The 144,179-nt window shown below is 32.8% G+C and overlaps 6 protein-coding genes across 12 annotated transcripts in view; 3 read left to right on the plus strand and 3 right to left on the minus strand.

Moving 5' to 3' along the window:
- Nucleotides 1-11,622: 11,622 nt before the first annotated feature.
- Nucleotides 11,623-18,058, minus strand: LOC127729467 (carboxypeptidase inhibitor SmCI-like). The gene is made up of 5 exons (XM_052237288.1): nt 17,891-18,058; nt 16,240-16,419; nt 15,509-15,679; nt 12,605-12,782; nt 11,623-11,793 (listed from the first exon to the last, which is right to left on the minus strand). Exons 1-4 carry the CDS (start codon nt 18,045-18,047, stop codon nt 12,613-12,615), a joined length of 678 nt encoding a protein of 225 aa, XP_052093248.1. The 5' UTR covers nt 18,048-18,058; the 3' UTR covers nt 11,623-11,793; nt 12,605-12,612.
- A 10,000-nt stretch (nt 18,059-28,058) lies between these two features.
- Nucleotides 28,059-41,243, minus strand: LOC127729472 (DNA-directed RNA polymerase I subunit RPA12-like). Of its 3 annotated transcripts, none has more exons than XM_052237293.1 (5): nt 41,205-41,243; nt 36,131-36,274; nt 33,869-33,972; nt 30,975-31,084; nt 28,059-28,370 (listed from the first exon to the last, which is right to left on the minus strand). In XM_052237293.1, exons 2-5 carry the CDS (start codon nt 36,261-36,263, stop codon nt 28,346-28,348), a joined length of 372 nt encoding a protein of 123 aa, XP_052093253.1. In that variant the 5' UTR covers nt 36,264-36,274; nt 41,205-41,243; the 3' UTR covers nt 28,059-28,345. The 3 variants fall into 3 exon arrangements, with proteins under 3 accessions (XP_052093253.1, XP_052093254.1, XP_052093255.1); XM_052237294.1 differs by having other exon boundaries at nt 41,124-41,226; XM_052237295.1 differs by having other exon boundaries at nt 41,185-41,208.
- A 196-nt stretch (nt 41,244-41,439) lies between these two features.
- On the plus strand, nt 41,440-50,569 carry LOC127729470 (multifunctional methyltransferase subunit TRM112-like protein). 2 transcript variants are annotated; one of them, XM_052237291.1, is made up of 4 exons: nt 41,440-41,555; nt 47,681-47,782; nt 48,830-48,922; nt 50,241-50,569. In XM_052237291.1, exons 1-4 carry the CDS (start codon nt 41,478-41,480, stop codon nt 50,340-50,342), a joined length of 375 nt encoding a protein of 124 aa, XP_052093251.1. In that variant the 5' UTR covers nt 41,440-41,477; the 3' UTR covers nt 50,343-50,569. The 2 variants fall into 2 exon arrangements, with proteins under 2 accessions (XP_052093251.1, XP_052093252.1); XM_052237292.1 differs by lacking the exon at nt 41,440-41,555 and adding an exon at nt 47,371-47,489.
- Nucleotides 50,570-52,900: 2,331 nt separating this feature from the next.
- LOC127729465 (uncharacterized) lies at nt 52,901-92,640 on the minus strand. The gene is made up of 11 exons (XM_052237286.1): nt 92,450-92,640; nt 85,462-85,621; nt 77,313-77,410; nt 76,352-76,525; nt 75,103-75,266; nt 72,399-72,522; nt 71,135-71,166; nt 66,677-66,797; nt 61,704-61,952; nt 58,976-59,074; nt 52,901-54,774 (listed from the first exon to the last, which is right to left on the minus strand). The coding sequence occupies exons 1-11, from the start codon at nt 92,521-92,523 to the stop codon at nt 54,603-54,605; spliced, it is 1,467 nt and encodes a 488-aa protein (XP_052093246.1). The 5' UTR covers nt 92,524-92,640; the 3' UTR covers nt 52,901-54,602.
- On the plus strand, nt 79,555-83,127 carry LOC127729461 (uncharacterized). Of its 2 annotated transcripts, none has more exons than XM_052237282.1 (2): nt 79,555-79,662; nt 80,101-83,127. In XM_052237282.1, exon 2 carries the CDS (start codon nt 80,104-80,106, stop codon nt 81,799-81,801), a length of 1,698 nt encoding a protein of 565 aa, XP_052093242.1. In that variant the 5' UTR covers nt 79,555-79,662; nt 80,101-80,103; the 3' UTR covers nt 81,802-83,127. The 2 variants fall into 2 exon arrangements, with proteins under 2 accessions (XP_052093242.1, XP_052093243.1); XM_052237283.1 differs by having other exon boundaries at nt 79,555-79,655.
- Nucleotides 92,641-108,325: 15,685 nt separating the features above from the next.
- The window catches only part of LOC127729459 (uncharacterized), a 36,763-nt gene continuing 909 nt past the window's right edge, over nt 108,326-144,179 (plus strand). The window contains exons 1-11 of one of the 3 annotated variants that reach the window (XM_052237279.1): nt 108,326-108,442; nt 110,892-111,041; nt 111,265-111,459; nt 114,139-115,224; nt 117,391-117,550; nt 120,057-120,204; nt 122,586-122,689; nt 125,253-125,372; nt 127,459-127,599; nt 132,329-132,440; nt 143,675-144,179. The exon at nt 143,675-144,179 is cut by the window's right edge and continues 909 nt beyond it. In XM_052237279.1, coding sequence (XP_052093239.1) covers nt 111,286-111,459; nt 114,139-115,224; nt 117,391-117,550; nt 120,057-120,204; nt 122,586-122,689; nt 125,253-125,372; nt 127,459-127,599; nt 132,329-132,440; nt 143,675-144,167 — 2,538 coding nt within the window. In that variant the 5' untranslated portion in view covers nt 108,326-108,442; nt 110,892-111,041; nt 111,265-111,285 and the 3' untranslated portion in view covers nt 144,168-144,179. Of the gene's footprint in view, nt 108,443-108,483; nt 108,576-110,891; nt 111,042-111,264; nt 111,460-114,138; nt 115,225-117,390; nt 117,551-120,056; nt 120,205-122,585; nt 122,690-125,252; nt 125,373-127,458; nt 127,600-132,328; nt 132,441-143,674 lie in introns of those variants that run through there. The other 2 variants (XM_052237278.1, XM_052237280.1) reach the window with 2 other exon arrangements.

Raw genomic sequence — 144,179 nt, forward strand, 5'->3', positions numbered from 1 at the left:
ATTTCATGCGTCCCAAGCGCTTTCCTCGATTAATTTCATCAGGACCGCTCAAAGCCGACTATTTGAAAGCCAAGGATGATGTATAAGAACCGAAACAGTTGTTATTTAACTAAAAGAACAAATCCATCTAAGGTTAACTTTGGATGAGGGAATTTTAAATAAAGTATATACCTATATATCTTTGAAAATGCCTTGGTTATTATAGCTACAAACAATTGCTAAACTAAACAATTTTCTCTTAAAAAGTTCATTATTTGCCTAAAAGACTCCTACATGTATACTCTGTTCCGTCCGCAAATGGAAAATACCTTTAGAATATTATTCTTAGGAATTATGGAAGCTACTATGGGAACAACATTGGATGATTTAATCATTTTATGTTTTATATGTATTGTTACAAACAAGAAATTCCAAGTAACACTGATATCTTTTTTCAAACTTAAACAATTTATGTTTGTAAGATCATCCAGTATTAATATTATTTGCAATTAGGTTTTAAGAAAAACTTAATTTATAGATTATTGGGATGTTTTACTCCTTTTATATTCTATTCTTTTTTTTTTTGGAACAAAAATTACCAGTAAAACTATTCAAAAATTAATAAATCAATGCTTGTAATTTTCGAAATAAATATCCTGTTTGTTATTTACAGACAGTTTAATAACTTTAGGGAACTTAATCTATTGATTATTGAAGCTTTGTAAGGAAAAGTATGGGATGTTTTTTTTTTTTTTTTAATTTTTTCCGTGTACTTTTAGGAAAACAAAATGCCCAGAAATACTGAATTTATTCCAAAAATGATCAATTTATACTTGTAATTTTACAAAAAAAAATTTCCTGTTTCCAAACAAAATCAATTTAATATACTTGTAAGTTTTATAATATGTTTTAGTTGGGAAACATTGACTCTTTTTTATTAATTTTATATATTTTATATCATTTATTACAATTAAGGCGAACTCCACTAATGTTGGTATTGAAATGTTCAAGCATTATATAGTTATGCAAGCACTTTTAATATGTAAGCTAAGAAAGCAATCTTTCTGGTTTGTTTGGATAATGATAAATGATACTCCTTTTGTGGTTAAGAGTGTTTTTGTGCTATTGGTTGATACAGTCCAACGTTTGTTGGCAGGATGAATATACACATGTATTGGAAAGTTTACGTCATTTCCTCCTGAGTTTACAGGATGAGTATATTGGAATGTTTACGTCATTTTCTCAGTGTTTTCTGATGGAACCTTATCAACAAAGGTTTCTTTTGATAAACTGACAGGGAACAAGATAATTTGTTATTTTCTACTACTAACTCATTTTCTACTTCTAACTCATTTTCTACTACTAACTCATTTTCTACCACTAACTCATTTCCTCATTTTCTACTACTACACATTTCCTCAAAGTTTCCCTAAGAAAAAGTGTTGCCTGAGGAAACTGACGTTCGTTCAACTTTTTCCTGTTTCTTGTGACATTTCTTCAAAGGTTTCCATTGAAAACTTTTTCATGAAGGGTTTTCTTGGGAAACTTACTGTGTCTGAAATGTAAAACAAAAATACTGAACTCAAAGGTAAATTCAAAAAATGAGAATTGCAGAAAAACTTACAAAATCAAACGTTATCAACCATCGGAACGTCCAAGTATTGATGCAAATATAAAATATTATCAAGATTTGTCATCATCAGCAAAACTAAATTTTCAACCAGTAAATGCAAATTTTGTTTTGAAACGAATAAATAAAATAAATGTTTAAAAGCAACAGGGTATTGATGGAATCTCACCAAAATTGTTACACTATGCTACACCTGTAGTTACAAAACCAATAACGGATCTTGTTAATTTGTCATTGTCTACCTCAGTTTTTCCAGACTCACTTAAAATTGCCCAGGTGGCACCAATTCATTAAAAAACCAGTGTTCTTGAAAAGGGTAATTACAGATCAGTGAGCTTGCTTCCTTCAATATCAAAAATTTTTGAGACATCCATTGAAACTCAACTTTCGGATCATTTCAAATGTTTTTAAATTCATTTCAAGCAGCTTTTAGATCAGGTTTTCGCTGTTAGTCCACTTTACTACGCATAATCGAAGACTGGGAGAAAACCATAGACAATGACAAATACCTAGCAGCAATTTTAATGGACCCGAGTAAAGTGTTCGACTGCTTACCTCATGACTTATTACTTATGAAGTTGAAACACTATGGTCTGAGTGAATCTGCTCTAAATTTACTAAATAGTTACCTAACTCATAGAAAACAATGTGTCAAAATAATTAATTGGTCAAAGTATCAGTCAAATGCTTGACATATATAAAAGTGTACCACAGGGTTCTATACTAGACCCAGTATTATTTAATATTTTTAACAACGATATTTTTATCTTTATAAAAAACTGTGACTTGTAAAATTATGCAGATGACAATACCCTTTCAAAATCTGGCTCTTCTTTGGCATTAGTAATTAAATCCTTGGAGGAAGACAGTGGTTCACTAATTTCATTGTTCTCATTAAATAAAATGCAGGCTAATCCTGAAAAATTTCAAGCCATAGCAATTAGTAGTAAAACGCTTAAAAACAACATAGTCTTGAAACAACATCAAATGCGATGATGAAATAAAGCTACTTGGAGTGACCATTGATTTTAAGCTTGACTTTAACTGACAAATATAAAAAATCTGTAAAAAAAGCAGACAGACAACTACGACTACACTTGAATAAACTGTCAAAAATGACTATTTACCATTCTTTTATCATATCGAACCTAAGTTACCACCCACTCACACGGCACTTTTGTAGCGAGCGTAACACTAAAATAATGAAAACTAAAAGAACGAGCGCTCAGATTCATCTACAATGACTACAATAACCCATACGAACAATTACTTGAACAATCTAATCTTCCAACACTTAAAATCAGACGCATGAGAACCATGGCATTAGAAACTTACAAAATTGTGACAAAATCCAGTCCTGAGTTCTTACACAATATATTAAATTTTAAAGATAACTGCATATAATTTTAGAATTAAACTCACAGTTGATTTACCACGACCAAGAACTACAAGGTATGGCAAGAGGAGCTTTAGCTTTGAGGTAGCAAAGTTGTGGAACTCCCTGCCTATCCATGCATATAGCCTCTAAACTTTGGAACAGTTCAAACATTTTATTTCAACATGGTGTTCTTCAGATAACTGCTTCTGCAGCTCATGTAGACAATAACTTTGCAGTCCCACATCTGAAGTCTTCTTGCCCTCAATGTTCTGTTTATTGTTTGCTTTTATTTCAATTATTTGATAGTGTTTTTGTCTCTTTGACAGCTATTGTAAAATGTGCTTTTTTGTTTGTTTGTGCATGTGTTTTATTTATATGTGTGCTGTGTATTCTGTCATATGTACATATCATGCCCGATTCTAAATAAAATTTACTTACTTACTTACTACTAACTACTAGGGGCAAACTGTGTCCTTAAATTGTATTTTCTGGTTTTTACGATGTTTAAATCACTACGAGCATTTCACTCTGCATTCGAGCATTATACAGCCTGGATTTTGTATTTTGTTGATAATGTTCGAAGACTTTCATGTATTCGGTGCCTTTATGTATGAAATAGAGCTATTTGACGATGTTTACGGGAAAGTAGAAACAGTATCCATGCACAGTTTTCAAACTGAACAGAGGTGTTTGCAAAATTGACAGCCTTTTAAATTACAAAATGAAAGCGATTAGTAAGTACAAGTAGAGAGGAGCACGGTGCATTAATCGGTTTTTCGGAGGACTAAGTATAAGTTGTATAAAACGGTGTTAACATACCTTGAAGCGAACCGTTTTCCGATGAAAAATAGAAACGTATCCTTGCGTGTGACGTAGTATCCTGGCCGCGGATGGATGCAGATGATATGGTTTTATTCAGTGAAAATGTACAAGATTTACGGCAAATGATTGATAGTGTCTATACTTACTCAAATGAAAACAATTTGTATGCTAATTTTGCAATAACAAAAATAGTAATATTCTGAAATAAGGGTAAGCCTAACTCGGGAGAAAATGGTTTTAAAATGGTATTACTATTGACATTTGTAATGAGTTTGACGTTACGCACGGTATTGGTACCACTAAGCGTTACACGACGTTCTCAACAAATAGAGGATTTTGGCGTTGTCTCAAAGAACGTTTCAAGGGTACAATCATTTTACTTGTGTGAAAATGTCGCTTTAACTGACTGTAAAATTTACATTCTGGAATTCTAATAAGCAATCATTTTGCAGAAATTTTTTAAGTTGCTTCATTAAATATTTTCATTTTTTCAATCCAGGGTTGGCATTAATAAATGTAAACATAGAATTTTGAAAATATTTAAAACACCTGCATCATTTTTAATTTTGTGTCAAAATCGCTCCAACAGCAATGTTTAGGAAGGAATAATAAAATGATGTCATTAACGTATGTAACATGAATTCAAATCTTTTTAGTATATTATTTAGCATCTTTCATTTTCAAAATTCATAATGTTTTGAAACTTTAAACTAATTTTGATACTATGAGTGAAACAAATAAAGGGAAAACTGACACTACCTCTTAACTCTACGGACGAGCGTGTTTAAAAAATGTCACAATGAATGTCTTCGTTTATGACCTTCGATGTATTATTTTCTTTTTTCTCTTAAAATTTAGCAATGTTTTATTTTTGCTATAAGACTTTCTCAATCTTGGCTGGTGAAATTTTTAATATTTGTGTTTTGTTTCTATTATACGTTTCTTTTTCTTTTTTTTTTTTTGTTATTTGGTAATGTCTTTTTTTCAATTTACGTTGATATTCAAATGCTTCTCAGTTTGATTATTTAAAAGATGTTGATAGACGACGTCTGAGTCTGGTATTTCTTTTACTCATTTTATCAACACTTTATTCATAAGAAGTCCGTTGTATTATTTTTTTCATAAATTTATACTAGTGTTATATTTCATAATTCATATCTTATTTGGTTTAACTCGAACAAATTAAAGAACCTTTGTGAGCAGGCTCACATACCCCACGACCCCACATTGTCTCTGGGAAAACAAAAACTCACCAGATTTCTAAATTTAATGACTCATAACTCCTAAAATAGTCAACTGATAAAGTTTCTTGTGGATATGCACGTATACATATTATTTCCTCATAAACTATAAAGTTTCATGAAATTCTGTTATGTGGTTTTAGAGGAGTTGCGATGACAAACTGTTGCAGCAGTATATTTAGGCCAGACTAAAAGGGCATAACAGCTAGAAAAAAAATTGAATCACAATTTCCTGTCGATATGCACATCTACATACATGTAGTATGTCCTTACTATCTACACAGTTTCATGAAATTCTGTTGTATGGTTTCAGAGCAGTTTCGATGACAAGAACAGGACTGACGGACGGACAAACTGACAGACGGACGGACAGATGGACGGACTGACTGACTGGCAGACGGACGGGTCAAAATCATTATATCTTAATAATCATCATCATATTATATGTATGAGTTCACAATCTTGACATCAATTACGAATTCTGTAAATTATAAAAAAAGGCAATTTTTTTTTATAAATTCGAAAATCCTTTTCCCTAACTAAAATTTAAATCTTTATAAGTCATGCATCACGTTTGAAATAGAAATAATGCCATCGTTAATTTTCAATATGTTAAGGTAGATCGGGGTCTTAATTATTATTCTTACTGCAAATCGCTGCAAATGATCGATTCTAAATTTTGACAATTATAATTAGTAAATTTGATGCAAAAATTAATTTGTGAACTTTTCATTTGAATGAAAAAAATAATGATGAGTTTATCTTATGGTTACATCTTTTTCATTTAAAAAGAAAATGTTTTCATTAATAATTAATAAGAATTTTTAAATCATGATTATCCCAAAAATAAGTAAGAACTTTGGAGAGGCACATAGATAATGTGGTGGGGTTTAACATGTTTGTGAGCGTATATATATGAGACATGTACCAACGACAACCATAGGAGCAAAAAACGACAACCAATTGTTGAATAGATAATTTAAACCTACCAGACTAATATTATATTTATGTTTTTGGACTGTTTAATTCCTGTGCTGGCTTTATCACTTCAAAAAGATTCGAAATGCCTTCATATATAAACTAACTAGAAAAATCTTCTTGAACACATGTTCAATGCAAAAATCAGTAAAAAAGTCAGTAAAAAAAGCTTCCTAGAATAAGAGAGAAGAATATGTTTTACTGATTTTTGCATTGAACATGTGTTCAACAAGATTTTTACTGATTTTTGCGTTGAACATGTGTTCAACAAGATTTTTCTAGTTAGTTTATATAATTATAAAGGCCTTTTTAAAGCGATAAATCCAGCACAGGAATAAAATATAGTCCAAACGTTTTTACATTTACAGTTATTTAGATACACAAATGTAAGATCATACATTTCGCCCTTACCCCCTCCCCCTCCCACAGCTTTGCTTTTACAAAGTTAATAAGTAAAACTCGGACTTTGGTGCAGCATTTATTCCGAAATCTATGTTTTCATAAACCCTTCTATGTTTACTTTTCATTTAAACAACCCCATTCTATTTTTGTAGGTCCTAGCCTTTTATTCACTAATCACGCGCGGGTCCAACCATTTTTAAAAGGGGGGTTAAACACATGCAAGTCATATAAAAAGGGGGTTCCAACCCCATGTCCGCTTACAAAAGCATTAGTTGTAAAAAAAAATAGGGGGTTTCAACCCCGGACCCCCCACACTTTGACCCCGGCCACTGACTACAATGATCACTGATTAGAACATTGTATGATTATAATTATTCAACATGTATATGAAATAAATTATCGTTCAAACAATTTCATAAAATCAATTACTTCTAAAGACGAATGACTAACTTTAGATATTTCTGATTTGAAAACAAATTGCATCAGATTACCAATCAATAAAGTTGTACTTTAATTTATTTTGTTTATTATATAAAAGAACATGAAAACTTGAATGCGTATAAATGATTAAATATTAGATACGAGTTGGTAAATATTGGGTACAAGTTGGTTGAGTACAAGTTGGCGAAGGTACGAGTTGACATAGATCCTTAGCGACCTCGTGTGGAATATTGTGGAACTATTTCATTCTTGATTTGTAAAACTTCTTGATTTGTAACTTGTAGTTTTTCTTGTTAACAGAAATTCTCATTGGCTGGCAGCGGTAACAATTACACTGACACATTCTCCCAAAACGTGGCTCAAACAAAGAAATTATATTTCACAAATTAAGAAATGAACAATTTTATGTAACGAACGAAGAAAATACGTTGACAAATTAAGAAATTGCATTTACACATTAAGAAGATTCATTTCACAAATCAAGAATTGTAGAAATTCATGTTACGGATGGAAAAAATACATGTTAAAAATTAAGAAATTACAATTTACAAATTAAGAAATTGCATGTTACAAATTAAGAAATTGCATTTTTGAAATTAAGACATGTTTAATTATGGCGGATATTCCCTTCCATAAAAATCTAGGTTCATCGAGCTCCTGTTTCGTGTCGAGTACAAGTGTGCGAATGTTGTTTTTTATCCTGAAATGTACCACTGAACTTAAACTTAGTATCTTTTTTCTCATATTGATCAACGGTTGAATTTGTTTTTGAATGACAAATAGACGTCACTTAATGGATGATGATGATGACTGCCTAACGTCCAGCGGCAAATTTAATGCATATTTAGGACTAGAACATGTTTCGTACTAGACCGACACGCTGAGCCCGATTTTTAACGTGCTAGTTCACAAGGTAACAGTCCGCAGGAAAACACATTATTCTGACTCCGAGCCGACCCGTCTTTATAAAGATAAGGAGATGTGGTATGATTGCCATGAGACAACTATTCCACCAAAGTTCAAATGATATGGATGGAAGCAAACGTACGGCCTTCAACTATGACAAAATCCCATACAGTATAGTGGGCTCTAAAAGGCCCTGACATGAAAAATATGAAACAGTTCAATTTAGAGAACTAACGATCTAATTTATAACAAAACAATTTACGAAAAAACAAATATGACATACATGACCTCTGAACAACATGCTCCTAACTTTGGAGAGGCACATAGATAATGTGGTGGGATTTAACATGTTTGTGAGCGTTCAACCCTCCCCTTAATCTTGGACAGTGGTATTACAGCACAACATAAGACGAAACTATGAAAATTAGTTGAAAATGGCTTAACTCATCAGATCATCAGATCGATACAAAGCAGAAAAACATCTAACAAAAACACAGACCGGACGTGGCAGGGTATTTATACATCCCTAACAAAAAAAAACATAAAGTACGAATCTGAGAGTACTCGGAGTAATTGAAAGCTAGTTCAAAGCCAATAACAACAAATAAAAATCATGTATCTAAGACTAAAATAGCAATCAGTAATCGAACATCCAATGGATTTAGTGTAAAGACGGCATTAACAGTCAGAGAAAAACATGACATTGTGCAATGCCAAAATTTAGGTATCGACAGATTGTTGTACCGTGAAAGTGCATATGTGTATAACAATAATATTTAGTATGTCATTAATTTACTGATAACAAAATCAATATTAATACCAATAAAAACAATATTCAAAGAACTAATTACATTGTTGAATTACTCTTACTCGTGAATACCGCGTGCTTAGCGGAGAAGTAGCAAAAACCATTTTTAAAGTCTTTGGTTTTACCTGGCGAGGGTTCGTACCCACACCCTCCCGCACTCAAGACGAATGCGCTACCACAAGGCCACCGAGGCAGTTGTAATTTAAAAAAAAACAAACAAAAAAAACAAGCACACAAATAGTTTAGTAATTTAAACATAACCGTTCGCTCGCAACAAACCCAGAATACCAGAAGGCTATATACTATATAGACATAGATATAGCGGCCAATAAGAATGTCTACCAGTACCACAAAAATAAAATGCTCCGCAGGGCGCAGCTTGATACGACCGCAGAGGTCGAACCCTGAACAGTTGGGGCAAGTATGGACACAACATTCAAGCTTGATACAGCTCTGAATTTGGATTGTGGTTAAATATTTGACACAGCATAGGTTTCTGACACAGAATGAATGTGGTCTAAGAACTTAAAAATTTTAAATTGGACATTCACCTATTATGGTCCAATATCCAAAATCTAAATACATGGTTAGATTAAGCATATCAAAGAACCCCAAGAATTCAATTTTTGATGAAATCAAACAAAGTTTAATTTTGGACCCCGATTTGGACCAACTTGAAAACTGGGCCCATAATCAAAAATCTAAATACATGTTTAGATTCAGCATATCAAAGAACCCTAAAAATTCTATTTTTGTTAAAATCAAACTAAGTTTAATTTTGGACCCTTTGGACCTTAATGTAGACCAATTTGAAAACGGAACCAAAAATTAAGAATCTAAATACATGGTTAGATTCGGCATATCAAAGAACCCCAATAATTCAATTTTTGATGAAATCAAACAAAGTTAAATTTTGGACCCTTTTGACCTCAATGTGGACAAAGTTGATAACGGGGCCCAAAAATCAAAAATCTAAATACATGGTTAGATTCAGCATATCAAAGAACCCCATATATTCAATTTTTGTTGAAATCAAACAAAGTTTAATTTTGGACCCCGATTTGGACCAACTTGAAAACTGTGCCCATAATCAAAAATCTAAATACATGTTTAGATTCAGCATATCAAAGAACCCTAAAAATTCAATTTTTGTTAAAATCAAACTAAGTTTAATTTTGGACCCTTTGGACCTTAATGTAGACCAATTTGAAAACGGAACCAAAAATTAAGAATCTAAATACACGGTTAGATTCAGCATATCAAAGAACCCCAATAATTCAATTTTTGATGAAATCAAACAAAGTTAAATTTTGGACCCTTTGGACCTCAATGTGGACCAATTTAAAAACGGGGCCCAAAATCCAAAAACTTAATACACGGTTAGATTCAGCATATTAAAGAACCCCAAGAATTCAAGAATAAAACCCCATTGAAATTGATCAAGAAATAAGCAATTTATACGAAGTATCTTCTTTTGCACAATACTGTGCAATTGAATATTTCTTGCTATTGCGCAATACTGTACAATTGACAATTTCTTGCTATTGCGCAATATTGTGCTATTGGATATTTCTTGCTATTGCGCAATACTGTGCAATTGAAGATTTCTTGCTATTGCGCAATACTGTGCAATTGAAGATTTCTTGCTATTGTGCAATACTGTGCAATTGAAAATTTCTTGCTATTGCACAATACTTATTAGATAATAATTTACACATCCTGTTTGGTGTGTATCTCCTACCATATCATTATTATTTGCTTTTAAATATTAATCAGAAATAACCAACTTAAAATGGAAAATTTTAAAAGAAAAAAAAAAGGAAAAAAAGAAAAAAAAAGAAAAAAAAAAATCCCCCCCCCCAAATTTTTTGAACCCCCTTATGATTCATCACCCCCAAACTCAATCCCAGCCTTCCCTTTGTGGTATGGTACCTTGCAGTACAATTTCAGAGGGATCCATACACTTGAACACAAGTTATTGTCTGGAAACTAGAAAAAATGCTTATTTTTGGCCCCTTTTTGGCCCCCAATTCCTAAACGTTTCGGGCAATTACCCCCAAACTCAATTCCAGCTTTCCCTTTGTGATATGGAACCTTGTAGTACAATTTCAGAAATATCCAAACACTTACACACAAGTTATTGTCATGAAACTAGAAAAATGCTTGTTTTTTGCCCCTTTTTTGGCCCCTAATTCCTAAAATTTTGAGGCAATTACCCCCAAAATCAATTACAGCCTTTCCTTTGTGATATGGAACCTTGTGGTACAATGTCAGAGAGATCCATACACTTACACACAAGTTATTGTCTGGAAGTTACAAAAATGCTTATTGTTGGCCCCTTTTTGGCCCCTAATTCCTTAACTGTTGGTACCATAACCCCCAAAATCAATCCCAACCTTCCTTTCGTGGTATTGAACCTTATGGTAAAATTTCATGGACATCCATTCACTTAAACTAAAGTTAGAGTGCGAAAACCAATGTGTCTTCGGACGACGCCGGACGACGCCAGACGACGACGACGACGACGACGACGACGACGACGACGACGACGACGACGCCGGACGACGACGACGCCAACGTCATACCAATATACGACCAAAAAATTTTTAATTTTTGCGGTCGTATAAAAAACCTGGTAAAACTATGTTTTCAAATAAAAACTTTGTAGAAACAGAGCTTCTGACATACGGCATATTCTTCAAAGGAATTATATTCATTACAATATTACACGAATGCAAATTAATGCAAGGGTATTTATCACAATCGCTTTTATAGCTTACCATGCATTATGGGCTTTGCTCATTGTTGAAGGGTGTACGGTGATCTTAATTGATTACATCTACTTCTTGTGGTTTTTTTGTGGATATAGCTGTCTCATTGGTCTTCTTAGTTGTATACAGTATATAAATAGACATCTTTTTCAACATAAAAATAAGAGATAATTTTCATATTCGTTCAATTTTTGTCGATTGAAATCAGAATGTTGAACTCTTTGATTTTTTAGAGATTTTGGAAGCTTTTCAATTGTCTCGTTGAGTTGCTGTCACATTTCTACTTTATTCATATAAATGTATTATCTAATTGAATTTATAATCTGGAAAAAAATAAGAGTTCACATAAGAATATCTGCAATTTGAGTCAATCGTTTCATTACGCCATACATAAATCGTACATTCATTTCCACTGATTTTCCAATCTGCAAACATTCCTAAAATATAAAAATGAAGTTTTTTGAATTAACAATTTCAAGTATTTGCTATATATATATATATACAAAACAGGCATTTTTAAAATTAAATATTGGGCTTTTCACATATATTTTGGGCATGCGTGGTCTAGTTAAATAAAGGATATTATTTCCGGTCAGACCATCAGAAAATGAAAAAATGAAATCAGACCACACACTGGTTACCATTAGTTTTGTACAAAGATATTATTTTATTGTCCTATCTTTTATACCTGCATTGTTATAGTTATATTATATAGCATTTCACACTTTATTTTATTAGCTCTCTTATCAATTATTAAGTTTGTGTGCAGTGTTGGAGATGATGGGTGAAGTTCAGTTACTAGTAACTGTTTTTGCTTTTGTCTTTGTAGGATAGTGTGTTATGTACAGCCATCCCATATATATGCCATATTAGGGGAATATGTTTCTGTGATGTCACTGATAAAAAAATTCAAACGATTCAAAAAAGCAATATAAAATAGTGTCGAATAAAGACAGAATGATGACATCGTGCAAACAAATTAAAAAAAAAGACGAACGGTACACAAAACAGCCAATGTAAAAGTAAAAATTAAGCAATTCTCTCGTACAAAAATTAAAATTTATAAAAATCGGGATGAATTACTGTGCTTCACTTGCCTGAAATTGTCTGCCTAATAATTACAATGTCGTGATACGTTTGTTAAAATCCGTTGATTGGTGTGGTAAAAAGGCTAAACCAGTTTCAACACTATACTTTGATCGTCTCCATAAGACATTTCTTTTTATTAACCATGTTAAACAGGCTTACCCATTGCCTTAATCCAATTGCGTGCAAGACTCTTCGCATTCCTCTTTATCGTAGAATCTGTTTTTATTCCCCAACGCCCCTTTGTAGAGGAACATTTCACATGAACCCGTCTGTATGTTATAATAGTAGAATGAGGCACTGTAAGGGCCAACTCCTGGATCCGCTGGGAGCTTACAGTCTGTATAAACAAATACATAATTATCATTTAAAGGTTAAATAAGTATATATAGTGACTGTTGTAATAATCAACGTGTTCAGAGAGCTATGACGAAATATAAATTAAAAAACTTGCCATTAGACGGGTTTTGCCTTTTCGGTTGTGGCCATTTCGGTTTTTGTGATCTCAACTGTTAACGAATCAAAATATAAATCGCGTATTTGAGAAAAAGTTATCACAAATTTGGGAATTCGTTACCACGGATTTGATAAGAAAATCCGCGATAACGAATTTAAAAAATAATTATGTGATTGCCAAATTCCACAAATTTGTTCATCACAAATTTAATCAGTGGTTTAATCCGTAGTAACGAATTAAACAATTTATGATAACGATTTTTATTCGGGATCACATTTTTAGAAATCGTGATAACAAATTTTATACGTTTAATATCAGTGATTAAAGTATTCTGTGATAATAATCTATGATCTTACAGTTAGTGAAAACTAATTCTTCAAATTCTTAATCGCGAATTTAATCGTTACTAACGGATTATAAAATTCGTTATAAACAATATAATCCGTGATCACAATTTTCAAAATTCGTGACCTCGAGTTCAAATTATATTCATTTTGGGAGGTCCTAATTTGGCTTCCGTATATTTATACTAAAACGATAATCCATTATGAGAAACAGCAACACACGATTACCACTTGATGTAAAATAGCAAATTCAGAGTTACCAAAACATTTATGAACAAGAGGCTGTCAGAGTGACAGCAAACCGGATTTTCCTGCAGAGGTCAAACCCTGAACAGTTGAGCAAGTATGGAGACAACATTTAAGCTTAAAACAGCTCTGAATTTGGATTGTGATTGAATATTTAATACAGCATGGGTTTGTGACACAAAATAAATGTGGTCAAAGAACTGCAAAATTTGAAATTGAATATTTACCTATTATGGTCCAATATCCAAATGCTAAGTACATTGCTAGAATCAGCATATCAAAGAACCCCAAGAATACATTTTTTGATGAAATACTTCTTAGTTAAACCATTTCTGTTTAAATGGAAATAACTTAAACTTTATTTCCATGAACTAATGCTAATCTAAAATTAAATATGATTTAACCATAGACTCTAAAATTAGATATGATGTAAAGAGATATGATGTTATGTTTATTTTTAAATTATAATCAAATATAGATAATAGTTTTCTAATAAATCTGTAACTCCAATTATAATTGGGTGATTGCATTGAAAATTACCAGATGTGTGTTAACTTATCACTTAGTGTATAAATCAAAATCAAACTTTATATATATAATTGATAGTTCCCAATTATTTTTCTTTCATCTGTAACATACTAATATAGATCTGCAATTTTAACTTTTTAACTTATAATAAATAATAGATTATTATCTAATGAATCATGCTTGCAACTTGAAAGGTTATTTCCCCTTGAACAGAACTATGGTTTAACCTTTTAACAAAGTACTCTAACATTAGGTATATAATTATTAATAATGTAATTAACTTCAAAATGTCTATCTCTTAAAAACCTATAAAATTTATCTGTAATTATCTTCAAAGTGTCTAATAATGTACAGTAAATTTCAACCTTCATTTATACAGTCCTACTAATAAATAATTAACTTTATAGATTACAGTCCTACAGATCTTATCAGGAAACAGAAAATTTTCAAATAAATCTGTCACTCCAATTATAATTGTAAGATAAGACTTTTACCATATGTTTTACCTTAGTCATAATTGACAACAAGAGAGAAAAATATTTAAAAATACCAAATTTGGATATTAAAAATGGCGATAACTCAAAAAGGAGAAATACTAAAATCTTGAAAATTGAACTAGACCTTCATTTAGTCCCAGGAAACAACATATTTAAATTTGAAAAAAATTTTGTCAAAGCGTTTTCATGTTATTGTGCAGACACTGTTTGGCAGCCGCCCGTCCGCCCGCCCAGCCGCCCGCCGTACAACCCCAATTTAATAACCGATATTTCCTTCGAAAATCCGGTTGAAAATGAAGAGACGGTCGGACATTAATTAAATTATTTTGATTTTGGTATGAATTTTAAACAAGACTCAAAGAAAATGGTATCAACTTTTCATCACAAACACTGTGAAGTCAGAGACACAGAAGTTAGAATTGATGCCATTGTTATGTACCGTCTTCTGTGATATTACAAACCCTGTGAAATCAGAGACACAGAAGTTAACATTGATGCTATTGTTATTTACCATCTTCTTTGATCTTACAAACCCTGCGAAATCAGAGGTACATGATTAAGAATTCAGGCCATGTTTACAAGCTGTCTTCTATGCCGTCTTCTGGGATCTTACAAATACTGTAAAGTCAGAGACATAGACCGTCTTCTTTGGGTCATACAAACACTGTGAATGCAGAAACACAGAAATTAGAATAGGCCATGTGTATATACCGTTTTCTGGGATCATACAAACACTGTTAAGTCAGAGACACAGAAATTAGAATTAAGGCCAGTTTTACATGCCGTCTTCTTTGGGTCATACAAACACTGTGAATGCAGAGACACAGAAATTAGAATAGGCAATTTTTATGTACCGTCTCCTGGGATCATTCAAACACTGTGAAGTCAGAGACTCAGAAAATAGAATTGGCCATATAAACATACCGTCTTTTTTGGGTCATACAAAAAATGTGAATGCAGAGATACAGAAAATAGGATAGACCATTTTACGTACCATCTTCTGGGATCCTACATAGATCCTCACAACTATCACGGTCGTGGAACCGGTTATTGTTACCACGGCAACCACTGTATACAAAAGATCCACATTCATTTGTTGTTTGGTTGTAGAAATACTGGTTGAATTTGAACGCACAGCCACCGATTGCCATTGGTTGATCACAAACTAAGAAAAGATATTTTAAATGAATCCAAATGAAAAAAAATAATGGTTTTGATAGCAGTTATTTTATTGTCTCTGTTTGATTTATTCACAGCTTGTATAGACTCGGGACAATGTACTAGTATATCTTAACTCATATTGTATAGGCACCAATCTATTGTTGAAGACTTCATGTTTCCCCTCTTGATGTTTATGGTTAGCTGTTGGTGTTGTCTGATCTTTTTTATATTCATACAGACTTTAAAATTGCATGACGGTGAGGCTTCCTTAGCAGAAGATGCTCACCAGACTGTCGACACACCTGGTTTCTTTCTGTTCTGATTGATTGCTCACTGTTTGTATGTATGTATCTGCAATAATAATTTTAGAATCGGCATACTATTGTCTTTCATATCAAGTACATTATATACATAAAATTTTAAGAAATGAGATATGTTCATGTTCATGTGAAACTGAAAACTAAACATTTACGTACTTGAATGGCCCTAATGTTGCGTTTCATGTGGATACATCTAACCTTAAATCTCAACCTCAGTAAATACACATGGCGTCTTAAAGCATACCTTCGGGTGATTGATCTTCCACATGACAAGCTGACTCACAATCCCAATAATCATAGAATCTGTTGGCGTTTCCAAGGCAACCACCATAGGAAAACTTCTCACAGGTTTTAGTATCAGTATTATAATAGAACATTATGGAGTTAACATCACATGGGCCTGCATCCAAAGGCAAACTGCATACTTGAAGAACACAATAAAATCAGTTTACCATAATAACAATATTAAAGTAGATCATAGTGACCTACTTTTGTGGCGGAACTTGTATTATTGTATCTTTAGGTTTAATGATCATAGGGACGCCAGGTTTTTTGTTTGCTTGGATTTTGTTTATTTTGTGGGTTTTTTTTTCAAGATAAATTTCATACATACCAGTCAACAAAGAAGAAAAACAGACATATGATAAAATAAACATGCATGTCATATGTTTTGGCATAACATTCCACATTAAGATTATTTTTGTTCGTTAAAAAAATCGTTTAAACACACTATCCGTCAGAAAAGTATGCTTTTATTTTTAATCAAATGATAATGGACTATTCTTTAATTCTTTAAATATAGAAAAAAGGAGATGTGGTATGATTGCCAATGAGACAACTATCCACCAAAGTTCAAATGAAGTGGATGTGAGCAATTATAGGCAACCGTACGGTCTTCAACAAAGACAAAAACCCATACCGTATAGTCGGCTATAAAAGGCCCCAACATGAAAAATATGAAACAATTCCTCACTTGACACAGGACATAAAGAATGTAGATCCCCTAATAAACTGACACAATCGTCTAAAAGCACAATATAAAACAAATATCGTTAAAAAATCAATTGGAAAAAGCTCGACTCATCAGATCGACACAAAACACGAAAAACCTTCACAAAATGATAGAAAACACAAGGATTCAAGTGTGATATCAGTTACTGAAAGCTAGTTTAAAACCAGTCCCAACTATAATACATAAACCATGTTTTCCCAGATTGAAATATAAATCAGTACACATCCAACGGATTTATAAACAGCTTTAGTTATTTTACCACCGGCGTCCATAGAAAAGCTATCGATTCTAATAGAATAGATATGTATTTATTCAGATATTTAGAGCAAGCATACTAGAAGTACTGAATGATTTTTCTTTGTTTCCTTTGCCTCCCCTTTTGTGAATGTTATTGAGCTGATATATATAGTGTACATATGTTTCTCCTCTAAATACAATTTACTTACTTACTAACATATATGATCACCGACATGTTTCCAAAGTTATATTCTTATAGATTATACATTTGAAATAATGCATGTACGCTATCATAATATATTTTTAAAAGAAACATTTCTTAAGTGTCTTGTCATTGCAAATAAAATACCAAACGAATGGGAAGATGTTCATAAAATAGAAAATAGTTCTTCATAAGTCTAACCGAATTATTGCGCTTGTTTTGAATAGGCCTATAATTTTCGAGACCGATTTAATTTAGGTTAGGAAAATAACGCGAATATAAGTAGTCGCGAATATTCAGAATTTATGTCTTCCGGTAATGAAATAGATGACGAAAATTAGAAAATCGCGAAAATAAATCGCCACAAAGTCGACTGGCAATGGCTAAACTCTTAATAAAGTATCCGCAAAAATATGTTGGTTTACAGTAGTTATTTATACATACCATCATCAGGATCATCAGGCTCCGAGGTAACTAATCCTTCAGTTGTTTCTGGTTGTGAACTTGTCGCAAGATCATTATCCAAATCTGTAGTCCTAATTATGCTTGCCACAGAAACATTCAAGAAAGCAAGAGCTATTACCAAACGTTGTGTAATCATCTTTACAAAGATACTGTTTGAAGTACACTTGATACATCTTGTGCTTATGAATCAAATTTGAACTCACATGAAACATAAAATTTCAATAATAAACAGGAAGAAATCGCCATTAAAAAATTAATCGCTTCTGTTAAAATCATTTCGACTTGGCGTTTTTCCGACATGCAGTGTTACCATACATAAATTATTATGAATCTTAGTAAACATCAGTCAGAAGATGTTTACATGATGCAGTACTTATGACTAGTGTAATGCTTAAATTTCTTTCGTTTTGGCAATATTGTTAGATTTTACCACCAGAAATCTTTAACTGCATGTATTAAAAGTTCGCCTTTTTTATTTTATTTTATTCATTTTTATTTTTAGTTTTCACATTTGAATCATACTTTTGATCTTGAATTAACCCAGGATATCAGGTTATTCAACCCAAATCAGTTTAATAGTTATTCAGTTAAAAGAGGATACATAGAAAAGAAATTATCTGTCATTATATCATAGACTATTTGTATTTAGAAAACCATTGTAAAAACTATCCTCTAAATAAATCTACTTATTTCAAATATTTACATTTCTGAATATTTTCCTTGTTGTCTCTTCCTTTTATTTAGAGACAAATTTTTATTATTTTTTTTTTATAGATAGAAAATCTATTCTATTATTTATACCAGATTTAATTGTATCAACCAAAATGCCAAAATCAAACCAATCATCTGTAAAATTTGGTTATTGGAATATAGGTGGCTTATTTTCAAAGGGCATGAATAAAGCAGAGGATCCCCTTTTTCTGAAACATATAGAGAATTACGACATTGTTTTTTTAGTCGAAACTCATGTGGGATATAATTCCCAAATACACAATATTGGTAAATTTCATTATCATCCAATATGTAGAAAATTATCAAATAATAACCGTCATTTTGGGGGTATAGCCATTCTACAGAAAAGTCACGTTAAACCTCATGTCAAAATATTGATTAACAGTAATCCAGATTATCAATGGATTAAATTAGAAAAATCCTTTTTTGGATTTAAAAGTGACCTATTTATTTGTGTACTGTACAACCCCCCTGTTACGTCTAAATATACCCAAGAACTCTCTTCTGATGTTTTTGAATGCATAGAAAAAGATATCTTTCAGTATAAAAAAATGGGTGAAATTTTGTTATGTGGAGATTTTAATGCCAGAATAGGCTCTGAAAATGACTTTATAGTAAACGATGATTCAAAATTTACTCCAATTTTTGATACATACCCTACTGACAAAAACATTATGACAAGAAAAAGTCGAGACCAAAAAATTGATCAAAGAGGCAAAGAAGTTTTGGATTTTTGCATTAGTAAACAAATAAGAATTTTAAATGGCAGAGTTCTTGGTGATACATTTGGTAATTTTACTTGCTATACCCCCAATGGTGCAAGTGTGGTTGATTATGTTGCTGTGTCGGAAGAAATTCTTGAAAATGTACTGTATTTTAAAGTATCCAGATTTATTCCCACATTATCTGATTGTCATTGTAAACTTGAGTGGGAATTATCTGCAAAATATTGTGTTCCTGGAGAAAATGATATTCCAATCCAGTTGAAAAATATGACACCTAATTATATCTGGACTGACTGTTCAGCAATAAAATTTCAAGAAACACTTTCTTCAGATACACTACAAAACTACATACTAGAATTCAACAACAGCACAATTCAATTTACTCAGACATCAGTAGATGAAGCATCATCAAAACTTTCAAACATCTTTTTATCAGCAGCAAATCTATCACTTAAACGACCTTTAAAAAAACACACAAACAAACAAAAAAACAAAAAGTGGTTTGACGCAAGTTTACAACAAGCTCGAACTAACTTGCTTAATTATGGAAAAATTTATTCAAGATTTCCATATGATCCAATTATCAAAAATCACTTTTATAAACTGAATCGTGAATACTCCAAACTAAGGAAATATAAATACAAACAATACAAACAATCATTGATTAGTCAGCTGGACTCCTTGCACGAAGAGAATCCAAAACTGTATTGGAACTTAATTAATGAACTACAGGAAAAAAATGAAACTAAAAAAAAATGTGGAGTACAACCATCAACTTTGATATCACATTTCCAAAAGTTGTCACAACTGAAAGGTGAATTTCAAAGTAGATATACAGAGCTATGTGAAAAACTGAAACAGTTAGAAAACTCAAAATGTTTCAACGAGTTGGACTCCGTTATCACTGAGTCTGAAATATCCAAAGCCATTTCACACTTAAAATGCAATAAATCATCAGGCTTGGATAACATTAGTAATAATATGATAAAGAATGGACAGACTTTCCTTTTAAAAAGTTTTCAACAGATGTTTAATACTTGTCTGTCTTCAGGTATATACCCAACATCTTGGGCTGAAGGTTATATTACACCAATTTTTAAAAGCAACGATACAAGTGACCCTAACAATTATAGAGGAATAACAATAACAAGTGCAATTGGAAAGCTTTTTAATAGAATATTAAGTCTAAGACTGGACAAATTTCTTCAGGAACATAATATTATACATGATAGTCAAATTGGATTCACAAGGAAAGCCAGAACTGCAGATCATATGTTTATTTTAAACTGTCTTATTAACAAATACTGTAATTCAAAAGAAGGTAGACTGTTTGCCTGTTTTGTTGATTTTCAGAAGGCTTTTGATACTGTTATACATACAGGGATCAAGATTAAACTACTAGATATTGGGGCTGGGTCTTATTTTTATAACATTATTAAAAGTATGTATGAAATTAGCAAATCATGTGTCAAAATTCAAAATCAAGTAAGTGATTTTTTCCCATTAGATATTGGAGTCAAACAAGGTGACAACCTCAGTCCGAATTTATTCAAGATATTCATAAATGATTTGCCCAGATATTTGTCAGATACTAGAGACCCAGTTAATGTCAATGACAAAGATCTACATTGTTTAATGTATGCTGATGATATTGTTTTATTATCTACATCAGCTGAAGGACTACGAGAAAAGCTGGGAATGCTTGATAAATTTTGCAAAGATTGGTGTCTCAATGTGAATACTAATAAGACAAAGGTGCTGATTTTCAACAAGGCAGGCAGACATGTAAAACAGATATTCACATTTCAGAATATAAATCTGGAATGTGTTTCAAAATACAAATACCTAGGTTTATATTTAAGCTCATCTGGTTCATTCAGTTATGCTCAAAATGAACTATACAAAAAATCCCTGAAAGCTCATTTCAAATTAAGGAAAGATCTTTTATCACTTAATCCTGATGTAAAAACAAGTATTCATGTTTTTGACCACACTGTAAAACCTATTTTATTATATGGTAGCGAAATATGGGGGATGTTTAATTCTCTTTCCTCTAAATGTAAGAAGGAAGATATATCTTTTGAAAAATTATATGCAGGTTTACCCTGTGAGAAACTTCATATAAAATTTTGTAAATTTATACTTGGGGTACACAAGAAAACAACAAATGCTGCAGTGTTATCTGAACTTGGAAGATTTCCAATATATTTTAATATTATAAAAGGAATGTTATTGTACTGGTATAGATTAGAGAATTTAGGTAATAATTTTCCTCTATTAAAAGAGGCATATACACAATCAAAGACACTACATCACATGAATATAACATCATGGTATGGTTCAATAAATGTTGTTTTTAAAATACTTGGTATTGACTATACAAATGCCATAAATGCTCCATTTTGTGAATCCTTATACAAATTTAAGAAATATATACAAACCAAGCTATCAATATTGTTTATTAGCTGTTGGAAAAAACAAATAGATAAATTTTCAGACAGTAAACTGAAAACCTACCTTTTATATAAAACAAATTTTGGTTTTGAAAAATATCTAATATTGATCAAGAATTTTGAACTTAGAAGAAGTTTTACTAAATTACGTGTATCTTCTCATAGATTACAAATAGAATTAGGTAGATATCAGGGTATTCCCCGAATTAACAGAATATGTAATAAATGTTCTTCCAATACTGTCGAAGATGAGGCTCATTTTCTATTTGATTGTAACAAATTTGAGGATGATAGAAATTGTATGTTAGCTAGTATTGCACAATATAATTCTTATTTTAATCATATGAACAGTCAAAGCAAAATTATCTGGTTATTTAGTGTAGAAAATGTTGAGTTACTTAAAATAATATGTAATTTTATATACAAACATCTTCCTTAGTGAAGATTAGTTAAAGGAAATCTATGTGTGTATATACATTTGATTGGACATAGAAAATTATATTCATCTGAATATCACAAACATACTAGCCGATTAAAAAAAAAAAAATTGTTAAGATATATTATTTATTCAAATGTTCTCTTATATCCTTGAGGCATCGTCCCCTGGTATCAACTGCATTCAAGTTACCTATGATGCTTCCTTGTTTGCTTTTGATACAGGTAGGAAAGAGACATTTACACACATTTTACATGCCTATGGCCCATAAGGTATCGCCCCCTGGTGTCAGCTGCCTTTAGGAAACCATAATGCTTTCCTATTTGCTGCTGACACAGGATGAGTCATGGACATGTTTAATTTCTACTTTCTTTTTGGCTAATTATTATATATTTAATTGATCCAACTTTTTGTGTACTATACATATGTGGATATCTATTTTTCTTTTTTTCTTTTTGGGCTGCTTGTTTGTTATCTATATCAACCACACTTGCAATAAAATGCATTAGTATTAAAAAAAACAACATACTATAGATTCTTTATATACGTATTCTTTAAGAACTTAAATAGTTCTCGTTTAACTTTTCTTTTTTTTTTTTATCTCATTGTTTGTATTGTATTATGAAAAAATTATTGATGTTGTAATGTTTATGCCCTTTGGGGCCCATAATTGGAAATAAAAATATCTTATCTTATCTTATCTTATCTTATCTAAGCTTACTGCGTTGTAACATTTGTTCAGACTTTATCGGTCTCGCCAATACAAGAGAACGAAAAGCATCTAAATACATAAATAAGTTTACTACAAAAATGAAAAATAAAAAACCAATTCAGACGGTATGTGTCCGAATTTTTCGAAAATTTTACTGAATTACAATAAATCATTTCATTGACCTTTCTGTGCCTTTGAGAGGGTATTTATCAGAAGATTATAAACATGACTATTAAAATCAAGTGTATTGGAATATGCTAAACTAACAGCTAAATTAATTTTAAATAGGCCATTCTCCAAATAATTAAAGCCATTCTTTTCTTGATAATATCAGCATTGCCGTAAATCACGTATATCTAGATGCAGTTCTATATTTGTATATAAATAATAAATTTAAACAACAAAATGTTAAGAAAAACAGTATTTATAACTATTTTAACATTTAAAACACCAGACTATACCAAAGTGGACAATAAGATCGTAAGTCGGAATTGGACAGAAAACACCATGGATAAAAAAGGCAGACACCTTTTATAAAACACTACTCACATAACTAACAATAACCGAGGGCGAACTTCAGTGCTTCTGAAGAGTAAGTAGTTCCTCCCAAAATTACAGCCGTTGTATAACCAATGAAAGTCACATATAGTGGTAAATCTTTCACAAAGAAAAAATGGGATCCACACATGTAATAAACAAGAACTCACGGCGGGAAATACGTCAATGAAATGCGTCAGGTTCTAAATTGCTCGGAATTTAAAAAAGCTTGGAATAAATTGCAAATACAAAAAATTAAATCAGATTTGCTATTCACAAAAAATTCATTAGAGAAAATAAATATAAACAAAAAAAACAAAAACTGAATAATGATGATTGGACAGACAGTTTAAATAAAAACTTGTTATTGAAATCAAATTATCGTTTTAAATACAAGCTTAAAATGTCTTTCAGAGAAATCTCAGGAAGAGCAGCATGGAAGTATATAGTGAATAACTTTTCAACATTATGGGGGTCGGCCGTACCAGTCACATGGGGGTCGGCCGTACCAGTCACATGGGGGTCGGCCGTACCAGTCTCATAGGGGTCGGCCGTACCAGTCACATTGGGGTCGGCCGTACCAATCTCATGGGGGTCGGATGTTTCAGTCACATGGGGTCGGCCGTAACAGTCTCACGGGGGTCGTCTGTACCAGTCACATGGGGGTCGGCTGTACCAGTCACATGGGGGTCGGTTGTAACAGTCACATGGGGGTCGGCTGTACCAGTCTCACGTGGGTCGGTCGTACCAGTCACATGGGGGTCGGCCGTACCAGTCTCATAGGGGTCGGCCGTACCAGTCTCATGGGGGTCGGCAGTACCAGTCATAATTATGCTTCATTTAAACTCCTTCCTACACCCCAGGTATCAATTTACGGCCATGAAAACGATGAGATCGAAGTCAGAACTTCTAGATGACCAGCACATATCGTTTTACATACTTCACAGGTAAAGCTGTGAAACTAGAAATACTGATTTGAAAAATATGTGAATATTTTGGGAGAAGCACAAAATGTTAAATCCATGTCTGATCATGCATATGGACAATATTATATTTTAACAGAACAAAGGGGAATATAACTGCACTGACCTTATCCTTGGATAGGCATAAACATGTAAATGTGAGCTTTTAATTTTACATCATAATATTTTTACGTTTTTTTTCTATCATAATTATATGAATCTATAGTACATTGTTAGAAAGCATAGTGCTGTTTACCTTGCTTTCGCTTTTAGTAAGTACAGGCATTGACTTTTTGTACCATATCAAAAAGTAGTTTTCAAGTTACTTATGATTTGGTCATCAGTACAATTGATACTCGTAGTTTACATTCTACCTGGTTTGATTGATACTGGTAACTTATATTTTTCCCCAGATAGATTTCTGCTACCAACTGAAAAAGGGGAGGACTGAAAATCTATAAAACTAATGTAGTTTATGGCGCCTGTCCAATTACAGGAATCTTGTCAATGTTTGTCAATAGCTTTTTCATGGTTTAATTTGTTGAATGCTCTTATCATACCACTCTTTCTTATCTTTGTATTGTGTGTGTGCTTATTGAGAATAAGTGTTCTTATCAGATTATATTTAATCTGTATTGAAATCAAATCTTAGACTAGCTATACGGTACCTGAAATCTGTTGACCTCTCTATGGGGATTTTTTAAAAACAATATAGTTAACCAAATTCTAATGAAAATTAAATGCTGTACACTATAATCAATTCAGATTTGCTTTTTTTTTAAATTCATTCTTGTTTTTTTTTTACGAGTGGGTCAATATCCCCAAAATTAATACTTCAAAGTGGTAATAAATTAAAATGAAGAAAATTAGTCCAATAGTAACTACAGCTAAAATCAATACATCTGAATTGCCTGATTAAACCTTTTCTATGTTCATTGTAAGGACCAGTTACAGTCAACAACATTTTATGCAATACTTCATACTGCTGTTATCATCAAACATGTATTTTTATTTCAATTGAAAAACTGTTTCGTTTGATCCTATTTAGACAGGAAAATGCCAACTTTTTAGGTTTTTTTTTAGGCACCAGGAGGAAATTTGCGTTCAAGGACATGCTTTCATTGCTTTTAATAAGACAATGCCTAATTTGGGAAAATTCAGTACCATATCAATCAAAGCTATATTTAAGCTTGTTATAGAATCAAAATTTCTTTCAGAGGAATTAAAAAGATTTATAAATAAATAAATGGAGAATGTGTCCCCATGGACACAGATGCTGCCCCTGCTTGCATACAACATTATAAAGGGACAAACTCAAGAACGATAAAAGTGACGCTACCCAAATTTGTACTTGATCTGAGTTTTAAGGTAATAAGTATTTTGTATAAGTTTCATAACATTTGGTTGAGGCAACTTAAGTTAGAGAACGGAAACTAAAATTTTTGCAATTTTTCCATTTATGAAGGGACATAACTCTAGAACGGTTAGAGTGACGCTACCAACATTCAACCTTGATCTGTATTTTGTGGTAATAAGCATTTTGTATAAGTTTCATATCATTTGGTTGAGGCAAACTTACGTTAGAGAACGAAACTAAACATTTTGCAATTTTTCCATTTATAAAGGGGCATAACTCTAGAACGATTATAGTGACAACACCAAAATTCAAACTTGATCTGTGTTTTGTGGTAATAAGCATTGTATATAAGTTTCATAACATTTGGTTGAGGCAAACTTAAGTTAAAGAATGGAAACTGAAAATTTTGTAATTTTTCCATTTATAAAGAGGCATAACTCTAGAACGGTTAGAGTGATGCTACCAAAATTCAAACTTGATCTGTATTTGGTGGTAATAGGCATTGTGTATAAGTTTCATAACATTTGGTTGAGGCAAACTTAAGTTAGAGAACGGAAACTAAAAATTTTGCAATTTTTCCATTTATAAAGGGGCATAACTCTAGAACGGTTAGAGTGACGCTACCAAAATTCAATCTTGATCTGTGTTTTGTGCTAATAAGCATTGTGTATCAGTTTCATAACATTTGGTTGAGGCAAACTTAAGTTAGAGAATGGAAACTAAAAATTTTGCAATTTTTCCATTTATAAAGGGGCATAACTCTAGAACGGTTAAAGTGACGCCACCAAAATTCAACCTTGATCTGTGTTTTGTGGTAATTAGCATTGTGTATAAGTTTCATAACATTTGGTTGAGGCAAACTCATGTTAGAGAATGGAAACCAATTTTGGGACTTACGGACGTATGTACGTACAGACTAACAAGGGTAAAACTTAATGCCCCTCTGCTATGGCGGGGGCATAAAAGATAAATATATATATTCTTTAAGACCGTGTAAAATGTTGGATTTTAAATGACACAAAGATCATATGTAAATTCATCAAATTAGACACATCTCCGTGTTTGTATTTATATGACCAAAACAACAAGTGCCACACGTGGAGCAGGATCTGCCTACCCTTCTGAAGAACCTAAGTTCATCCCCTGTTTTTTGGTGGGGTTCTCAGTCTTCAGTTTTTTATGTTATGTTTTGTATAATGTTGTTTGTCTTTTGGTCATTTTTCATTTTTTGCAATGACACAGTCTGTTTGTCATTAACGTATGAGTTTGAATATCCCTTTGGTATCTTCCACATCTCTTTTTTCAAATTCTGAGAAATAAGAAGAGCTTCACAACACAATGTGTTTGGTTCATTCGACCAAGGAGGTCTTATAACTTTCTTGATTTGAAATACCTTTACAGAATTACAAAATAAGACTTGTATATCTAAATTAAATGGAAGTTTTATAATTTAGTGATAGATTACGGTAATAAGCGACTGTACCTGGTTAGCATTGCATATAACATTATAAAGGGATATTACTCAAGATTGGTAAAAGTGACGCTACTCAAATTCGTACTTGATGTGAGTTTTGTGGTAATCAGCGTTGTGTATAAGTTTCATAACATTTGGTTGATGCAACCTTAAGTTAGAGAACATAAACGAAAAATTCAGCATTTTTTTCATTTGTAAAGGGCCATAACTTTAGAACAGTAAAAGTGACGCCACCCAAATTCAAACTTGATCAGTGTTTTGTGGTACCGTAATAAACATTGTGTATAAGTTTGATAACATTTGGCTTGAGGCAAACTAAAGTTAGAGTATGGAAACCAATTTCGGGACGTACAGACAGACGAGGGTAAAACTTAATGCCCCCTCTGCTACGGCGGGGGCATAAAAATGTGAAACAGCATCTTCTGACTTTCTGTTCAGGTAGACTGATTGCTTGACTGGTGTTTAACACCACTTTCAGCACTATTGGTTATTTTGTGGCGGTCAGTTTTTATTGGTGGAGGAAGTGCCAGGAGAGAACCATGACCTTCAGCAGGAGAACTGATTATCCTAGTCAATTAAGATTGGTTTGAACTCGCAGTCACAAGGGTTGACAGGCTAGTGATACAGTAGTTGGAGTACTTAGACCACTCAGCCACTGAGGCCCCTGTTCAGCTAGAGTAATCATGAGTTATTTAAGGGTATTGTGTGGTTGTCTTAAAAACTCATAACATTAACTGCAGAAAGACAACAATATCCTAGTTACCGTTACGTTCTTTATTAGGCCAATATGTTTGGCCACTAGTGAAGAGCAATCAGGACAATTTTACACAATGTCTATATTTAATAAAAAAATAAAAATAATAAACCGGATTATTGCACCTAATAAAATTTATTATACAAATAATAAAATAACAATGTAATGTTTAATCTGTGTAAGATGTCCTGTCTTGTTGGTACAGCCTGTGCCTTCAAAAGGAACTGTTCCATTGGGAAATAATCTTTCCAAGTTAGAGTAGGTTAACATTTGCAGCTTGGTATTCTGACCTTTAGGAATATTCTATCTCCTGGTGCCTGCATAATAAAAATTACATTTCAATATACCATTAGGATTTAGTTGTTTCAAAATCTAACACAGATGTTACAATTATTGTTAGCAGACTAGGTGGGTGAGTAAATGTAAGTTAGCCACAAAATGATCTACATATAATATTTGTCATAGAACTTGTTTAGTGTATAGTCTTAGTTAACAGAGGACTTGATGGATGAGTGATGTATGTCTTCTATTTCCCTTTATTAACCATAAGAGCGAGATTGGAAGAGGTGTTTAAGGATTTCAAAAGAGCAGTGTAACCCTGCTACATAATCATCTGCTTACCAAAAGTTAGGAACAATTACCTCCTTAGTGATTGTTTTCAGTTATATCTTAATTTGACCTCAAGTGAATAAGGTATTGAACATGTTGATGGCAGGTTTTTGATGTGTCTGTTATTTAGACTTTTAGCGATTAAGGTCTGGATAAATTGTATAATTAAAAACAATTATTATGTAAGAATTTTTAGTCGTGTTTGTAGTTTGACAGAACATGTAAAGACATTTCAACCTCTTTTAAATAATAATGTATAACTGACCATATGATCACTATAATACCAGAATGTAAATACACAAATTTATAACAGACCATACAATCACTATAATACCAGAATGTAAATACACAGAATTATTACAGACCATACAATCACTATAATACCAGAATGTAAATACACAGATTTATTACAGACCATAATTATGATCACTATAATACCCGAATGTAAATACACATATTTATTACAGACCATACAATCACTATAATACCAGAATGTAAATACACAGATTTATTACAGACCATATGATCACTATAATACCTGAGAATGTAAATACACAGATTTATTACAGACCATACAATCACTATAATACCAGAATGTAAATACACAGATTTATTACAGACCATATGATCACTATAGATACCAGGATGTTAATACACAGACTTATTACAAGAATTCATTAAACTTTGAATTTTTTCAGTGGACTTCAGCAAAGTCATTTCATATTGATAATGAAAGAGAAGATATAATATGATAATTTGAAGACACAAAATCTATATATACTCTTGAAAAAAACACCTGTTTTAGCTGTTCTTCATCTCAAAGTCATAGTGAGACATTCTACTTGGGGCAAAAGCTAACAGCAAGTTCAAAATAGTTTAAATTACATGTTTGTGTAGAAATTTTTCCGAGATGTCTATTACACTAAAGCAATGGAGTGAAGAACATAGATGTGAGGTAACAACAAATAACAAAGAAAACTAACAAATACTGTCATAACTTGTCTGGCACCCTCAAAGTACAAATAACAAAGAAAACTAACAGATACTGTCATAACTTGTCTGGCACCCTCAAAGTACAAATAACAAAAAAAACTAACAAATACTGTCATAATTTGTCTGGCACCCTCGAAGTACAAATAACAAAGAAAACTAACAAATACTGTCATAACTTGTCTGGCACCCTCAAAGTACAAATAACAAAGAAAACTAACAGATACTGTCATAACTTGTCTGGCACCCTCAAAGTACAAATAACAAAAAAAACTAACAAATACTGTCATAATTTGTCTGGCACCCTCGAAGTACAAATAACAAAGAAAACTAACAAATACTGTCATAACTTGTCTGGCACCCTCAAAGTACAAATAACAAAGAAAACTAACAAATACTGTCATAACATATCTGGCACCCTCGAAGTACAAATAACAAAGAAAACTAACAAATACTGTCATAACTTGTCTGGCACCATCGAAGTACAAATAACAAAGAAAACTAACAAATACTGTCATAACATGTCTGGCACCCTCGAAGTACAAATAACAAAGAAAACTAACATATACTGTCATAACATGTCTGGCACCCTCAAAGTACAAATAACAAAGAAAACTAACAAATACTGTCATAACATGTCTGGCATCCTCAAAATACAAATAACAAAGAAAACTAACAAATACTGTCATAACATGTCTGGCACCCTCAAAGTACAAATGTTACAAAGAAAACTAACAAATACTATCATAACTTGTCTGGTACCCTCAAAGTACAAATAACAAAGAAAACTAACAAATACTGTCATAACATGTCTGGCATCCTCAAAATACAAATAACAAAGAAAACTAACAAATACTGTCATAACATGTCTGGCACCCTCAAAGTACAAATAACAAAGAAAACTATCAAATACTGTCATAACATGTCTGACACCCTCAAAGTACAAATAACAAAGAAAACTAACAAATACTGTCATAACATGTCTGGCACCCTCAAAGTACAAATAACAAAGAAAACTAACAAATACTGTCATAACTTGTCAAGCACCCTCAAAGTACAAATAACAAAAAAAAACTAACAAATACTGTCATAACATGTCTGGCACCCTCAAAGTACAAATAACAAAGAAAACTAACAAATACTATCATAACTTGTCTGGCACCATCAAAGTACAAATAACAAAGAAAACTAACAAATACTGTCATAACTTGTCTGGCACCATCAAAGTAGTATGTTTATATCACTGGCAACATCTAGTGGCTTTATAATATAACCATAGGTTTCAAATATGGTGCAGAGAACTTAAAATCAGTATAGCTTACAAGCATTTGGGACATGTATAAAATACAGTTTGTCCTTCATCTGCAGATCTAGTTTGCATTGTAGAATATACCATACCATCATTACCACACTGTGTACACTTCTTGTCTGCCTAGAAATAAAATACACTTGTATTTAAGAGAGGTAACAAATATCATCAACTAGCCTTAAAATAAATTACGATAATCCAAACAATAAATACTGTAAATTCAGAAATTTTTGTCAGGTTTTTATTAATGGAAGTAATGTGACTGGGTGAGTGTGGCAAAAATTGGAACTATATGAAATAGTAATCTGATACATATATCTGTATGCAGCTGTTCCTGAAATCGCAATAATTAACCGTATCCTAAAGATAACAACCATACATGTACATATCAGTATTGTTTCAAAAATTAAAATAAAATCCAATGAAAGTAGAACAAAACAATTATGCTGTTTGCTTCATATATATGAAATGACACCTTTTTTGTATTTTCTGATTGTTGGTATATCTGGGTTGGGAGGAGATCATGGTTTTGTTTCTTTGGAAGGTCAAATCAAAGATGCCTATTTGCTGCTATTGTTTTTATATATTGTTTTCATGATTTATCAAGGTCCTTGAGTTCAAGGTAAAAAATTATAGATGCCAAATAGATTATTTAAATTTCCATTTAAAACAAGCATTCTGAGAGTATTGCATGGCAACACATAGTCCCCTACCGATTAAGAATTCATTGTAGTGGAACTTGATCCATCACTTGTCATGGTGTAAACTATATAACAAATATCAGGTCAATATATATGTAACTTGATCCATCACTTGTCATGGTGTAAACTATATATAAAATATCAGGTCAATATCCTCAAGCATGAAGAAATAAAAGTGTGGAAAACTGATTATTTGAGTGAATTCAAAATTCAAACTTGATCTGTAACTTGTCATGATAAAACTTTATACCAATTATTAAATCAATATCTTAAGGCATAACAAAAATAAGTGCGGAAAACTGATTATTTGAGTGAATTTTCTAAGTCCAAGGACCATAACTCTGCACAAAATCATCAGACCAGAACATTATTCGAACTTGATCTGTAACTTGTCATGAAAAACTATATACCAAATTTCAAAGCAAATATCTTCAAGCATGAAGAAAAAAAGTGTGGAAAACTGATTTGCCAGACTGGCGGATGGACAAACAGACAGAGTGCAAACCTAAAGTCCCCTTCGACTTCGTTGGTAGGGGACTAATAAAGACTATATGTCTATTAATTCTGCATCAAGGTTTAGAAACTAAGGTTATAAACTGACCCCAGTGTATAGAAGTACAAGACTATCCAGTTTACACAGTATTAGATACCAATAAAGATCATACTAATTTTTATGTGTAATGTAAATTTGTCATATGTAAGTTCTGTTTTGATATTACAACCTTATTATAAAATTAATTATTTTAATTTAAAATATATTCAATAAAATGCCCTGCCGGGCGCAGCTTGATACATCCACAGAGGTTGAACCCTGAACAGTTGGGGCAAGTATGGACACAACATTCAAGCTTGATACACACTGAATTTGGATTGTGATTAAATATTTGACAAAGCATAGGTTTCTGACACAGAATGAATGTGGTCTAAGAACTTATAAATTTTTAATTTACCTATTCAAACCATATCATTATTATTTGCTTTTATATATAAATCAGAAATAACCAATTTAAAATGGAAAATATTTAAGAAAAAAAAAGGAAAAAAAGGAAGAAAAAAAAATCCCTCCACCCAAATTTTTTTAACCCCCTTATGATTCATCACCCCCAAAATCAATCCCAGCCTTCCCTTCGTGGTATGGTACCTTGCAGTACAATTTCAGAGAGATCCATACACTTGAACACAAGTTATTGTCTGGAAACTAGAAAAATGCTTGTTTTTTTGCCCCTTTCTTGCCACAAATTCCTAAATGTTTGGGGCAATTACCCCCAAACTCAAACCCAGCTTTCCCTTTGTGATATGGAACCTTGTAGTACAATTTCATAAAGATCCATACACTTACACACAAGTTATTGTCCTGAAACTAGAAAAATGCTTGTTTTTTGCCCCTTTTTTGCCCCTAATTCCTAAAATTTTGAGGCAATTACCCCCAAAATCAATCCCAGCATTCCCTTTGTGGTATGGTACCTTGCAGTACAATTTCAGAGAGATCCATACACTTGAACACAAGTTATTGTCTGGAAACTAGAAAAATGCTTATTTTTGGCCCCCTTTTGGCCTCTTATTCCTAAACGTTTTGGGCAATTACCCCCAAACTCAATTCCAGCTTTCCCTTTGTGATATGGAACCTTGTAGTACAATTTCAGAAAGATCCATACACTCACACTAGTTATTGTCATGAAACTAGAAAAATGCTTGTTTTTTGCCCCTTTTTTGGCCCCTAATTCCTAAAATTTTCAGGCAATTACCCCCAAAATCAATCCCAGCATTCCCTTTGTGATATGGAACATAATGGTACAATGTCAGAGAGATCCATACACTAACACACAAGTTATTGTCTGGAAGTTACAAAAATGCTTATTTTTGGCCCCTAATTCCTTAACTGTTGGTACCATAACCCCCAAAATCAATCCCAACCTTCCTTTTGTGGTATTGAACCTTATGGTAAAATTTTATAGAGATCCATTTACTTAAACTAAAGTTAGAGTGCGAAAACCAATGTGTCTTTGGAAGACGACGACGACGCCAACGTCATACCAATATAATTATGAACGCAAATTTTTTTTGCAGTCGTATAAAAACTATTAACTATATAATTTATATAGTATCTTAAGGATTTTTATCAAATTAAATATAAATTTTAAATTTATCTATTCTGAATATATTTTTGTATTGTCCAAACTATCTATACGTGGGCAAGACAACATACCATGGGTCCTTTCAGTTCTTTTTCTGTCTTGATCTCAGATGCTGCCTCTTTCATGTCTGCTTCATTAAATATTATTGTTGAATTTATCTCAATTCCATCAAATTCTGCAAGTAAAATATAAAATGTCTTTGTATTCCAGTGGTTGCATATAAAAAATGTGCTGTTTACTTCCAGCAAGTTCCGAAGAGTTATCTCCCATCTAAATATAGATAACAATTTTTAAAAGTGTTATTTACCTTGAGACATTCCGGTAAATAATCAAGCTTACATTACTTTTTTGAGTTGCTTTTGCTTGTTCATTGTTTTTATTGACGTCTTACACAGTTGCTATTTGGAATCATATTGATTTATTTAATTGCATTAATTTTGTATTTACTACTTCTGTCTGTTTTGTCATGATCTTTTATTTTTGTACTACATACTTAGAGATCATACCTTTTTATGTTGTAAAATATTTGGTTAATAAATAATTGAAACTAAGTTTCATGGTTTTTTTGTTAATTAATATTTTGGAATACTTCTTACAAAAAATTACCATTCATCAATTTCTAATAAAAAACTCTCAACTGTGCACATTGACCTTAGAATGACTACTGTTACACAATAGGAGACAACTCATGTTTGACAACATTTACTCTGAACTCACAATTCATATTATTTATACCAAGTCAGGTTCACTTGTCAGATCAATATTACAATTTATAAGTCCTTAAAACATTCAGCAAAGCTTGTTTCATTGAATACGTCAGTCAGGGGTAATACTTATTTAGGTAGGACCCCGTTTACACTTGTAAAAAAGATCGATCTTTCCTCAGATCAATCTTAAAAAGACCGACCTTTAGTCTAATGTAAACGAGAAAGATCGATCTTCAATCAGACTTAAAAAGTCCACCTCCAGATGTGGTTTTAAAAAGATCGATCTTCTTTGAATCAATCTTTCTTCAAGTGTTAACGCTTAGATTGATCACAATCAATCTTTCTTCAAGTGAATGTTATATTTAGATATGAAAATAAATTTGTGCATGTTCAGAGGCAAAAACACACGTGTTTAAAAACGATGGATGGGATAAGAACAGTAAATATAGATCCAACCGTTTTTGGATCATTCTTCTACATGGATAAATTCTATTTCTTTGCTGCAAATCCTAAACTTCAAATTCATTGACCTTTCATTTTTAAGTGATAGTCTTCTCACATTTCTTTGTTTAATGAATAAATGACGTGCGAACCAAAAAGATAATTAATAACTGCATACGAAATTCCAATGATCAAAATATTTTTTCCTTGATTTTGCAGTGTGTGATTGTCGGTGCAAGATGCACACGTTATAATACTTTTCTATTTTTACAATTATTTGTTTACGAAATGTAAAGTAATCAGGTCAGACCAGTTCTTTTTATGTTGCAGTGTAAACGCCCTAAATTAAATAAGATCGATCTCAACGATCTTGCTTGTGCAAATGTAAATTTCGAACTGGTCTTTTTTAAGATAGATTCAAATAAAGATCGGTTCAATTTCCTACAAGTGTAAACGGGGTCTTATTTCATGGAAAAGGTAACTTAAATTTTGGAATTAGAGTTATCTCCCTTAATCATCCAGGATTTTTTTTAATTAAAAGACACAATGAAGAATTTTTATGTGTTTGTTGTGGTCAGCTATAGAGAAATATCATTTTGCCATGGATATGTTTTTTTTGTCAAAAGCTAAAGAACATTACAAATATTAATAATTCTCAACAAGTTGCATCTAAGTGATTTTTCAGATTATCTCCCTGGTCTTTGAACATAGTTTTTAAATAATGAATTTTGTATCTTACTGGTTTTCATATTGATATAATTCTTAAACAGTTTCTACATCTTCAAATACTTGAATGTGATTAGTCCATTAGATTTTTTTCCCATGATTTACACTTTGATAGACTGTTGTCGAAACCACTTTCATACATTTGTAGCCTATGTAAACACTGTTAAGATTTCACTGGGATACACTCGTGGACTATAAACATAAATAAAAGTTGAAAAAAAAAAAAAACAAAGTACTTTGGTTGAGAATTATAAGGATTACTGGGAAATACATTTTTTCTAGAGGTATGTGTAAACTGGCGTGCTGAATCACAAACATTACAATTTTTATTCAGATTATCGGCCCCAGTATAACATATTGTGTTTAATCCTATAATATATGTAATGGAGGCCCTGTAATCAAGATAAATGTAAAATGGTCTGTCCCACATAATAGACAGACATGACAGAGGCCACATACCTTCTACTCTAATTTCATATTGACATTTTTTACATGAAACCAAGTCTTGAAGCCCTGGTAATGGTAACACTGTTCCACATTCTGGACAAAAGTCAAGGTCACTTTTAAACACAGCTCTTTTATTTCCTGACATTCTACTTAAATCTGCAAATAAATACATCATAAACAATTTTTTCTTCAAATACTTAATTCCCAAAAGACAATAATAACTGTATTCAACTAAAAAAGTCTATAAGGGAAGGAGTTTTTATGTTTTTTTAATTTCTCTAATGTTTTACAATACATTTGAATTTTTTTTTAAAGAGAGATAAATAGTTTTCTCCTTTATACATGTTATACAACATATGCATTATGTACGATGGTCAAATGACATATACTGTCCATGACTGTGTGCAAATAGCATGAATAGAAAGCACATCATAATCAGATAATCCAAACTCCCTTTGGCCCCTTTTGAGTAAGAATATATATAAAATCTTTCAATGCATTCCTCAAACATTTGGCTACATGCTATTTAGCAGTAAGAACTAGCATAGACTTTTTTCTGTCAAGAAACTTGCAATTAGTCCTATCATGTCTATAGGGGTCAAAATTAAAACTTACAAATTTTCATCCAAATGTGATCACAGTCTGGACCAAACATAAAGGAAATTTGTTAATCTTCATAACATTTTGATAACCTTTGCTTTAGGGGTGGTGGAAATTTGCCATCCATTTGTAAATTTCTATTTTTTTGGTTCAAACTATAGAATTTGTATATGTTTTAAATCTGAAAATTGATTTGATTTGATTTGATTTTTGGTGTTTTAACACCACTTTTAAGCACCGCTTTTGGGCTATTTCGTGGCAGCCAGTTTTTATTGGTGGAGGTCTGAAAATTGAAGATCAGTGACAATTCTGAAATGTTCTATAGACATATGCATTAAATGAATATCAGGTGATGTGTCAGAGATACATGTATATATAGAAAACATGGCATAAAGAGACATCAACCAAACTCCATAATAAAACAAAAAAGATATGGAGGTCAAATTAATCCTTTAAATGGTAAGCATGGTAAGGAAATGTGCATTTCATTTTCTACATGCATATGACAGGTACATCAAAATGATTATTGATCTGTATTTGATTTTGAACAGGAGCGTTTCAAGTGAAAAGGGATAACCAGACATTATTGGTGTTTGTTGTTCTCTTCTTGCAGTGTAACTTTAACGCATGCTTGTTCCTTTATAAATATTAGGCAGACTTCATACAGGAGCTTCTTATGAAGAAGAAAAAGATGCTGGCATTATCCTTCAACTTTTGGTTGAAAACAAAACTTTATGACAATAGAGATGATTTCAGCTTCCCAATTGTGATCTTTCCATTTCTAGGTACATGTAGCAACATTCCAGCAGCACCTGCATATATGGAGAATATACCTCCCTGTTGACACAATATTTCAGAGCTTTTATTTCCTGTCATGGTTTACTTGGCTCACAACATGCAAAAGGAAGCTATTTAGCCAAGAGATCCAAGTGGTGAAGTTGAAATCATACCTTAGACTGTTATTGGATATCTGTTTCACAGATGATGATGGATATGTTCCAATTGTCTTAACCAATAAAATTGAGAATGGAAATGGGGAATGTGTCAAAGAGACAACAACCTGACCATAGAGCAGACAACAGTCCACTTATCCTCAACTGTGACATACTGCATTGTACTGAATTCGAATAAAACTTATCACAGGTTTACTTACATGAGATCTACCAAGGGTGCTACATGTGTAGCAGGATGTTTACCCTTCCAGCTGAGCACCTGTCAGAGATCAGCTACCATGGGTGTAACATGTACATGTGGAGCAGGATGTTTATCCTTCCAGCTAGAGCACCTGAGATCTACCACGGGTGTTACATGTGGAGCAGGATGTAAACCCTTCCAGCTAGAGCACCTGAAATCTACCACGGGTGTTACATGTGGAGCAGGATGTTAACCCTTCCAGCTAGAGCACCTGAGATCTACCATAGGCAGTCAGAGCTCAGACATAAACAAGTCGATTTTTGTTTATGACTTACAAGTCAAAAAATGTATTTATTATAAAAATGTACTTTCATTTTCAGACTTATTTAAGTCAGAAAATGACGGACTTGTTAAGGTCTATTTAGGTTTATGAAAAGAATTAATTTTAATTAGTGGCCAAAGTGCACCACCTATGACATCATAAACTGTTATCACAGAGATATGTCTCACCTTTTTGTAATTTTGATAATGCAAATATTGAAATTAAAATAGCAATACTTTAACATATAAATTATGCAAATATTCAAAGTCGATGAACCATGACTGAAGGTACATGGCTAAACAATCTCCATGGAATGAGATGTGCCAATGCTAATACAACTGCATACCAAATACCATTGACTTATTATAAGTCGTTCCCTTTAAACAAACCTAAACACAAACATTAACTTGTAAACTATGTAAAAGTTTCAAAGTCAATGAACCATGATCAGGGGTGGGGCTATATAATCTCCATGGAAACAATACTTGCAAATGACAATAAATTTGCATACCAAATATCATTGACTTAACATTAGCAGTTCATCTTAAACTGATCTAATCACAAACTAATACATGTAAACTAAGCAAAAGTTTCAAAGTCAATAGACCATGACTGAGGGGGCGGGGCCAAATATTCTCCATGGAAATGAGATGTACTAATGCTTATACAACTGAACACCAATTAGCATCGGCCTACCACTAATGGTTCCCCTTGAACTGACCTAATCACAAACTAATACATGTTAACTTAGCAAAATTTTCAAAGTCTATAGACCATGACTAAGGGGGCGGAGCCAAATAATCTCCATGGAAATGAGATATGCCAATGCTTATACAACTGCATACCAAATATCATTGACCTACCACTAGTGGTTTCCCATAAATTGACCTAATCACAAACTAAAACATGTAAACTATGAAAAGTTTCAAAGTCAATAGACCTTGACTGAGGGGGCAGGGCCAAATAATCTCCATGGTAATGATATGTGCCAATGCTAATACAACTGCATACCAAATATCATTGACCTACCACTAGTGGTTCACCATGGACTAGACCTAATCACAAACTAATAAATTGTTGACGCCATCGCAATGGCCGAAGCCGGAAACAGCATACCTATGTCTCCCTTTTTGACTCTGTCAAGGCGAGACAATAAACCTGTGTGAGAGTTCACAATGACCTGAGCTATCTATATTTAATTATCTGATTGAACATTTTTACTTAACATAGATTATTTTCGTCATTTTGTGTGATTACAGATGGTTGCGTTTTAAAGTAAATAAACATTATCTCCGATTGTTTAGACTCTCATGCATATTTTTCCTTAGAAGACAAAGCATTGTCTTTCAATGTTGTCATAATTTCATGTAGATGCATGACCTTTTTATAATTATGCATGGGTCTTGAAGTTGGCCAATTTTGGTAAATTATTGACTTGTAGGAGTCAATATTTGCAACTCTTTAATTTAGGTCAAATATTTCTTGCTTAACACTAATTGACTTATTGAAGTCATAATTTGTCTTAAATTAAAGGTAGACAGATCTTGAAACCTTCAAATTCAGACCTCTATGAGTCAAAAGCAGATTTAGACTTATTTATGTCTGAGCTCTGACTGATAGGTGTTACATGTGGAGCAGGATGTTAACCCTTCCAGCTAGAGCACCTGAGATCTACCACGGGTGTTACATGTGGAGCAGGATGTTAACCCTTCCAGCTAGAGCATCTGAGATCTACCACAGGTGTAACATGTGGAGCAGGATGTTAACCCTTCCAGCTAGAGCACCTGAGATCTACAACGGGTGTTACATGTTGAGCAGGATGTTAACCCTTCCAGCTAGAGCACCTGAGATCTACCATGGGTGTTACATGTGGAGCAGGATGTTAACACTTCCAGCTAGAGCACCTGAGATCTACCACAGGTGTTACATGTGGAGCAGGATGTTAACCCTTCCAGCTAGAGCACCTGAGATCTACCATAGGTGTTACATGTGGAGCAGGATGTTTAAAACCCTTCCAGCTAGAGCACCTGAGATCTTCCACAGGTGTTACATGTGGAGCAGGATGTTAACCCTTCCAGCAAGAGCACCTGAGATGTACTACAGGTGTTACATGTAGAGCAGGATGTTTACCCTTCCAGCTAGAGCACCTGCGATCTACCACGGGTGTTACATGTGGAGTAAGATGTTAACCCTTCCAGCTAGAGCACCTGAGGTATTACATGTGGAGCAGGATGTTAACCCTTCCATCTAGAGCACCTGAGATGTACTACAGGTATAACATGTGGAGCAGGATGTTAACCCTTGAAGCTAGAGAACCTGAGATGTACTACAGGTATTACATGTGAAGCAAGATGTTTACCCTTGCAGTTAGAGCACCTGAGATCTACCACAGGTGTTCCATGTTGAACAGGATGTTTACCCTTCCAGCTAGAGCACCTGAGATGTACTACAGATGTTACATGTGGAGCAGGATGTTTACCCTTCCAGCTAGAGCACCTGAGATCTACCACGGTGTTCCATGTGGAGCAGGATGTTTACCCTTCCAGCTAGAGTAGAGCACCTGAGATGTACTTCAGGTATAACATGTGGTGCAGGATGTTAAATCTTCCAGCTAGAGCACCTGAGATGTACTACAGGTATTACATGTGGAGCAGGATGTTAACTCTTCCAGCTAGAGCACCTGAGATGTACTACAGGTAACTAAATTACATGTGGAGGAGGATGTTTAACCTTCCAGCTAGAGCACCTGAGATCACCCTCGGTTTTTTGGTGGAGTTCTTGTTGCTCAGTATTTCTGTCTTTGGGTCATATTATAAGGTTAACAAAAGAATTTGAATTTGTTACTTTAAAAAACAAAAGGAACAATTGTCTTATTTTGAATACTTTATATTAAAGTTTATTAATATTTTATAAGCTAATGTAATTAAGCAACAATATTAAAATTCATACATAAATTGAACACTGTTTATTGCTGTTTAAAGGGCGTTTTATGTCGTGAAGTTTAATTTACATTGGAAAATTAACTCTCACATGTTTAATGGGCGCAGACATCTTGGTTAGTAAAAAGTTAAGATCACTTAAATATCAATTGTATGAAACGAAAAGAGAAAAGAAACACAGTTTTGGGGAAACATAAATGATTATTGGATTTAATAAATAAAAATAATGAATTTTATATTTTATAACTAGTACTGAAAACAAATTATGAAATAAACTACAGATTCAATGAAATAGATTTGATGTTCGTTTTTATAGAAATTTTGCATTGTAGAGTAATCGACGTAAATAAAACGAAAGAGGAAAATGAAGCTCCTCACTCACAATATGCTTACTTCTAGTATAATAAAAGGCGTTAAGAAAGGATACCCACTTACAATTCAGGTGAAAATATACTTTTAACGTGAAATAGCAAAATGGCAACGGCTTTATAAAATTGGGAAAAGGGGAATTCATATGATGTGTTGACTGTTGTTGTGTGGCTTTACATGTAGAATTGACAAATAAACTTTTTCCCATAGAGAAACTATCTAAACCTCATAGTTTATAACCTCTCCTGTTCATATTTAAATCATAAATAAAGCATGAGGCAGGTGTTATATAATATATAATTGTGAACAGAGACACCCTGGTGTGATAGCGGACAATGTCCGATACTATTTGCTAAACAGATATGTACAAATTTGTGTGAAATCGTATACATATAGATTCTTACATTGGTACTAGTGGATTATCTGATTTATCCAATCAAGATAGTTAAATAAGTGAGCCTTGGCGAGAACTTTAAAAACTATCAAGATTGGATAAATCTGATAATCCATCATGTCCATGAGTAACAATGTAAGAATCTGCTTTTTAATGATTATCAAATAGATTTTCATTTTTGATAAACGAAAATCCCCTTCAAGGGCCTTCCTCATTCCACAAAGTTGTCAATTTTTCTTACACATGTAATGATGTTAGCACCTTTCAATGCATACAGTGAGCTGATAAAGGTTATGACCCTAAACATGCTTAAAAATGTTCACTTCTGTACTCGTACTATGAATAAAAAAATTATTTTGTAAAAATCTGTTCCTGTACTAACAACAAAATTATTAAATTTAAATTTACATGTGTTTGTTCTTTTATTTAACACCATTTTGTCCTAGGTTAAAGTTGTCTTTTTGACATTGAAACATCTTTTTTATTTATATTGTGTCATAGATCAAACTTATTCGTTCAGTGTATGTTTACTTGTTTTTGTGTATTGTCTTTTTGATCGAGTTAAGCCATTTCAATTGATATTGTAGGATTAAATATCGTCCGCCATGAAATTATGTCCACTGGACACTTTATCACAGTAAATTGTTTCCATGGACATAATGTTATTATGAAATATTGTCCGGACGATATTTACCTATGAAATCGTGTCCACAGGTGTGAGAGAGTGTCCTTCAAAGAAAGGACAATATTTCATATGAAAAAGTGTCCTTCATAGAAAGGACAGTATTTCACGTGAAAAAGTGTCCACTCTCAATACCTACAAAATATATACATAGCTTCAGTTTTTTTATCTAAATTAAAGTTTTAAAATTAGCGAGGGGGTTTTGTCTCTATTAAAACATGACATGTAAACTGGAGTTTTTTCATTTGATAAAATTTTATTTACAAATATATATTTACAATAAAAAGTGAATAGAATAAAACCCATATTCACTTAACATGATAAACATTGTTCATATCAATTGCTAGTTGATAAAATAATAAAATACAGGTTTCAGTAAACATGGTAAATTGATGTTGTAATTAGTTCTAATATAACATGCATTCTTAATCATGTTAATCATGTTAATACAGACACTAAAACTGAAAATTAAGAGTTATCCTTCTTATCATAACAATTTAATGTTCATCAGCATATTGTTAAAGTTTCTCTAAATAATATTTTAATTTGTGATCCATTATCAATGATTATATTGTAAAACAGTGTTGCTATATAAAAAGTATTTCTCAAAAAAATCTAAGCTATTTTTCATTGTATAATAAAAAAGCGCATATTCTGTGTACTTTTGAAGTGTATATTTAAAAAGCCTTATGCAATCAATATTTTTATTTTCAAATACTTTTACTTGTCTAGTTTTGTAAATTGAAAGTCGTGCTATACACCTAACATAAAATTTATCCAATAAAAGTTGAAAGGTGAGGCTTTTTGTTTTGTAAATGGCTAACCCAATAAAATCAATTGTGTGTAGTCATGGTAGTCAGGTATGTCAATTATGTGTGGCAATGTGCTATTTATAAGATTGTTTTGTAACATATCTGACAAGAGTGCATGGAGACCTTGAACTGTATCACACCTTAAAAACGTGTTCTAAATTCTCACTCATTAAACTATATAGGCAATAGGAGACAAGTATCACTGTCAGTCTTATTGATTTTGTATAATTTTTCCAGCGTAAAAATACTGTTCATTAAACTGGAGTATTGAATTCATACAAAATGTGATCATCACCGGTCATGTGTAATCAAACAAAAATTATACAATGAAACATGTTCTAATATATACACACATTTCTCCTAATAGTTCTTTTCTCATTGTCAGTTGAGGCTGGTGGATACTGTTTGTTGACATCTTTATAGCTTGGAATTCAACACCTTCCATTTTTGTTTATATCAGATTATAACTGGTTCTTAATTGGTTTGTTCAAAAAATCAAATATAGCTAAAACATTTCAGTGTTTTTTTTTATTATCTCCCTTTAAAGGACACCTTTTTACTATGAAAAAGGTGTCCTCATTGAAATTCAACCTTTACAGGACAGAAGTTAATAGTATTTTATCATGCATGCAATTATGTTCGATTGAATGGACACTTTTTCACAGCTTCGGACACATTTAAATATACCTTTTCTGTGAAAAAATGTCCGAGTGGATACTTTTTCACAGGACACTTTTATGGCTCACAATATTTTATTGTGTCTCTTTTTATGTTGTAATGTTAAACCACTGTTTCAGGTTAGGGTAAATGTTGGCCCCTGTTAAAACGTTTTAACCCGCTGCATTTTTATGCACCTGTCCTTAGTCAGGAGCCTGTTGTTCAGTGGTTGTTGTTTGTTGGAGTGGTTCATAAGTGTTTCTTGTTTCTCTTTTTTTTTTTATAGATTAGACAGTTGGTTTTCCTGTTTGAATTATTTTACACTAGTCTTTTTGGGGCCCTTTATAGCTTGCTGTTCGGTGTGAGCCAAGGCTCCGTGTTGAAGGCCATACTTTAACCTTTAATTGTTTACTTTTTACACATTGTGACTTTGATGGATAGTTGTCTCATTGGCACTCATACCCATGATACCACATCTTATTATTATTAAACTCAGCCAATCATCTTCTGAGATCATTGGCAACCACACTTGATTTAATTTTTTTATACAATGGGCCCAGAAAGGTTTGAATTGCCAAAGAATTAGAGAAACATTAATACAACATAGCAACATCTGTTAGCAAAGTGAATGTGCAAGTGCAGCTGATTTAAAATAAGTTCAAGATTTTAGATTCACTAACTAAATTATAGTATATTTACTTTTCTTTTCATTGATTTTCTTACTGTTATTAGGACTTCATCCTTGAATTAATGCATTTATACTTTGAACAATATTTCATATACTGTTAAGTTATCAAGAGTACAAGAATACCCAAACTTCAGGCAATTACCAGTCCAAATAATTATTGATGGATGGATTGAAGGCTGTATAACGTCCAGTGGTAATTTATATACATGTTAAGGATGAGATGATGATGATGGCTGGCTGCTTAACGTCCAGCGGCAAATTTATATGCATATTCAGGACGAGAACATTTAGCCCTGCTTTGTACTATACCGACACGCTGAGCTGGATTTTAAACGTGCTAGTTCACAAGGTAACAGTACGCAGGAAATATGTAACCTTACCCGGACACATTATTCTGACTCCGAGCTAACCAGTCTTTGCTCTTACTCCTTAATGGTGCGTGCTTAGCAGAGAAGCAGCAAATACCAATTTTAAAGTCTTTGGTTTGACCTGACTGGGGTTCGACCTATGATCTCCCACACTCGAGGCATACACGCTACCACGAGACCACCAAGGCGGTTTATGGATGAGAACATGATAAATTGATATGAAAATAAATCTGGATTTTACTACACTGACACGCTGAGTCAGATATTTAGCAAGGTAACATGCGCAGGAAGACATGTTACCTTACATGGACACATTATTCTGACTCTGAGCCAACCAGTCTTTGCTCTTACTCCTGAATGTCACATGCAAATACCAATTTTCAAGTCTTTGGTTTGACCCGGCCGAGGTTTGAAACCACATCCTCCTGCACTTGAGGCAAACATGCTAAGACCAGACCACCAAGGCCATCATAAAAAATTAGGCCAAAATAAAAAAAAAATACTTACGTTTAGGGTTTCCTTACCTACTTATTCACCCCCTCCTTTATCATGTTTATGTTTTAATTGGCTCTTCACAATGAAACATGACAAAATTGCAGATCATGGCAGATGGTCCCCATATTCTCATTTGAGAGGGTTATCCTACCAACCTACCTTTATTTTCCAAAAGAGGAAACCTAAAACACATGTACAAATCAGAAATCCAAGAATATCAGACCACATGTACACTATGGCAATAGGAGAAAAACTGCAGGAGCAACAAACAAATCTATAGGAGCAAAGTGAAAGATCTGATTTAATTCAGATTGATGCTATGGCCAATTTAATTTTTTTTAAAACAAGACTATGGTTCATACAATCTTATACTGTGTTACAGAAAAGTAACATATTTTTTGTACGGGATCAATATTAAAAAAATATATTATGGATATTGGATGAAAAAGTCAGTATATGCATGAAAATGTAAGGTACTTAGGGAGGTAGGAAACAAACTTTTTCAATTCAATTCAGGGTTTAATTTAAAGTCTATATTCAGTATACCCACTTTATAAACACAAGATCTAGTAAAATATTAATGGCAGGAAAATGCACATTTTTCCTGTGTTTAATATTGTCTTTATACATGTTATATCAGTTTTAGTTCAAGTCAAGGTAGATTTCTCAAAGTTTGTGAATGTTATTATTATGAGCAACTTCTAAGGTCCCATCATCAATTTTCGTAGAAAAAGAGCAACTGACTACTAGTAATTCTCTATTTGTGATATTTTAACAGGTATATTTTTTTCTGCCCCCGCCGTAGCCGAAGGGGCATTAAGTTTTACCCTTATCCGTCCATACCTATGTCCGTCCGTACGTCCCAAAATTGGTTTCCGTTCTCTAACTTTAGTTTGCCTCAAACAAATGTTATGAAACTTATACACAATGCTTATTGCTACAAAACACAGATCAAGTTTGAATTTTGGTGGCGTCACTTTTATCGTTCTAGAGTTATGCCCCCTTTACAAATGGAAAAATTGCTGAATTTTTCGTTTTCGTTCTGTAACTTTAGGTTGCCTTAACCAAATGTTATGAAACTTATACACAATGCTTATTACCATATAACACAGATCAAGTTTGAATTTTGGTGGTGTCATTTTTACTGTTCTAGAGTTATGCTCCTTTACAAATTGATAATTGCTGAATTTTGTTGTGTCCGTTCTCTGACTTAAGTTTGCCTCTACCAAATGTTATGAAACTTAAACACAATGCTTATTACCACAAAACTCAAATCAGGAACAAATTTGGGTAGCGTCACTTTTGCAGTTCTTGATTTATGTTCCTTTATAACGTTTTATGCAAGCGGGGGCATCTTCTGTGTCCCATGGACACATTCCCCATTTATTGTTAAGTACATTTACTTGAGATAAAAGGTTGAACACTAATTCATGTAATTAAAAAATAGTTAGCAAACCAGATAAAAATTTGAGGCACGCTTTAACCTCTCAAAATTTTAGAAGTTGTATGATTCATTTTTGGAAAAGCCTAAAGATGATATTCCGACCTTGAAAAGAAAATTTACAAGTAGTTATTACCATGATTACTAACATATTCAAGTGTATCATGTATATAAAAAGTTGATACCTCTAAGTACATGAAGTATTTATGTGTGAATATTTTTAAGAATTTAAACATCTGTAAAAATTTCAAGTTGTATTTACAGGGACGGTTGATAATATAATTATACATGTTTGATATAATATATATGTCTGTTTGCATATTTCATTTTCCTGTCAAGGATTATGAAAAAGCACAGTGTGTATTTGTTCATACACATACAGTATACACTTGTAAGGAGGTTCACTAAAAAATAACCCAGCAGTGACTGATAGCAGTTGTTGGTGATTTACAATGAAAATTTGTCTCTCGGTAAATATTTTTAGTTTAATAATAATTATATATTGCAGGTCAATGCAGGAACTTAAAATCAGAGTGTTATGTTTTTTATTCACCATTGATTTATTCAACAACAACACAAGCTATACTTGAAACATCTTGAACATACTTGTACAAAGACAGTATTTGAAATAAAAATATCACAGTTTTTTTTTTCATTGTAGGCAACTAAAGTGGAAGTGAAAGAGGTTGATTTTAATCCAGAATTCACAGCCAGAATGATTCCGAAAGTGGATTGGCCAGCTTTGTGTCAGGCAGCTCAGTCAGTAAGGATGTATAAGTTATATACACAAATGTAGTTAGACTATACAAAAGGGACACAACTCATAAATCAAAGAATATTTGAAAGAATTCTATTTTAATTTAAAGTTTGTTGTCTCTGAATAATTAATTAATTACTTGAAGATGTTTACTTTAATTGGGTAACTCAAGCAAATTGAGGTTGAGAATGAATTGAGCTTTTGTCAGTTGAAGCAATATTAAATCTGTGAATCAGGGGAAAAAAGTATAAGTAAAAAGTATAGGTAATGACAAAACTGATAATTATCAGCGCCTGGTGATGATTCATAGCCTGACCGGTTTCTGAAAACACCAGGCACTGATAATTATGTGTTTTTTCATTTCCTATATATTTGTCGTTATTCACCTCAAAAGCTAACCAAACCTTTAAACACTTATTTAGAAGGGATATAGTTACGATACTGTTGTCAGGTCATAAAAGATGGCATTTTTTGGAATTAATATTGATTCACTCATAGGGTCTTTGCATCAGAAATAAACACATTTATTCTAAAACCAGTTGTTGGCATGATATGGGTTATGTTCTTCTATATTTTATGATGGTATGATACGAAACCCCTAACGGGAGGGATTGTGCTTGATTTTCATATGATGAAAACATAATCTTTCAATCAGTTTAATTGAGGTCTGGAGCTGGCATGTCAGTAACCGCTAGTTGTCCTTTGTTAATTTATGTATCATTGTCATTTTACTTAGTTTCTTCTGTTACCTATTCTGACATTAGACTCAGACTTCTTTTAAACTGAGTTTTACTGTGTGTATTGCTGTGTGTTTGTTTATTTTACATTGGCTAGAGGTATACATGGTATAGAGGGGAGGTTTGAGAAACCACTGAACTACAGGCTCCTGACATGGGACAGGCACATAAAGGCAATGTTCACAATACAAATTGAGAGCAAATTCCACCCTTCAGTGCTTGAATTTTCTCCATTGAGTGTTGAACTAGGCATCTTGTAATCTATAGTTGATCAATGTCAGTTATGTTTAATGTTTTGTTTATGTTTTACATAAAGGTTGGCCATAGTGAAGGTTTACCAACAGAAATTGCTGACAGTTATGAATCTGATGAAGATTTTTTGAAAAAGGCACACCGAATTCTTATGGAGGTATGTATGCTACATAGGAAGATAAATTTACAACTTGGACAAGATACTTATATGATCATAGTTTGCACCCATTCAGTAAAGAGAGGAAGAAGTGATATTTATGGCTATGGGATATAACTCTACTTCCAAAATACCAAAGTGATATTCAAACTCAAAAGTCGAAAATAAACTGACAACGCCATGGAAAATAACCAAGACAAACAACAGCCTACAAAACGTAACATAGACAACTTAAGACTGAGCAACATGATCCCCACCAAAATCAAGGAAAGATATCAGATGCTTTTAAGCAACCTCTTCAGCAGTGACAGTTCTTTGATATTCTGATATCACTGTTAATGAACTACATAACATGTAAAACTAACCATAGGAGTTTATGAGATGTTCATCCTTTATAAATGTCCTTTGACTTATTCATATAACTTCATTATAACAAATCTTGAGATAAACTACTATTTTAAAATATATATTTTGGTTTTTGTGTTGTAGTGTAGATGTCTCATTGATATATATCTCACATTTCCTTTTATTTATGTCGTCAAAGGTTGTTTGAGCTATAAACACTGAGCACTGTTTTTGGTGAGACTTATAGTAGAAGATTGGTTTACGACAGCATTTACATCTGACAAATACTTCTTGAAATAATCGCCCCTCAACGTTTTAAAACACTATTCAGTCTGTCATATACATGTATGTTGAGGCATCTTTATTAACAGCAAAAATCCTATTATTTGATTAATGATGAGGGATTAAGTTGAGATGGATTTAATTGTATTTTTTCATTAATTCTGAATGATTTTATAGAACCTCACTTCACTTGTGATGGCTTTGTGATCCATTGCAGTAAATTTCAAACATAGGTTCTGAAGATATCAAATAAACTCCATATATTTTGTAGTAATTTATTCCATCTATACAAAAAGTTCCAGACAGTCAAGAATATCAACTGGATTTTCAGAGATCAATAGTGTTCAAAATAGATGATTTTAATATTGTAGACATTGTGTCTACATATAATGAACATGTGTAAAATCATATCCTGATTAATTTTTTTGTAGACCTGCATGCTTTAAATTTCCATAGAACTGAAATCTATAATAAACTTGAGATATATGGGAAATGATCCTATGATAGACCTAACATTGATTAGAAAGACATTAGTTGTCAGCCAAAGGCTATTGCGAATTTCCCACACTGACAAGAAAAGGGGGACATAAGTATTAAGAATGCAATCACACCCTTGAGCACATGTGATAATGTCTGCAAAAATAACATCTAATACAACACAAGATAAATTTATCTAACTTTTTGTTAACAGGTAGAAGTTGTAGAAGGAGATCTGATCTGTCCTGAGACAGGAAGGAAATTCCCAGTCAATAGAGGAATCCCAAACATGTTACTGAATGAGGACGAGGTGTGACAGGAGCTGTTTTTAACAATCTTGTGATAACATTTTTGTGTCATACATTTTATGACTTGATAAAACCACAACATTATTGTGACAATTCATCATGTGAAATGTAAAGTATCATTGGAAATAATTGTGAAAATGTATGAACACAATCTTCACATGTACTTGAAAGAGAAATATAGTAAAAACATTTCCTTTGTTGTAGAATGCTTGTTAATAAAGGTATTAGCCAAGTATTTTATTGAATACTTTAAACTTTGAACCTCCTTAAACAAAGTTTTACTGGGCGAGGTACTGTGGATTCATTTATTTTTGTTGGAACCAATTGTCGTTGATTCAGGAAAACATGTTTTTTCTGCGGATAATTGATTTCATGGTTTTACAAAAGTCTACATACATGCCTTTATAAAATTGGAAATTTGTTGAACATTTAAATTTGTGGTTCATCCACGGAAATTGGTATCCAATGAATACGAATGAGTCAACAGTAGACAGGAATCACCCCATCTGTCAGTCCATCCATGTGCCTTATAAGGGAACTACTCTTAAATATCTGATCAAATATTGATCAAAGTTGAAGCACACCAATATGTGACACTATCTGTGTCTATTACTACATGTAAAGGGGAGATGATCAAACCTACTTACTGCAACATTCCAAAATGTGGCAGTAGTCTCTTTAAACACAACTCCTTTTATGCAGAACATATATTGAAGAACATAACTTTATGAAGTTTATTGAATATCGACAATAAATAAAACTTTGAATTGAATTGAATTGAAACATAGCATTGTTGTAAAGGAATGAATATAATCCTTGGCTTATATATGTACATGTTAAGTGGAGATAATTTAACTTACTTTTTCAATATATGTTACAGTACAACTCCTGCTAAAAAGTTGTTCTGATATTAATGAAACTTACACAGTAGTAGAGCACTACCTGAGGTTGTTAAAAAAGGCAGAACATGATAAAGGGGAGATAATTCAACAAATACATATTTGAATAAACTGTCATGTGGTTTATTTTTGCAACGTTTAAATTTCACATTCATAATGTAGAACCTGTTTTTGAGAATATCTTTTATTATTGTCCTGTTCCTGTCCATAAATACAAATTAACGCAAAGGGAATATTTTCTTGATTTTGCCTTGATAGCAAAATTTAAAGAAAATTAACCCCCTCAGGAAAATTTCCCACTTAACAGAAAAGTAATATATGGTTTTGCTCATTAGGTTACCTTGAGTTGCTTTCATCCATATCATTCGGTCTCCAGTGAATATTTCTCATTGGCATTTAAACCAGATCTTACTTTTATATTAATAGTCACACCTTAACTACCAGACAGATATTGATGGATCTTTACACAGTTGTAGAACTCCCTCTGGATGTCCAGAAAGAATATAATCCTATTCCTATATGTTTAAGGAGAGATTATTAAAATAACTTTTTATTTCTATATATGGTAAGTCCCCCATTAAAGCTCAACTTATTACTTGATAGATGATGACATTTTACTCACACTTATGTATGTTAAAGTGCTATTCGGACATTCTAGTTTCTTACTCTGCAACTGGACCAAATTATTCCTTTATCTTAATATTGCTGGCCCAAATTTTTTTAGTATAATGTCATATCTCTACTTGTTATTTTCAAGTATAAAACATGAAGAAATAAATTGGAAGATGTATGAACAAAAAAATAATAAGCACTACCCTGTCCACACATACATTTAACACTATTTGTCATTGACAGCACACATGATATCAAAGGGCAATAACTGTGGTTGGCAACCAATTTGTTTGTTTTTCAGAATTTCTATAAACTTTACATTTCAATAGTTTGATTTGACTCAAGTCTTGACTTTCATGAAGTTGATATGATGCTTTTTTCACACATGCAATGTTGCTATATACATGTTATATGTGAATAAGGGATAAGTTTCTCATAAGATCTTGAATTTATCCCATGAATATTTTGTGAAAAGATTTTCAATTGTGTACTATACAAATCAAATGAAACAATTTTTTTTCAAATTTCACATGGTAAATATACGACTGATAAAAAATTGCTTGTGTAAATAATAACGTGTTCAATGTTACTTTATTTGATTGGTCATTTGTAATAATATGTTCTAGTCCTGCATCATGTGCATATCATTTATTTGAAAGGTTGAATTTGTGTTGAGGAGAAAACTGAAAAAAAAATATTCAACCATACGTGTGCCTAAGTTGTAATAAATTGTCTTGTCTTGTCTTGAGATGTTTTATCATGTTTATACACGATAAGCTTTGATATTTATTCATTGAAATTTTAATAAATATCAAATTCCAAACTATATATTCATGTTGTCACTTGTTTTGTTGTCTGTTTAGAAAATTGGTCTTTGGTCATGTTTGTTATTTCTGTTTGATATTTGTCCACACTTGAAGCAGTTTAAACCTAGTAATAGGGTGTTTACAACTACCTATTGTGTAGACAGTAGGTTGACATCTAAATGTTTTGTTGGGTTGATGATTCATTACTGTATGCCAAATGTCACTTTTTTATCTATATAGACAGCATACTGAAGTGTTTAAGTAGTTTATTGCACACTATTAATAGAATCTGGATGGACTACATTCAATATAGAGTAAAATATTTTATTTACAAACAAGTATACTCTGACAATACTACTTTTACAACAAAGTTAAATTAACAACTCTTTCCTATTTTAATATCTGTACATAACAAATTAAAAATAAAAAACGTGAATACAAAAATGTTTACAGTATTTTTAAACCAGATATTTATTGACAATCACAATTTTAAAATTTTCTTTTTCTTATGATATTTAAAATATGGTAAAAAATCTTTTGGATTTCCAAATTGAAATCTGAAGATGTAACTAAATACCTTTATTGATTGGTTGATTGGGATGTTTTAACACCCCCTTCAACACTCTTGACTATATTGTGGTGGTCAGATTTTATTGAGGGAGGAAAATGGCCCAGAGAGAACCAAATATTCAAAATATGGTAGTAAATCTTTTGGGTTTCAAAATTGAAAGGGGATTCACTTATTTAAGTTTTGATATTTCATGTTTGCAGAACACTGCTCTGGGAATCTCATTCATCTATAACTCATTGTTTCAAGGATCTAAATAACTTATTTAAAGTTACTTCAGATATATGTGTCATGTGCATAGAAATCCATGTCCAGATTTTTCATGCTGAAGGTCATTGGTTCTCACTGAGCACTACAATTTCCTCCGCCAATAAAATCTGGCCATCATAATATTGCAAAGAGTGCTGAAAGCGATGTTAAAACATCCAGATCAATATCAAGAATTTTAGAAATAGTGTAAAAGTTATTTCGTTACATCTTCAGATATAAAAAAAAGGTTTCAATAGAAGTTAAAATTACAAGCAAATATAATATAAATAATTAATAAAAAAAGGAACAACAATAAAAATCACTTCTTTTACGAAGTTGCATGACATATTTTTATAAATAACAAGCTGTACAAAAAATGCAGATATATTTTATTGTATGTGATATTTGTATTGTTAGAGCAAAATGACCTGTACTAGATAAAGATCAATGAATTTAAAAGAAAATTTTCAGATGTTTTAATATACCAGTACTAAATTGTACACAGAAAGTTGGACAACACCCCACTGGCCATCCCATAGCCAGTTGAATTGGTACGGGATGGCCAGTGGGGTGTTGTCCAATTTGGAAATGAACTGACATTTTATGATCAACTTTCATCATTTCTACAATATTACCACTAGAAACCTCCATGAGAACAACTACACAGACGTGTAAGAATAGCAGCTAACCACATCGTTAATAACTTTATTGACTAACTTTCACTTTTAACTTTACTAGATTTTTATTTTACTTTCACTTTCTATTTATATCTATAACGCTGTCATAACAACCTCTATTGTTACTTTACTTTTGGCGAACCACACAACAGCAAAATTTGTACTTCACAGTTTGATTTCATATGTAATTTTGTCCTGAAGACGCCACACTTGTTGGCGAAACATGTCAACCAAATAAACAGATACTTTGCGGTAAAAACTTGAGTGTTGTTGTCTTTATTGTCGACATATTTAATAGAAAGGGTTTAACAATCTCCTCTTTATTACTAATTTCTAATACTGTATAATAGTTTGACAGTCTCATTAATACTTGACTAATGTGTGAATGTTTGAATGTTAGTAAGACCTGAAAAGATTGCTATGTTTAAACACAACACACAGAGATTAATTTGTAAAATTAAATTGCAGTTACTAAAGGACGATTATCATTAAAGCTGTGATGCACAGCTTGAGGTCCACACACTAGTGATGGGTCCGGTCCAACAGCTCCTTGTGACCCCTGTACACGACTTCTATCTGGCCCTTCTCGTAGGTCTGGATTAGGGCCATATATATTCACATACTCTGTCCTGTTAAATGAAAGAAGAAAAAACACTGAAGTGTTGTACATTAAAGCTAGATTAAGTGAGCATAAATAAATGTTCTGTCCTATGATGTCAAATAAATCTTCATCTTTGTCTTGTAGAATGCAACTTTATTATATACAAGATAGGTCTATTGTATTTGATAACTATTATCTCAATATTCCAAAATGATGTTTTCCTTTCACCACTGGTAAAAAGAAACATTTTGTGATTTGGTGAAATAAGCTACATATATACTCTTTAATTAGTTCACAATCTACATACCAAGTAACATGTTTGAACACAATTTATTAATTCTGCCCTTTGAGTGGCAGTTTTCAAAGGGACTTGTATAGTCGTTTTTTCCTACACATTTATAAAACTTAGCTTTCATTGTGTATTTTGAATAAAATGCATGGAAATATAGATTACAGAGCTTATCTTATTGAAAACTAAAAATAGTCATAAAAATGCAGTCCCTCTTTTGCCTAATATTTATGACAGGAGTTTCTTTGTCTGGACCTGTCCTCACTGTAAGGTATGTACTATTAAACAGTAAGAAAAGAGGGACGAAAGATACCAGAGGGACAATCAAACTCATAGATCGAAAACAAACTTTGTTGCTTATGTTATTACAAATCCTGTAAATAGTCTAATTTCGGTAGGTCACATTCGTGAAAAGGGAAGGGTATTGTAGTTACAACATAAGGAACATATCCGATATCATCTGTGAAACAGTTATTCCATAACGGTCAACCAACTCGAGATGGCGTCCGTAAAATTTACGAAGGGATGATTTCAACTTCACCATTTGGAACTCTTGGTTTAATAGCTTCCTTGTGAGCAGCAATCCTCTATCAAGGAAATCATGATAGGAAATACAAGCCTGGGAATATCGTATTAATTGGGAGATATAAGAACCTGGACTGAATAGCTACATAATACAAGGTCAGTTCCTTGTCTCTATCTATCCTTATTGTTTGGTTTTGATCTATAACCTGTAAAGACTTTAAATAAAGGCTATAGAAGAGGGACGAAAGATACCAGAGGGCCAGTCAAACTCATAGATTGAAAACAAACTGACAACGCCATGGCCAAAAATAAAAAGTCAAACAGACAAATAATAGTACAGATGACACAACATAGAAAACTAAAGACTAAGCAACACGAACCCCACCAAAAACTGGGGGTGATCTCAGGTGCTCCGGAAGGGTAAGCAGATCCTGCTCCACATGTGGCACCCGTCGTGTTGCTTATGTTATTGCAAATCCGGTAAATAGTCTAATTTGGTAAGTCACATTCGTGAAAAGGGAAGGGTATTGTAGTTACGACATAAGGAACATATCCGATATCATCTGTGAAACGGTTATTCCATAACGGTCAACCAACTTGTGATGGCGTCCGTAAAATTAACAAAGGGATGATTTCAACTTCACCATTTGGAACTCTTGGTTTAATAGCTTCCTTGTGAGCAGCAATCCTCTATCAAGGAAATCATGATAGGAAACACAAGCCCGGGAATATCGTATCAATTGGGAGATATATACTCCATATGCAGGCGCTGCTGGAATGTTGCTACATAGAAATGGAAAGTTCACAATTGGGAAGCTGAAATCATCTCTTTTGTCATAAAGTTTTGTTTTCAACCGACCCTCATTGTCAATTTCTAGATGTAAGTCAAGATATGAGGCAGACTTAACTGTATCTGTAGTATCCTTTATCTCTAGTTCGATGGGATAGATTCGTTCAGCATAGTCACCAAATTTTGTATTATTTAGTGAGAGAACATCATCTATATAGCGGAACGTAGAGTTAAAGGATATTGCTAACTTCTTATCTTTCTTCCTAAGAAGTTCCTGTATAAAGTCAGCCTCATAATAATAAAAAAACAAGTCGGCAAGAAGAGGGGCACAATTGGTTCCCATTGGAATTCCTACAGTCTGTTGAAAAACATGTCCTTCAAACGTAACAAATATGTTGTCAATCAAGAAATCAAGCATCTTGATAATGTCAGTTTCAGAGAAATTTTTGTTTGAATCAGAGTGATTCTTTACAAAGTAGGATTTATCCCTCCCTAAGACAAGATACTTGTATCTACGTATGCCATTCTTTTTAATGAAACAAAGTAATACCAACTCTTTCAATTTGACTTTTAGTTTGGAATGGGGAATACTTGTGTAAAGTGTAGAAAAGTCAAATGTTTTAATACTATTAATTGCAAGATGAGAGAGTCTTAGATTGTATGTACTCTAAAAGATCTTTGGAATTTTTTAGTATCCACATCTGATTCACGCCACCTCTAGAATAGGCAGTTTCACAATAACTTTGGAGCCCGGCTTTGATTGCTGATAAAATAGATGTTAATAATTTAGAAAGAGGTTTCGTGGAGCACTTGGGAGACCCAGCAATATACCGTTGTTTGTAAGGACACTTATGTAGTTTAGGTATCCAATACAGTGATGGAAGATCCAGTTCTTCATCTTTGGTTGAAATTCCAAAGGAACATAGAACAGACCTATGATTATCCAGGATTTCCTCTTTGGTAAGTGTCGTGAGGGTATATGTTGAGTTTCCAAGTGAATTGTCAATACCTAATTCATTTATCAAGCAGTTTATGTAATGATATTTACACACAAAAACGATGTTGTTTGGGGCTTTATCTGCGGGGACAACAACATATTTGTCATGGAGGTAGATCAAGTGTTTTGCAACATTTGGGTCTTTAAAAATTGATGTAGCGTGGGTATTGATATGCCCATTTAGTTTCTTAATTCGGATTTGTATCACACCTCACAGCCTTAATCCATTCGGAAAGAGTATCCTCGTCTTCTTTCTCACGTTTAGCCCATTGCCTGGCATAATCCTCGACTGAATCCATCAGTATTTTGAAGTTGTATTTCCAATTGATGGATTTAGGCTCATGATATTTCAGACCTTTGGATAACAAATTTCGCAGGGAAGTGTTATTGACAATGTTGAGCTCTCCGGTAATAACGTGGCCAGCCTGATTATTTGTGAATTGGGAACTAGAACAGGTGCAATCAGGAGGTTTAGACTTGAAGTTGTCAATGTTGAGATCCTGCAAAACGTGTTTGTAATTGAAAATTTTAGTTGCAATTGGTTTGGTATAGGTATAAGAAATTATTGGTACAGACTGATCTTTAAAATAAGGAGGTATTTTCGACTGAACTAATTTATGATGAAGGATATTGCCTAAGTTGATGCCATCGAGACCTTTGTTAGCAAAGGAAAGTTTAAGAAAAGATCTTTTCTCTTTTTCATCTTTTCCAATGCGAACTGGTTTGAAAAGTCTGTGACTTCCAATATCCGAAATGATAGCTGTAAGTTTGTATTGGTTTGAATGAGGGTTTGTAACAGTGGTTTCCAAACATAAATTGAACAGAGAATGAAGTTTTGAAAGGGGTAATGAATACAGTTTCGTGCGAATGTGATGAATACCTAATGGCTTTTGTATAAATGGCAGCAAGTCATTAATAGAGACATCATGCAAAGTAGGTGATGTATAATGACGATGACCATGACTGCGTCTACGTCGAGGAGTAGAGTTGAAAATATTCATCACATTCACCGAGCTACAGGAAGGACTAGATAGAATACCTATACATGTACCATCAATTTTGTCATTGCAACCATATGGTGTTGCAGTTCCCAATTGTCGAATCCAGTAGTCCTCTTTTTGTCTACAGAGAGGCGTTGCAAGTTGAGGATTGTTAGTCTTGTGGTATATTTTTTCGATTATACGAACTGTCATAGAAATGATGGAATGATCAGGCTGATTAAAATGCTGGTACAGAATGTCGTTTGCATTGAGGTTGATATCTGATCTATGGCGGCACATATGTTTAATATGTACAATAGCAGTTCTTGGTCTGGACCTATGGGGGACCTTAACCTTTGTATAGTCTGGACTGAATAGCTACAGAATACTTACAGGAGCAGTTCTTGATCTGAAACCATGGGGACCTTAAAATCTATGTAAGACCTGGGATAAATAGCTACATCATACTTACAGGAGCAGTTCCTTGTCTCTATCCTCATTGTTTGGTTTTGACTTTTAACCAGTAAATACTTTAATTAATGGGTTAAGAATACTTACAAGAATACTTAAAGGAGCAGTTCTTGGTTTGGACCTATGGGGGACCTTAATCTATGCAAGACCTCGGATAAATAGCTACATCATACTCACAATAGCAGTTCCTTGTCTGGACCTTTCCTCAACTCTGGGTCTGGACCTTTAGCCAAGTTTGATCTGGGCTGATTTACTACAACATGGGTTGGACCAGTGCTGTCAACAGATAATACAATAACTATAATACAGTAGTAGCTTCATCAACTCTGATGCAGAAAAATGTTTTCCTGTCATCTGTATTCCCTAAGAAAGTTTAGTAGATGTGTACATTTATGAAGCAAACTTTGCGAGAGAACCAGGATTTCAAAATCAGTTCATATCTAAAAAGTATCTGATAGTTAACACGTTTGTATGCAAAATGTCATTAATGAATTCTCTTACCAGATAAAGCATTATCTATCTCTTTATGTTTGACAGCAATTCACACCATCTGACCTGAGTTCTTCAGATTTTTTTCTGGTTTACCCCATCTTCATTACTTGAATTTTTATATTTAAACCATTTGGTTTCTGTATCATTTTATAGTAGATACAGAATGAAATCAGATGAATGTAACCTGTAAATGTTATTTGACTTTGTGTCTTGTTTGTTAAAGTAATACCAAGTCCTGTACCAGATTCTTGAAACATTTGGATATTGGACCAATGGTACAGGTCATTGATGGTCTCCAGGAATCTTGGAACATTTGGATATTGGACCAATAGTATAGGTTATAGATGGTCTCAACAAATCTTGGAACATTTGGATATTGGACCAAAAGGACAGATCATAGATGGTCTCAACGAATCTTGGAACATTTGGATATTGGACCAATAGTACAGGTCATAGATGGTCTCAACGAATCTTGGAACATTTGGATATTGGACCAATAGTACAGGTCATAGATGGTCTCAACGAATCTTGGCACATTTGGATATTGGACCAATAGTACAGGTCATAGATGGTCTCAACGAATCTTGGAACATTTGGATATTGGACCAATAGATGGAGTCATCGCTTCTGACATGTTTAACAAAAGTTGTACAACATATGCAGGCATGCAATCTGATTAAAATACAGATCCTGTGTCCAAGCTTAACTTACAAGGATCTGAAAAAATGCTCTATTCTACTTTCTGTTTTAAAGACCTTTCGGGATCCTCAGATTTTGTTGGTTTAATACACACCAGGCTGAAATTTCATTAGCTGGTGAAATAGTTACCAGAACAGAAAGTAAGACGGAATTGACAGATCCTTGAAAGCAAATCTTAGACACAGGATCTGTAATTTAATCAGATTGGCAGGCATGTCATAGGGCACAATCTTCATGAAATTTGTTGAAAAGCAAACACCATTGTTGTGGAAGAAAAGACATAGGCAAATCAAATATCTTTAGAATACCTATAGTGCCACAAGAATTAAAACTAAATAGATAAATTATACACTGCATGACATGCATAAAAGGCAAAATAAAAAACAACAAGTACAAGCAAATGTATAGACCTGGAATCTCCTTGGTTGCCAGCAGACATTTTCAAACAACATTTAGTTGCTAGGTTACTTAACATCACACTTGTTGATGACAACAAATCTCCACTCAATCTTTAGTGTAGGCAATTAAAAAAAAAGAAAAACTTTATAAAAAAATTATTCACTCTTCTTTTGCATTGGACTGATTATTATTGACAAAATATCTGTGAAATATTTACTGCTGAATATAAAGAACCTGTACCTCATTGAGTGAAATATTTACTACTGAATATAAAGAACCTGTACCTCATTGAGTGAAATATTTACTGCTGAATATAAAGAAACCTGTACCTCATTGAGTGAAATATTTACTGCTGAATATAAAGAACCTGTACCTCATTGAGTGAAATATTTACTACTGAATATAAAGAACCTGTACCTCATTGAGTGAAATATTTACTGCTGAATATAAAGAAACCTGTACCTCATTGAGTGAAATATTTACTGCTGAATATAAAGAACCTGTACCTCATTGAGTGAAATATTTACTACTGAATATAAAGAACCTGTACCTCATTGAGTGAAATATTTACTGCTGAATATAAAGAACCTGTACCTCATTGAGTGAAATATTTACTACTGAATATAAAGAACCTGTACCTCATTGAGTGAAATATTTACTACCGAATATAAAAAACCTGTACCTCATTGAGTGAAATATTTACTGCTGAATATAAAGAAACCTGTACCTCATTGAGTGAAATATTTACTGCTGAATATAAAGAATCTGTACCTCATTGAGTGAAATATTTACTACTGAATATAAAGAACCTGTACCTCATTGAGTGAAATATTTACTACTGAATATGAAGAACCTGTACCTCATTGAGTGAAATATTTACTACTGAATATAAAGAACCTGTACCTCATTGAGTGAAATATTAACAACTGAATATAAAAGACCTGTACCTCATTGAGTGAAATATTTACTACTGAATATAAAGAATCCTGTACTCCACTCAATCTTTTATCCAATTGTTTGTCATTCAAATCTTTTTAAAAAATATTTTGTAAACAATAACATGAATTATCAAAGATGTAAAAACACTATACCATGTATACAGCCTTATGAAAAGAGTTTCAAGTTTTCACAAGCTGCAGTCCATCTCTTGGTTTGAAGAAAACTTGAAAACTAAACTATGGAATTAAAAATGTGTTTGTTTTCTGAACTTTGGCATTGTATAGTTTAAGTATTTGTATCAAATGGAAAATACAAAAGCAAAAGGGTTCAAATGGCTATGTACATTTTTGAAAAGATATGATTCTGAATATCTTACTGAGTAACATGTTTAGCTCTAGTTTGTTGAGTTCCATGTGGTTTTTTATCAGCTTGGATTCTTGCTGCATGGTGATCTATGGTTTCTTTCTTTGGTTGTGCTGGTTTTTTAGCTGTTGTCTTGGTTACTCCAGGAGATATTTTTGTACCTGTCTTTATTACCCCAAAAGGTATTGTTGTTGTTGTCTTGGTTACCTTGGTAGCTGATTTCTTAGGTGTACCAAAGGGAATAGTAGAAGAAGTTGATGAGCTGTAATACATATAGATAACTCTATCATGAAATCATGAGCTGTAATAAAGGAAGATAACTCTATCATTAAATCATGACATGTAAAATAATAAAGGAAGATATCTCTATCATTATATCATGAGCTGTAATAAAGGAAGATAACTCTATCCTTAAATCATGAGCTTTAATAAAGAAAGATAACTCTATCATAAAATAATGAGCTGAAATGAAGGAAGATAATTCTATCATTAAATCATGAGCTGAAAAAAGGGAGATAAGTCTTTCATTTAATCATTTTGTCCAAAATGTCTCTCAAAGTGATTTTTTTTATGAAAAGCTGCATGTTTTAAATATTAACATTGTGCATTTATAATGCTCAAAATGTTCAAAATTTTTTAACAAGAGCTTGTTTTTGTGTGGTCAAGACATCTATGATATACTAACATCATTTGTTTCAACAGAAACAGTCAAATGTATAAGATGAGAAGGAATTTCTCTGATTCAATGTGATTGCAGTTTTTTGCTACCACAGTGGATATAAAAATATAAGAGGGGACAAAAGTTAGATACAGTACTATTTTTTCTTCATTTTGTTTTTTGAACCAAAGACTTTCTACAGGTCTTAGAACACACAGTAAGTACAATTTCTTTATTCATCAACAAGGAGTTTTAGAAAAGTGTGTTATAAATCATGTCAAGCACTGACTACCAAGCTGATAATACTCTTGGGAACTAACTAGAAAGGTAGTTAAAAGCCAATTCCAACTAAAAATAAAATGCTCCGCAGGGCGCAGCTTGATACGACCGCAGAGGTCGAACCCTGAACAGTTGGGGCAAGTATGGACACAACATTCAAGCTTGATACAGCTTTGAGTTTGGATTGTGATTAAATATTTGACACAGCATAGGTTTCTGACACAGAATGAATGTGGTCTAAGAACTTAAAAATTTTAAATTGGACATTCACCTATTATGGTCCAATATCCAAAATCTAAATACATGGTTAGATTCAGCATATCAAAGAACCCCAAGAATTCAATTTTTGATGAAATCAAACAAAGTTTAATTTTGGACCCTTTTGACCTCAATGTGGACAAAGTTGATAACGGGGCCCAAACATCAAAAATCTAAATACATGGTTAGATTCAGCATATCAAAGAACCCCATATATTCAATTTTTGTTGAAATCAAACAAAGTTTAATTTTGGACACCGATTTGGACCAACTTGAAAACTGGGCCCATAATCAAAAATCTAAATACATGTTTAGATTCAGCATATCAAAGAACCCTAAGAATTCAATTTTTGTTAATTTTGGACCCTTTGGACCTTAATGTAGACCAATTTGAAAACGGAACCAAAAATTAAGAATCTAAATACACAGTTAGATTCGGCATATCATAGAACCCCAATAATTCAATTTTTGATAAATCAAACAAAGTTTAATTTTGGACCCTTTGGACCTCAATGTGGACCAATTTAAAAACGGGGCCCAAAATCTAAAAACTAAATACACGGTTAGATTCAGCATATTAAAGAACCCCAAGAATTCAACAATAAAACCCCATTGAAATTGGTCAAGAAATAAGCAATTTATACGAAGTATCTTCTTTTGCACAATACTGTGCAATTAAATGTTTCTTGCTATTGCGCAATACTGTACAATTGACAATTTCTTGCTATTGCGCAATATTGTGCTATTGGATATTTCTTGCTATTGCGCAATACTGTGCAATTGAAGATTTCTTGCAATTGCGCAATACTGTGCAATTGAAGATTTCTTGCTATTGCGCAATACTGTGCAATTGAAGATTTCTTGCTATTGTGCAATACTGTGCAATTGAAAATTTCTTGCTATTGCACAATACTTATTATATAATAATTTACACATCCTGTTTGGTGTGTATCTCCTACCATATCATTATAATTTGCTTTTAAATATAAATCAGAAATAACCAACTTAAAATGGAAAATTTAAAAGAAAAAAAAAAAGGAAAAAAAGAAAAAAAAATTCGTAAGGGTTCCGCGGAACCCAGTGTCTCGCCTACTTTTGCTGTTAATCGCAGGCTCAACAAAAATGAGGAAAAAAATAAATAAAAATATTCCTCTCTATACTATCTTTTGATTGTTAGTAGCTTCTGTCCAAGTTTGGTAAAAATCCAGGATAGTTTATGAATCTAATAAATGTTTTAAAAACTTAAACTGCAGACTGTATGTAATGTTAACTGGAAGAAAAACAAAGTCCATTTATAAGTAAAATACGGAAAAAATCAAACAAAATTTTAACAAAATTTCCTTCTAGATACTAGCTTTTAATCATAAACAAGCTTCTGTCCAAGTTTGGTACAAATCCAGGATAGTTTAAGAAAGTTGTTAAAATTTTAAAAACTTTAACCACTGAGTGAATGTAATGTTAACTGGCAGAAAAACTAAGTCCATTTATAAGTAAAATACGGAAAAAATGGATTTTTTTTTTTACAAAATTTACTTCTGGATACTATCTTATGATCATAAACAACCTTCTTTCCATGTTTGGTAGAAATCCAGGATAGTTTAAGAAAGTTATTAAAATTTCAAAAACTTCAACCACAGAGTGAATGTAATGTTTCTTGGCAGAAAAACTAAGTCCATTTATAAGTAAAATACGGAAAAAATGGATTTTTTTTTTACACAATTTACTTCTGGATACTATCTTATGATCATAAACAAGCTTCTTTCCAAGTTTGGTAGAAATCCAGGATAGTTTAAGAAAGTTATTAAAATTTCAAAAACTTTAACCACAGAGTGAATGTAATGTTTCTTGGCAGAAAAACTAAGTCCATTTATAAGTAAAATACGGAAAAAAATGGAATTTTTTTTTTACAAAATTTACTTTTGAATATTATCTTATGATCATAAACAAGCTTCTGTCAAAGTTTGGTAGAAATCCAGGATAGTTTAAGAAAGTTATTAAAATTTCAAAAACTTTAACCACAGAGTGAATATTTGTGGACGCCGCCGACGACGACGCCGACGGAATGTAGGATCGCTATGTCTCGCTTTTTCGACAAAAGTCGAAGGCTCGACAAAAAGGAAACCCCCCCCCCCCCAAATTTTTTGAACCCCCTTATAATTCATCACCCCCAAACTCAATCCCAGCCTTCCCTTTGTAGTATGGTACCTTGCAGTACAATTTCAGAGAGATCCACACACTTGAACACAAGTTATTGTCTGGAAACTAGAAAAATGTGTTTTTTGGCCCCTTTTTGGCCCCAAATTCCTAAACGTTTAGGGCAATTACCCCCAACCTCAAACCCAGCTTTCCCTTTGTGATATGGAACCTTTTAGTACAATTTCATAAAGATCCATACACTTACACACAAGTTATTGACCTGAAACTAGAAAAATGCTAATTTTTTGCCCCTTTTTGGCCCCTAATTCCTAAAATATTGAGGCAATTACCCCCATCATCAATCCCAGCCTTCCTTTGTGGTGTGGTACCTTGCAGTACAATTTCAGAGAGATCCATACACTTGAACACAAGTTATTGTCTGGAAACTAGAAAAATGCTTATTTTTGGCCCCTTTTTGGCCCCCAATTCCTAAACGTTTCAGCAATTACCCCCAAACTCAATTCCAGCTTTCCCTTTGTGATATGGAACCTTGTAGTACAATTATAGAAAGATCCATACACTTACACACAAGTTATTGTCATGAAACTAGAAAAATGCTTGTTTTTTGCCCCTTTTTTGGCCCCTAATTCCTAAAATTTTGAGGCAATTACCCCCAAAATCAATCCCAGCATTCCTTTTGTGATATGGAACCTTGTGGTACAATGTCAGAGAGATCCATACACTAACACACAAGATATGTCTGGAAGTTACTAAAATACTTATTTTTGGCCCCTTTTTGGCCCCTAATTCCTTCACTGTTGGTACCATAACCCCCAAAATCAATCCCAACCTTCCTTTTGTGGTATTGAACCTTGTGGTAAAATTTCATTGGATCCATTCACTTAAACTAAAGTTAGAGTGTGAAAACCAATGTGTCTTCGGACGACGACGACGGCGACGCCAACGTCATACCAATATACGACCACAAAAATTTTTTTGCGGTCGTATAAAAAGGGACAACAATATCAATCAGTACACATCCTATGGATTTAGTGAATAGACCTCGTAAACAGTCTGAGAAAAGCATAGCTATATATATAGTTTATACATCCTTATGCATAAGCTGGTTCCTGACTGACTTATACACTATTTTCATTCCATTTAAATACAAGTGGTTTCCATTTTATATTACGCAATGAGGTGAATAAAATGAGAAATTTGTAATGAAGCATTTAATTTTGAAATTTTGAAATTTGAAAAATATTCAATAACAAAGATGGCAGAACGTAAACAAAACACCTTGCGAAATAGAGTTTTTCTCTTATTTCTTGCTTATGGTACTCTATAATCTGCACCCTGCCTGGCAGCTATAATTTTGGAGAATAAAACCGCAGACTATACAAACTTGAATTCGGTGATTTTTTTTTTCAATGCTCTGCAAAATAGATGTGTTCTTTCTATGTAACTTCATCAGGCCTTTTTTTGTGACGTCAGAATAAGACAATTCAGAGGAAAGCAAGAAAATTTGACATCACAATTGAACTTTAACCAATGAAGAACTGAGATCATCGAACCACATGTTGATTAAATGAAAATAATCAAAAGGTAAGGAAAAGGATAAATTGTTTAAGAATTAGAGAAATATATATAGTTACCTTGGTCTGTCATCATAGTCATGTCCAAAAACAACTGGTTCCATGCCTCCTGAAAAAGATTCAGGTACCAGAGATCCTGTTGGTTTAAAAGATAAATCATCATTCACAGTAGCTCTGCCTCCTAAAAAAGACATAATATATTATTAGTTCTAATAAAATTGAGAATGGAAACGGGGAATGTGTCAAAGAGACAACAACCCGACCATAGAGCAGACAACAGCCGAAGGCCACCAATGGGTCTTCAATGCAGCGGGAAACTCCCGCACCTGGAGGCGTCCTTCAGCTGGCCCCTAAATAAATATGTATACTAGTTCAGTGATAATGGACGTCATACTAAACTCCAAATTATACACAAGAAACTAAAATTAAAAATGATAAGCCAAGTTGATGTTCATTTACTCCAAATGACACAGTAAATTAATTATTTAGTTTAGTGTAAACTACTCTCCGTACGCTACACAAGTGATTTTTTGGAGTCAAATGAAATGTTGTACTGTTTATTGTTATGTGATAAGAATTTGTCACTTATAAGTCAAGGGTTAGTGGTTTTAACTTGACATTTTGGTTTCTTTTATCAATGAAAAAAATCATGAAGTTATACAAATGTATGGAAAGTCGTGTTTTCTCCAAAAAACAAATAAATCCAAAAATAAGGATTTCAACTTTTCTCCTTCAACATTTCCAATTTAACCTTTAACCTATAATCATTGTTTGAAGAATTTAAATAATTCAATTTTTTAAAACAGTATAAACTCATCAGGATTACATTATTTCATAAACTCTTAGTCCAGTTTAATTTCAACTAGACTACCAGAAATAAAAGAGATTCATTTTTAAAACCAGTTTGAATCTTTTTAGACAAAAATAGAGGATTTCAACACATTATCCATAACTACTAGTCATTCTGTTAGGGTGGTAATATTGTTGTATGGATATCAGAAAAAAATATCCTCTTATCTTCTCTGATATATTTTCAAAACTTAATATTATTTTGCAATTCTATGATTTTGCTTTTAATTAAATGATATAACATGATATTGAATAATTTGATTAATGTAATGAGTTTCTCAATAAGTGAAAAATAGCATCTGTATTTGCCTGTCTCAAGCCAAGAACATGTAGACGTTGGTTGTTGTTTGTCATTCAGTCAGGATTCTACTTCGTCAAAATTATCTCCCCATTACCCCAGCTAATTTTTACAATCGTAACAATGGAAGCCATTGTAGGGATGACGCGCTGCTAATTTAGCTCATAAAAACTGATAAATTTATCATCATAGCACCTTTACGATCCTTATATGCCAGTTGTATTTTAAAAGACAAATGTATCTACTAGCTACTGAGCATCATTTAATGTACATTTCTGCAATTAGTCAACTTAAAACTATTGTCTGATCGGTTGTCAGGTGGAATTTTCGAAAGTTCAAAAACATTTAAAAAAATTCTAATTAAATATTTAGTGGAAGGGCAGACTAATTAAATATTTGACATATTATAGGTTTCTGAATAAATGTAGTCAAAGAACTTGAAATTGGTTAAATGAATTGAATTTATCTTCAATTAAAGATTTCTTGCTGCTGTGCAATACTTAGTAAATCTGTTGTCAGACTATAAACAAATAAAGTTCAATTAATTCTCAATGTCATATTAGAAATTTATGAAAATAAAAAGGGAGCTTACATCAATAGATATAAACAATTCACCAACGTTTTATGAGAATTGGTGACAGCATTTTTGAGTTATTGTCCGAAAACTGGAAAATCACCCCTTTTTTTAATGAATAAAACCCCATAACTCAGAAATGTATAATGTAAAATTTATAAAATTCTAAAGGGAGCTTACATCAATACATGCAAACAATTCACCAAAGTTTCATAAGAATTGCTGAAAGCATTTTTGAGTTTTTGTCCCAAAACTGGAAAATCCCCCCTTTTTTTATGAATAAAAACCCTGTAACTGGGAAACGTAAAATCTAAAATTTATAAAAATCAAAAGGGAGCTCATGTCAATAGATACAATTCACCACAATTTCTTGCAAGTTGGTGAAAGCATTCTTGACTTATTGTCCGAAAACTGGAAAATCCCCCTTTTTTTAATGAATAAAACCCCATAACTCGGAAATGTCAAATCTAAATTTTATAAAAAACGAAAGGGAGCTCCTGTCAATAGATATAAACAATTCACCAAAGTTTTATGCAAATTGGTTAAAGCATTTTTGAGTTAATGTCCGACATGTTGATGACGGAGAGACCGACGGACGGACAGAGGTATACCATAATATGTCCCGTAAACAGGCGTATAAAAATGAAGTTTTTTTGAAGTTATGCATTTTTAAGATCCACTTCTTAAGTCTATCGTCAAGTACTTTTAGTAAAAAAGAATTATTCGAACACACCTACTCTGTTATTATGACTCATTAGAAAGGTATTTTACTTGACCCACATATTTCATTTTTTAGTACTGTGAATTTTCAATGTTATCAAATCAACCTGTAGCCTCAATATATAAAAATGATAGAATCTGAAGCGAGATAATGTATCAAATATTTTTGCTTTATATGTACAGAATAGTCAAACTCAAACACGCCCGAATATAAAAAGGTGCACTCGACTTTCTCTTTTCGATGAAATTATTGCCCATTTTTAGGATCTTTTCCCAAAATAACTTTCGCCGGGGGCAGAGATGCAAATAAATGCTTTAAAAATAAATGGGGAATGTGTCCCATGGACACAGATGATGCCCCGCTTACATATAATATAAACTTATAAAGGGACATAACTGAAGAACGGTAAAAGGGACGCTACCCAAATTTGTACTTGATCTCAGTTTTGTGGTAATAAGTATTGTCTATAAGTCTCATAACATTTGGTTCAGGCTAACTTAAGTTAGAGAACAGAAAAGAAAAATTCAGCAATTTTCCATTTGTAAACAGGCATAACTCTAGAACAGTAAAAGTGACACCACCAAAATTCAAACTTGATCTGTATTTTGTGTTAATAAGCATTGTGTATAAGTTTCATAACATTTAGTTGAGGCAAACTAAAGTAAGAGAACGGAAACGAAAAATTCAGCAATTTTTATGTTTATAAAGGGGCATAACTCAAGAACGGTATAAGTGACGCCACCCAACTTCAAACTTGATCTGTATTATGTGGTGATAAGCATTGTATATAAGTTTCATAAAATTTGTTTGAGGCAAACTAAAGTTAGAAAACGGAAACAAAAAATTATGCAATTTTTATGTTTATAAAGGGGCATAACTCAAGAACGGTAAAAGTGACGCCACCCAATTTCGAACTTGATCTGTATTATGTGGTAATAAGCATTGTATAAAAGTTTCATAACATTTGGTTGAGGCAAACGAAAGTTAAAGAGTGGAAACAAAAAATTCAGCAATTTTTCCATTTGTAAAGGGGCATAACTCTAGAACAGTTATAGTGAAGCCACCAAAATTCAAACTTGATCTGTGTTTTGCGGTAATAAGCATTGTGTAAAAGTTTCATAGCATTTCATTTGGTTGAGGCAAACTAAAGTTAGAGAATGGAAACCAACTTTGGGAAGTACGGATGGACATACGTATACAGACGGACAAGGGTAAAACTTAATGCCCCCTCCGCTATGGCGGGGGCATAAAAATCAATCTATTATCTTTCTGTGGATTTTTTTTTTTAGCAAAATTTATATATGCAGAAAATAGATCCACTTGTATTTGCACCTACCACATTCGACTGTTTTATGAAAATTTGTCTATAATTTAAAAGTTTACAAATATCTGGAAGCTCCATACTATAATCTAAGTAAAAACACGTAAATAATATGCATAAAATCCTAAATTATGCACCTTTATTAAACTTTTAAAGCCCATAGAAACAGATGTAAACAATTCAAATATAAGAACTTGGCCTTTTTTACAGTCTCTAACAAACGGTTCCATTTCTTTTGTTTAATTTCAACTGGGTATCCGCCTGATAATTCTATTTTATATAAATATATTATTAGCTTGCTTGACATTTTCTTATCACAGGGTCTTTTGTAGTTTTAATATTCTACAGTATGGGTTTTGTCCATGGTTGAAGGCTGTTATTGTTTACATTCTGGTTCTTTTGTCTTTGGCAGATAGTTTTCGCATTGGCAATTATACCACATTACCTTATTTCTATATTTGAAAACTAAATGTGTGAATCAGTACCTTAGGCTTGTTCAGGTTAATCTTAAGTTAATGAATTGAGCCAAAAACTTTGTATGGTTAACAAATTTGGTCAGTTTCAATGAGATGCATTATCTTTAAAATTGTGTCCAAACATCCAGCTGACCTGAGAACGTGTTTCCTAAATCTTACAAAACCCCTCCACTCCTTAACTTATCTTTTGTTTGTTTGTTTATTTATACTATTTAATTTTTGTTTGGTCATCATGGTCATGTGTATGAAATCATACAACATTATCTTAATTGTTCTTACTTTTAGCTGCTGATGAACTCTTTGCTCCAGAACTGAAAACATATCAATAAATCTGATTTAATTAAATACACAAGATACATAGGTAAAATACTTGTAATTATTTTTATTGTGCATACTCTCTTGTGCCTTTTGTTAACAAAACAAAATCAAATGTGCTAACAATAGGAATGAAAAGAACTGTTCCTTTGGTTTTGTGTAAATAGTAAATGTAGTGTGTGTAGTGCTTCTATGTAGTACTAGTATGTGTAGTATACATGTAGTGTGTGTAGGGATTTTGTGTCAAGAAGTAAAACTACATATCTATACTTTTCATTTCATGCTGAAGTAAAATTCCCTCAGATTAGAAAATGGTATTCTAATCAATTTTGACAATTTTGTGTATAATTATCTAGATGATAATCTGCATCTGATTTATTTTAAAAATTTAGAATTACATCTGAAAAGTTAAAATATGTAGAAATCCATATAAGACGATTTTCTCATGGTTAAGAGTGTTGAGAAATTGATTCTATAGGTCTGATCACTAGTTCTATCATTGTAATTTATCAACTTTTGGAGTCATTCAGGCAATTAAAAAAAACTTGTGGTATGGATTTTGCTCTTTGTTGAAGGCTGTACAGTGACCTATAGTTGTTAACTTTCATGTCATTTGGTCTCTGGTGGAGAGTTGTCTCATTGGCAATCATACCACATCTTCTTATTTTTATATTTAGAGTATAAATTCATTCAGCCAAGATACAGAAAACCTACGGTATACATTTATTCAGGCAAGACATATAAAAATACAGTTAATATTTGGTTGTTCAAAAGATGAGAAAATGGCATTGTTGACTCATAAAGTTATAATGTTGTGTGTTACATTTAACTAGTGATCATTCACAAACATGCCAATAATCATATGTTGAAATGATACGCCAGGTGGTCATTCTTAGGTTAATAACTCATGTCTATTGTCAAATCTATGCTATCTATTTCTAAAATGTCTCTCACTTGCTTTCCTGATCATGTTTGAATTTATGTTGAAAGACTGAACTATATTAAAGATACAGATTTTATTACAAGTCACAATTTAAGCGACTTAAATGACAGAAAATTGACTGAACAGATTTAAATGACTGTCAAACACTTCTATGATCCCTAGTTATTTTTTGTTTAAAGAAACAATCATTTTCAATAGCTTATATTCTTAATAAGACTGAATGTTAAGATAAATGATATTGACATTATAAAACTCATTTTCCTATATAGAGGTTAACATTTATACCCTGATTGTTTATAAACTTCCACCATTCTCTTGAAATTAGCTTCATTATAATGTACTGACTCTAATGCCATTTTAATAAAACTCTCCTCCATATCATGAAATTCTGCCTTCATCTTCTCAAAAGCTGAAAATTTATAATAAAAAAATTATATTAAAAAAATCTATCTATTCAGCCAAACTCTACAAAAATCATTATCAAATTGGACTTTACAGTTTTCGTTAAATAACTGATGTTTAAAGTATATATAAATTCAAAAGATGCAATACATATATAGTGTACATCAGACAAAGTGAGATAACTTGAAATCTTTCTTTTATCCTACTATCTACCTTTCTTCCATACAATGACAGGTTGACATATAACATGAAGTGATTACTGTTTATGTCACAGTTCAATTTGGGGCCCTCAATGCGTTTAAGTCATTTTTATTTCACTAATAAACAAATTCAATGATTATCATGGGAAACAACTATACATTTAAGCTCAATGTTAATTGCAAGATAAAAACAATATTCACACAGTGTTATTATATTGCATCCATAAAGTTGCAAGCATACGATATAAAGAGATTTGAAACTGGTTTGTCTATGGAAAACAATAATGCTAAGAAATATACAAGTTTGTATGCTTTTATTTCTATTCGTCAGTAGGCTATTTTCATTCAATAGCAACCAGACATAATCCAAATTTTGAAGTTACTTCATCTTTGTATGCACAGAGATATGTATTTATTCCTGGTGACATATATCTTGAACCATTGGTTACCATGGTTACATTTAAATATGTAGAGATTTGCTTTTAAAGTCTTTAACCTCTACTACTGATTGCTGTAACCTACATTTTTATTTGTTTACATGCATGTTTCGTACTTTCAATGGTCAAAGGTTACACTGATGATTCCACTCTGTATACCGTAAATTCATAAATTAATGCATGCATTTATTTTTGAGAATCACTGCTATGTGGTAAAAATGTGAGATTTAATTAATGGGATTGCAAAAATTTTGTGGAGGAAAATCACTTCTGAAATTATAAATGCAAGTTTTTATTATTGCTATCTTGATTTTGTCTCATTTTCACATTAACAAAAACATCACAATAGTTTCTGAATTTACAGTATGAATACATGTATAACATTCATTCTTCTACTAAAAGTTGGAATTTTGATAAAGACATTTCGAACAAGAGAACTATAAAGTATTCAAATGTATATAAAGAATACAACTGTGTATTGCATTAGAACGAATAAATACATGAGTAAACATTGAAATACTATTTGAACAAGAAACTTGTTGATGTTTGTTTATAACATGATACATTAATACAATATAAAAAATAATTCACCACTAGTAAAAGATTGTGACAAAATATAGGAAACACAATTTTTCCTGTTTTTAAATTTCTATGTTCTTGTAAATAAAGTTACATAAATCGAAATGATATATTTAATTTAAAATGAATAGTCATGCATATAACATGTATAAGCTGTATTTTCTATTTCAATTTTGCTAAATTAAGTAAAAACTTTATTTCCATTATTTGAGATTAAGGACAGCAGCCTTAAAACTTATACCCATACTATCTTTATCAAAGACCAAAATACTAAAATAAAACAGTTTCATATATAACTGTATTTCTCTAGTTTCTTATTTTATTTCTGAAGTGGTAGAATCAGCAGGATCAGGGTTATTTTGTTGAAACTGTTTCAAATATGAAAAATTCTTCTCAAATACAATACAAAGAAAAAACCGTACAAAATTCACATTAACCGAACCTTATACAATTTCTGTTTATAAAGTAGACACATGACTTAATAAGAAACAAGTTTTAGAAAATGATGTAAAGAGAGATAGTTGCTTATACTGACATCATTTGGACTCAGTTGGTGGATAGTTTATTTCTGGTTGGCAATCATAACACATCTACTCATTTCTATATTCCCTTGACTTTTTAGAAAGCACGATTGATTCATGCAACAGTTATTAATGAAATTAATATGTATATATGCCTACATATTTTGAAAATAGAATCTACCACTGAACATTAAAGACAATTATATTTTCAAAATTTGAAACATGAGCTATTTGAATTGAAGTTTAACTGTCTATAGTGAATAAATGTCATATTACATTTTAGTAGAAGCAGTATCTGTTTCTCTATTAACCTTTAAAAGATATATATATACTGACAATCCTTTTTCGTGATCTACAAAACAATTATTCTGTCTTTGTGAATTTTCAATTTTGTATTAATAGCAATAACAAGGATTTAATGCTTTTAAAGAATTTTAATGTCAAAATTTAATTTGGACAATGAAAAACTGAAAACATGGAAACCACATAATAAAAATAAAAACAGTACACAACTTGTCATGTTATCTTTAAATCTGCTGAGAATTACACAACAAACTATGTATCACAGATTGATTTGATTTTGATTTTTGGTGTTTTAACGCCACTTTTAAGCACCGCTTTTGGGCTATTTCGTGGCAGCCAGTTTATTTGGTGGAGGAAGCCGGCGTGCCCGGAGAAAATCACTAACCTTCGATAGGAAAACTGACAATCCTAGTCAATTAAGATTGGAGTCGAGTGCACCCTCACGAGCAGGGTTCGTACTCACAACCTCAGTGTTGACTGGCTAGTGATTACAGTAGTACCTACATAAAAAACAGACATAAATACATGTATTACACTGCTATCATACCTCGTCTTTTTTCTGCGTCTGATATTTTAGGTGGTGTTGGTGATGGTGATCGAGACTTAGGTTTAGATTTATGGGATACTGAAGTAGATGTTGTATGGGAACCTATAGGTTTATATCCCATACTCTCAATCTGGGTCCTGGCTGTTGATTCATTATTGTTACACCTGGAATAAAACCATGTAAAATTGTTTATTGTGCGGTATTAGGACAAACCATTTTTGATATGTTGACAGCCTTTTTCTAATTTAACCGTCATCTGTAATGCTTAAAGCCAAATATTTGAAATTTATTATGAGGCATATATGATAAGTTTTGAGTACTGGTAATGGCGATAATACATGTATTCAGAACAGTTACAGACAAAAACAAGGAATAATGTGTCAAAAGATGGACAAAGATACATATATACAGTACTACATGATCCATTGATGTAGCTTACATACTTAAAAATAAACAAACACAATCAGAAAACATTACAGAAGTAAATAAAACATAGTTCAAACTTAAAAATATGTTTCATGTGTTTGTTTGCTCTTTTTCCACCCATTATTTTCTATATATGGGTGGATTGGTTGGGAAATTTTATTGTACCATGTCTTTTTGTATGAAAACTTTGACTGGAACTTCATTTGCCAGATGACGACACATTTCTTAAGATCAAGGTGTTCTGATTGAAAAACAAATTTTTACACTGAAGGGTACCAGAGTACATTACATTTTAAATCTTAGGAAAAATAGGCTTCCCCTACAGAGCAATTTTAGTTATTCTTACACAGCAACTATACCCCTAATTATGTCATAACAGACAAGTTCAGTTATTCTTACATAGCATCTTTATCCCTAATTATGTCATAACAGACAAGTTTAGTTATTCTTACACAGCAACTATACCCCTAATTATGTCATAACAGACAAGTTAAGTTATTGTTACACAGCATCTTTATCCCTAATTATGTCATAACAGACAAGTTAAGTTATTCTTACATAGCAACTATACCCCTAATTATGTCATAACAGACAAGTTTAGCTATTCTTACACAGCAACTATACTCCTAATTATGTCATAACAGGCAAGTTTAGCTATTCTTACCCAGCAACTATACCCCTAATTATGTCATAACAGGCAAGTTTAGCTATTCTTACCCGGCAACTATACCCCTAATTATGTCATAACAGGCAAGTTTAGCTATTCTTACCCAGCAACTATACCCCTAATAATTTCATAACAGGCAAGTTTAGCTATTCTTACCCAGCAACTATATCCCTTATGATGTCAAAACGGGCAAGTGGGTAAACTTTTTGTAACTTCTTTACAATATTATCCATCTGTAGTTGTCCAGCAGATGAATGGTCAGTTTCTCTTTTGGCCTTATGTCCACTTTTAACCAAATGTGCTCTTGCTTCCTGAACATTGTTATTTTTCCTAAAAGAAGATAAATATATGTAAATTTAATGATTACTTTCTATATAAATACTCAAGAACTTTAGATCTAAATGTCAGCTTGATTTCACTCTTTATGATTATCATTTGATATTCATTGTCTACTTTAATGAATTATTAACATTTTAAATATATTTAATGATGTTATTCGAACAACAGATTAAAAAAAATTATTTTCAGACATTATTGATTTCATAACTGATCCCATGTACCATTGTTCACAATTTATATGTCTTTATTCAAAAAATAAAAATTTGCAAGTAAAATTCAGTTCATTTAAACATATATACATATATAGATTCTACCCCTGCATCGAGTGTGGTACAATATTTCTCCACTTCAGTTAAATTAGTCCTAAATTTTTGATATGATGTTACAAATTACAAAGTGAGAACATTTAAATCAAATGAAATGACTATGAAGAAATATGGGTGTTACGTGTTGAAGGCCGTACTTTGACCTATAATTGTTAACTTTTTATACATTGTGACTTGGATGGAGAGTTGTCTCATTGGCACTCATACCACATCTTCTTATTTATATTAATTCATAATACAACAATTCCTAAATGCACTTTACAAAACCTGAAGCAAATAAACAGTGCTTTTATTTGTGTTCTTACACTCACAATGTATACATGTACAATGATTTATCTCAAGCACAGAACAAAAGCTAACACCTCAATGCAAGTTCAAGACAACCCAAAGCTCTGGTCTGAATGGAATTCAAAATATTTAGTGAACTCAATGATATGATTTTGTATACATACATCTTAAGAACAACTCTGAGAGTGTCGTCAGCAATTTCAGGAAAAGTTTCTTTAAGCATGTTAAATTTGACATCCTGATGATCAAGGAATGTCTGCTCCTGTAAGTATATATGTTCATGTTAAATTTGACATCCTGATGTTTAAGGAATGTCTGCTCCTGTAAGTATATATGTTCATGTTAAATTTGACATCCTGATGTTTAAGGAATGTCTGCTCCTGTAAGTATATATGTTCATATTAAGTTTGACATCCTGATGATCAAGGAATGTCTGCTCTTGTAAGTATATATGTTCATATTCAATTAAAATTGCATAACTACTACTCAATATTTTTCACAAAGAATCACACTGATCATAAAAATGTCAATCAAATAGATGATGCATATTTATATTTGAATGGGTTCTAGACTTGTCAGTATAGTGACTTGAATGGGTTCTAGACTTGTCAGTATAGTGACTTGAATGGGTTCTAGACTTGTCAGTATAGTGACTTGAATGGGTTTTAGACTTGTCGGTAAAGTGACTTGAATGGGTTCTAGACTTGTCAGTATAGTGACTTGAATGGGTTCTAGACTTGTCAGTATAGTGACTTGAATGGGTTTTTGTCTTGTCAGTATAGTAAATATGAATGGGTTCTAGACTTGCCAGTATAGTAAATATGAATGGGTTCTAGACTTGTCAGTATATTAAAATATGAATGGGTTCTAGACTTGTCAGTATAGTAAATATGAATGGGTTCTAGATTTGTCAGTATAGTAAATATGAATGGGTTCTAGACTTGTCAGTATAGTAAATAGAAGGTCATTGATTGGGTTCTAGACTTGTCAGTATAGTAAATAGAAAGTCATTCAATGAGTTCTAGACTTGTCAGTATAGGGACTTGAATGGGTTCTAGACTTGTTAGTACAGTGACTTGAATTGGTTCTAGACTTGTCAGTATAGTGACTTGAATGGGTTCTAGACTTGTTAGTACAGTGACTTGAATTGGTTCTAGACTTGTCAGTATTAGGACTTGAATAGGTTTTTGTCTTGTCAGTATAGTAAATATGAATGGGTTCTAGACTTGTCAGTATAGTAAATATGAATGGGTTCTAGACTTGTCAGTATAGTAAATATGAATGGGTTCTAGACTTGTCAGTATATAAAATATGAATGGGTTCTAGACTTGTCAGTATAGTAAATATGAATGGGTTCTAGATTTGCCAGTATAGTAAATATGAATGGGTTCTAGACTTGTCAGTATAGTAAATAGAAGGTCATTGATTGGGTTCTAGACTTGTCAGTATAGTAAATAGAAAGTCATTCAATGGGTTCTAGACTTGTCAGTATAGGGACATGAATGGCAATGAATGGGTTCTAGACTTGTCAGTATAGTAAATATGAATGGGATCTAGACTTGTCAGTATAGTGACTTGAATGGGTTCTAGACTTGTCAGTACAGTGACTTGAATTGGTTCTAGACTTGTCAGTATAGTGACTTGAATGGGTTCTAGACTTGTCAGTATAGTGACTTGAATGGGTTCTAGACTTGTCAGTATAGTAAATAATAGGTCATTCAAGACAATAATCACTCTTGCTGGTGAATTTTCTTGTAAATCTTTGTGATTGTGGTTGATCTCCTTGTTTCATAAGTGATTCACTCAACAGCAGCAAGAGTAATTTCTAATTAATTCACGTTGTGTTTACAGTACAGAATAGATGTGAGAATTTAACCTAATATATATTAAGTGTTGATATCTGTGCACATTCCTTCTTGTGTGTATAAATTGTAGGTTATTGTAAGTATTATACAAATTTACTTATTTTCCAATTTTCTTGTTCTTATTTTTTTAGTAATTCTATATAAATTACAACTACATGTATCTCTGACCAGTACATATAAACATATCAATATATATTTGTGTTTTTGTGTGTAAATGCAACACATTATTTGTGGCAAACTCATTTGGTCCATGAGCATCATTTAGCTGAGGGAGTAAGAAACACTTTCCATTTCACTTCTTTAATTATGATAGCAAAAATACAAAGCCAAATATATGATCTCATCTACCTGGGTTTGGTGCTTTATCAAATGATTGTGGCCTTAATAAAAATATTCTAGATCTGTATTCATGACAGATGTAGACCGACTTTCATATATAAATTTAAATCCCCCTATAAAGGTGAGATATCATATTTACTGGTTATCTAGCACAGGTATAATAACTATGTTATCTAAATGTTTGATTTCAGTCCCGATCAGGTACAAATATGCCCTAATTTACCATGTTTACTTCCAGGTATGCAGACATTTAAGAAAAATGAAGGAAAATAATGCTTGTCGACTGAGGTGACTTTTGATAAAGTAGGAGGTATTCACACTTTTTATAGATTTTTAGTCCCTAAATTATAATGTTATAATAACCTTGAAGTCTGTATGATGTGGACCATATCATGAAAAAAAAATTCTTACATTTTGTATTAAAAAGAAGAAATAGGCAAAACATCAATGAAATAGCAACCCAACAACAATAAAAATCTTAGGGCATGTAGAGGTTAACAAAAATGTCTTATATAATAAACAAATATCTATACCATACATGTATTTCAAGCTCTCAATGGCTCTGAATATAGTCAAGAAGTAAATAAATTCAACAGAAGTCATTAAAAATCTGTTATGCCATGGCTACATGTATCAAAACCAAATTATTTGAAAAATGTGATAGATGGACAAAAAATATAACTAAATCAGTTAATAATTTTCTCATAAAGTAAACTGTAACTCATAAGATTATATAATTTATGTTTAGGTTATGGCATCAAGTAACCCTATACCTTGCCGACCATGTAACCAAGGTAAACGAGGTAGAGACAACACTACAGCTGACTTCTGGTGTTACAACTGTGATAAAGGGTTATGCTTAAGGTGTTCAAGTCATCACAAAAGAATGAAATCATCATCTCATCACAACACTATTGATATTCAAATCTATAAAAGCTGTACACTTCCCATTGGCTCTATCAATACAGAATGTGACACACACCATCAGCAGTTCAACTTGTACTGCCCAAATCATCTAATGCCTTGTTGCGATGAATGTATTTCCACAAGTCATTCAAAATGCACTGGAATAAAAAGTCTAGCTAGTGTAGTGGAGAAAACCAAGATTGAAAAATCCAAGGAATCTGTAGAAAAGGATATAAACTCCATCACATATTTCTTGGATAAAATGGTTAACAGCAAATCAGAGAACATAAAAAGAGGGGAACAACAACATGACAGCATTAACGAATTTGTTATTAAAATTCGAAATGGAATCAATAAACATTTAGACCACCTGGAGAAAAAGTTATGGAAAGAAGCAGATACTGTATGGAGTCAGGAGAAATCTAAATTGACAAGTTTAATTACTGAAATTGAAGATAAACAGAAAACCTTAAAGGAAATGCTAGAAAATTTAAATATGGTCACAGAACATACAACAAAACTGCAATCATTTCTAGGAGTTCACCAGATTGAACAAAAAGTTCATCAATGTCAACAATATGTTGAAGACATGAAAGACAGTGAGAGGGTTAGTGAAGTTGACATCCAGGTAGAACAAAATGATGAGATAGAAAAGATATTTAGTGAATTACAATCATTAAAATCATTAGGAAAAGTGAAGGTTGTTAGTAAAACGGAATTAGTCTTCGAGAGAGAAACAAATGTGAAGAGAGAAGTTGAATCATATGAACAATGTAACCTAAACAACATGACAATGAATATTGATACCAAGACAGAGATTGGAAAGAAGATGGTTATTAGTGACATAATTTGCCTGATGGATGGCCGATTTATAGTTGTTGAATGGAGACAAACAGTTAACCTACTTTTTCCTGATGGCAAATTTCAGAAACAGTTACCAATATTAGGTAACGCCATGAATGTTACACAGATAAACCAGGACACTATCGCCATAACTTTTCCTGATGAGAGAATGATAAGGATCTTTAGTATGGAGAATGAAGAAGTTACCGACGGTATCAAATTAAACAAAGAATGCAGAGGAATCTCGTTCTACAATAATACTCTTCATGTTGGTTTGAGTTATGATGAAGTCCGTATCATAGACTTGAAGGGTAATACACTGAAGTCAATACAAGTAGAGAGTAAAGCATTCCTGTATTACCTTGTTTACTGTAATGACAGAATAATATACAGTGACTATGTAGACAATGTGGTATACTGTGTAGATGGATCAGGTAAACAGATCTGGCGATATACACAGGATTTATCACGACCAGAAGGACTTTGTACAGATACTTATGGTAACATTATTGTAGCAGACTGTGACTCAGATAGAATAATAGTAATATCAAAAGATGGAAAGGACAGTAAAGTACTGGTCAGCAAAGAGAATGGACTGAAGAATCCAAAATGTATTTGTTTTAACAATAACGATTTTAAAGGTTTTATTTGTGGTGAAAAGGGTGAATATTTAGCAACATTCAATCTATCTTATGAATAAATTTGGAATGAAAATTCAATGATGATACTTGCCAATAAAACTTCAATGTACAATGTACCTGAATGTAAATGTAGATTAATCTTATGTGAGAAGACATATAGGCAAATGAAGCATTGAAGGATTATTAACACTATATAGCATCTTCACTAGCCAAGGGTTACAATCCAGTCCCCTCCTCTCCACCCTTGGCGGATTAAGAGAGAATTTCGGATCCACGAGGTAATGCTTTCCATTGGTCACAGTCGTAACTGGCTGCATCCAATCAAAAAGGGCCTTTAACATGATCACGCGTAAATGTAGAAAATGAAGATAAACAATTGCCACGTGCTGATTGTGCAACAAGTCTTTACCCACCAAAACATATGACGATATTTAGTGACAATTTAAATGTATTTAATCAACTAATAGAAGTTCCTAAATATGTTTCCTGCGCAAATGATGGAATGTCAACGTAAATTTTCGGTTCCTGCTTCATGATGTTTGTAAACTCTTAGACGCTACAGTTTTTACACCTCCACACTGAAGAGAGTTCAAGTGTTACCATTGATCAAGAATAATGTATTCGGAATGGGCGTGACTTTTATCAACCGATAGATGGTGGAACATTAATATTATTATCGCAAATGTTGGCTTAATCTGCCAAGGGTGGAGAGGAGGGGACTGGATCGTAACCCTTGGCTAGCGAAGATGCACTATATAGCTGACTTTAGTTATTCTTTTTGGATCCCTCTTGGTCATACATAACTCCTAACTTCATGAACTTATAAATGGAAAGTACAAAAAAGTGCTCTCCAAAATACAAAACATTAGGTATTGTTTGCAGATGAAAGAGGTTTCTGCGACTCTTTTCACAAAAAATCTTACGATTAAAATTGATCGTAAGTTATACTGAAATGTGTATGACTTACGAGTATTTTTACTCTTAAGATTTTTTGTGAAAAGAGCCGCTGAATCGTAGAAAAAGTGTATAGTTTTGACATGATAATTATAATTAAGTGTACTACAAATGATAGTTTTGTTGGATTTGTAATTAAAAACATATGTACATGTTCTTTAACGGAATATACTGATATATCAGAAAATAAAAGAAAAAATTAATTTGAACTTTTTAATGAAATATAATATGCACCAGTAGTCTCAAAAGTATTGATTGATTCTTAACATGCTTAATATGAGTTGTAATTTTTTTTTTATTTCAAAAGCTCATAATTCAATTTAAAACTTTAGTGCTGATCTCACAATATTACTATGTAAACATAACTAAACTTGTGAACATGGTGAAGTCAAACATTAAATGGGTGCAACAACAAATGTTTCTCAGTTGAATATTATAAATTTTATAAAAACTGGTGAAGAGTGAGTTCAAAATTGATTCATGAAAGTTACTGAAAAGGGAATTAATTTATCCAAGTGACATGCTGTATATTGTCATGTACTATGATGAAGTGGCAATCTGATCCACTTCCTGTGACTGTACAAGTAAGTGACTAAAGTCATGTAAGTCAGGAGAAACATCATGGCAATCTGATCCACTTCCTGTGACTGTACACATGGTACATGTATAGTTGTATGTAAGTCAGGAGAAAGCATCGTGGCAATCTGATCAACTTCCTGTGACTGTACAAGTAAGTTAGGAGAAAACATCATGGCAATCTGATCCAATTTATGTGATTGTACAAGTAAGTCAGGAGAAAACATCAAGGCAATCTGATCTACTTTCTGTGATTGTACGTGTAAGTCAGGAGAAAGCATTGTGGCAATCTGATCCACTTCCTGTGACTGTACATGTACAGTTGTATGTAAGTCTGGAGAAAACATCAGGGCAATCTGATCCACTTTCTGTGACTGTACAGGTAAGTCAGGAGAAAACATCATGGCAATCTGATCCAATTTCTGTGACTGTAAAAGTAAGTCAGGAGAAAACATCATGGCAATCTGATCAACTCTCTGTGACTGTACCAGTAAGTTAGGAGATAACATCGTGGCAATCTGATCCACTCTCTGTGACTGTACCAGTAAGTCAGGAGATAACATCGTGGCAATCTGATACACTTTCTGTGACTGTACAGGTAAGTCAGGAGAAAACATCATGGCAATCTGATCCAATTTCTGTGACTGTACACATAAGTCAGGAGATAACATCATGGCAGTCTGATCCACTCTCTGTGACTGTACCAGTTAGTCAGGAGATAACATCATGGCAATCTGATCCACTCTCTGTGACTGTACACATAAGTCAGGAGATAACATAATGGCAATCTGATCCACTCTCTGTGACTGTACCAGTAATTTAGGAGATAACATCATTGCAGTCTGATCCACTCTCTGTGACTGTACTAGTAAGTTAGGAGACAACATCGTGGCAATCTGATCCACTCTCTGTGACTGTACCAGTAAGTCAGGAGACAACGTTGTGGCAATCTGATACACTTTCTGTGACTGTACAAGTATGTCAGGAGAAAGCATCATGGCAATCTGATCAACTGTCTGTAAATGTAAGTCAGGAGAAAACATTGTGGCAATCTGATCCACTTTCTGTGACTGTACAGGTAAGTCAGGAGAAAGCATCATAGCAATCTGATCAACTCTCTGTGACTGTACACATACAGGTAAGTCAGGAAAAACATTGTGGCAATCTGATCCACTCTCTGTGACTGTACAGATAAGTCAGGAAAAACATTCTGGCAATCTGATAAACTCTCTGTGACTGTACAGGTAAGTCAGGAGAAAGCATCATGGCAATCTGATCAACTCTCTGAAACTGTACAGGTAATAGTCAGGAAAAAACATTGTGGCAATCTGATCTACTCTCTGTGACTGTACAAGTAATATAAGTCAGGAAAAATAATAGGCAATATGATCCACTCTCTGTGACTGTACAGGTTAGTCAGGAGAAAATATCGTGGCAATCTGAACAACTCTCTGTGACTGTACAGGTAAGTCGGGAGAAAATATTGTGGAAATCTGATCAACTCTCTGTGACTGTACAGGTAAGTCAGGAGAAAACATTGTGGCTATTTGATCTACTCTCTGTAACAGTACAGGTAAGTCAGGAGAATTTCTCAGAAGAACATTGTGGCAAGCTAATCCACTCTTTGTGATTGTACAGGTACATGTACATGTAAGTCAGGAGAAAATATTGTGGCTATCTGATCCACTCTCTGTGACTACAAGGTACATCAGGAGAAAACAGTTTGGCAATCTGATCCACTCTCTGTGACTGTACAGGTAAGTCAGGGGTATTTCTCAGAAAACATCGTGGCAATCAGATCCACTCTCTGTGACTGTACAGGTAAGTTAGGAGAAAATAATCGTGGCAATCTTATCCACTCTCTGTGACTGTACAGGTAAGTCAGGAGAAAACATTGTGGCTATCTGATCCACTCTTTGTGACTGTACATGTAAGTCAGGAGAATTTCTCAGAAAACATCATGGCAATCTAATCCACTCTCTGTGACTGTACAGGTAAGTCTGGAGAAATCATTGTGGCAATCTGATCCACTTGCCGTGACTGTACAGGCAAGTCAGGACAAAACATCATCATGATCATGACAATTTTACTGATCATTTCCATGATGGCAATAAACTATAATGGCAGGTATTCATGTATCATAGGCATGTGTTTATGAATAAAATTGGGTAGGTCTAAATTGGTCTTACCTTCTTAGGACCAATACCAGAACCTCGAAAACCAAATACTGGTTGACCTGCAGCAGAATGTTTTGGATTTGGTGGAGGATGATCCTTTGGTTGGTTGGCATAATATTCTGGACGTGGATCATGCCAGGTAGTAGATTTATCAGAATGGTTGATAAAAAAGCTGAAATAGATTGTTGAATAAATTAAATAGTTCACATTGAAAGTCTACTTACAAAGGATTATCTTATGGTTATACATGATTTGTGTAATTACAACATGTTGTATGCCCCTTGCTGGATAACCATATTGTAATGTAAGCTTGGCCTATATAAAATTTTGTTTTATTGTCACAAATATCCATTTTACTACACTCAATTTGGCATGGAGTTAAACCTAAATCTATGACAAAGCTTAAAAAACAGCTATATCCTAAATCTATCCAGATACATGTAGCTCTATGTTAATATGGTGCCAACATGGGATACCTATAAAATATACTGAGATATTTCAGGGTGAATCATTGACTGATTTTAACCTCCTTTGTGTGAACTTCATGTTTCAATGAAAATTAGAGAGTACATGTACCACTTCAGTCTACACACTGTAATCCAGTCATGCCAGTAAATCTTGGGAAACTTGTTTCATCAATTTACATGTACTTCCATTTCTTCCATAATTTTTTCATACCAGATACATCATGTACATGTACATTGTATTACATACAGGTTCTTGACATTGAGGACGTTAACCACGTTATTGGGTTTGTTTGCTCCTAATACACGTTCGCAACATGTAGTTAGCTTGGTATGAATAAAATCAAAGAAGATTTGGTATCTTCCGCCTTTCTTTTTAATACAAGTCTTAGATGAATGAACTTCATGACAATCTTTTACTCATGATTCATTTCGTCAAAATAATTAATAAAACACTAAAGGAAAAAATACATTTTTAGAATATTACTTTATTTTGACATGTTTGAGGAAACAATACAAAAAACTTATTTCTAGCAATACATTTATTTAAACACGATTAAAAATGTATTTTTTTGAAAGGTGGCAAACGTGAATGGGAGCGCATGTGATTTTGGGCGAATGGACCTGGATTCTGACAACTTGAGTTAGGGATATTAACAGGTCATTTCATAGAAATGTAAAAATAAGAAGATGTGGTACATGTATGTTTGCCAATGAGACAACTCTCCACCAGAGACCAAAGCAACTATAGGTCACATCGAATAGGTCAACATTCATGTACAGCATTCAACACACAGCAAAACCCATAAAAAAATGTGTTACTTTTTTATGATGTAGCAAAGTGTAGTGGAAATGATCCTATGCCCATTTCATGCAAAGACAGATAGGCTTCTATTTTGGGCTTACGAAACCACTGGGCTAATTAAATCTACATACATCTTTACAGTTTAAAACTCTTGTGCAGTTAGTTTAAATCTAATATATTTATATGACCAGTCGATTTAAAAAGCTCACTAGAGCTTGTGTTTATGTAGTTTACTGAATATAAACTTTAACCCTTTAAGTGCCACGGCGAAATCGTAAAAATATACGTTCAGTGCCAAGGCATGTTTTTCCATCCAAACTGGTTCTGTATTATGACGTTACAGTACCCAAACGTCATAGTGTAGGCTTACAATGTACTACAAGAAAGTGTTAGCGGAAAACGTGGGAAAAATTAAAATTTACGGAAAAGTTCAAATATTGATTTTTTTTTGTGAATAAGCATAGTTTTTACCTACTATGCATACATAAATATATTTCTTCTTAAACAAAGGAGTTTAAAGTCTTATGAAACTTCAAATTAAACAAAATTTGGTTTTTTTAACCTAATAGCTGATTTTTCAAGTAAAAAACGCATACAAGGTCATCCATATTCTTTATAAACATGATAAAGAAAATCTTTTATTTTTTTGTCCATATCTCAATAATATACATGTACTGATATTGAATTATATCGTCTTCCCTTATAATAATTCGCAGACAGCTTTTCCGTATGCATTGTTCATGTGCTTAGTGATTTTTTTTTAATTGCAATTGAAAAAGTGTTATGAACAACAGTTACTGATAGAACATGTAAGAATAAATCATAATCCGATGATATTCATGTAAATAATATCTATTAATTCATGTAATTGGATATATAATTAAAGGCGAATTATAGTATATATATATAATATATATATATGTATAATTTTTGAAATTGGCATCTTCAACGTGAAAGTTTCAGCTAAATGATGTATAATATTTGATTGCACGTTGCGTCAGGTACTTGACCATTTCTACCACGAACGTTTTTGGTTGTCTTAATTCTACTTTTGCATTAATGATGTTAATTCCATATAGCTTTTGTATTAATTTTCAAAGATTTGTAAAAAAAGGCTTGAGAGTTGTGGTTTTTATATAATTATATGAAATGAATGCAAGTGACGATGAATTTAACGCAGCAAAATCCGTTTCTGTGGTTCTTTGAAAATGTGATCGACAGTAAATCTTGCAGGCATTTCGAATACATTTTAAAACACAGTAAACAATTCTACAATGAAAGAACATTAATTCTCCTTTCCTTGTACGATACATACTAATAGCGATGATATCAGAATATTGGAACATTAAATTGCCAAGTCAAGAGACCAAATGGTTTAAGAACATGCATGTTTAGTCGCAACAGATTTCAACTAATTTTTAATTCTAATCTAACTAACCATGCTAACAACAATAACCTCCCCGGCAGAAACAATCCAAACTACAGCCCAACAACAAAATTTCAGATTTATTCAATCGTCAGTCGAAACTTCATTATAAACAAGAATAAAACTTAAGTATATATGAACGTTTAGTAGGAACTCGCATTCGAACATGCATGCTGCAATGCATTCTGTCAAAAGGTTCTTAGTTTGGGGTAAAAGTTTGGATGCTGGTAGAGTCAGTGCAAGGATATATCATGCTCACTATAGTATATATACTTTTTTGTACATGTATATATATAGAGGAAAGACGTATAACCCAATACCACCAGGTCAACCCAAGGGTTGCTGTTCAGTGGTTGTCGTTTGTTGGTGTGGTTCATATGTATTTCTCGTTTCTCATTTTTTATATAGATTAGACCATTGATTTTCCTGTTTGAATTGTTTTACACGAGTCATTTTGGGAGCGTTGTACCTTGCTGCTCAGTGTGAGCCAAGGCTCCGTGTTGAAGGCCGTACTTTGATCTTTAATTTTTAAAATTTTTTTACATCTTGACTTGGATGGAAAATTGTCTCATTGGCACTCACACCAAATCTTCTTATTTATATTACTTCGTAAAAAGTACTAATGTCGTGTGTGACAGCTTCTTTACTTCTATATCGCTTGCTAAACATCTTTACAACTTGGCAATTCGCCAAAGCAGGAACATACTGAACATGATAAAACATACCATATCAAGAGCACGTGAATATAAATACGCTCGTAAGGGACACACTCTAATGTTTGCATATTGCGAAAGAGCACGAAGAAAATCGTTCTGCATTTAAGCCCAAACAAAAAGGCTACCCAAGACAACGAAAATAAACCCCTCGTAATGGAATTTTAATAAAACGACAAATAGACATAGAACGAGTCTTTAAAAACTACATACAACATTTTGTACAAGAGTGCACAAGCTGAAATATCTCGCCTTCTTTACTAACCATTGATTTAATGTTGATAGTCCTAAATATAAAGCTTTACTACAAGTAACAAATAAACTTAACATGATCCAAGAAAATGAGGTCAAGGTCAGATAAACCAAACGAGAAATACATGTACACCTTATAATCATTCAATAAACCAAATAAAGTTGACCTATTGCTTATAGTTTCTAAGAAACAGTATTAACCAAGAAAACTTAACATTGACCAATGAACAATGAAAATGAGGTCAAGGTCAGATGAACCATGCCAGACAGACGTGTACACCTTACAATCAATGTATGCATTAAATATAGTTGACCTATTGCTTATAGAATCTAAGAAACAAACTTAACCATGAAAACTTAACATTGACCAATGAACCATGAAAATGAGGTCAAGGTCAGATGATACCTGCCAGACAAACATATATACACCTTACAATCCTTCCATACAACAAATATAGTTGATCTATTGCTTATAGTTGAAGAAAAACAGACCAAAACACAAAAACTTAACACTGAGAAATGAACCGTGAAAATGAGGTCAAGGTCAAATAAAACCTGCGAGACTGACATGTACATCATAAAATATTTCCATACACCAAATATAGTTGACCTATTGCATATATAGTATTAGAAAAAAAGACCAAAACTCAAAAACTTAACTTTGACCACTGAACCATGAAAATGAGGTCAAGGTCAGATGACACCTACCAGTTGGACATGTACACCTTACAATCATTCCATATACCAAATATAGTAGACCTATACTGCTTATAGTTTCTGATATATGGACTTGACCACAAAAACTTAACCTTGTTCACTGATCCATGAAATGAGGTGGAGGTCAAATGAAAATTGTCTGATGGGCAGGAGGACCTTGCAAGGTACGCACATACTAAATATAGTTATCCTATTACTCATAATAAGAAAGAAATTAACATTACAAAAAATGTTGACTTTTTTTTCAAGTAGTCACTGAACCATGAAAATGAGGTCAAGGACAATGGACATATGACAGACAGAAACTTTCTAACATACATGACATAAGGCATCTATATACAAAGTATGAAGCATCCAGGTCTTCTAGCTTCTAAAATGTAAAGCTTTTAAGAAGTTAGCTAACGCCGCCGGATCACTATCCCTATGTTGAGCTTTCTGCGACAAAAGTCGCAGGCTCGACAAAAAACTGAAGACTGAGTAACAAAAGCCCATTACCGAAAAACCAGAAAGGGAAGCAGATACTGCTCCACATGTGCCCGCAGTTGTATCTATCTCCAATATTAAATAAATTGATAAGTTTTACCAAGATACATTCTCAACGTTATGGCACTGATTTTTTCAAAACGAGGTCTTGGATTCAAGCCTTGCGCCTGGTCAAACTTAAAAACTTTAAAATTGGTATTTGCTGCTTTTCCGCTAAGCACGCGGTGTGTAGAAGTAAAAGACATTCTGTTCATCCAGGAGTCAGAATTATGTGTTGGGTAAGGTAACTTGTCTTTCAACAGAGTTTTAGTCTTATTTTGTGAACTACATGTAGCACGTTAAATAAACCGACCTAGCGAGCCGGCCTAGAACAAAGCTTGGTAAATATTCAAATCTTGTATACCATCTTCTCGTCATAAATATGCATTTAACCTACATGTACCACTTTAAAAAAAAAAAATTTCCCGTTTATTGTTGAAAGAAATATTTTTTTATTAGAAATCAGAGCAAAATGTGCCTTGAGAAATTCAAGGGTAACTGTCAAAAACTTATGTCCACAGCATCCTACGACTGGCAAATACAGTCCTGACTTGGTAAAGAAAATAAAAAGTACTTAAGTAGACAATAATGAAAGCAAACTAAATTATGATAGCTAAACTAAAGTTTGAGAGAATAAAAAATATATGTATAAGAGACATATAGCATAATTTGATTTATCAGAAAAATATATTATCTTATTGATAAACTATTTTTCAGTTGCGTATTTAGTATACGCACCTTTCCTAAAAATTACAATGTTTAAATAATTTGGCGCGCCTTATGCATCTCAAAGAAGCACGGACAATGACGTTACCTCATAGTACATTTCATAGCATCAGAGTAAAAAAAAACAATGGCCCAAAAGTGGCCCCGTGGCACTGAACGTCGTAGGGAAAAAATGGCCCAAAAGTGGCCCATGGCACAGAGATGGTTAAATAAAACTTTGAATTGAATTATATAACCAAATGACATTTGTCTGTGCCTAACTTAGTCCAAATAATTATGACTTATTGCAAGGCTATTTTAATTTTTTTCTGTGACGCCTTCCTCAGAAAAAAATTAAAATAGCCTTGCAAGACGTCATAATTATTAGGACTATGCCTAACTGTACAAATTATGGCTAAATGTATCCCGCAATGGTGGTAAGTCGTGCACTTAAGGCCATTTTTTATTTTATTTTTCTGTAGACTTAGCTTTGTTTTTTTATTACTGTGTATTGTCAAGCTTGGTTACTCATAATTGTTTCTCAGTCACTGAATGTACGATGTTGCTCCAGACTGCAGCAGCTGACCCGGTTTGTTTACATTCAAATTCTAATGGCTTCAAAACCACGTGACACATTGAATCGTTATATCCAATCAAATTGCTCTACTGTCAATTAGGTGATTTTTTAGTACAAGGCAATTATATTTTTTGTTTGTATGATATTGCTTTGAAATAGTTTGCAATAAATTGGGGGTTTATTCAATAGGAAATCTCTTTATTAGCCATGAAATTTGATATCAATGGAATTTTATATGAATATTTACTTATGGTCAGAATATCGATCTCTTTATATTGAACCAATTTTTTTTTATGAAAAATATATGTATATTGTTTTTTATTGACCTACTCTATATTCCTGAACAAAAATATGGCATGATTATCGTTTGTTTCCCAAGGTTTTTTTCGCGGGAAAATCGCGTAAGACGTAAGGTGCTTGCCATTTTGAAATTCTTAAAAATACGATTTGCTTGGCCTGTTTGGTCTGCCATTAAGATTGATGACGCTAAATGGAATGTAAACAAAGCAATGGAGGCCGGAAGAGGGGATTTCTGAAGTTCTGGAATGTTTATAGGCATTCGGAAGTCAGGTTTGAAACGGCCATTAGAAAATTGGCATTTTTGTACAATACTTTAGAATAACAATGAAAACATATCTTTAGAAATGTTTGTTTATGTAGAAGAGTAGAAAAAATGTATTCTGCACTAATTTCGTACGCTGGTATTAGCGTAGTGACGTCATTGCGGAGTTTTCCCGTGTGATAAGTACAATAACAAAATCCGAACGAACCAACATTATGACCGATTATAGACTACGGTAGGATATAAAATTTTCATACTATGCTTTTTGATTATGATCCCAACGAGCTTCATAACCAGGTGGCAGTGGCGGTATCCAGGTTTGAACAGACATTATGCTTCCTCTTAGATTATTTCCTTTAGAATACTAGTCAAATGCACTGTCACTTACGCCTGTTTAGACGTTTGTTTATTTTGAAATATTGCCGGAAGTGAAATGTTGAGTAAAAATGTATAAATTATGTCTGCTGTCCCTGAACAATGGCTCTAGAAATTTTCAAGATTATGAACAATATAGCTCCTGTGTGCTTACAAAATTTGGTGAGTGTAAAAAAATCTAAGTATTCTTTCAGGTATGTAAATATTCTCGATGTTCCACAGGTAAAGTTAATCCGTTACGGTAAAAAAAATCTTTCAAATTTGGGATCAAATTTGCTGCCGCAACTTTATGGAACAGTCTTCCAAACCATTTCAGGATTGAAAATAGTTTTTCACATTTTAAAAGTCTTGTTCAGTTCTGGAACGGTTTGGAATGTCGCTGTTCTGCTTGCAGATAACTCTTGAGTTGTTTATTATTTATGTTGCTTTTTGTTGCTTTGGACTAGTATATATTGATGTATTTCTTCACGAATTTTTATATATAGATCTATCAGTTAAATTTTAACTTCTGACACATATTTCCAGAAATTGGGTAATCAATTCATGTTGAAAATATTCTGTTCTTTGAAATTTCTAGATCTCAAAACATATATTATAGTTCTAAACTTTTTTATTTAATTTTTTTAAAAGTAATCTATTTATTTAACTGATAGTTACCATATTTTTAATCTAAATTTTAAACAATGTTTTACTTCATTCTAAATCTGTTGCTTAATTTTTATTGCATGCTATGTGTGTGAGATTCAACTTTGTATTACAGGTTGTTTTATATCTTAGACTGTTTTATGTTATGTATATGTTTTTATATTCGGTCAAAAGCTCCTTAGGGCTTGTGTTGGATATTTAACTTATGCCGAATCAAAATAAATTTTTCTTTTATTTTAGTTATCTGATACATGTACCTGTATGGGTACGTTGAAGATTTCCTATGGGCCTTATTACAACGGGCTATTCAAAATAAAATGTAAGATAATAATTCTTTTTGTATAGATATTTTTTTTTTACATAATATGAACCAAAGGATATTAAACATACAGATATGGATGGAAAATGGAACAGTATATCTAACATGGATGGAGGGAAAAGAATGCCGGCTTAAGTTATCACGGTGGGTTACAGTGAAGAACTGAACGTGGACCTGCCAATGTCACTTTTGTTGGACCCTTGAATTAAAAAAAATATATAAATCTTACAAAATTAAATCCTTCAGTCAATATTATAAAATTGATAAAAAAAATAATGAAATAGTTTGTAAAATATGTTTGCAAAATAATATTGAAGACGAAAACCACTTCATGTGGAATTATCAAAATTATAAAAGGGAAAGAAAAATGTCTAAAATTTGTTTAAATTTTAAATCGATCAATAATGATAGTGTTAAATGAAAAATATTATTCAATAGTATGTATTAACAAATACTAAAGATGTGTTCTTATATTTCTAAATTGTCAACGGTAGAAAAGATGTATTACAAAAATATTGATTATATAACATGCATTTTATTTTTAACACATATACAACCTATTTGTATATTAGTTGCCAGTCATATATTGCATTTAGTATAATGCAATGTACTTTGTATTGAGCTTTATCCGATTGTTATAATTGTGTTTGTGGTAATATAAATATTGTCTATTTGTCAAATCAATATTTATGAATTGTGTCTTGCATATTTTTAAGGGGTTCAAATGTCTTATATATATGATAAAACTACAGAAAGCATCCGCGTGATCTTGAGCACCTATAATTAAGTATTATTCATATATTCGACCAGCAGTCCTTTAACCCCCAAATAATTACTAGTACATGTCACAGCATCCAAACGACACAAATAACACAATTACATCTAGATATCCATGCCCACATTATCAACAAATCCTTTAGATACTAGAGCGAGTTTTTATATTTTCATATGAAACTAATAGATTTAGTGTTCCATATAAACATACGAAGATTTTCCATGTACATGCATATAGTGTTTTGTGGATTTCATGTTGTTTGTCATTTCGTCTATAGTATTGGCATGGTGTTTGCCTCTATCGTGACTTTCGGCTTTTCCTTTTCGTTTGCTTTTTTTCGTCTGAAATAACATATATCTTTCTTGTCAAAATTTGTATTCGATTTTCTTTTGTTGGTGTCTATTCGGTTGAACGTGACTAAATAGATATAACCACGAAAGTATTATATTGTCAATATAGTACTTCCATGATATATAACCAAGTATATATAGTAAGAACTATTAAAATCCTTGATATAACAATATTCGTCTCAGCTGTCGAGAATTTTGGTCCTATTAACTTGTTTCTATTTATCAAAAAGCAAATACGTTTGAAGTTTATAAAAACTCAAATATGACCAATTAACTGTAACGAAATCGATGAAACCAAATACAGGCCACGGCATCTCGAGGAAATAGAACTATACGGCATGTCCTTATAGAAATTCGGAAATAGGTAAGAAAAATGAAGATTTGCTATTTTAAGTAGTATCCATGCATGCACTGTGATTACCACTTGTACATCTTGTATCAGTCTAAACACTCAAACAACACTTGGTACTGATTAACCGGATGTGGGTAAACAACAAAGAACATCAGCCTAAACACTCAAACAACACTTGGTACTGATTAACCGGATGTGGGTAAACAACAAAGAACATCAGCCTAAACACTCAAACAACTCTTGGTACTGATTAACCGGATGTGGGTAAACAATAAAGTACATCAGCCTAAAAACTCAAACAACAATTGGTAATGATTAACCGGATGTGGGTAAACAATAAAGAACATCATCCTAAACACTCAAACAACACTTGGTACTGATTAACCGGATGTGAGTAAACAACAAAGTACATCAGCCTAAACACTCAAACAACAATTGGTAATGATTAACCGGATGTGGGTAAACGATAAAGCTTAATTAGTCTAAGATCATGTACAGGTCACAGACGAGGAATTTATCAAAAGATTGGTTTTATTGCACTTTATTTATGAGAAAGAACAGAAACAGTCTTTTATTCTCCTGTCTTGCCGGGGTAAAAACTAATACAAATTGGGAGACAAATGAAAGAAGTTACGTCTTATAATTGTTATATGGAGTTTTTAACTACAGCTTGTTGATTGGGCAGTTAAAGTATGCAGTACTGATCAAATTTTCCCCCCAAAATTTTCAATGATTTATCAAATTTGTTTGCAACGGCAATGTCTATATTGCGCTGAATAATTTCGATTTTTTATGTAAAAGTTTATAATATTCAAATGCAATCGTGTTTCATATACGCATAATACATTATAGGTGGTTATATGTTAATTAAACTAGGAAGGTATACATTTTTGAACGACAGAGTCATTAAAATGCTAAATAAGTTGATAAAATCATTATCTCTGTTATTATTGTATTTTATTTTTACAAAAATGACTTATATGATCTTCAGGTTTTTCAATACGAGGGAACAGCTTCTCGCGATATAAAACTGTTATGATACGTGTATACTCATATAGTGGACTGAAAACGAAATTGTATCACTAAGGATTTAGATAAAATTCATACTATATTTATACAATGACGATTAGGGAAAGAAGGATTTTCATAGAATATGTGATGACTATGTATCTTGTATCATCTTTTATCTCTGTGTACACCCGTACAAACGCAAATTAATATCTATCACATGCATGACGCTGTGATACTGTGAATTTTTAGAAGGATGAAGGGATTTTCAGTAAATGACCTTGGTGGTAAGATGGATACACGTAAATTTGGTCCTACTTCTTTGTCAAAATTCATCAACTTTACCCGTTCTTTCTTTTCATATTGACAACCTAACATGCAATTTATCAACCCTTCGATGAAAGAAAATCTTACTTCTTATTATTTGTGCCAGCTGTTCAGGAAATGAATCCATTTTGATTTGGTAAGATATTTATATGTACATTGAATTTGTGCCAATTATAAAAATAATGAAAGGTGGTATGAATGCCAAGAGACACTTTTAACCAGTGACTAGACGATGATGTACCACTATAGGTCACCGTACGGCCTTCAACAATGAACAAAACATATACCGTATATTAAGATGTAAAAGGCATGACAAAATGTATGACACATTCAAAAGAGAAAAACGAACGCATGATTTATGTTTAAAAAAATTAACGAAAAAAAAATTTGACAGAAAGCAACCAGTGACTGCCACTGAATTACAGGCTCCTGAATTTGGACATGCACTGTCACAAAGAATATGGCAGAGTTAAACATGTTTATGAGCGCTCAATCCCCCTTTCATCAACACACACACACACACACACACACACACACCCTCCAACCCACCAATACCCACACCAACCAACCCACCACCCCTACACCCCCACACACCCACACCACCCTGAAAACATATATATATATATAGAAGTCTATAAAAAAGTTCCTTTATCCAAAAGCGTTCCCGAAACCTGTCGCTGGGCATCACTCAAGTGAATGTTCTGTTCAATCACTAGGATTTTCATGTGATTAAAGTCATCAAGTTTGTGACCCGACTGTCTGAAGTGCTGACTAACTGGGAGGGGTCGCATCTTAGAGATATCATTTCTATGGCCATTGAGGCGTTTGTGAAAGAGCTGCTTTGACTCACCAACATATTGGAGGCCACAAGCCGAACATTCTAGAATGTAAATAACATTCATACTTTTAAAAGTCACATTGCAAAATATCCTATAGTTATTTTCGTTTGCTTTACTGTGAAAAGGTGATGAGTGATGCATCTGTATAGGCAGCATGTGCAGCGTTTTTCATCACACGAACGACATTCTCCAGAAGTACTTCTCGGATCAGACACTTCAGCCCGCACCAGCAGGTTCCGCAGACTATTGGGTTGCCTAAAAGTTATCATGGGGGGATCGGGAAAAATCTTGGATAGTTTGCCAATGCTCACGAATGACACCAAAGCTGTTTTTTTAGAGATGGGTGGTAAGTAAGAACACATGGAGTCCGTTTATTTTTATTTTTATATTTGTATTCTAGCAGTTTGCTCCTTGAGATATTTTCCGCTTTCTGAAAACCTGTTTGAATAGTCTTGTGTTTATAGCCCCTTCTCTTCAAACGGGATTCGAGTTGACTCAGTCGTTTTTCAGTAGTTTCTGTGTTGGAACATTTACTTGACTCTGAGTTCCTGACTGTACGGGATGCTCTTATAGTACAGTGAGCAGGATTGCAACTTTTTGGGGACAAGTATTGGTGAGTATCAGTAGGCTTAGAATATAGGTCTGTGGATATCATGCCATCTGTTAAGGAACTGGAAGTATCGATGTAAGTGATTTTGGATTTAGATCTCTCATGAGTAAATTTGATACTTTGATGTATGCTGTTAGCATGAGTGACGAATGTATCTAAATCCTCGTCACTTTTATTTCATTTCATATCCACATCATCTATAAATCTAAACCAGGAACGCGGTTTTTTGATCGAAGATTCAAGGAGTTGTTTTTCCAATTTTCCCATAAATATGTTGGCATATGATGGAGCCATTTTGGTACCCATAGCAGTTCCATTAACTTGTAGATAATGATCTCCATCAAAGGTGAAGTGATTGTTCTTCAGTACCAGCGTGAGCATTTCGTGTAGAGGGAGGTGATATCTATATAGAGACAAGTGTGTTGTCGGCAGGAAGAGGATTTAAGGTCTGCATTTTTCTAAGATAATCGGTTGTGTCTTTGATGTGAGATGGTATATATATGTAGGACTCAAATCTATGGTGGGTTCCAAATCTATGGCAGATTCCTAATCTATGGTAAATGTGACGTCATGCCACCCCAAATCTATGGCAGATTGTTTTACAATCCTAATCTATGGCAAGTTTTGTAATTTCCTAATCTATGGCGGGTTTTTTGTTGTTTCCAAATCTATGGCAAATTTTGTTCAAATGAAAAACAATGCAGCACATATACGACCAATGACTTGTCTTAAACAAGTGGGAATGTACGACGGGAGCATGTATATAAATATTTGTGAAATAAACATTTCATAATGGTCAACCAAATCGTGTTGGCAACCAATCAAATTCGTAAATGATGAAATCATATACCTTAATACAGACTTCAAGATTGAAATGATGTGCACCGTGCATGTTACCTATTTAACCCATTCATTAAACCAACTAGTAAGTCCCTTATAAACAAAAAAAGGGGGATAGTTTTTTTATAAAACAAAAATGATAAATAAAAATGAACAGTTTGAGTTTTCAAATAATATTTACTTCATCGTTAATATCATTTTTATTTGAAGACGATTTAAATCAAATTGGTATCCGGTAATTTTATCTTTCACTTTATAAACTTTGCCAGCTGTAGACAGTAAAATATTTACTATAACTCCTTTTCTAAAATATCCGGTACTGAAAAAATCGGTGCCCTTGTTCATCGCGGGTTTCGGCCGGTACAGCACATTTTGTCCCTCTTCCGGATAATAAGTCATATCTTCCTTTAAACCATCCGCAAATTGTTGTCGAGGGAAATACCTTCATCTGGAATCGTATTCAAATCTATGAGTTCCGCCAACGTTTGCGGCGGCGACGATGTAATATTGCGTTATTCTATTGTGACGTAATTTAAAGATCTGCCATAGATTTGGAGAAAACAAAAATCTGCCATAGATTTGATTTGTTTGACGTTTTTTACGTCACATTTGCCATAGATTAGGAATCTGCCATAGATTTGGAACCCGCCATAGATTTGAGTCCTACATATATAAATAGAAAACATAGATATATATAGATATTGAAAACAACGCCCAAACCTATGATTGCGTTGGATAAAAACCGCAATTTTTATACGTGTACATGCAAAACAAATTTCTTGGTAGAGGGGTCTAATTTAAAATACAGCACAAACAACATTTTCCAAAAGACAAAAAAAGTGAAAAAGTATATTTTTAACGCATTTGGCATATATTTATAGAATAACTAATCGAAAAATTCAAATAGAGAAAAATATTCAAAGAGTGACCGAACAACACATTAATTCACGAATGCGCGAAGCGCATGAGTTAATTATCAGTGTTGTTCGGTCACGAGTTGAATATTTTTCGATATTTGAATTCTTTGATTAGTTATTCTTTTTATTACATTGGCAAATGGCTTTTTTAATGAAGTTAATGTAGAAAATGTAAGGAACTATATCTTTTTTCTACGCATTCACAATTTGTTTTGATCCGACGTTATCGACGTCTTGATAACGCCTATTGTTGTATGACGTCAGAGAGTGAACTAACCACGTTTATTTCACATGTGAAATTATCGGTTTTTATTTGAAAATTTGGAAACGTTATAAATCTCTCCTCAATAAAACTATTGATTGATTAAGACATAAACTGCAATCTATTTCCAAACATGATATTGATGTGAAACTAAATCTGAAATTCAATTGACGTAAATTACTAATTTGTTATTCTCATATCTATAGGGTATACACTTAAAGACTAAAGACTAAATTATGGATATATTACTAGTAATTAAATCATTAATTGAAAACCATAGTGATTTGACAAATAAGTACTTTTTCGTCAAATAATTGCAGATTTGGTTTCACGTCAAAGGTCATCTTTGGAAATATAGAGTTTGAATATCACTTTGGTATCTTCCGCTTCTCTAGCTATTTACGTCAATGAAGTTTAGATTTAGTTTCACATTAATTTCATGGTTGGAATTAAAGGTCGCCGTGATGGCGGCCGTAAAATTATCGAAGGGATAATTTCAACTTCGCCACTTGGAAATCTTGGAGAGCCAATAGTATATCAAAGGATAGCTTTGTTTAAGAGCATGGCAACTAAAAGCGCCTAAACATTACAACCAAAGAATCCCATGTCTACTATGAACCTACACAATAAAATCGATTATAAAACATGCAAAATGTGGGATACATAATACACATCGTAAATATAACTGTTTATATACATGAATAATTATTTTCCAAACATGATATTGATATACACATTGCTATTTGTACAGAGTAATATCAATGTCATTCTAAATATGAAACTTAATCTGATTAAGTCAGGATATTGGACAAGGAATGCTAATATATAGCATTAATAAAACCTGTTTTACCATTGCATTACCATAATTTCTTTAATGTGAAACAAACAATTAGGAAAATAACGAAATTGACGAGAACGGTTAAAACGTCCATTTAAAAAATAGGAAATGTGGTATGAATGAAAGTGAGTCAAAAATCCACCAGAATATAAATGACGTGGATGTAAGCAACTATAACGTTACCTGACGGCCCCCAGCAATAGGCAAAACCCGTACCGTATAGTCAGCTATAAAATCACCTGACGGCCCCCAACAATGAGTAAAACCCGTACCGTATAGTCAGCTATAAAATCACCTGACGGCCCCCAGCAATGAGCAAAACCCGTACCGTATAGTCAGCTATAAAATCACCTGACGGCCCCCAGCAATGAGCAAAACCCGTACCGTATAGTCAGCTATAAAATCACCTGACGGCCCCCAGCAATGAGCAAAACCCGTACCGTATAGTCAGCTATAAAATCACCTGACGGCCCCCAGCAATGAGCAAAACCCGTACCGTATAGTCAGCTATAAAATCACCTGACGGCCCCCAGCAATGAGCAAAACCCGTACCGTATAGTCAGCTATAAAATCACCTGACGGCCCCCAGCAATGAGCAAAACCCGTACCGTATAGTCAGCTATAAAATCACCTGACGGCCCCCAGCAATGAGCAAAACCCGTACCGTATAGTCAGCTATAAAATCACCTGACGGCCCCCAACAATGAGTAAAACCCGTACCGTATAGTCAGCTATAAAATCACCTGACGGCCCCCAGCAATGAGCAAAACCCGTACCGTATAGTCAGCTATAAAATCACCTGACGGCCCCCAGCAATGAGCAAAACCCGTACCGTATAGTCAGCTATAAAATCACCTGACGGCCCCCAACAATGAGTAAAACCCGTACCGTATTGTCAGCTATAAAATCACCTGACGGCCCCCAACAATGAGCAAAACCCGTACCGTATTGTCAGCTATAAAATCACCTGACGACCCCCAGCAATGAGCAAAACCCGTACCGTATTGTCAGCTATAAAATCACCTGACGACCCCCAGCAATGAGCAAAACCCGTACCGTATAGTCAGCTATAAAATCACCTGACGGCCCCCAACAATGAGCAAAACCCGTACCGTATAGTCAGCTATAAAATCACCTGACGGCCCCCAACAATGAGCAAAACCCGTACCGTATTGTCAGCTATAAAAGTACACTGCATGACAAAGTGTGAAACAGTTCAAGCAATAAACCAATGGCCGCATTTATAACAACAACAAAATCAACAAAATCAACTATGACGGACAATAACCAACCACTGAATGACAAGTTGGTATACAGAGATATTTTCCGTTACAACTCAAAAATTATCAATACTTTAAGATGCTGAAAGTGTTTTCAAATGAAGTTGAGAAGCCAACTGAGAAACTAACATAACCTTTAAACGTGGACTTACAGAGGGTTAATATATGAAGCTAGCTTTCTATTTAGAGAGACACATCAATACCTCTCAGAACAATCTGCTAACCCAAAATAACTGATAGTGAGTACATGATACATGCATGATATATATATATATATATATATATATATATATATATATATATATATAAATAAAAAACAACAGTATATTTGACGTATATATACGAGTTTCAGTTTTGTACAAGTTGTAAATATTTTTGTAAAAGTTTTTGCGACCCTCACCCTTAACATAGCTTGATAAAACAGGCACATTGGCTTTGGTTGGTATTATCACTGTCATATAAATAAGAGATTGAAGATACAACGGGGCATTCGAAAATCAATTTCAATAAAAACAGAAAACATCATGGCAAAAAATAAAATCGACCAAATGAAAAAAAAAAAAAAGACAACACATTATATAGAAAAACTAAAGACTGTGCAACAAGAACCCAATCAAAAACCGGGGGTGAACTCAGGTGATCCGGAAGGGTAAGCAGTTCCTGTTCCGTATATGGCATATCTGCATGAGTATATACTACAGCCTTATAAAACACACGCCATATTAACCAACGCTGGACACTTTATCTGAATGGATCAACACTTTTCAGTCATGTATGAAGCTCGAGGTTGTAGAGGTCTTCGCGACACATATGTTGTTGTTCCTGCAGACAGAAGCCACTAACAATGTGGTTTATATTTGCAAAAATCGTTACTTGGAATGTGTAACTAAAGAACTTTGAATTCACAGCAAAACTGGAAATCGCACATATACCTCTACATAATTCATGAAAGTGGAGATTTAAGAAAATCACAAACCCGTCCTTCTCTTAAAAACAGTAGAAAGGACGATGAAAATCCCCCGTCTTTATGTTGGATACCTAAACTTCGCAAAAACCCTAATAGAGAACGATATATAACCGAGTCATCAAGATGTTCGTCTTAACATCATTCCAAAATTCTTACCAAATGTTTTCTACATTTAAAGACGACCTTCAGAAACATTGTAATGAGTTATATTTAACCAGTGGTGATAATCAGATGTTGATTTTAGAAAATTCTAAAGATCCCCTCCAAAATCTTCAGTTTCAATCTTTACAGTCTTTTTGTAGGAAGCTATTGGACCATTAGTTCCAAGTGGTGAAGTTGAAATCATCCCATCGAAAAATTTACGGACGCCATCACGAGTTGGTTGACCGTTATGGAATATCTGTTTCACAGATGACGACGGATATGTACCAATTGTGGTAAGCACAACCCCGCCATCTTATCCTCGAATGTAACCTTCCGAAATAGACTTATCACCTGGTTTGTTCTTACATGAACAACACGACAGGTGCCACATGTGGAGCAGGATCTGATACCCTTCCGGAGTACTGAGATCACCGCTGGGTTTTTTGGTGGGGTTCGTGTTGCACAGTCTTTAGTTTCCTATGTTGTGTTTTGTCTACTTTTGTTTGTCATTTCGTCGTTTTTTCGTTTTTTGTCTTGGCATTGTCAGTTCTCTTTCGACTTATGAGTTTGAACATTCCTTTGGGTATCTTTCGCCTCTCTTTTACAGTTTTGCATTAATGTCAAGACTTTAGTAGGCTTGCCAATGATACAATTTTCCACCAGAAACCATATGAGGTAACTATAGGTCACCGTATGGCCTTCAATAATGGGAGAAAACAATACAGCATAGGAAACTATAAAAGTACCCGATGTGACAAATGTAAAACAATTCAAACCCGAAAACTAACGGCCTTATCAATATACAAACCAATAGCGAAAAACAATATGATATACAACAGGAAACGACAACTAATGAATTAAATTACTGTTCTCGGGGCTAAATAAAATGATGAGACTACATCGTCTCATTAAACAGAGCTTTTTCTATGAAAATCTGAATCGTAGATAAAAATAACTTGTTTTATGTCATGAAACATTTTACTTTGGGAAGAAATACACCGATTCAAACAACAAATTCACCGAATTTGGTAAGTTTGGTAAATTGATATTACAACAGAAAATCGGATAATGCCAGTGGATACTTATTGTGCAACCCTACTGGTCGACATTGTGTTTGTACTGATTTGAAGGATAATTCATACAGGACCTTCTTGAATACAAAAAAGGAACATCGTGCAAAGTTCCATAATTTCGCTTCCAAATTTATTGATGATGTCTTGTCACTCAATTACCCAATTTTCAGTTAGTGCTTGCATGCATTTCATTTATCTCCCTATGAACTTGAAATTTAAAATACTATCGACACTAAAATGTAGGCTTCCTGTTATGAAGAAGAACAACTGAAATCGACAATACATAAGGTTTATGGTAACCATGCAGAATCTGCCGATTGTGTCCTATTCCCGATTGTAACTGATCTGCCATGTTACCGATTGTGTCCTATTCCCGATTGTAACTGATCTGCAATGTTACCGATTGTGTCCTATTCCCGATTGTAACTGATCTGCAATGTTACCGATTGTGTCCAATTCCCGAATGTAACTGATCCGATTGTAACTGATCTGCAATGTTACCGACTGTGTCCTATTCCCGATTGTAACTGATCCGATTGTAACTGATCTGCCATGTTGCCGATTGTTTCCTATTCCCGATTGTAACTGATCTGCAATGTTACCGATTGTGTCCTATTCCCGATTGTAACTGATCTGCAATGTTACCGATTGTGTCCTATTCCCGATTGTAACTGATCTGCAATGTTACCGCTTTTGTCCTATTCCCGATTGTAACTGATCTGCAATGTTACCGATTGTGTCCAATTCCCGATTGTAACTGATCCGATTGTAACTGATCTGCAATGTTACCGATTGTGTCCTATTCCCGATTGTAACTGATCCGATTGTAACTGATCTGCCATGTTGCCGATTGTTTCCTATTCCCGATTGTAACTGATCTGCAATGTTACCGATTGTGTCCTATTCCCGATTGTAACTGATCCGATTGTTACTGATCTGCCATGTTACCGATTGTGTCCTATTCCCGATTGTAACTGATCTGCCATGTTGCCGATTGTGTCCTATTCCCGATTGTAACTGATCTGCCATGTTGCCGATTGTGTCCAATTCCCGATTGTAACTGATCTGCAATGTTACCGATTGTGTCCTATTCTCGATTGTAACTGATCTGCCATGTTGCCGATTGTGTCCAATTCCCGATTGTAACTGATCTGCAATGTTACCGATTGTGTCCTATTCCCGATTGTAACTGATCCGATTGTAACTGATCTGCCATGTTGCCGATTGTTTCCTATTCCCGATTGTAACTGATCTGCAATGTTACCGATTGTGTCCTATTCCCGATTGTAACTGATCCGATTGTTACTGATCTGCCATGCTACCGATTGTGTCCTATTCCCGATTGTAACTGATCTGCCATGTTGCCGATTGTGTCCTATTCCCGATTGTAACTGATCTGCCATGTTGCCGATTGTGTCCAATTCCCGATTGTAACTGATCTGCAATGTTACCGATTGTGTCCAATTCCCGATTGTAACTGATCTGGGGTAGAAGATCCCTAGCATCCGAAAAATTCAATGTTTTGGTAACAGTTAATTCATAATTAAGATATCAATGAAAATTCATGTCAACACAGAAGTGCTGACTACTGGGCTGGTTATAGATTATAGATACTAGATACAAAAAAAAAACAGATTTATTTTGTTTGGCTTCTTTCATATAAATATGAAGGAGTATGCAACACCCTGGTTTTTTTCGTTTAAAATGTTTTACAATAAGAAAACATTGATTGGTTTATTGGTGTTTAACGCCACTTTCAACGCTATTGTGCTATTTCGTGCACTTTTGTAAATATAGACAATATAATTTCCAATAGGAACTCCTTTTACGGATAAAACTGTGCCACTTGTACTATGAAGTTTCGTAAAAAAACATATCCCAGAATGGAAAGTTCATATGCACTAACTATTTTTTTTTCAAAGCCTTTGGTCAAATCATAGGGCTGTGTGGCATATTTTCAACATTTATATGCCTCGAACTTTTAAGAGTTTAAACTTATACTAAAATTCTGTACTACCCCTCCCTTCACGTTTGGGGTCTCAGAATTTAATTTGGCCGCTATCCAGGTAAATTTCCAAGTTGTGTCTCTATGAGATGAAACATATAGAGATCATATCTGGGAACCAGTAGGTAAACAAAACAATTATATATATCTGGTTTGTGAAACAGCTGTATTTACAAAGTGTAACCTGTAGTTAACGTTATATTATCAATAGGAAAAGACCATATAACTCTGAGGGGTAAAATATTATGAATATTCTGATTGAGAGTTTTAGCAATTAAATTTAATGCAAAATTCTTCCAAAACAATTTTATTCAGGCGTGATTATTGTTTCTTTTCTTATCATCATATATAACATGTCCTTAATTTATAGACCAGTAATTACATGTAGTCATGGTAACCAATTATGGTATATATCAACTATCATACAAGTAGGAGGTTTAGCTAGCTACAAAACCAGGTTTCATCCACCATTTTCTTCGGAAAATGCCTGTACCAAGTCCGGAAACTGACAGATGTTATCCGTTGTTTGATGTAGTCAAGCGTTAGGCTTTGGATGTTTAGATGGACTTCCCCTTTTTGAATGGACGTATTAACACTTGTATGCAAATTTATCTGCCATCATTTAAAGTCAAACACGTTCCCGAAAAATATTGCATCACAAAGTAAAATATTTGACGTCAGAAGGTTATTTGGAGACAGATCTAGGATCACCGATTATTAGAGGCAATTCAGTTTAATAGTTAATACCACAAAGTACGTCTTTTAACCTTAGAGTTCGGTATTGTTGTTATAACACATTTTGCAATAAAATATTCATATTCGTTTACTATTACGTATATTTCCAAACGTGATAATCATATTGACGTAAAACTATAAAATTTGAACTAAATGGAATAGTTATGGTAAGTCATTAAACAGTTATGCGACATGCAAAATGAAAATTTTCTGAGTAAAACGAATAAAAATTTGAAAATCTGTACTAAAAGAGAGGATTAAAATATCAAGTACCAGTACATTGCATGCCATGTGAATAGCATTAACAAAATCAAAAGAGGCGTTGGTCGTAAAATGATTATAACATAACTATAAATATTTATTCATATAAGATTCAAATATAAAACAAATACCACTAAAAGTGGTCCAAGTAAACTGAAGCATTAATTGCAGATGAAATCAAGCCCTTTTATCAGTAAAGAAGTGAATCAGATTTGATTTCATTTGAAACAACATTACCTGAAACGTAGGCTAATAAAAAAGAAAGAAATCATCGGAATACGTAGATCTATCAAGTTATACCTTTGTACTTCAGAATGCAATTTGAAATTCATTAACCCATTTTAGTTAAGATGAACGCTCAAGTCTAAAGTAATATTCTCTCTCTCTCTCTCTCTCTCTCTCTCTCTCTCTCTCTCTCTCTCTCTCTCTCTCTCTCTCTCTCTCTCAGAGTAAGAGATCAATCACTTTGATCCTAGAATTTCTGACTCTTAGTATAGTCATGGTTTTGTAGCTGTTATAAAATATTTGATACACTTTTATAAGTTAGTAATGTAATTTACTAAATCTACCAAATTTTTAATTTAAAATTATTTCTTTTTTTCAAATGGTAAAACACGTACTTTAAGGGCAATGACTCCTTTGAAGAGTCAACTGAAAGTTTTGATGTAAAAATACAGAAGTAGATCTGAACATTCTGAGAATTTCAACCCATGTCATCTTTTCTCCTTTCTATAGCGGTTTCTAAGGTGATAGACAAAACTTGAGTTTTACACCTAAGTTCTATTTATATCAATGTCGGTCGTGTTGGATGGAAAACTGGATCATCGGACATATTTTTGTTAAAACTAGATACACCAAAGATGAGCGTAAAGTTAATAGACAGCGGACGACGACCGCCACGTGATGAGCATAGCTCACTTGACCCTTTGGGAAAAAGGGACGGAATGAAAGCAAAAGGGAAGAATTTTTATTTCCTTAAGAAATACATGGGGTAATGAAATGGATTATTTAGCCTTTTGTAGAGTCGAAACACAACTAATCTTTTTCGAAATATACATGATGTTTCGAGTTCATCCTCCTCTCCTCCACCTATGAGCGCGCCAAAAATCTCTATGAGAAAAAGCTACCAAACGAAACAAAAAGGACCCCCTTGCCCCCCTCCATGCGCGCATAATAAATCACAAATACGTTTAACAGACATCAGAGAATACTTAGGTTTGACAATAAGAACTCTCATAAAACCGTAAAATGTCTAATACTGCTGTAAGGGGGCTTAACAACGGTTAGTTCATTGGCTGTATGTAAAAGAACCGGGTTAACTTATTTTTGTAAGTTCAATAATTTTAAAATCGGGAATTTTAAAACCCTAATAAACCTGTTTTAATGTATAACGCGGAAGTTAAAATTTACACTCTTGTGACTATGTAAGTGTGTTTGTAATACAATGTGAACTCAATGCAGGTAAGGATTTAATTTATCATATTTACAATAATTTAATCTATAAACTGTAACCATCTGTACAAAGATGGGGTTTCAAATTCACAAGGAGAATCATTATATACATATGTAGAAATGGATAAACAGGGGTATATGTCGATTAGACAACAACCAACTTTACGACATAAATAACATAACGAGTTCAAGAGGTCAATATAGACACAATGCTACTATCATCTACTCTGATATATCTATATACTTCAAAGTAAGAATCTTAACTGACGTATTTGATAAAACTAATTTAGATTGATCCAGGTAAATATTTTTTGACGGGTCAAGACGGAATCTTATTAATATCAGACATTCATTTTCTCATCTTTTTTTGCCGAAAAAACGTTAAAACAGACAGAATAGGCATAAATATCTAATCTTGTTTCATTGGTCGATGGCTGTTACGTCCAGTGGGAAATATTACATATACATACATATTCGTGATGAGATATCCTGTTTAGTACCTGACACACAGAATAGTTGTGAGCGCCAAGTTCAGTGCATCTAGTCTGTATAAATAGGATCAAATAGGGAATAAAAATGACAGTGAAAGGAAACTTAGAAAAGATCCAATTTAAACATGGCTGGTCCTTACAAAAATTGTTTAAGACTTCCCTTCAGTATAGTGTTTTACTTCTTATCAAACACAATTTTTAAATCAGACTTGGATCTCTCATTTTAACTTTTTTTCTATCTCGCTATTCAATTCAGGCAAAGTTGACTACAGACAGTCAATCAATTTAGAATATACAAAGATATATAGTTACTCGACCTTAAAGAGATCATCATCATTATACTAAATACACGTTGCAAGTTTCGGTTCCAATTGAACTACTGTTTTATCCTAAAGAGATTTTATTCTTAACAATAATTGTCGAGAAAAAATCACACTGTCCATTTGGTCCAGTTTTGACCAACAATAACAAAAATTCAAGAGAAAATGTGTCGGTTGCTTTGGGGTTTACATGTTATATTGACTTGTAGTTAAAGCCAGTAATCATTGGTTATACCTGGTAAGATATGTCTAACAAACAATGTACACAAGGACTTTGACATTTCGTCAGTTATTATGCTGTGAAGAAATCATTTCATTCAAAGAATACATGTGTGTATTCATGACATATATATATATATGGTGTACAAAAACCTTTGCACCTTTTGTTTGCGGTATATCATCTTTTCCGCAAGTTTATTGTTTTCTGTTTAGTATTAAATTTATAATTAAGATCCATTTATTACATCGGTGATCCGTTTATTTGGCAATCGCCAATGGCAGTCAGCAGGGTTTAAGAACATTTGTTGTTCGACCTGTTAGTCAAATGCATTTAGTTAAAATATACTTTTTCACTTTTTTTGGTCTTTTGGAAAATGTTGTTTGTGCTGTATTTAGACCCCTCTAACAAGACATTTGTTTTGCATGCACACGTATAAAAATTGCAGTTTTTATCCAACACAATCATAGGTATGAACGTTGTTTTCAATTTAGACTTGTTTATATATATATATATATATATATATATATATATATATATATATATATATATATATTATGTACATTGGTGGAAAATATAAAATGTATATGTTCGAGCTTTAGAAGCAGGACGAAAAGCGAGGCTCGCCCAGCTTTTCTCCTGTTTCGTAGCGAGTAAAAATACATTTTATATTTCCAACAATGTACATACATTGTTTTTATCTTGCAATTTACACCCAGCACTTGAAGCTTTAGTTGTTTAAATCTAGGACTTTTATAGTCAATATATGACCCCAAAATGAACTGTTAAGCAAAAAGAAATATCCACCATTATGGCAATAAAAAACAACAGTGAAAACACCATCATTTGAGATTTCTTTTTTTATTCGTTTTTAACAAACATTTAACCAGTTAATTCCAGTATCTTAATTTTCTAATGTAGGATATTCTTCCGTCTTATTTTATGTTTAAATAACATGGAACGTTTCATTTCAAAACTGTAGTATGTTAAATTGTATTGACTTGTTCATTTTTTTTATTATGTCGTTTGATGTTTTGTGTCGTTGGGATGTTGTCTCAATGGGAATTCTAAATACATCCAGGCAAGGATAACTAAAATTCATTATGATCTGATCCAAGTTCGTGTGAAAATCCGTACGCGGCAATAGTTTTTTTGTTGACACCTGTTGTTTCAATTGACCGGTGTGAATGTGTAAATGACAACATATAGTTGACTTTCTTGTCTATTCGGCGTCAATGACTACCCTTATTATAAACTTAAAACACAGTTTTGTATTTTTGTATTTCATTTATTTCAGACTAATGGTTACAAGGTTGACATATGTTTTTCCTGCAGATTGAGATTTTAGATATACATGTAAGACGTGTCCTTTGTGGCTCTGAATGATATTGACATATAAGTAATGATGTTACTCCTGTAGGTGTGAAGCTTGGTGTAGGTAACATGGGTAAGTTGATATGCTTTATGAGATAAAATCAAATAATATATCATAATAATGATTTTAAAACTGTAATGATCATGTAAATGTTTTTCAATTTTTGAATCCCTCCTTGATGTTCGTATGCTTACTAATAACTAATATTTCCATTCAATCAGAAAACTTAAACTTTCAAATACAATTTGTGTAAAAAATATACATGTGATACTTTAAAAGCAAACTGTTATTACAGATTATTCGATGAATTAGTAGCATGTTTATAACGGAGGACATTGGCGAACCTGGCAGCGAGGACGATGGAAGACTACCTTTTATTGGTAGATTCCGGGAACGCGAGGAAATAAAGACATGCTTTAAGAAAAGAAAAAATCGTATTGTACAGATATCCGGTGCACCATGTATTGGTAAACAGAGACTAATCCAACAGGTGCGTGATATTTAATTGGAACTCTTTTTCACCACTCACCACAACACCAGTATGACCTGTTGCAAATATATGTCGTGTTACTAGCTAATTTGAATTTAAACTACATGACTGGTGTCACTGGTGGAGATCAGTCTAAGTTATTGATAGGATTCTTGTTACTCATTATTTTATTGTCGAGAAGCATTTTGTTGATTGAACTTGTGTATTTTTGCCATTTGTCCATGACGTTGTCTGTCATACCTTGACCTAAAGGGTTTTCTATCTCCTTATTTTCTTAATATCTGTCTTTTCCTTTCTACTCGAAATCATACCGATTATAATCAAGAATAGTGTCCTGCAAACGTATTATTCATCTATGTTGAATCGTTTAGGACTATTAGTATAGAAACATATGGGATCCCCATAATGAATTATAAAAGTTGGAAGCAGCAGACACAGAAAATGCTGAAAAACCAATTATTGAAAAAAGGAGCAGGGCAAGCAAAAACTGTAAGTCGATGAAAGCTTGAGACAGACAACACCAGCACCAAACGAAGAACAAAGAAAAGAATGAAATTAAAACAACAGTCAGACAACAGTCTTAAAAACGACACACAAAAAACCAAACTAAAGATAGAACGACATAAACCCAACCAAAAACGTTTTTGGTCCGAATTATTTTAGGTTTTCCCTTACCAGAGCATGTTCTATGCAAGATGCGAGGTATCTTTTTTTTACCTTTACTCGCAGTACATGTAGAACTAAAGATTTTCACTTATCTGTAACGGGCTTAGTCTTTTCATTTTATAAAACAGATCTTGTATATCAAATTCCGATAAAAAGTGTGAAGATTTAATCTAAAAAATAACTTGATTTTAGTGTAATGGCACTTTACAGATAGAAATCTGAAACTGACTGCATGATCATTGAGTAGAATAGAAATTTTTGTATCACAATATATAATCGGATTATTATTCCCCAGCTTTCGAAAACATGCAGTATATCGTGATTTGGGAGTCCGTCCGTCTGTCCGCTCGTTCGTCCTTCTGTCTCACTTTTGTATCCGCGAATGCTCCTTAACCATTTAGCATAATTTTGTGAAAACCTTACAAAATCCTACTCGCATGATGTGCTTTCCATCTTTTATTCATCGGAATGATTTTTGGGGGTTACTTTAGGGTGACATGGACACAGAATTCGTCATATTTGCATACTGTAGTAAACATTGTATCTTCTTCTTTTAAACTCCTGATCATAATTCAATGAAACTTTCTCAGAATCTTAACTAAATAATGCCACTCCTACTTTAATTTTTGTCCGAATATTTTTGGGGTTTCCCTTATCAAAGCATAGATTCTTCACCATATAATGCACCTCCTATTTTGTTTTTGCATTTATTTCGGGTTTCTCCTAACATAACCATTGACTTCGCAAGGTACGGAGGTATTATTTTGTGAACTCTGCTCGTAGTACTTTAGTTACTAAAAGATTTGGACTGATCTTTACCTGCCTAAGTCTTGTCATCCATATAGCAGATCGTGTATCTTAAATTCCGATATGTGTGAAAATTTAAGTAAAGAATAGCTGTATTATAGTATTATGGCACATTAGTGATATACATCTGAAGCTTAATGTATGCACATTGAGCAGTTTACGAAAATATTTATCACAATTTATGATCGGATTAGGAAAGTTCAAGGACTATCATTTAATATTCATTTACCTTACTAAAAAAGTATAACAAAAATACTGAACTCCAAAGTAAATTTGAAAAGAGGAAGTCCATAAAAACTTACAATATCAAACGCTATCAATCAACGGAACAAGTGAAAAACAACTGTCATATTCCTGACTTGGTACAGGCATTTTCCTAAGAAAAGAACTAGGATAGTGCATAAGGTGTTTGCTAATACAAATTTGACACACAAAGGATTCCGCAACTTTTCACCGGTAACACTGAATAAAGATATACTGGCCTAATAAACAAACAAAAAGTCAACAAAACACTTAACAGAAAACATGAGATTGATCACGAACCAAACCAAAACATGGGGGAACTCACATTCCTATCCACACGAACCAAACTAAAACATGAGGGAACTCACATTCCTATCCACACGAACCAAACCAAAACATGGGGGAACTCACATTCCTATCCACACAAACCAAACCAAAACATGGGAGAACTCACATTCCTATCCTGCCATACAAATGATACTCTTTGTTGGAAAAAACGATGGTGATTATTCTGTAGCGGATTTCAAAATTTCTCTCATATAACCCTACGACATTATCAAATATTTCTAAAAAGACAAAAATACAAGGCTCAATGTACATTTTCAGAAAGCTATTTCAAAGCCAATTCTAACAAATAAATGAACCATGTGTATTCAGACTATCAATAGAATAACATAATACATAAAAATCGAGGTATTGACCAAAAAACATTTTTATTTCATGTTTTTATCGTAAATTTTATTCTTCAGCACTTTTTTGAAATTGGCCCTTCTGTGAAAAAATTTCAGGGGAAATTGGCCCTACCTCTTTCAATCAGTTCACATCCAATAGATTCAGTGTAAATACGTCATTAACAGTCAGAGAAAAGCATGGCCTTGTGCATTGTCAAAATACATGTATGAATATTAGTATTTATTGATTGTTCTACAATTTGAAATATCTCTTCTGTTCGTTTTATTTTAGATTTGTGAAGAATTAGACGACGAAAATGAAAAGGAAAAAAATAGTAATCTTCATATTGGACAAATTTCATGTAAATATATACGTTCATGGGAGAACTTTTTAGAACATGTAATCGATTCACTGCCAGAAGATGGGTTTTCTGAATCCGCAAAACTCAGTGAAAACCAAATAATCCGAGTTATCAAATCTCACACAAAACCGAACAATTATGTGCTTTTGACGTTTACAAAGCTTGATAATTTTATATTTGACAAAGAAATCAATGTAGCATTGGAAAAGTTTTCGGATATGTGTTCTAAAATCTTACGGTGCTCATCGAATACCTTCTTGTTGTTAAGTAGTGAAATACGTTTGAATATAAATGTGGGTTATAAAGTACGTTATGTTTCCCTTCTCAGATTACCAGAACCGGAAGCTATATCGTTATTGCGTAAAGCAGCTCCAGATACAGATTTCGCAGATACAGAAAGAGAAATAGTGAATGGGTGTCACTGTACTCCTGGTTTGGTCTTAGAAGCAGCCAGTATTTTAATGCACCCAGACTACATAATCAAACCTAAATACTTAGCTAACTTACTCTGCGACCCAAAAAATGCATTAGATTTGTTCTCATCCAATTTAGTAGCTCAGAACGAACACTTGAGAGTGAAAGTACAAAAGCTTCTGGAAAGACTTCCATCCAGTCTGCAATCATCAGTTCACGATTTAACGTTGCTCCAGGGGTCATTTTCAAAAGAGGCATTACAAGCTGTCTTAGGTCATAAAAAGTCATATGAAACAACCCTTCAGATTATACCTCTGAGAGACTCTTCCGTCCTGGAGTTTGACAAAGAAACCCATTTGTTTTCGATGAATCCATTACTCAGGGCTTGTATTGATGAGAGTCCGAATTTTTCAACTTCCGATCTCGTAAGACTGAGATTTGTTAAGTTTTTTGTTGACCTCATGGTAACTGTTGACAGTAAATTGTATAAAGATTCTCATAAAAGTGTAGTAGAATATTTCCATCACGATTATGCCAATATGAAGCAGCTGTTACAGCAGGCTATACACTGTACAGAGGATATTTTTACAGTTCTGATGAAAGTAAGTGTAATCATTGTCGTAATCATCTGCAGTGCATTCTGATACCATCACTATTTTCCCGCGCAATTTTAGCCCTGATAATATTAAGTCTGGCATGTTGTTATTATGTCAGGTATGCTGTTATTAAGTTAGACATGCTATTATTATGCCATGCATGTTGTTGTTATGTCAGTATCATGTTGTTACTATGCCAGGAATATGTTTTTATTATGCCAGGCATTCTGTTATGTCATACATGGTGTTAATTTGTCAATCATGCTGCTTTATGTCAGCCATACGGATGTCTGATACAGAACGATTGTTACTGATTATACTACACACACAATGCACTTCCATAAAGATGATAACATCTTCTATATGTTCTACCATTCCTTCATTGTATCACAGAACAATATGTTTTCTAGAAATAAGGTGTTGTCTGAACTCATCAAATGTTATATCTTTCTGATTTCATTAGGCAATCTGTGAAGCTGAAGAGTTTTTCATCAAATGTTATATCTTTCTGATTTCATTAGGCATTCAGTGAAGCTGAAGAGCTTTTCATCAAATGTTATATTTTTCTGATTTCCATTAGGCAGTCAGTGAAGCTGAAGAGTTTTTCATCAAATGTTATATCTTTCTGATTTCATTAGGCAATCTGTGAAGCTGAAGAGTTTTTCATCAAATGTTATATCTTTCTGATTTCATTAGGCATTCAGTGAAGCTGAAGAGCTTTTCATCAAATGTTATATTTTTCTGATTTCATTAGGCAGTCAGTGAAGCTGAAGAGTTTTTCATCAAATGTTATATCTTTCTTATTTCATTAGGCAATCTGTGAAGCTGAAGAGTTTTTCATCAAATGTTATATCTTTCTGATTTCATTAGGCATTCAGTGAAGCTGAAGAGCTTTTCATCAAATGTTATATTTTTCTGATTCCATTAGGTAGTCTGTGAAGCTGAAGAGTTTTTCATCAAATGTTATATCTTTCTGATTTCATTAGGCAGTCAGTGAAGCTGAAGAGCTTTTCATCAAATGTTATATTTTTCTGATTTCATTAGGCAGTCAGTGAAGCTGAAGAGTTTTTTTTTTGTATTCTTATTGGAATAACCTTTGCCCCCCTTAATTTAGAATTAAGCCCTATACATATTAGCTCTTAACAATAGTAAAGTTCTTAATTAAATACAAGTAAATTATATGTTGAATACAATCAATGGCGAGCGTTATTTATCAGCCATCCGTGATGATATCGATGTCAGTCACGACTGCAGATGCTCTCCAAAAAATTCAGTATTTCGTCTGTATTACGTTATGTCACGTGAAATACATTTATTTTTAAGTATGATATAAATTGTATGTTATTTGGCTTTTCAGTATCATTCAACATTTCAGTCCTCAACCAGCATAATCCCTCTCAGAAAGCTCTGTGGAGCATATTGGTGTTTCGGGTTGATACGGACGGCATATTGATTAATTTCAACTTTTTGAACATAGTGTAAGAGCCTATAGTAAAACAATTTCTTGATTCCAATATTGTCGAACAAATGATCAGTTTTTCTTTTACCATAAATTCATAATCAAATAATGTAATTTTTATATCATATAAGATTTAGTTTATGGAAAATATTAAAGCCTTATTTCATGACGTATTGAATTATATTTCTAAAAACAAAGGAAGAAATATGTCCATCTGATAAATGTTATGTGTTTTTCTGATTTCACAAGGCAGTCAGTGAAGCTGAAGAGCTTTTCATCAAATGTTATATTTTTCTGATTTCATTAGGCAGTCAGTGAATATGAAGAGTTTTTCATCAAATGTTAAATTTTTCTTATTTCATTAGGCAGTCAGTGAAGCTGAAGAGTTTTTCATCAAATGTTATATTTGTCTGATTTCATAAGGCAATCTGTGAAGCTGAAGAGTTTTTCATCAAATATTATATTTTTCTGATTTCATTAGGCAGTCAGTGAAGCTGAAGAGTTTTTCATCAAATGTTATATTTTTCTGATTTCATAAGGCAATCTGTGAAGCTGAAGAGTTTTTCATCAAATATTATATTTTTCTGATTTCATTAGGCAGTCAGTGAAGCTGAAGAGTTTTTCATCAAATGTTATATTTTTCTGATTTCATAAGGCAATCTGTGAAGCTGAAGAGTTTTTCATCAAATGTTATATTTTTCTGATTTCATTAGGCAGTCAGTGAAGCTGAAGAGCTTTTCATCAAATGTTTTCCTGTAGAGCAAGTCAAAGATTTTTACAATCATCTACTCAATGCAGCAGAACAATATGGGAAACCTGAGGAAATTTACATACTCAAAATGTTTCTGGCCCAAGCAATGACACAGATGAAAGGTTAATATACTGCTTTGTTTTTATTGTCTTCCAAATTATTACAAATTTCGTAACCCAAACGCAAATCAGTTATGGACATCTGTCATAAAAATAAGAATATGTGGTATTATTGCCATTGAGACAACTCTCCACCAGAGACCGAATGACATAAAAGTAGTCTACACTTTGAAAAAAGTATAACAAAAATACCGTACTCCAAGGCAAGTTCAAAAAGGGGGAGGTCTATAAAAACAGACGAATCAAAGGAACAAGTAAAAAAAAAAAAACTTCCATATTCCTGACTTGGTACAGGCATTTTCGGAGGAAAATGATGAGATAAACCTGATTTTATAGCTATCTCAACCTCCCACTTGTATGATGGTTGTTTATAGTTCCGTTATATTGACAAAATTGTGTGAGCTACCAAAACAGACATAATAGGAACATCATATTGCCGTTTATAAGACGTTGAAATCGGTTTTGCATTATTTCAATATCATCGCAGTGATGGAAATGAAAGGCGAACGATACCAAAGTGATATTTAAACTCATAAGTCGAAAATAAACTGACAACGCTATGGCAAAAAATGAAAAAGATGAAAAAACAAACAACAGTATACAAGACACAACACAGAACAGTAGAGACTGAGCAAAACGAACCCCCCAAAAAGTTGAACTTGGTAATTAACGTCAAAAATCAAACCTAACTTTGTATTTGTACTTTTTATACAGCCATATTCAAATGCAAGGACTCTTGTCTAAGGGAGCTAGCATTTGATTTTTATGGAGGGGGAGCTAGGATGAAAAATGTTGTCCTGCATTTTTTGTAGTTGTAATTTCTATGCTGCCTTTTTTTTATTAGTTTATCCTGACTTTTTTACATAAATTGTCATCCTGCCTTTTTTTTTTGCAAAGTTGCTCATTCTGCTTTTTTTTAACTAAAAACTCCTGTCCTGCCTTTTTTCCCAAATTTCATCCTAGACCCCCCACCCCATAAAAATCAAATGGTAGCTCCCTAGTTGCTAACCAAAAAACGTAAAATTAGTAATGTAGCAAGTTTTAATTGTATTTAATTCTGATATATTATAATATATATAAGTAGATATAATATTCCGAATCAATGAATATGTTAAATAAAGGGAACCAATGTTTCGATAGCACGACAGATTTATAAGTAATAATGACACATACCTCAAAATGGAAATCGGTTTTCATACGATATAAAAGTTTCTAACAGTACCACGTGTATTTAGTTTTTGGCACCCATTTTATGAAATGAGGGACTACTGTAATACCCCGTATGAAATATTCTACACAGAATGTACACGGATTATAGTAGGAATATTGCATTGAATTCCTAACAGAAAAGAGTTATATTCTAGTCAGACAGTAGTAGGAATCCACACAGAAAATAGCCCAAAATTCAAATTAGCAGGAATAATTTGTCGGGAAAATAAAATTCCTACTAGAAAACCTGGTAGGAATTTTTCAAAATTCCACCTATAAAAAAATATTTTCTAGTAGGATTCTAAAAATATACAAAATGTAAGTGTATATTTACAAATAAATAACTGGGTCAATCATTTAAGTTTGAATCTCAACAACAAAGAACAAAGGAAATGCATGGAATATATTCATTTAAAAAAAGTTGACTTTTGAAATGTATGATGAAACTGTGATATATCCAAGCTAGAAATTGTGTTATATATGTAGATGGACAAAAATTTTGATTAGATGAAATTGAAGAGTTGTGAAAAAATAAGGTGTAAAATTATGCACTATTGTTGAATTAAGTGATTACTAAATATATTGGCAAACAGATCAACAATTTCATCTTAAAAGTATAAAAATTACCTTCACTCTACATGAGCCATATTTTCTCATATTTCAATATTGTAATTGTTTGACTCATGCAGCATTGTGTTCCAACACAACTTTTCATTCTTTTACCCTCCAACTTTTGAATTTATGAACTGGAACTTCGTTGCATTTAACACAGCAAAATTTGTGTTATTAGCAAACAGGAATCCAGTTTAAGATAAGTAAAAAGATTCCATGTAGAAAGATTTTCTAGTAGGAATAAATTAATTCTGGTAGGAATCTTGTAGTAGGAAAATGAATAATCTAATCATATTTTCTGTCCAAATTCCCATTTAAGATTTTCAAAACAGAAAAAAATCAATACAGACTTTTAAAATTCCTACTAGGTAGGATTTTGCTAGTGAAAAGATAAAAAAATCCAGTCAAAATTTTGTTCATTTTCCCTGTCCGTCTACTTTCTATACAGAATCTTTGATTCTAGGTAGATTCCTACTACATTCCTACTAGTTTCTAGGTGGAATCCTACTACTTATTTCGTACGGGATTGTATTGATAAACTAGAGTTAGTTTTTCTCGCCCAAAATTTCAAATTGCTAGCAGTGGTTTGTGTACTGTAGGTATACAATCATGTAATTATATATTTAATTAGGTCTTCCCCCGTCGTATGACCTAGCGTTAACCAGAGATAGTTTATTTTCTTTAACAGTGGATACAAATAGACGGGAAGTAACCCAGTTGTTTCAGGAAGCATTTAAATCTATGTCATGGGACCATCCAGGGTACCATCATATGACCTTACTTGGATTTCTGGGAAGATTTATAATACGACAGGGAAAATATCAAAAAGGACTAAGGTAAATTATTCTGGATATTTTGTTGAAAATAATCAACCATATAAAGACAGATAGAAATAAATAATACGGGTGTAACAGGTAAAACTGTAATGACATTATTGTTTATACTAATATGACTAACAAAACATACTATAATGAACAACATTTTAAACCCAAGATTTTGTTTCTTCAAATTTTCAAACGCAAGGCATACAAGGGGCTTCAGGGTGAGAAAATTTGAAAATTACATTCACATATAATAATGGTTGGGTATGCCAATTGCTCCACGAAAACCGATTCAAAATGACTAACATTTGTTCTATCAGCAATCAAAACAGAGCTTTATAATCAATGTAAAAGTGTACTGTAAGAGTATTGTGAATTAGATGCCATGTTAAAACCTTCCAGATATTGTTATAATGCATATAGTCGAAGTCAATCACCTAATTCAACAGCATTAAACTATTCCACTTTTCACTCTTTATTCAAATATTTTGCCATTCTGGAGATATATTTAAACAGTTTAGTTTGTATATATTTTGCCATTCTGGAGATATATCTAAACAGTTTAGTTTGTCATAAATAAGACAAAAGACACAAAATACAGATCTAAGAGAAATCGAAAGTCAATAACAGCTAATACATCAATCATGTTTTCACATGGTATGTATATTCATCAGAAAACATCCAACTAGCGTAAAAAAGTTCTGAATACTCTGAGAAAAACGTAACTCAATGCCCAAATATAAGTATCAACAGTATGTACGACCATAAGTGTTCATAACCGATTATCAACACACATTTATGTATGTTTCAATTTTCTAATACCGGTAACATAATCAACTACAGATAAAGACGATACTATTAATACAATATTTTACTAAAGTATTTGATTCATAATCTTGAAAATAAGTGTATTGAAAGGATAAATAAGTTTTCATGGATCTTATCTAAATTTGCAGGCTCTTTAAACAACATTACTGTCAAAATTAGGATATGATATCACGTCTGTAATAAGGTTTCTACAGCTACAGCCAAACTTTCAATCCTAAGTATTTTTTAAAAACCAAGTTGTACATCTTGTCTGGAAAGTTTACAATGTGTACGGTTTTCTTTGGTTCAGTTTATAAACGTTTTTGTCAGTTCAACTTATTTGTTTAACGGTCTTGACATATGTCGTTTGATTATTTTTGTCCTTAGGTGTTACTGTCTCATGAAGTTAACCCCGCATCTCCTTAGCCGTTACTGTCTCATGAAGTTAACCCCGCATCTCCTTAGCCGTTACTGTCTCATGAAGTTTACCCCGCATCTCCTTAGCCGTTACTGTCTCATGAAGTTTACCCCGCATCTCTTTTTATAAAGACAAACATGTCACGCGCTTTAATTTAGGACCTTTGGAACATATTGGTACAACAGAAAATGCTATGTACATCACAGGCTGAATCATCATTTTGTTTAAGTTAAATGATAACGAGAGGAAAACTTTGGGAAATTTATAAATCTAATTACTAAATAACTTCCCCAAAACTGAATATATGTTTATTGAACCTAATTACATTAATTCATAACAATTATTTAGACACGAGACAGGAAATACATGTATAAAAATCACATGAGTTAAGTAATTGAAGAAATACAATTTTACCGACAAACCATTCGTAATACCACACTTTTCACACTACACACTATTCAATCACGTGACGCGAAGTATATAAAATCACATGAGTAAAATGATTGACGCAATATTTTCATTCATTTTCAATTGAATCACTACCAAATAGAGTTAAGAAATAATTAAAATATGAAATCTAATTTCCCCTGAATGGTTTTGCCAGCATATCATAATACTATATCTTCCTTCTGCAAATTGTTAAATCTTGTTATTGAATGTTAAACGCGTGTGTATATTTATTATGCTAAGGACTATTTAAAAAGTAAAATAACAAAAAAACCGAACTGCAAGGAAAATATTTGTCGTACTGGTATATTTTAGCAATATTAATTAAGTAAACATTGTTTTATGTCATTTTTTAAAAACTTTTTCCATCTGCTTGGTGTACATATTTTGCCATATATTATAGGAAGTTTTCCCAATGGGGTATCTAATTTACTCCATGGTATCATGATTAATTCAACTTGATAGATTCTAATAATTTGGAATGGATAGCAAGAATTTGAACTTATATTAGGATAAAGCATGATAGATGCAGGATTTCCTATTACATTTACCGACATCTAAGTAAAAGTATATATGATCTATCTAAATCTAAGCAGGTAGGTTTTTTATAAAAATTTTTAGCAGAAGATTGACAAATAAATTAATCTTATTTTGAAGTAATTTATCATATTTTGCATCATTACTTCACATTTAGTTTTAGAATAATTCATCTTTTTTATTTCAGATTTATACAGTCCGCTATAAAGATGAAAGTAGATGGGAATACTAGAGTACACAGAAGGCTTATTGAATTCCATGTTCAGAAAGCTTTAGCAGAAGTATTTAGAGGTATACATGTTACCTTGAAAATAGTATTCAAACAGTTAATCACGAACTTCTTTTTTCCTTAAGCGTTAGGCAGAAGTATTAAGAAGTGTGCATGTTTCCTATATTCCATAAGTTCCTCTTTTTTCTTTTTAATATTCATAATTTTACTTTGCAGATTTGTTGATTTTTTTAATTGCTTTTTTATTTTTATTTAAATTGAAATCTTGATCAATCTCATAAATTTTCATGTTTTGTACCTCTCTGAACTAGTTTGATAATATTAGTAATCTAAACTTTTATTTGACAAAACGAATGTCTGGAATGCACACTGGCCAATTCGGAGTGTATGTGACTTAGTATTATGAACGATACAGTATAGCATGTTCATATTTAGTCAATCATGATCTAGTTTTAGTTAGGTGCAAGTAACAGACATGTTTAATTGTGTTCTTGGGCTGCTTTCCAATGGTAGTATACCAAATATATCTTCTTGTGCTTACTTAAGATTGTTTTCTCAATCAAATGATTATTTCAAACCCAACGATAACAAGACGTCTAAAGTCAACATACGGTCTTCAGCAAGAGACATGTGTCTACATACAATAATCTAATTAGGCATTTTGTGTCTATATACAATTTGTCAATGAAGTTTTGTTGTGTTAAAGAAAGGAGATGTGGTATGATCGTCAATGTGACAAATATCCTCCAAAATTACAATGCCGTGGATATAAGCAATTATAGGTAATCGCACAGCCTTCAACAACGAGAAAAGCTCAAACCGTATATTCGTCTATAAAAGGCCCAGAAAATAGGACAGACATGAACCAACGACAACCTCTGAAATACATGCTCCTGACTTGGGTCAGGCACATAATGAATGGGGCGGGTTTAAACATTTTCGTGAGCGCTCAATCCTCTCCATAACCTCGGACAATCGGCTTAACTCAATATATCGGTACAAAATACAACTAATATAAAAAAAAAGACACAAAGCACAGATAAATGCGTCTATATGCAATTTGTCTGTAAATGTTAGTCAATTTGTCTGTAAATGTTAGTCAATTTGTCTGTAAATGTTAGTCAATTTGTCTGTAAATGTTAGTCAATTTGTCCTTTTCCTGATCGGTTGATTATTAAAATTTTAAAATATGACGTCATATGTTCTTGCTGTCCTCTGAAGAACTTCATATTGTAACGTCACGAAGAAAAAGCGACAACGTCTAATGACATCACATAGAAAAAACACATTTTGCAGATCATTGGAAAAAGGACTAAAATAAATGCTTTTTACATATCGTCTAAAATCATTCTAATATGACGTTCTTATTTCGCTATGTAAACACAGCCGTGTTCTAATTAGCACAAAATATGTTTGACGCTAACGCTCAGTTGAAAATATCGACAAATATAATGCCTTACCATGTTTAAATGAGCATAGAGCATGACATGAAGGAATTATTTCTTAATTAGAGAAACAGATTAAACCATCGAATTCGGTGCAATACGACATTTCTTCCCTTACGACAATTAAATTCTTAATAATACCAAAACGCTCGACAAACCCCATTAAATTTCCAAATGTATCTTTCTCCAGTTAAGGGCATACGATACGGGTTTGATCCCATAATGAAAATTTGATGAAAATTTGCAAATAGGCTATTTATAACCTGATTAAATCAAATATGTAATAAAAAATATACCTTCATGTGCTACTTTTTGAGTAAAATGAGTTCGAAATTTCAGATATTTGCTCAAAATTCGGATTTGTGGACGTATTTTTCCTTCCGACAGAAATGCATAACTTTTTTGTTTTAAAAGATAAACACAAGCTGTTTTTTGTTAAATTATTTGTAATTTCTGTTTTATATAAGTATCGTATAAATTTATGAAATCTTTTGTTTAGAAATAACTCAAATTCATCAAATGTTCATGAATGTAGAAAAAAACCTCATTTTTTGCTGTATATTTATCAAATTTAAAAAAATGCATAATTGACATTTTCATGAAAATTGGTACAAATAATACGCAATCAAACCGAATGTCATTTAAAAAAAAGAGGGGTCCATGAACTCGTTTTCAAGTTAAATCAGTTTGAATGAAAAACATCAGTCGAAAAATACATCTTTTCCCGATATGTCACAGTTCATGACGTCGCGAAAATAACATTTTACGTTAGCAACGTCATTACCTCCCCTGTAACTGTATCGTATGCACTTTAGAAATATTGTATCATACTCGATGCAGTGGTCGAATCTATATATATTCTCAGTTATACATTTGTAATACGAAGTAAGAATTTTAAAAGGGCATTTATCCTTTCCTAGATTTAGATATTTTAGTTTTCCACGGGAATTTACGACAAATGAGACGAGTTTTCTTTCCCTATTGTTCATTTTGATTTTTTTGGATGGAGATTGCTCATTGTTGAAGGCCATACGGTGGCCTATACCAGTTATCTTCTATGTCATGGGTGTCTGGTGGAGAGTTGTCTCATTGGCAATTATAGCACATCTTCTTATTTTTATATTAACACAGAGAAGAAAAATAATATAATGATTATATAACTTTTCAATTTGTCAATTAGAAAACTTTTCGACAGCAGAAGAAGCATTAAATGAAGCATTGGACCTAGCTCAGAAAGAGGCTCCGTACCATTCAGCAATAGCTATCATATTTAATACATTTGGACTCATAATGGATAGATGTAAGTTAACTCGACAAATACTGATACAACAGAATCCCATTGGAGATAATGATAAATATAAAAATAAAAATAGGAAAAAACATTTTCTTTGTCTCTGTGGTATATTCAATATTTAAATCCTTGATAAACCTTGATCGAAAACAGTATTTTGACGGTACAATACGTTTTGTCAACAAAAAGTCGTGTGTCGTTTATGGTCTAACTGTTTTAGTTGGAGCGCCACTGGTGAGTCTTAAGTAGACGAAACGCGCGTCTGGGATACAAAATAATAAACTTGTTATCTTTGAAGTATTTGTAGATTAAAGATCTCAGTCGCCTTGTCGAAGATATCATAATGAATTTTACGTCACTTTCAAAACATAAGCTGGTGTCTTATTGTTTAAAATTGTCTTCCTATATAATCCTCCATGTTCCACATATGATTAAAATGGCTATAAATTAATATGTAGCATATCAAAATGAAAAAAAAAAGTTACATCATAATTTTTTATTAATATGAGTTGTAAATACAAGCAACAGTAGTTTACCGTTGTTGTAATTTCATCAGTCGACCGTTAGTCAAATCAAGGTACCGACAAAAACTGAAGGAAGAAAGAGAAGAAGGGACAGGTCGATAGGGCATGCGCCTGCTACTATGCATGCACCACTCGCCATGGGAAACTACACCCAGGTAAAATGTCACAATTTGGAACAGAACAAAAATGGTCATTATCATAAATTATCTGTATACAAAACTTTGAATTTTTCGAAATACTAAGGATTTTCTACCCCAGGAATAAATAACCTTATCTGTATTTGGCAAAACCTTTCGGAATTTTTGGTTCTCAACGCTCTTCTACTTCGTACTTTATTTGGCCTTTTTAACTTTTTTGATTCTAGCGTCACTGATGAGTTTTTTGTAGACGAAACGCGCGTCTGTCTTACACAATTTTAATCCTGGTATCTATGATGAGTTTACTGGTAAAGTTACAGATGAGATAACTTTTCTGGTATCTAAAGATCAAAGACTGCGAAAACATAACGCAAGTGAGTTGAAACAAAGACATATCGTTTAGGTAAACTAATTGGTGATGGTGACCGTAAAACTTATGAAATGTCTATTTCAGTCGATCGTCCTCATATTTGTGTAAGGTAGCGTACCTTTATTAATGAAGACAATATAGTATGAACACTCACGACCATAACGTACCAATTAAGATATGTAATCGCTATACGATGGAACAGAGGGTATGGTACTGCTGAGAAATGGGAAGTCCTGAAATCATTTCGTTTGTTATATATTCTAGTTTGAAGCGTACATTTGTGCCACTATCGAGAAAAAAAAGACCACGAGATGAAGAAGACCTTCTATTTTTGGTAGCATCCCTAAGCTCAAGTCCACTGAGATATGTAAGATAAAGGTTATTGAAAAACAGGACATCATCAATAAATCTAAGCTCAAGTCCACTGAGATATTGATTAGGGTTATTGAAAAACAGGACATCATCAATAAATCTGATTTTGCAAAATGCTTTTTTTTCCTTTTTGACTTTGATAATGTGTGGTATGAGTTTATATGAGTACGAAAACCATTTTGGCAGTAGGGGTGCACAATTAGTACCAATTGTAAACAAAAAGCTATGTTTGATGAGACGATGTATCCAATGTTTCTTTTGAGCATAGGGGATAGTAGTGTAAAGCGTAGAAAAATGAAAAGTTTTGATATAACTGCAACTATGTCCAGATTATGACTGTAGATTTTGCCGTGGATCTACAGAAATTTTAAGAACCACATCTGATTGACAACATTGGTTGAGTAAACATTCCAACATTTCTGAAGACCATCTTAAAAGTCATCGTGAATTGTCATACACATTATTTTACCTGTTACCTTTCACAAATGACAAACATACAGTAGTAAGTATTTAAATATATGATATTGAATAGTAAAACTCATCAAAGATACAAGACATATAGTTTGGTAAGCCAGACGCGCGTTTGGTCTACATACGACTCATCAGTGGCGCTCGAATTAAAAAATTTGGAAATCCAAATCAAATTTGAAGTTGAAGAATACGACAGAATCAACTGACTGATTGTTTTGTAGCTGGACGAGATGAAGACAGGGCTCTTCAGTGGTACAAATCATCTCTCGAGGAAAGACGGAAATTTGCAGATATATCACCGGAAATACTTGTTGCACCACTAAACAATATAGCAAATCAGAGTGTTAAACGAGGAAATAATGGTAAGTATTGTAATTTACATCAAATGAATATTATCTTTTTAATATAGGGAGCACTTGAGGTCACAACGGGTATTCGGTCGGGTTCGTTGTGCTTTGCGTTTATATGCATATGTCATGCCCACCGGACTTTACTTTATATTGAATTCAAAGGTTTAACCCTTATTAGAAATAACTATCAGAAGATAGATTTCGCTAAACATTGTAATTAAGTTAGTTTTGACAGAGTTGGATAATTGTCTTAAAAATACTAGATACTGAATGTCTGTGCTTCTTTGTTAAATTTATTTGTTTTTATAGTGATTAAGATGATAACACAATATTGACTGCTATACCCCTATTTTTAACATTTTTACCTATTGTGTCTGTTTGTTTTGTTCACGCATCGTTGTCAATATAATGAAATTTGATGCGACTGTCATACAGGTTTAGCTAGCTATAAAACCAGGTTCAATCCACCATTTTCTACATAAGAAAATGCCTGTACCAAGTCAGGAATATGACAGTTGTTATCCATTCGTTTGATGTGTTTGAGCTTTTGATTTTGCCATTTGTTTATAGACTTTCCTTTTTGAATTTTCCTCGGTGTTTAGTATTTTTGTGATTTTACTTTTTTCTTTGTGAACATACCAACAAATATTGTAGATACATGTAGTGTCAATGGAATCGCTATGGAGCTTATGGTACTTCCATAAGTTATAACCTGGCCTTTATTGAATGAATTTTCTGTATTCGGCTTACTTAATTACCGAAATGCTTGTAACAGTTAACCAATAACTTCACGCTGCTATGTGTACCCCGGTTGGACGTATAACAGTTTCAAAGAATGTTTTGTTTCAATAAGAGTGTTCTCTATTTTCAAAAGAAATTGTATCTACATTGGCCATTCTATTTAATGAAGCAACGTTTGGCTAATTATTTCAATCTGTCTTTAAGGGTTCTTAAGTTTAGAATGCGGATATTTCAGTGTAGTGAGTAAAATACTAGTAGTCAAATGTTTTATACTATAACAAGCGGTAAGCGACTTAGATTGTATGTTACTTTAATTTATCTTTGGAATTTTAAGTTAAGTAAAATATAACAGTTTTAGACAGTCCTAATCCGATTATATATCTCAAAACATTTTCTGATGTGCATGTCGTCAATGTCAGATTTTCATATTTAACGTGCAATGATACTATAATGCAGCTTAATATAATTTTACACAGTTTATTGGAATTTGTAATACAAGATATTTATCATGAAATAACAAAAAATTATAAGGTTGAGATAAAAATAATAATATAGCAATCAGAATTCTGATATAGAGCAGAAACAGTGAGGCTCGAATCAATACAGTAAGAAATACAAATAAATGACGAATTTGAAGATCATTTAAGTTAAAATTTAAAAAAATCTGCCAAATAAATTAATACTACTAGCCCTTCAGTATAACGGACAATTTGTCCTTTGGTAAATGCTTAGTACATGTTAAAGAGAATTGAAGGGAATTTTGAATGCATACAATTCTTGTCCCTTAATAAAAAAGATTCAGAAAACTTGTGACCTTATTTGAATAAAGATACAGTCTTTACACATATAATAAGATGACTATCGTGTTTCTATTCGGAGTATTTACGGTCTTGTAGGACATGACTGTCCTTCCATTCCACTGGTCAGTTCAACAAATGGTGACCAATACAGAGTGCAACTGTTTCACCTCCCTTTTTGTTGGGTTCGTGCTGTTAAATCATTAGTTTTCTGTTAAATGGTTTGTGGACTGTTGCATTTAGTTTTCTTGTATTTCTCTGCGGTCATGTTATTGTCCAGTTGTCTTGTATTTCTGTGTGGTAATGGCATTTTCCAGCTGTCTTGTATTTCTCTGTGGTCATGTTATTGTCCAGTTTTCTTGTATTTTTCTGTGGTCATGTTATTTTTAAGTTTTCATGTATTTCTCTGTGGTCATGTTATTGTCCAGTTGTCTTGTATTTCTCTGTGGGCATTTAGTTGTCCAGTTTTCTTTTATTTTTTTGTGGTCCAGTTTTCTTCGAATAGTAATTTTTATTGTCCATTTTGGTATCGTCTCTCTTTATCAAAGAATGTGAGACTATGTATCCACATACATGATTTATTGGACAATCAAAGAAAAAGATTAAAGCCATTCGTTATTTGTTTGATAATATGTATGTTGTCTTTGGACATAAAGTGTACCAAGCCATTGTTATTGCGATGAGGACTTTCTATGCCCTTTCTTATTGCTGATTTAATCTTTTCCTGTAACGAATCACAGTTAATGGTAAATATGCATGGTTAGATTCGTATACCTTGCTTAACTGGTTGACCTCTGTTTGCTCCCTGTAACACTTTCCTATTTTCTTAGCCACTACAAAGGAGATCATATTAATGTTTGGTACCAAGCTTTATACTGCTAAGCTTGTGATAAATTGTCAGATCCTTCAATGTTCTATGTTTTTTTTTACCGCATACATAATGTAAAATTGAGAATGGAAATGGGGAATGTGTCAAAGAGACAACAATCCGACCAAAGAGCACAAAACAGCCCAAGGCCACCAATGGGTCTTCAACACAGCGAGAAAATCCCGCACCCGGAGGCGGGATTCAGCTGGCCCCTAAACAAAAATGTGTACTAGTTCAGTGAAAATGGACGTAAAGTATATTTAAGTATATAGGCAATTACTCATCATTTATTCAAGTACCTTGAAACATGCAAATATCCTTTATAAGTCATTAGAAATATATATATATATGGCTTGAAAGAGACATTAAGCTTGCTTAGTGGAATAAATGAATTAATGTTGAAGTGGAGGAGAAAAAAAAAACTAAATAAAACAAAAATTAAGTAAATTTCAAACAAAACGTTGAGTGTCACTGATGTATTTTTGAATAGATTTAAAAATAGCAATATTCATATCATATGAAAATAATCTGTTTCCAAAAAGTAATAATTCAATATTTATGTCAACATTATCAGCAATGGAGTAAATAGAATCAAGTAGGATCTGTCTTACATCATTGTACTTAGGGCAAACAAAAAAGAAATGTTGGTTATCCTCAACAGGGTGATTACAGTTTGCACAAAAAGTGTTCTCGGATAAGAACTGATTAAACAAATGAGATTTTAGGTTGCTAGCATTATTTCTGAGTTGACAATGACTTATATCAAGTTTCCTTATCCTATAAAACTTGTCCAGTCCACTTCTAAATATACCCAAAGGAAGACTATTCCAAGGTCTTATAGTGGAAGGAATGAAACTATTAAAATAAGAGCTAGTTCTAGCAAGAGGCGATGAAAAGTGTTATTTTAATTATTTTAATTATTTAACATAGAAAGCAATGGGGCAATGAATTAGTGGTTTTATACCTAGTACTGAAAAGCACGTGAAATTCAAAGTTTTGAAATCATACCCATTACAATGAAAATTGGTCACATTTGTTGTTAGTTATCATGTTACATTAATTTTTTTATGTAACAATTATTTTGGTGTCAAATTACAACCTTCAAATTGCTACAGTAGGGTATCAATTTGTACTTTCATTCGAAACTGTTATTAATTAGAAATATATTTCGACAATGCTTTTACAGACATGCAAACTAAAGTTATTAAGAATGTAGTGGTCTTTGGAATTGAAAGAAAATCACAGATTCATACGTCACATCTCACTTGGTATATTATGTCAAAACGTATTTTGTATACTTGTGTAAAAAAGTCACCCTCGGGACTAGATAAAACTGACTCTATAAAAAAGTTTCAAAATGCCTAGGTATTACTACATGTGGATAAGAAGAGGATGAACTGACAAAATAATGACAAACCCAAACAAATAGCGATCAATACAAGTCTACAAACAATATCTGAATTTCAGTTTTGTTTCAATTCGTGTTATATTTTTAAAGTATTTGAAAACCTTTTATGGGTAATTTGTGTGGCGTTGTCCGTTTTGTCTACGTAGTGATAACTTTGATCTCTCTTATCGACATGATTTTATTGTCATTTGTTGTCTCCATATCCACATAGATATTGATTACCCCATTAGTTTCTCCTTGTCGACATGGGTTTTGGTTATCCTTTTGGCGTCTCCTTAGCGTCCTACGTTTTGATTTCTCCTTGTGGTTTCTTCTATCTTTCTGTAAATGCCAGGCATAACTTTCTTTAAACACCCATGTTAGATTTTTAATATTAATTAACATTGTATACGTACGTAGTACTGACTTATTTTAATCTATATGCATAGTGTTATAGTTATAAAGATGAAAACATAAAAATAACAAAACAGTTTTGCATTTTAATCATTTAAACCTGTCTAAACAAACTTAGAAATGTTCGTTGGTCTTATCCAATACAGAAGTCGTTATTCACTTATTCTTTTAACACGTTGATTTAATCAAACTTGTACTCGTTCATAGAAGCTTGTTTTGCTCAATCCTTATCAAAATGTCGCATTCTTTTGCCTTTTGGCCATGATGTGGACTTTTATTCGATGACCATATTCCTATCTTCATCAGTATGAGTAAATATTTTGATACTGTTGAACCTGGATATGAAAAGCATTGTAGATTTGGTATTTTTTTTTGTAATTATAGGGTATTCATATACAATTTTTTTTCAAATTGTGCATTTTTACGAACAAAATAGTAATAAATATCCTTTTATCGTGAAGGGAAATTTCTTTTTTTGTGTCAAATCCGCATTTTACAGTTTGTGATTTTCTAAAGTACATTCATGATTTTCAGGCTATGCACTAAAACTTACAGAGGAGGCGTTAAATATCAGAAGAAAATGTGGATGGAATGATTATTACACAGGCCTAACCTTACGTCAGAAAGCAGAAATATTCTTAGTACAGTATGTTTCATTCTCTTATTCCTAAAAAGATTAAGAAGAAAAAAAAATCTCAGAGAAATTAATTACACAACTCATACACACACAAAATGTAATCTAAAATGTAATACAATCATAACTACAAAATTGAAATTATCTCTTAAATTGTTATGAGCGATAAGGTGACAAATGTCCAATTTTAAGAAAGCATACATTACAACGGCCAATCGGAAAAGATGGTAACGTTAAAGGGACAAATTATTACTGAACCAGATGCGGATTCGACAATAAATATTTCATCAGTAATGCACAAACTAAACATGAATTTGAAAATACAAAATTTAATACAAAAGTTGAGGAGCTGATAAAACCAAAACGTATTAAAAGTTAAGCCAATCCAGACGATGAATATGGGCCATGCATGAGGAATTTACATTCCTTGATTTTAAAGGATTTACAAAATTTTATAACGGCAAATTTCAATAAAACAATATCTGTATTTTCATGCCAGTACTAGCTACTAGGTTGATGATACCATCGGGGAATAACAGTCCCCCACCACAGTTATCTACCAAGTGATTGTTATGCCATGAACGTGACCAATTGTACTACAACAGATACGAATTTCGAAAATTATCGTCTCCTCAGTGATGCCCGAACCAAAAATATTTGAAAATTCACAATTTAATACAAACATTGAAGAGCTGATAAATCCAACACTGACCAAAACTATAGCCAACCCTGGACAAGAAAACGGAGCTATGACAAATCAATTAACCAAAACAAGTTAAAAAAAAATACATTCCTTCATTTTAAATGATTTACAACATTTTATAACAGTCAATTTCAATAAAACAATATCCGCATTTTCATGCCGGTAACTACTCACTAGTCACTAGGTTGGTGACACCATCAAATAAATGTTTACAATAAGTCAAGCTGTCATGGCACAAATTTACTAGCATTTTCTTTAAAAAAAATCTGCCATGGGAACCAAAATCATAAAAGGGCAAGAGCATAATATAACTACAAAATAACAACTTATTAGATTAGATAACTTTTTTTCAATTGACTATTTGAAGAGATTGGAATTAATGGTATGAACGAAATGCTACATTCAAAACTATTATAACATATTACTGCTTCCATTTTTGTCTAAAATTGAAGTTAAGCAAACACAAATCAATCAATCCTTCCCACTAAAACATTTTTTCAATACTTTTGTTTATTAAATTAGTCAAAATCCGCTTTCAATGCAATAAGGCAAATTATAGATTCTAACCACCTACTCGTAGTATCTATTTTTTTTATTAATTTTTTTTATCAAGTATTCTGACATTACTTGATTAAAACATAGATAATCTAAAGTCGACAATGTGAAATAATCAGGTTCTAAATATTTTCGAGATTGAAAATCTATCGGAAGGTTTATCGCATACTAGATCTTATAATTAGTCCCCTAATGGCAAGCAGTTTCAGGCTTGTATAATCCTTGGGCAAATGTAAATACAATAAGGAGATGTGGTATGGTTTCCAATAGAAGAACTAACCAACATGGTCCAACATGGTCCACATGACAATAATTTTAGCAATTATAGGTCACCGTTCGACAAGAATAAGAAAAAACCCATAGCGTTAAGTCAGTTTTTAAAGGTCCCGAAATGAGAAATTGTGGAACAGTCAAACAAAATAACCAACGAACATATATATGACAAATCAATAAACCAAAACAAGTTAAAAAAAAAAATACAGCCAGTCATTGGTCAGATTTATCTGATACATGCTGGCAAAGGACATTTTTGGCCTAATGTTGTACTGAATTTGAACTGTTGATTTAAGATTTCAAGTCATGTCTGTTTTGGAGTTTAGGAAATGCCAACTAAAAACGAGTAGATCTTTATCCATTAAGTCACAATACATTCAATTATGACGTCCTGCAATAAGCCCCTCTTTGTGTTTTCGTGAAAAATACATAGATTTGGGTAAATAAAGGCAACAGTAGTATACCGCTGTTCAAAAGTCATAAATCGATTGAGAGAAAACAAATCCGGGTTACAAACTAAAACCGAGGGAAACACATCAACTATAAGAGTAAAACAAAGGAACTACAGAAACACTGAAGATTAACATAGTTTTCGGACCTACAAATATAGAGCACGTTCATGTACCCTCAAAATAACTTACTACATGTTTTGTTCATTAAAAACACCATTCATCTAAAAAATTGTTTAGTACTTACATGTGCTCAATATTTCCTACTTACAAATATGATTGAAAATATGCAGATTATGTAATTTTATTTTATAGAATTAAACAGTGACCTCTAAGATCGTAAATCATCGCGGTTAATGTTCATAATATTTTAAAGATTTTACAGTTTGAACTTTACACATACTAATTAATTGTTTAACTAGAATCACCTAGTTTTAGAAGTAACTAATTTTTGTAGGCACAATAGAGCATATAGCGCACGCCCTCATTACTATTATATAAAAAAACTGTTAAAGCCAACGTTTATTTGATCACGCATTGTAAAATAAGATAACATTAGCTAGTGGGTAGAAACTTTGGTGAAAAATGTGATATTATGTGTTGGTGTAAAGTAATGTTTCATCTATGTTATCATATTAAAAGACGGATTTAATTCACTAATTAATAAACAACAGTATTCAATAATCCATTTATTGTTGTTAGAAACTATACGCAAGACGCTAAAAAAATATGTATTAGGTGACAAACATGTTGCAGTTGTTAGTACACAATTTCCCTTGAACATTTCCCAGGATTTTTTTTTATTATTTGTATCTTGAGAGCTGAAATAGGGACACTTTAAATGTAAGGGCAGAAATAATCGACAGTAAACTATCTAAATGAATTCATATTTGACTTGAATGAAATAACCATTTATCAATTTCATGCGTTTGAAGCGCTTTTCATGATTTATTTTCAATAGGAAAACTCAATCCTAAACAGTTAAAAAGTAAAATAACAAAAATACCGAACTCCAAGGAAAATTGAAAAAGAAATGTTCCTTTTCAAATGGCAAAATCAAAAGCTCAAACACATCAAATGAATGGCCAGGGATTATTAATACGTAGAAACGCTATGAGTTCTATCACCAAGATGCACATAAGAATAATAACTAAATTAAATCTAAGGTCGACTTTGCCAACTTTTACCATTCTATCGACCTACCATAAAATATTTTGATACCAGGTAGAAAAGGACGGAGGTTACCTTTACGCTGAATTTAGAAAGAACAAATTGCGCTGGGCATATTTATTGACGAATGTGAATTCAAATCTGAAATATATATAGAGTGTCGTCGAAATACGCATTGTTTAAAACATATCAAATAGTCAAAAGGAAATACTCTTTATATGCACCAGAGAGCAAGCAATAGCAGGTTTGTTTAATCGGTACTTGCAAATTTGCTATTATATATAAGAACGTTTATAGCAAAACATGTATTTGATGACGCATTTGCATTATTAAATGTATAGGCTGACAAAATTAGGTAATATGAACAGGTGGATAGAAACTTTAAACTGTTATATATAATCAAATGAATATTTTTAAGGGAAAATCTATCGAATGGTCAATCATAATTCATATATAATTAGCCCCTTATTTGTTGCTTGCATGATCTATGCTGCGAATGTACTTTTATACAAAAACGTTGAACGTGTACTTTATAAGGTAATGGCCTTGTAAAAGGAATTGTATGTCAAAACATTTAATTCAATGAGTTTGTGGATGTAACTACAGTATAAAATTGAGAATGGAAATGGGGAATGTGTCAAAGAGACAACAACCCGACCACAGAACAGACAACAGCAGAAGGCCACCAACAGGTCTTCAATGCAGCGAGAAATTCCCGCACCCGGAGGCGTCCTTCAGCTGGCCCCTAAACAAATATATATACTAGTTCAGTGATAATGAACGTCATACTAAACTCCAAATTGTACACAAGAAACTAAAATTAAAAATAATACAAGACTAACAAAGGCTAGAGGCTCCTGACTTGGGACAGGCGCAAAAATGCGGCGGGGTTAAACATGTTTATGAGATCTCAACCCTCCCCCTATACCTCTAGCCAATGTAGAAAAGTAAACGCATAACAATACGCACATTAAAATTCAGTTCAAGAGAAATCCGAGTCTGATGTCAGAAGATGTAACCAAAGAAAATAAACAAAATGACAATAATACATAAATAACAACAGACTACTAGCAGTTAACTGACATGCCAGCTCCAGACTTCAATTAAACTGATTGAAAGATTATGTCTTCATCATATGAATATCAGGCACAATCCTTCCCGTTAGGGGTTTAGTATCATACCATCATAACATATATGAGAAGAACATAACCCGTGTCATGCCAACAACTGGTTTTTAAATAAATGTGTTTAGTGCAGATGCAAAGACCTTATAAGTGAATCAATATCAACGCCAAAATATGCAATCTTTAATGACCTGACAACAGTATCGTAACTATATCCCTTCTTAATAAGTCTATTTAAAGGTTTTGTTAGTTTCAGAGGTGAATACTGACATTTTTGTGCTTTATAAAGAATATTTCCATAAAAAATTGGATGTGAAATACCTGAACGTATAAGAAGTCTGCATGTTGAGCTATATTTACGAATGATGTCCTTATACCGATGATAAAATTTAGTAAATGTTTTGACTAGTTTGTGATATCGAAAACCCTGGTGTAATAATTTTTCAGTAATACATACATTTCTCTCGTTAAAATCTAAAACATTGTTACATACACGAGCGAATCGTACAAGTTGAGATATATAAACACCGTAAGATGGTGACAAGGGAACGTCACCATCTAAAAATGGATAATTAACGATAGGAAATGAAAAATCATCTCTTTTATCATATATTTTAGTATTAAGCTTTCCGTTAATGATATAGATATCAAGATCGAGGAAAGGGCAGTGGTCATTGTTAGTATTAGCTTTATTTAAAGTAAGTTCAACAGGATAAATTTCTTTAGTATACATACTGAAGTCGTCATTATTGAGAGCCAAAATATCATCCAAATATCTAAAAGTATTATTAAATTTGTGTATCAGATGTTGTTTCGATGGGTCTTTACTGATTTTTGTCATAAATTGTAACTCATAGCAATACAAAAAAAGGTCCGCAATAAGTGGTGCACAGTTAGTCCCCATTGGAATTCCGATAACCTGACGATATACGGAATCTCCAAAGCGAACAAAAATGTTATCTAGTAAAAATTCAAGGGCATATATAGTATCAAAGCATGTCCAATTGACATAGTTTTTTTGTTTATTGCTACTAAAAAATGACCTAAAAGAGTTTGAACATATATATTCACATTCTGACTTTTTAAATGCCCATTTAATTAGGTGTGTGAATTTTTTCTTAATGAGAATGTGAGGCAATGTGGTATATAGGGTAGAAAAATCAAAACTTTGAACAGATTCAAAATCACCAATATATGCATGCAATTTATCAAGTACTTCCAACGAGTTCTTGACACTCCAAAAGTAATTAATTCCACTATTTTCGAAGGCCTTATTTGAACAATTTATTATCAGGTTTTTGATTGTACCAAGTGTACTGGTAAGAAGAATAGACAATTTAGTAGTGGAACAATGGCTTGAAGACGAAATGAATCTATATTTGTAAGGTGTTTTGTGTAGCTTCGGAAGCCAATACATAGTTGGGACTTTCATTGTATTTGGTTCTGCTTGTAAAGCGGTAGCTAAAAGTTTATGTTTGTTACAGATGTCGTTTTCTGAAAATGGAGTCAGTTGGAATGTTGGTGAATTGGTGATTTCTTTTTTCAGAACCTCAATGTAAAATTTACGTCAAACAATAATAATATTATTAGCAGCTTTATCGGCCGGGACAAAAACAAATTCCTTGGCTAGTTCTTTTAGTTTATGTTTGATACGAGAAATAGGTTTATTGTGGTTATTGTTAAGAGTAAAATGTTCTTTAAAATGTTGAATACGTATATCAACTATGTTCATTACTGATTTAAAAAAAGAGTCCAAAGATTTTTTGTCAGCTTTTTCCCGTTTTATCCATTTCAAACAGTAAGTATGGAGTGAGTCGTGGATGATATTACGACACTCATTCCAATTAATAATTGACGGGGGACGATATTTAGGTCCTTTACTGAGGAATGATTTTAACTCTCGGTCTTGAACGATGTTAAGATCTCCTGTTATAACATGGGAAATGGGTCCATAAATGTATTCGGAATTACTGCAATTACATGAAGTAGGTGTATTTTCACTGATATTAACATCTTTACACAATTGGCTATAATTAAACACAAATTTCCGGGTAGATTTCTTGTAAATATAACAAATAAGAGGGAGCTCAGTATTATCAAAATATCCCGGAATTTGTTCTTTAACAGAATGGTCGTTAAAAATACCGGCAATATTTACAAAATCAAAACCTTTATTGACATACTTTATTTTAATAAACTGTTTTTTATGATCTTCAGGGCGATCAATTTTGGGAAACAGTTTAGAATAACAATATGCCATTATAATTTGAACGATTTCATACTTAGGACTGCTATTTGAAATTGTGTTGCAATCCTCTAAAATTTTATTTAACTTATTAACCGGTAATGAACAGAGCTTTGTTAACAGATAATGTCTGCCGTTGTTTTTTGAAATAGAAATTAGGTCCGAAATATTGGTATGATTGGTCCGAAATTTTCTTTGATTGCGATTTTTTCTACGACCATGAGAACGGTTTTTACGAACAGTTTTAGAAACTATATCCAAAATGTTAACAGAATCGGTTCTTGATATATTACCAATTCCCATGATATTATCATTAAGACCGAGAGGGTAGACAGTCTGTAATTTTTTAATCCAATTTAATTCAAGTATGTTTTTTTCACATCAAAAGAGGGTTTGAATAACTTAAAATCAATGCTATAAAAACTACTACAACACTGCTATCAGGAAAAAAACGACTGAAATCGACACTACATAAGTTTAACTGTCATCATCAGCTCAGTAGCGACATGTTTGTTTCGCTGTCTTAGATTTTTAGAAAAAATAGTCGTCTACATTGGTTTAGTCGTCTTGAGACCTTCCTTATGCGAATCCTTCACCTGTTTTGTATGTACTGAATTCATTTATTAAATTGGAACTATGGTAAACTACTGTTGCCTCTAATCTATCATATTGAAAGAGGTTTTAATTACTAATTAATAAACAGCATTCTTCAATAATCCCTTGATTTTGAAGACACTGTGCGAACGGTGTTAATTAAAGTCATATGAAACGAGTTTCTTATAATTTTTATGTTATCGAAATTATTGAACCAATGCATGCATACATACTAAAATTAAGTCCTGTATGCACGTTCGTTTATATTTATTACGAATCTATAATATATTATCGACAAATAATATTTCCTTCAGTGATTGTTGATTAAGCCAATTAGCTTTCGAGTTTGTTGACGACGTTTTCCGGATCGTGACATTGATAAATAATCAACACAGAGCATGTGGAGCACGTGACAAATAAGAGAATTGATATAGCCGTAACATATTTTTTAAATTTTCCATGCATTGCCATTTGTTAATTAAAACTTTTCCTTAACAATTGTTTAATGATTTGTTGTATTTTGTTAAATGATTTGTTGTATTAAATTTGCTCTTTAAGAATCGGTTATTACTATATACCTTCCTGTGCACGTTTGTTTACATTCTTTCATCACGGTTTTCTCCTTGCACTTGCGCTGTTCGGTGGCCGAAAGTCCAACGAGTGGCCTCGTAGTTGGTCACTGTATACGGGAAAATATCGGCGAATTAGTGAACGAGAAGACCACTATTCAATAGCAGTACATTTATGAACATTTTGATATTATAAAGGATTTTCTTTTACAATAAAGATCACGTACACTTCTTTTATAGTAAAACTTAGACATTCAAGTATATAAAACATATTAAACTTTTTTTTAAATTTGAAGCTTCATATGACTTTAAATATCTATCAAATGGCAACCATGTGGAAGCTTTTGCACATAATTTTTGAAATTCTAAAAAAGGGGTATCTGTTTTATCGTTTTCATCTTGAGCTAGAATAGAAATACGTAAACTGTAACAGCAGAAATAATCGAAAGCACACGTTTTATAAAGAAATCACATTTGACTTAAACAATCTAATGACTGCCCATTGAAGTTACTGCCCTTCGATAATCAAGCATTTTTTTCTGATAAATTAAATACTGAAAATGATTGATTAAACCTACTATACCAGACTTACAAACCAAAGCTCGTTTCATTAAATTTCAAACGCTTGGTACTAACAAAAGTGTACCCTGCTGGTCGAGCATTCATACCGATGGTATCATCAGCTCCGTAGTCAGTGCTTCAATAATGACATGATAAATGATAAACTATTTCTAAATTGCTTGAATATCCTTTGGTATCTGTCGCCTCTGCATTCCGTTGATAAATTAAGAAATTACTTAGAAACTTAGGTTCCAACTCCTTCAAATAAAGATGACCTTAATGAATTTGGCTATGTATTTTTTGGTCATATAACTTCTAACGTATTCAGGTATGTATCACCCTTGACGTTCAGATGTTTCGGTGTTTGTGGTGAGGATAAATCAAGAAAAACGTTTGGAAGCAATAAATTTTATTAATATTTATTTCTTTTCTATTTGTCTATACATTCATTATCATCCATCTTTTGGTTTGAACCAGTGCATCCCCAAGGGTGACTGGTGAATATACGTATGGTCACTTTTGTCTTCTTCCGACCGGTAGGAAAACCCTAGCCAAAGTGAGTCGTCCGTTTGGCTATGCGATATATATAAGTACGCAGTCACGTCCGGTCAGAATAGGAACATCAAATCCGATGTCTCGTGGACGTTACAACGCCTTGCAACAACTCTTGGGGGGATCAGTAGGTGGCCACTTGCAAAGATTAATATCTGTCCCTATCCAATATATCCTTACTTTCCAGTGGCTGTCCAAATTTTCCCCGACCTTCATCACGAACAGCCTCTATCACAGGACCGACGTATTGTATTAATTGTTTGTTCTTGTTCATGCTTTCAACATTTACCACAGGACGTAAAGCAAACAGCAATCAATTAATTAACCAGTGCAATAACAAGATATATAAAGTTGGGATCAGTTTTAACCTATCTTTAGAAAACCTATCTTTAGAAATGTCAGAATAATATGTGGTTTACCTGATCTAGCCTGACTAAGTGTGAATTCGAATGGCGGGTGATGCATACATGGCAGGATAGTAATACCCTGTCGACGCACCCGGTATCGTAGTTTGCCAATGTTAAAATCTCTTAAATCGTTTTTTAAAAAATTCAACGAGGCAAACAAACATACTGAGGGAATCGCAAGAATTCAAAAAGAAGTGAGAACTGTCAAAAAAAAGTAAAACAACAAAAATATCGAACTCCAATGAAAATTCAAATCGGAAAGTCACTTATAAAATGACAAAATCAAAAGCTCTAACACATCAAACGTATAGAAAACAACTGTCGCATTTCTGTCTTGGTACAGACATTTTCTTATGCAGAAAAAGGTGGATTAAATATGGTTTTACAGCTAGGTAAACCTCTCACTTGTATGACAGTCGTATAAAATTCCATTATAACAAAATTTATTCTATGGCAGAACCGTCAGAATCTGTTCTAGTGTAGAACTGTCAGAATCTGTTCTAGACTAGAACTGTCAGAATCTGTTCTAGGCTAGAACTGTCAGAATCTGTTGTAGTGTAGAACTATCGGAACCTGTTCTAGGCTAGAACTGTCAGAATCTGTTCTAGGGTACAACTGTCAGAATCTGTTCTAGTGTAGAACTGTCAGAATCTGTTCTATTGTTGAACGGTCAGAATGTGTTCTAGAGTAGAACTGTCAGAATGTGTTCTAGGCTAGACTGTCAGAATCTGTTCTAAGGTAGAACATTTCTAAATGACTTTAATTGGAGTATTTTCTGATCTTGACTTAAACAGTGGTAAGTCATACTTCAAATAAAAAGAAGTAAATAGTAAAGATAATTTCAATAAGCTGAATTTTCCTGTAAGTCATACTTTAGATAAAAAGGAGTATTTTTCATGTCGGGGCCTTTTATAGCCGAATATACGGTATGGGTTTTTCTCATTGTTGAAGCCCGTACGGTTGCCTATAATTGCTTACATCCACTTCATTTGAACTGTGGTGGATAGTTGTCTCATTGGCAGTCATGCCACATCTCCTTATTTTTTCATAAAGAGTTAAAATAATTGCAGTCTTGGATATATGTTATATATATATATATATTGTTTTGTTTTGTCTCTATATTTATAATTATTTTCTAATCAAACATATATTTATTTTCTATATTATTATGCTTATGCAGAGAGGAAAAATAAAAAAAAATATTTCTGTAATTATAACCACGAATACTAGTAATATAATCTCTTAAGAAAGACAAGAGTACAAGTCGGGGAGCACTAATTACATGTAAAATATAAGGGTTGTTTATTACAGATAAAATATGTAGATTACAAAGAGGCCATATATTTTCTTGAGGAGTGTTTTATACTCGACACCATTCAGCCTTGTATAATGAAACATACGTGGTTTGATATAATTATGTAAATACGCTAATATTAACAGTTCGTAAAATAACAAAATAAAAAAAGAATAAACAATATAAAATAATAAATCATGAAAGGTAAGAACGACATCCGGTATTTTTTGTTTCCAATAATAAATACAATTTACAACAAGAAATAGATAATAAATCAAACAGAAAGAAAATTGAAAACATGAACGAAGAAAAAGATAAAATTAGAAAATAAATAAATAACTCAAATAACTAAATAAAACAAATTAATAAATAAACTTAACAAATAAATTATAGAATAATAAATAAATTAGAGAACTAAATTTAATTTGATCTACATAAGTAGATAGAGCTGTCAAAAACTGTTTTAGAGATAGAACTGTAAGAATTTGGTCTAAGTTAGAATTGTTAGAATCAGTTCAGGGTAGAACCCTCCGAATCATTTCTATAATAGAACTGTCCGAAGCTGTTCTAGTTTAGAACTGTCCAAATATATTTAGATTAGAACTGTTCAAAACTGTTCTTAGGTAGTAAAGTTTATGTCAGAAACTGTATTTAAGGTGTCTGGAGAACTGGTCTGATTGTTGTTTATGCTGAATATTTTTGTTTTCATTCAGACATATACTTAGTATACTGTAACACTTATCATTACAGAGGAAAGCTGACATCAGCCATACAATTATGTGACGAAGCCTATAAAATATGTGTGGAATGTACACCGAGACATTTCTTTTTAAATGAGATTATATTTCTTCGATTCCATTGTCATCTACCATCTAAAGACTTGGGAGCCGCAAAAGACGATTTCAAGAAGATGATGATCGATAGGAAACGTTATAGTCAGAACACGGAACGTGGCGAGCAGACGATGCATATCTTATTTCACGCGCTGTTCCTGTATGACGAGGATGAATGGGATAATGCGTATAACGAGTTGCAGGTTGAGGTGCGTCGACTCAGAGATTTGGCGTTTAAATGTAACGATTTTGACAAATATTTGCATTTGTGTAGTAAGATCAACGACATATCTCATCTTTTCACTAGTAAGAGGGTAGATACAAACGATATACACAAAATTAAATGTCAAGAACTTGTAAGACAGAACTGTAAATTATGTCCCCTTATAAATGTCGATTTACTGTCGTGACTATTGGAAAGT

The sequence above is a fragment of the Mytilus californianus genome, unplaced genomic scaffold (genome assembly GCF_021869535.1).
Source record: "Mytilus californianus isolate M0D057914Y unplaced genomic scaffold, xbMytCali1.0.p SCAF_2, whole genome shotgun sequence".
NCBI classification, from domain to species: Eukaryota; Metazoa; Mollusca; class Bivalvia; order Mytilida; family Mytilidae; genus Mytilus; species Mytilus californianus.

What these genes read in the sequence shown, in the direction of transcription:
- LOC127729467 (XM_052237288.1), bottom strand. Translation starts at nt 18,047, where the DNA reads ATGATTACACAACGTTTGGTAATAGCTCTTGCTTTCTTGAATGTTTCT. An exon ending in GGAAGATCAATCACCCGAAG is followed by an intron (nt 15,680 to 16,239) that starts GTATGCTTTAAG and finishes ATCTTTTCTTAG; the next exon opens with TTTGTGATCAACCAATGGCA. An exon ending in ATGTAGGATCCCAGAAGATG is followed by an intron (nt 12,783 to 15,508) that starts GTACGTAAAATG and finishes TTGTTTATACAG; the next exon opens with ACTGTAAGCTCCCAGCGGAT.
- LOC127729472 (XM_052237293.1), bottom strand. Translation starts at nt 36,263, where the DNA reads ATGTCAGGAAATAAAAGAGCTGTGTTTAAAAGTGACCTTGACTTTTGT. An exon ending in ATATGAAATTAGAGTAGAAG is followed by an intron (nt 33,973 to 36,130) that starts GTATGTGGCCTC and finishes TTTTACTTGCAG; the next exon opens with AATTTGATGGAATTGAGATA. An exon ending in AAGAACTGAAAGGACCCATG is followed by an intron (nt 31,085 to 33,868) that starts GTATGTTGTCTT and finishes TTTTATTTCTAG; the next exon opens with GCAGACAAGAAGTGTACACA.
- LOC127729470 (XM_052237291.1), top strand. Translation starts at nt 41,478, where the DNA reads ATGAAGCTCCTCACTCACAATATGCTTACTTCTAGTATAATAAAAGGC. An exon ending in TGTGTCAGGCAGCTCAGTCA is followed by an intron (nt 47,783 to 48,829) that starts GTAAGGATGTAT and finishes TTTTACATAAAG; the next exon opens with GTTGGCCATAGTGAAGGTTT. An exon ending in CACACCGAATTCTTATGGAG is followed by an intron (nt 48,923 to 50,240) that starts GTATGTATGCTA and finishes TTTTGTTAACAG; the next exon opens with GTAGAAGTTGTAGAAGGAGA.
- LOC127729461 (XM_052237282.1), top strand. Translation starts at nt 80,104, where the DNA reads ATGGCATCAAGTAACCCTATACCTTGCCGACCATGTAACCAAGGTAAA.
- LOC127729465 (XM_052237286.1), bottom strand. Translation starts at nt 92,523, where the DNA reads ATGTCTGTTCAAACCTGGATACCGCCACTGCCACCTGGTTATGAAGCT. An exon ending in CTGGTATTGGTCCTAAGAAG is followed by an intron (nt 77,411 to 85,461) that starts GTAAGACCAATT and finishes ATATACTTACAG; the next exon opens with GAGCAGACATTCCTTGATCA. An exon ending in AGAGCTAAACATGTTACTCA is followed by an intron (nt 59,075 to 61,703) that starts GTAAGATATTCA and finishes ATCTGTTGACAG; the next exon opens with CACTGGTCCAACCCATGTTG.